Source organism: Mauremys reevesii, linkage group 16, assembly GCF_016161935.1.
Source record: "Mauremys reevesii isolate NIE-2019 linkage group 16, ASM1616193v1, whole genome shotgun sequence".
In the NCBI taxonomy this organism is placed as follows: Eukaryota; Metazoa; Chordata; order Testudines; family Geoemydidae; genus Mauremys; species Mauremys reevesii.
In genome coordinates, this window is record NC_052638.1 from 2261319 (window position 1) to 2404080 (window position 142762).

General features: G+C 49.3%; 2 protein-coding genes and 1 long non-coding RNA gene across 5 annotated transcripts; 2 read left to right on the forward strand and 1 right to left on the reverse strand.

The window, feature by feature from the left end:
- The first annotated feature begins 14006 nt into the window (after positions 1-14006).
- MLKL (mixed lineage kinase domain like pseudokinase) lies at positions 14007-55276 on the forward strand. Its single transcript, XM_039502796.1, has 11 exons — positions 14007-14123; positions 16230-16688; positions 18598-18714; positions 21370-21562; positions 25882-25979; positions 41661-41796; positions 42961-43045; positions 48562-48710; positions 49384-49433; positions 50028-50168; positions 53422-55276. Exons 2-11 carry the CDS (start codon positions 16232-16234, stop codon positions 53472-53474), a joined length of 1479 nt encoding a protein of 492 aa, XP_039358730.1. The 5' UTR covers positions 14007-14123; positions 16230-16231; the 3' UTR covers positions 53475-55276.
- LOC120384304 lies at positions 53175-58244 on the reverse strand. The gene is made up of 2 exons (XR_005588744.1): positions 57061-58244; positions 53175-53305 (listed from the first exon to the last, which is right to left on the reverse strand). It is a non-coding gene; the product is annotated as an uncharacterized LOC120384304 (long non-coding RNA).
- On the forward strand, positions 58033-114636 carry RFWD3 (ring finger and WD repeat domain 3). Of its 3 annotated transcripts, XM_039502794.1 has the most exons (14): positions 58034-58206; positions 65297-65363; positions 65890-66280; positions 67760-67980; positions 70452-70549; positions 70629-70826; positions 73951-74042; positions 81215-81329; positions 88945-89173; positions 99381-99531; positions 101907-102083; positions 107815-108029; positions 108522-108739; positions 112981-114636. In XM_039502794.1, exons 3-14 carry the CDS (start codon positions 65892-65894, stop codon positions 113122-113124), a joined length of 2247 nt encoding a protein of 748 aa, XP_039358728.1. In that variant the 5' UTR covers positions 58034-58206; positions 65297-65363; positions 65890-65891; the 3' UTR covers positions 113125-114636. The 3 variants fall into 3 exon arrangements, with proteins under 3 accessions (XP_039358729.1, XP_039358728.1, XP_039358727.1); XM_039502795.1 differs by lacking the exon at positions 65297-65363 and having other exon boundaries at positions 58033-58206; positions 70503-70549; XM_039502793.1 differs by lacking the exon at positions 65297-65363.
- The last annotated feature ends 28126 nt before the right edge of the window (positions 114637-142762 follow it).

Genomic DNA, 142762 nt, shown 5'->3' on the forward strand with positions numbered 1-142762 from the left:
CTGCACTCCTGGCAGGACTAAGTTTTATCTAGACCATCCCTGACAGGTGTTTGTCTAACCTGCTCTTAAAAATCTCCAGTGATGGAGATTCCAGAACTTCCCTAGGCAACCTAGAATCCATTCCAAAAGATAGCAGGCAGTCCAGTTATACACCCACATTGGTTAGTGTCTTGTGCTTGGACAGATAGAAAAAACAGATGGTCAGTGTCCGCTTCTCAGTTCTTTGGCTTGTTGGGCTGGGCACTGACAGGCCATGTAGAGTCATAGAATCATAGAATCTCAGGGTTGGAAGGGACCTCAGGAGGTATCTAGTCCAACCCCCTGCTCAAAGCAGGACCAAACCCAACTAAATCATCCCAGCCAGGGCTTTGTCAAGCCTGACCTTAAAAACCTCTAAGGAAGGAGATTCCACTACCTCCCTAGGTAACCCATTCCAGTTCTTCACCACCCTACTAGTGAAAAAGTTTTTCCTAATGTCCAACCTAAACCTCCCCCTCTGCAACTTGAGACCATTACTCTTTGTTCTGTCATCTTCTACCACTGAGAACAGTCTAGATCCATCCTCTTTGGAACCCCCTTTCAGGTAGTTGAAAGCAGCTATCAAATCCCCCCTCATTCTTCTCTTCTGCAGACTAAACAATCCCAGTTCCCTCAGCCTCTCCTCATAAGTCATGTGCTCCAGCCCTCTAATCATTTTTGTTGCCCTCCGCTGGACTGTCTCCAATTTGTCCACATCCTTCTTGTAGTGTGGGGCCCAAAACTGGACACAGTACTCCAAATGAGGCCTCACCAGTGCTGAGTAGAGGGGAATGATCACATCCCTCGATCTGCTGGAAATGCCCCTACTTATACAACCCAAAATGCCATTAGCCTTCTTGGCAACAAGGGCACACTGTTGACTCATATTCAGCTTTTCGTCCACCGTAACCCCTAGGTCCTTTTCTGCAGAACTGCTGCCCAGCCATTCGGTCCCTAGTCTGTAGCAGTGCATGGGATTCTTCCGTCCTAAGTGCAGGACTCTGCACTTGTCCTTGTTGAAGGACACAGTCCACAGATCACGTGAAGAGGGACATCCCTTTTGTCTTTTTGAGGGAGACTGCTGGAATTTTTATGGAAATACTCTGAAATTCTCTCCCTCTGAAATGTTCCCCCCCCCCCCCCGATAGACTGTCCCACACCATTCTGCAATGCATTCAGCTGGCACCACTGCAATGGGCTAGCAGCATAGGGGCTAGGGCAGCTGGGTTCTTTCTGCCTTTGTCACCCTCAGCCAAGATCACCACTATGGGTGACAATTGTCAGTATTCACTGCACTTGCCCTATACCCAGCTTCTGAAGGTTCCATGCAAGAGAACACCCCCTCCTCCCCGCCAGTAGAGGAGGCCATATTGCTATGGCTTGAGCTGGGAGTGGTGCTGTATCAAAGCACTCCAAACTAAAGTGACCGTGAGCATAGCCTAGTAAAAGGTGTCTATAGGACTCATGCAAAGGCCTTTGAGACCTGACTTCCCACTCTGGGACTGTAAAACGAATGCTGTATCTGTCTCAATCAGTAGCCTTTGGTGTGGTGGCCCTGATAGGCGTCCCTCCCTACCTGCAGAATGGAGAAAGAAGACCAGAAGGGATATGGTCAGCCAACTCCTCCAGTCCTCTACAGCTTCAGACCAGGGCCGCCCAGAGGGGGGGGGCAAGAGGGGCAATTTGCCCCAGGCCCCGAGCCCCACAGGGGCCCCCACGAGAGTTTTCCGGGGGCCCCGGAGCAGGTCCCTCACTCGCTCTGGGGGGCCCAGAAAACTCTCGCGGGGCCCTGGCCCTGGAGCGTCTTCGCTCCCGGTCTTCGCCGGTGGGGGGTCCTTCCACTCCGGGGCGGAAGGACCCCCCCGCTGGCGAATTACCGCCGAAGACGGAGCGGGACCCGCCGCCGAAGTTCAGCTCGGTCTTCGGCGGTAATTCGGTGGTGGGGGGCCCTTCCCTTCCGGGACCCGCCACCGAAGTGCCCCAAAGACCCGCGGCGGGAGCCCCCCACCGCCAAATTACCACCGAAGACCGGGCTGCACTTCGGCGGCGGGTCCCGCTTCAGTGGTAATTCGGCGGCGGCGGCGGCGGGGGCGGGGGGCGCCGCGGGTCTTCGGGGCACTTTGGCGGCGGGTCCCGGAACGGAAGGGCCCCCCGCCGCCGAAGACCCCGGGCCCCCGGAATCCTCTGGGCGGCCCTGCTTCAGACTGGGAACACAGGGCTTGGAGAGGCCACAGGACTGAGACCATGGGGAAGGACTGAGAATGGAGGAATCAGCTGTTGCAGGAGAGGGAAAAGGACTGAAAGGCTCATTGGGAAATGCACCAAGCCATCAAACATGAACGTTCCAGAGCATTGACCTACATGCCCAAAGAGCACTGCCACAACAGTCTTTCCAGGTCTTAGAGACTCCATGGTCACTCCTCCATACACCCCCAACACATCAGGTGGTATCACAGGCACAGCTGTACACCAGAGCACTCCACGACGGAGGGAAAATAAGACCCACAGCTACGTAGACGTGAAAACCACAAGATCAGCCAATACTTGTTTCATTCCATTTTCTAGCTGGAGATGTAGAGGGGGCATGTGGTGTCAAGTGCCCCCACCCCCCACCCCCAGATTTCTGCTTGGCCTGGTAGTGGGGAGGGAGAGGGTCTCTGGCCTTCTCCCACTTCACCTGCCATCTGGCACATTTGGCCCCTGTCCCTGGCACCCAGGCAGGGCCAGCCACTTCTCACGCCAGCTGCTCCAGATCGCTGCTCTGTGCAATGCAGTGGCTGCCTGGGGGAGCCTGGCTGGGGAGGTGGCGATGACAGTGTTGCCGGCACAAAAGGCCTGAGGCGACAGCAACAGTGGTTCGTTGCCCGGAGTGCCTCGCTCCAATTAGACACACCAGGGTGGAGAAGCAAAAAAAAGGTTTATTTGAGATCTCAAAGCGCACGTGCTCGGAGACACACGTCTCAGATCAAGCACACCCCATACAAGCAGCTCTCTGTCTTTATACATGATTTTAGCTAAGCATGTCTATTACCCCCAATGCCCAGCTCCTCCTTCCCCCCCCCCTCTTCTCCCTCCTTTTTAGTTCCCATACAGCAAATACATTATAACGTAGCAATTACTCTAAACAGGTTAGATCATACTTGGCAAAAAACATATTATCTCGTTAGTAACATTTCTTGACCGGTCATTCTGTTTCACTCCCTTCAGCCAGGTGCAAGCAGGCTGTATAATTGCCTCCTGGTACTGATAACTAGTTGCCACACATTCCATTCTTTCCATCTAGCCTGTGGGGTTAATTAAAGTCTAAACATGGACGCGGTTCGGACAAGCAGAGGCCTAATACAGGGAGCCTTCATTGGCACTGTCATTTTCCACCCCTCTGTTAACACTGGGCCATGCCTGGTGCCACCAACAACAGCCCACACCCGGCCTGGGCCTGGCTGCTGGGGACAGGGGCCAAGTGAGCCAGAGTGCCCCCCACACACACACACATGTTTCTGGCTCACTTGGCCCCTGTCCTCAGGCCCATCACCACCACCTCCAGCCAGGCTCTCCCAGGCAGCTGCTGTGCTGCATAGAGCATCAACCCAGAGTGGCCAGCTTCAGTCGGCTCCCTGCCCGGGCCCAGCTGCCAGGGAGAATGGGAGGCACAGTGGGAGAAGGACAACCCCCGCCCCCAGGTAACGGGGCGGGGAGAGTACAGTGGCCCCAGGCAGGGTGCAAGGCCGGGTGCAGGGCCGGAGTGGGGGTCACTGGGCAGAGGAGACACATAGGGCATTCATGTGTCCTCCCCTTTAGATTGTAACCCCTCCCCCGCCCCAGTGGGGGGAGGCACGAGTCATCTGTGGGTGGGGATTTTAAAGTATGGTCCTCCTTTAACACTGTCGCTAGACTGTCTTTACCCTTGTGTTTTGCCCTTGTGCTATTTTTTTACACATAATAAAGTTTTATTGTTGGAAACTGAGAATCTTTTTGACTGTACAGCAAACATTACAGACTGTATAGCAGGAGGTAATAATCAACCGCTTGCAAAAGCTAACTCAAGCATTGCCCATTTTGAAGCAGGAGGCAGTAACACACCCTGGAACACTGTTTCACAAAGCGTTAGATAAACTAATGTGCCTGGCTCCACAGTGAGCTCTTCCAATAACCAGGGGCGGCTCTAGGATTTCCGCCGCCCCAAGCATGGCGGCACGCTGCGGGGGGGTGCTCTGCCAGTCGCCGGTCCCGCGGCGCCGGTGGACCTCCCGCAGGCACGTCTGCGGATGCTCCACCGGAGCCACGGGACCAGCGGCCCCTCCGCAGGCACGCCTGCGGGAGGTCCGCTGGAGCAGCCTGCCGCCCTCCCGCGGGACGCCGCCCCAAGCGCGCGCTTGGCGCGCTGGGGTCTGGAGCCGGCCCTGCCAATAACCCAGCAGACAGCCAGGCCACCTTGTTCCTCCACTGTGGTGGTAGCTCCCCGCCCCTCCCCTTTGCCTCACAACTACTGTGCATAGGCGCCGACTTATATGGGGCTCTGGGGCTTTAGCCCCATGAATAAATCCCAAGCAGGGGCTCTGCCCCACCAATATTTTTTCTCCCCTGCTTGGAGAGCCCCCCCACCGCTGCTGCCGCGGCTGCCCAGAGCCCTTTAAATCCCAGCCGCGGCCGGGAATCAGAGGGCTCTGGGCTGCCTGCTGCAGCGGGAAGCCCAGAGCCCTCTGATTCCCGGCTGCGGCTGGGATTTAAAAGGCTCTGGGCTCCCCGCGGTTGCAGGCAGCCCAGAGCCCCCTGATTCCCGGCGGCGGCTGGGATTTAAAGGGCTCTGGGCTCCCCGCCGCAGCAGACAGCCCAGAGCGCTCTGATTCCCGGCTGCGGCTGGGATTTAAAGGGCTCTGGGCTCCCCGCCGCAGCAGACAGCCCAGAGCCCTCTGATTCCCGGCTGCGGCTGGGATTTAAAAGGCTCTGGGCTCCCCGCGTTTGCAGGCAGCCCCGAGCCCGTTAAATCCAGCCCGGCCGGGAATCAGAGGGCTCTGGGCTGCCTGCTGCAGGGAAGCCCAGAGCCTCTGATTCCCGGCTGCGGCTGGGATTTAAAGGCTCTGGGCTCCCGCGGTTGCAGGCAGCCCAGAGCCCTCTGATTCCCGGCGGCTGGGATTTACAAGGCTCTGGGCTGCCTGCCGCAGCAGCCCGCCCAGAGCGCTCTGATTCCCGGCCGCGGCGGGGATTTAAAGGGCTCTGGGCTGCCCGCCGCCGCAGACAGCCCAGAGCCCTCTGATTCCCGGCTGCGGCTGGGATTTAAAGGCTCTGGGCTCCCGCGTTTGCAGGCAGCCCAGAGCCCTAATCCCAGCCGCGGCCGGGAATCAGAGGCTCTGGGCTTCCCTGCAGCAGGCAGCCCAGAGCCCTCTGATTCCCGGCGCGGCTGGGATTTAAAGGGCTCTGGGCTGCCTGCAACGCGGGAGCCCAGAGCCCTCTGATTCCCGGCTGCGGCTGGGATTTAAAGGCTCTGGGCTCCCGCGGTTGCAGGCAGCCCAGAGCCCTCTGATTCCCGCGGCTGGGATTTAAGGCTCTGGGCTGCCCGCCGCAGCAGACAGCCCAGAGCCCTCTGATTCCCAGCTGCGGCTGGGATTTAAAGGGCTCTGGGCTGCCTGCAAACGCGGGGAGCCCAGAGCCCTCTGATTCCCGGCTGCGGCTGGGATTTAAAAGGCTCTGGGCTCCCCGCGGTTGCAGGCAGCCCAGAGCCCTCTGATTCCCGGCGGCGGCTGGGATTTAAAAGGCTCTGGGCTGCCCGCCGCAGCAGACAGCCCAGAGCCCTCTGATTCCCGGCCGCGGCTGGGATTTAAAGGGCTCTGGGCTCCCCGCCGCAGCAGACAGCCCAGAGCCCTCTGATTCCCGGCTGCGGCTGGGATTTAAAAGGCTCTGCGCTCCCCGCGGTTGCAGGCAGCCCAGAGCCCTTTAAATCCCAGCAGCGGCAGGGAATCAGAGGGCTCTGGGCTGCCTGCTGCAGCGGGAAGCCCAGAGCCCTCTGATTCCCGGCCGCGGCTGGGATTTAAAAGGCTCTGCGCTCCTCGCGGTTGCAGGCAGCCCAGAGTCCTCTGACTCCCAGCCGGGGCTGGGATTTAAAGGGCTCTGGGATCCCCGCGGCTGCCAGCAGCCCAGAGCCCATTGAATCCCAGCCTCTGTCTGCTGATTGCCCCTCCCCCGACCCCGGCCCCAACTGCCCCCCAGACCCTCCACCCCCTATCTCAGCCCCACTGGTCCTTGTTCCCCAATTACCCCCGCCCGAGACCGCGGCCCCTAACTGCCCCTTGGGACCTCAGCCCCTATCTACGCCTCCCTTCTCCTTGTCCCCAACTGCCCCCTCCTGAGACCCCACCCAACTTCCCCCCCCAGGACCGCACCCCCTACCTGTCCCCTGATAAACCTTAGACTCCCATGCCTATCCAATTGCTGCCTGTCCCCTGACTGCCCCTTCGAACCTCTGCCCCATCCAACTCCCCCTGCTCCTTGTCCCTTGACTGCCCCCCGGAACTCCCTACCTCTTCACCAACCCCCAAACCGCTTACTGTGCCACTCAGACCAGCGTATCTGGCTCCATGCAGCTCCAGACAGTTGCTGCCATGCTCCCCCATGGAGCCCACAGCCCTCTCCCACCCCCAGCACCTGCCTTCCAGATTTGAACACCTCAAAATTCAGGAGTGCTCAAGCTCGGTTTGGGCAGCTTTTACTTTATTTCTCCCAAATCAGTTTCCCCTGCAAGGTGCCAACTGAAGGTGTTGGAGAACAGAGAGATCAGGTGGCCTCCTAATGCCTGGAAAAGAGACAAAGGCCGGAGGAGGGAGTGTCAGTGCCTGTGCGGACTTCTGGGAAGTGCACGGTGTGGAAGGGGATGCTGTGATGCTTTGGAACATCTCCATACAAAGCCAGTCAGGACTCTGGGGGAGCCTCCTCTCTCGGAGCATACTGTCTCCAGGGCAAGAAGCTTACACCTTCCTGGGTCTGACCTCGGAGCATTCAGCATGCCCTTCCACACCATGCACTTTCCACAGCGAGTCTGCCCAGGCGGGTCCTGGGGCAACCAGAGGTCGCTGCACCCCAACTCTGCAGTCAGATGTGACTCTCAGCCAGACAGTAAAACAGAAGGTTTATTAGATGACGGGAACACAGTTTAAACAGAGCTTGTTGGTACAGAAAACAGAACCCCTCTGGGGTCCATCTGGGGGTGGGGGGCCCAGAACCAAGTTCTGGGTCTCTCCCAATTTCCCCAGCCAGCTCCAAACTGACACTCCCTCCTCTGGCCTCTGTGTCTCTTCTGGACAAGGAGGCCACCTGATCTCTTTGTCCCCAACACCTTCAGTTGGCATCTTGCAGGGGAAACTGAGGCACCCACACAGTATTCAGAGAAAATATTAAGAACATTCCCACTTCATCACAACAGATGCAACAAAATATAATACTGTATATTGAAGTAGGCAAGTGCTGCTTCTGACTTTCCACTTTTAATTGACCCTTGTAATCTTGTGGCACTGACGCGTTGTAGCTTCATTTTATATCGGCTTACAGGGCGGGAGCGGGGGGGCACCACCATTTTGGGCCCCACCAAAAATTATACAAACCTGCCGCCTATGCTACTGTGCAGGACACAACACAGAGGCCTTTCTGAGATCCTATTAACTGAGCAAATATCACCAGTGACCCTTCAAGCTACCACAAGCATATTCAGCCTGTACCTGAGGAGCCCACAGGCGAATCTTTCCTTGGCACTGTTGAGTGGGCCAGTGCAGGGCTTCATGAACAAGGGCTACTCTGGGTTCCCACCAATGGCATTTCATCATTGCTAGTCTGAATGTGCCAGCTGGGGAAGAATGTTGCTGCTTGCAGCTTATAGCAGGAGGTAATAATCAACCTCTTGCAAAAGCTAACTCAAGCATTGCCCATTTTGAAGCAGGAGGCAGTAACACACCCTGGAACACTGTTTCACAAAGCGTTAGATAAACTAATGTGCCTGGCTCCACAGTGAGCTCTTCCAATAACCAGGGGCGGCTCTAGGATTTCCGCCGCCCCAAGCATGGCGGCACGCCGCGGGGGGGTGCTCTGCCAGTCGCCGGTCCCGCGGCGCCGGTGGACCTCCCGCAGGCACGTCTGCGGATGCTCCACCGGAGCCGCGGGTGCAAGGATCATGTACCTAAAGGATCATGTACCTAAAAGGTGCAAGGATCATGTACCTGCCACAAGCCATATCCATGAAGCATCACTGGTGAGCACCAGCGCTTAGACTACCATGGAAAAGTCTCCCTTTCTGTTGATGTACTCTGGGGCAAGGTGGCATGGTGCCAGAATAAGGAGCTATGTACCATCTATTGTCCCACTGCAATTCAGTAATCTACTGCTGCAAAGCCAGCCACTATTTCCTGCACATTACTTAGAGTCACAAACCTGCGCAGCAAGAGGCAATTAGTTGGTTTACACATTTGGCTGACGATGGCCCTGTTGTATTAATTTAGGTGGAATATATGGGCCACAGCAGTCACTGTCCAACCCAGTCACTGTCCAACATTAAAAGAGGTTTGGTAAACAGAGACCTCAGCCACCCTAGCAGCACTTCTGTGCGGGGAAAGGAAATTCTGCGTGCATGTTAATTTCTGAACAATTCTGCATTGCGCAGTAGTGCAGAACTCCCCAGGAGTAGAGGTTTTAGAAGGAACCTCCTGCCCCCGGTTTGACAGGCTCTGAGATGGTATTAAATAATGGTCTCCTTGATGAAAAGAAGCCAGTTGCGATGAGTTGGAGCTGCTGTTAAAGTCCCATCCCATTTCATCCCAGGTGGTGGGTAGGATGCAGCAGGAGCCAGTAGGGGTGTCAGTGTCATCTGGAGTCCTCTCTCTGGCTTGATCTGGTCAAGACATCCCTCAAGATTAGGACAAAGAGAGTCTGGGGTCCCAGAAACAGTGGGGGTGGCAGCCATAATGGCGAAACTCACTCCAATAGCCTCTATCTGTTCTTTCTGTTCCAGCCCCACCCCCACCCCCCAAGGCTGCCTTTAAAGATCCACAAAGGGAATTGCAGCTGGAATAGCCCATTCCCTCATTATTTTGTCCACCAATGAGACCTAATATCTGACATACCAATTTTGGCTTGTGAACTTATGGCTCCACATCATGTTTTTAACATGCATCATTTCAACAGTCCTTGAATTATATCGTTGTGTCCGGTTTGGTTTAGGCTAATCCCATTTCTCTGGCTGGTTTTCTTGCACCTGTTTATAACATTCTTTACTGAAAATAACTTGACCTACTTTCCATGGTAAATTCCTTAACAGGCAAACGTTACAGACCATTTGTTCCAACTTCCCTCACTGTGGATTTTCCAATTCCAAACTGATGGTCCAGCAACAATCCAGAATCCCAAGCTTCCAGAGTGTCATTGCTACTCACTTCTCTGCTGGCAACGCAGCTCTGATTTTGGTGTCCCTGTGCCAGAGAGCTGGCAGATCCAGGAATATGCTCTTTTGCATCCAAAAGTTCTGCAGCCACAGGCATCTCTAACCTGCATTATAATGCAATGGCACCAAGAAGTGCTCATTTGTCAGGAGCAGCAATCCACGGTGTGGAGCTGCTCTGCGAATGCTTGCAACAACCTGGCATTTTTTTGTTGCTATGTCCATCAGCTTTCAGTTATTTTGCTTTAACATCACTGTATCTTCCTCCTCTGTTGTGTAGTAGTCATTTAGGATCTACAAATACAGTAGAATCGTGAATCCTATGTTAGCATTACTCATGTGAATTGCGCTGAGCTGTATAGGGTCCATGCTTTTGCCAGAGCGATGGCAGAAACTGAAAAGCTGTGTGCAGGATGGTGGGAGTTTTTAAAAAATGGTGCAAAAATTATGGGATAGAATAAGCATTATTGGACGGAGAGAGTGGCCTGGTGAGAACTTGACCTCCTACTTCACAAAACTCTCTGAGTGAATGAGTGGTGTCCCACAAAGCACTGCAAAAATATCCCACAAGGCCCTGAGCCAGACTGAAGCCTGTGCTACACTGGGATGCCTATCTGTGATGAAATGCGTTTTACGCTGATGCAAAGACTCGTGGTGAGGATGCACAGCATTGCTGCAAGGAGCCAAGTGTGCAGGCACCCAAGTGACATGACATGGATTGACTGAATGTTGTAGTGCAGCCATTGCCTTTAACACAAGAAGCAACTTCACTGGTGAAGGCTGGGTTTGGAGAGGATTAATCGGCCTTATTGATACTATATCTGGGTACATACATCAGCATTTTAAATAATAATCAGCTGGTCCCATGGAGCAATGGATCTCCAGGAGTACATATCAGTAATGAGGTCGGACCCCTTCGATCCATCCCTGAGTGCTAGTGGAGTCTGTCTCCTAATGATGCTTATCCGCATGGCCTTCCAACAGCTGCCCCCCCTCCCCACTGCACAGAACCTGGCCAGTTAGCCCACAGGAGTATTGACTTTCAGGCTGTTCTCCAATACACTCCAATAGCTATACTGTTTATAACCTAGCAGGGCCTCAGAATCCAACATCTGGCCTCCTACTGGGAATGATTAACTACCTATCTCAGACATGTCCTGGGCTCTGCCAGCCGTATATAGGCCTGCTCCTGAAAGCCCTGAAACATGTGCTCAAGTCCACCCCTTTTCAGGACAGCAACTAAGCACAAGATCATAGCCCATAAGTGCTTAAAGAGTGTCCTGAAAAGGGGTGATTCCCTCAGCTGGGAACCACAGTTCCCCAGGGAGGGTAATGGACAGGATCTCAGCAGACAGCAGCAGTGTGTGTGTTGCACAGAGAATGACTGGGTTTTGTTTCTTTGTTTGTAATAATTTGCTCATTACATCTTTGTGTGGCTGTATCGTACGGCACATGCAAACAAGGCCGCGCGCGGCAGCTCAGTGCTTGGTCACCTATGGAAGCTGCTACTGTAGCTGGGATTCACTTTTGCACTCACCTGTAGCACTTCACAACTGGGGCCTCTGGGTGACTCAGCAGACTGGCTCTTACGCCGGCAGCAGCAGCAATTCAGTGGCTGTTCCAAGCATTTACTCATGGCTGTGAGGGTCCCTGAGCTTGCTTGTTCCCGGCCTTGCTTCTGCCTCAGCCTTAGCCCTGCCTCGCCTCACTCCAGGTAACCCAGGCCTGAGCCTCAGCTTTGATTCCTCACTTCCAGCTTTGGCTCTGACCCTTGGCTCCGGTTCCTGGCTATGTGCTTTGACCACTGAACATGAACTTCTGCACTCTCAGCCGTGGTCCCTTTAAAAGGGATGAGCTCGGGTCAGGAAGGCAGCATTGCTCCCTGCTGGCAACTGGGTTCCTGGTGCAGCCAGTAAGGCACGTTTATTGGGTCTGTAGGAGCAATCTCTTTCTTATGCACTAGCTACAGCAAGCACAAGAGCCGGGTCTAGCAAGTTTCCTTTCTGCTGTATTTTCACTGAGTGGAGAGCTGCCTGGTATTCAGCCTACTTCTCGGCAGGGCTAAGCAACAGAACTGTGGCCAACGCGGCACTTCCGAAAGATGCTTGTAGCTGGGCACCCAAACATGGACGTAGTTGCGTGAACTCTAAGGCTTCCAAGTTCGACCCCTTGGGCCTGGGATTACAGTGTTGCTAGTGCCAAGTGTTCAAAATCACGAGTCCCATCCCCAAACTAACAGGATTGGTTTACAAACCCTGAGATTTTTGGAAATGATTAATTTGAGGTTGCCTGTCCATGCTCCTAAGTGAGGTGGGAGCTTTGGAAAATCTCATCCACTGTTTGTGGATGGAACTTTCCCATTACCATCTCTCATGTCAGGAGTGGGGTCCTTTTGGGCTGTTCGCTCACTTGCTTTCCAAGCAGTCAGTCCAGACATGCTACCAGCTGGCCAGTGCTCAGTGTGGATCTAGAGATGTGCAGGGACCGCTATTGACAGGCTGAAATTTCATTTGTTAAGAACAAACCTGCAGGACTGGGACAACTTCTTCAAATGCCCTTTGACAGCTGCCAAGCCACTCCAGATCCAGTGCGCTCTGGAGGTCAGAAGTTGATACCTGTGCTTGTATAGTGTTGTCTCTTCACCCACAAATAGGCTACTGAAGTCAGCGGTGTTACCAGTGCATTAAGGTGCTACCCAACGTGAGTAAAGGGATCAGAATCTGGCCCTATGTTTTTGGCCTGGCCTGAGAGCGCATTTGAACCAGCCCACTTCAAGCCTTGCCCACATCTTTCACCCCTCAGTACCCACTAGCAAGGGTCTGTTCAGTGGTGCAGGAGAATCTTTGCAGCAGCCGCCCTCTGCCACCCTCCCTCCTGGCACAGGGCATCCTTGTGTCTCATTGATTATCTGCTGCTACTGGATCTGTCTTCAGGGGCCATTGGTAACTGGCGCAGGGGTGGCAGGTTTGTAGAAATTTTGGTGGTGCCCAGAACACCCAGAGCCTGCGCCCCCCCAAACTTCACCCCCCACCTGCCTAAGACTCTGAGAGGGAGTTTGGGTGTGGGGAGGAGGTCTGGGGTGCAGGCCCTGCATGGGGACAGGGGATTGGGGTGCAGGATGGGTGCAGGGTGCAGGATCTGAGAGGGAGTTTGGGTGCAGAAGGGGTGAGAGGTTGGGCTCTGGGAGGGAGTTTGGATGGGGAGGGTCTGGGGTGCAGGCTCTGGGGCAGGAGAGGGTGTGTGGGAAAGGGGTGGGGTGCAGGCTCTGGGACAGAGTTTGGGTGCTGGGTGCAGGCTCTGAGCTGGAGCAAGGGGCGAGGGTGCAGGAGGGGGTGAGGGGTGCAGGCTCTAGAAGGGAGTTTGGGGGCGGGGTGTGTGGGAAAAGGGTGGGGGTGCAGGCTCTGGGAGGGGGTGGGCAGGTGCAGCGCTTACCTAGGGCTCCTAGGCAGAGCGGGCTGGGGGGGGCTCCGTCTGCTTCTACCCCCAGGCACTGCCCCCGCAGCTTCCTATTGGCTGCAGGGGCGCTTGCAGCAGGACACAGACCCACCCCGCCCAGAGGCTGCAGGAAGGGGCTGGCAGCCACGTGGAGCGAGCAGGCAGGAAGCTGCACTGCCAGTGGTGGGTGGGGGCCCCGGGCCGTTTTAAATCACCTGGAGGATGTGCGGGGGGAGTGCCTGGGAGAAGAAGGTGGGGCCGAGGGAGAGACCAGGCCTCAAACAGTGCTGGAGCTGGGCCCCGAGCCAGTAATATTCCTGGTGCCCAGGCACCACAGGCCCATCGAACTTGCCGCCCATGAACTGGCATACAACAGAGCAGCCCAAAGTCTGCTCCAATTTATACTGGAAACTGACCCAGCGTCCAGAAGCTCCGAAACTGGAGCGGCACTGGCATGACTTAAAATCAATCTTTGCCCAACCCCCCAGGACTTGCACCTGCTGCTCCTTGACTCATCTGGTGAATCCTGCCCCCTAGTGTTTAAAGAAGTTTAAAATGACATTAAGCTACATCAGAAGGTGCTATAGCTCATAGAGAGGGGCTGATCTCTCTAGAGAGTTTGGGTACGTCCATACTACCCGCCCGGGTTGGCGGGTAGCGATCGACTTCTCGGAGTTCGATATATCAAATTCCGAACGTGCTCCCGTCGACTCCAGAACTCCACCACCGCAAACGGCAGTGGCGGAGTCGACGGGGGAGCTGCGGACGTCGATCTTGCGCCGTGAGGACGGGTAAGTAATTCGAACTAAGGTACTTCGAGTTCAGCTACGCTATTCGCGTAGCTGAACTTGTGTACCTTAGTTCTAAACCCCCCCCTAGTGTAGACCAGGCCTTTGTTAAATTAGCTTTTCCTCCTGCATTATTTCTTACCACACTCTTTTATTTAAAAAAAACAACAACAAATGAGTGATGCGATCTGCCCTGTCCCTTTTTTCTTGAGGGCCAGAGCAAGAAGAGCCACAGACAGTTTCCTGCATGGAAAGAAAAGCCACTAGATTCCGCCCAATGCATAGATGGCTGTAAAAGAGGAAACAGATTTGCAGAATTGCATAAGCCTAAACTTTCGTCAGGGAGGAGGGGCCAAACTGAGAGAGAGACAAGCAGAGGGACTTTCTTGAAAGTTTACTATGATACTCGGTAGGTCTCTCGGACAAGAGAAGGGATCAAGGACAGAAATAGCTTGGCAGGAGATCAGGTAAGTTTGGCTGGTTGTTTGCTTGCTAAAGAGAGGAAGGAGCTTTGAGCTGGGAAGTGCCAGGCTGATCTCTGAGGGGAAGAGAAACTGGTTACAATTTTAAAATGCTTCTGTTGAACCTCTGCCCTGACTGAGACACAAAGCATGGAGTTATGAGAGCCAGGCAGGCTCCGGGATGGGCTACAGCTGCTTCCAGCCAGCTCTCTCTTTCCTGCACAGCTTTGGAGGAGTCGTCTTCTGGCTGTAACCCCTTTGCTAGAATCAAAAGTGAAAGAGAAGGCAGATGGGCAACAGAAGGGAAAGCAGCCAGAAAGGCTGCCTGGGATTCTGGTGAGCCAGTCCCTGTGGGTGGGCTCCTAACATGCACATACTGGCTCAGAAAAGGCGTGGCTAAGCAGAGGCATACTGTGCCCTCAGAGGGCCAGCGGGGAGCAAGGCATTACTCAGTTGTGACCGTATGGCCTGCTCGTGACAGGCTTCACAGGGAATTCTCCTCACTCAGTGTCTGGGAGGAAGGGTGGGCCGGGTGGCAGCAAAGCAGGCCCTCTGATAAAAGGACACATGTGGTCTATTCGTTTTGATGATGGGCCAGTCCCTGAGGTCCTTATTCTCTACTGACTCGGGCTAAACACCCACTGACTCCACGGTGAGTTTCACCTGAGTAAGGGCTGAATTACAAAAATGAGTGGGGAGCTCAGAGTGGGGCAAATCAGACCAGACTTTCAGCTAGTGTAAATCAGTGTAATTTCATTGAAAACAATGATGATTTACACCAGCTGAGGATCTGGCCCCTGGAGACTATTACTGCTTTGAACAATGAAAGATAAAGTCATCCTGTAGCAAGTCACACCGCAAGCAGGGTGTGCAGCCTCATGGAGGGAATGTCCAAGGCACAGCAAATGTGTTTGTCTTGAGACTGTAACTCAGTAACCTTGACACTGCATTGGTGTAGCATAGCGTCAGCTACAGAGTACAATAAATTCATGTGTCAATTAATAGCCTTCCTCTGCAGAGCATATTTCCCAGCAGCAGCGCAAACCATGGTGAGACATGATAGAATATAGCACATGATATCTAAAACGCAACTGTGTGAAGACGTATGGTAAATAGAGTAAAGTGCTCTGTTATAAGAATAAGGGAGGGAGAGAGAGATATAAAACACACATGCTAAGCAGAGGTTTCTCAGAGTCTGTCTGGAAAAGTCTATGAGGAATGGGCAGATTGGTCTGGGAAAACATAAATATCAGAAGCCCTTTTACCTCATCTTATCTCTGGGGCCTGATTTTTAGAATTGCTGGCAAAAAGTGTGTGTGTGTGTGTGTGTGTGTGTGTGTGTGTGTGTGTGTGTGTGTGTGTGTGTGTGTGAGAGAGAGAGAGAGAGAGAGAGAGAGAGAGAGAGACATGTAGATGTGCCAATGTGGTAACTGCACAGTATGCCCAATCTTGGCCCTTGTCCAGTTCTTCAGCTAAGGTTTTGAAATATTTGGACACATTTTGGCCCTTGCAGTTCCTGCCTTGGTTGGTGCACAGGGCTTCCACTACCAGCCTCAGAAGGGTTGGGTGGCTCAGACTAAATCGGCAGAAGAAGCTGACTGCTTAAGTGCTCATCCAAAATGAACCCCAACTGCAAACCTGGGGTGGAAGCCTGCACAAGCCCATGGCACCCTTAGGACTTAAGTTGGACTTAAGCAGAACACTGGGGCTCATGCTAGTCCTCTGCATAGGCCTGAATTTCAGCTCCCTGAGAGGTTCATCTGTCACTAGTCAGTGAGGCACAGGTACAGGGAGGCTGTCTCACATGGCAGGGATTGCAGAGAAGAAGGCTCTTGCACCTAAAGGTAGGAAGGGACTGAGAGGGGATTCATCTAATATAAATTCTATCACTTCAAAATAAAAGCATTAAGGAAAGTAACATCCTCTTCCCATGCCAAAGGGGTGGGGGATTCGTCATCACTGGCCATTTTAAAATCAAGGTTGGATGGATGCTCTAGCTCAAACAGCAGTTATTAGGGGGTGGTCATAATGGTCCCTTCTGGTTTTGAGAGCTAGGAATCCCCCAGGCCAGGGAGTGCCATGTTACTGATGGATGAATCCCATTCCTTTCAGATATGGAGGTAGTGGAGAAGGTCCTGAGTGTGGCCCGCATCATCTACGCCCAGTGCGAACAAGTGAAGTGCTGTAAGCACCAGTGCCGCCGTCTTGTGTACCGTGTTCACATCCTGCTGAGGCCTGTGGAGGTCCTCAGGGCACAGCCTCCAAAACAAATCTCCTCCCAGGTAGAAGAGACGCTGCAGCAGCTGCTGGAGACCTTGGAGAAGGCCCAGGAGCTGATGAAGAAGTACAGCCAGACGAACTGGCTGCAGAAGTTCCTGAAAGCCAGCAATGTCATGGAGGGGTTTGCACGGGTGAACGAGCGCCTTGGGGATGCCGCTCAAGGGCTCTCGCTCCTGCTGCAGGCTGAGCATAAACAGTCCTTCCTCGAGACCTTTCAGCGAGACACCTGCAGCAGGGAGGACAGCCAGGACACCAAGGATGACAAAGCCCTCTGGGAGGAGCTGCTCACAAGTGAATAGGCATTTTTAAGACTCTCATATACCTTACAGTTGGGAATTAGCTGGGATGGCTGGAGCCAGCATGTCCGACTCCACTTCCCTTGGCTGCTGCAAGTTTCAGCTTTGGCCTGGGGGTTGCACATTCAAACAGGAACAGACTCAGCCTACAAGGGACCCAGATCAATGATGTGCCATTTGTGTCACAATGTTGTAATGTTTTAATGCAGTTCTACCACTTCTGTGAGCCCTTCAAGAGCACAGGACCCAGAGCTATTCCTCTATCCTTGATCCAACTGTACCAGCAGATCTATTGGCAGGCTAGAGGGCACCGGCACCTACTACATAGGGCACTGATGTGACCACTGCTGGAATCCTGTGTCCAGTTCTAGTGCCAAACAACTGAAGAAGGATGTTGATAAATTGCAGAGGGGTCAGAGAAGAGCCACAAGAAAGATTAAAGAATTAGAAAACCTGCCTGATAGTGATAGACTCAGGGAGCTCAATCTGTGTACTTTGTCAAAGAGAAAGTTAAGGGACGACTTGATTACCATCTATAAGTACCTATACGGGGAACAAATTTTTAATAACGGGCTCTTCAGTCTAGCAGAGAAAGCTCTAACACGATCCCTTGGGAGTTGAAGCCAGACAAATTCAAACTGGAAATAAGGAGTTAATTAAGCAAGACTAATTAACCACTGGAACAATTTACCTGGGGTCATGGTGGATTCTCCATCAGACCATTTTAAACCCAAGATGGCATATTTCCCTAAAAGATCTGCCCTAGGGATTATTGTGGGGCAAGTCTCTGGCCTGTGCTCTACAGGGGATCAGACTAGATGATCACAATGGTCCCTCCTGGCCTTGGAATCTCTGAATCTAAGAGAAACCTCAGGACTCTGGCTTCTCTGAAGTGATACACTCCAGGTCCAGAAGGGGCTGTGGTTGGACGGGGGTGGTGGGAAGCACAGCGCTAGAGCTGTGACCTTGCAGCTGCAGATTCCAGTTTTAAAGTAGCAAAATAATGGCCCACAAGGAGGAGGTGTTTGTCAGATGTGAGCCAGGAAATGACTGGTGCTGGAGGGAGGATTTTCACAAATGTCTATGTAACCTAGGAGATCCAAGTCCCATTGACTTTCAGTGGGCTCCAAAGTTACAAAAGTGCTACTAAAAATGCCACTCTCAAACCTTCCAAAAGATATTGGGGGCTAGTAGCTTTCTAAAACCTGGCACAGTGATGGAGGGGGCGATAGCTGCCTTGTATAGCACAGTTCTACTCTGAAAAGCAATGATGAAAAATGGCCCCTTCACGCTCAGCAGATCTGCTGCCTCTGTGTACCGCAGCCAGATTATTATGCTGACAATGAACGTTCTTCTGCTTTTTACTCCTGCGTTGGCCCTGCTGAATCAACACAACTATGGGGGAGGGAGCTGGAGTTGATTCCTTCTTCTGCATCAGTGCTTAGGTACCATGGTGATAGGTGTCTGAGAAAATGGATAGATCTGCGGCATTATTTACTGTGTTCCAGTCAGTTACACTGAAGACAATTGGGCTGGGACAGGTGTTGCTGAGATCCTAATTTGGCTGGCAGGACTCAGTCTCAGTGTCAACATGGAGGAAGGGAAGAGCCTAGCGTGATTCTCAGATACAAGGTTGCAGGGCAGATAGCCCAGCCGGGCCATTCTCATGGAGTCACTTTTCAGAGCAGAACTGCACTTTAAGCCAGGTGAAAATGTAACAGCGTGAAAGGCCAGTCCCACTAAGCCTCTCTGGCAGCCCACACAGCCCAGTCTCAGGGCACACCTAGTCAGTGACCTGCTGCCCAGACCATGTGCCAGGCAACAAACCCCAACGGTGCTCAACAAGCATCTGTCCCACAAGTTCCTTTAATGACCTTGACTTTCTGCTTCTTCCTTTCCCCTAGGAAGTACGGAGACCAAAGATGCAGTGGATAACGTCCATAATGATGTCAGACATGTGGGAACAAAGGTGGAGGATGTGGGAAGCAGGGTGGAAGAAGTTCGCCAAATGATGCAAAAGTGTAAGTTACCATCAGGCCTCTCTCCCCTTGGGCATACCCGTCCCAGGGAAAGGGTGGGCTGTGAACTGCTGACAATGAATATTCATCCTCCAGGCTCAGGGGCAGCAAGTTCACTGGAGGGATTTGCAGTCCTGGTGGATCGGCTTAAGAATAGGTGGAGTACTTGGTGCCTCCGTGGACACCTTCCAACCTCAGCTCTGCTCCCCATGCTGGATGGCTCCTTATTTACCTTGTCAAGCCTGCAAAACCCCACACAACATCCATCCAAGGTCCTCATCCTCCCCACAACAGAAGCCTTCCCCAGTGTTGTTATCGTATCCTTAAAGGCTAGATCTCTCCACTGCGACAAAGCATCTCTGTGCTGCCTTTGCATCTCTCCCCCACACCCCTTCCAGGAGGGCAGGGCTGAACCACCTTCGAGGAGTTTCAGTACTGCTCCGTGCTGGCCACTCTGAGTCATCAATGATGTGGCTTCAGTCTGCTCCTTTATGTCTTGTCAGCGCTAAGAGCCAGACACAAGCAGACTCAGCAGTTCCCACCTGGCAGGGCAAAGCATCACCCCCAGGCTACTAGGCTAGCTCCTGAGACCCAGCTCCTGCACTATAGTTCTGGTACCTTCTTCTTGATATTGGGCATTAGTGACTCATGATAGGAGAGAAAGTGGGAATAGATGCGCTTTTAATGATAGCAGGAGTAATAGAAATGGGATGAAATTTGATAGTCCAAAGTGCAAGCTCGTGCACTTACGGACTTACTACTTGAATTATTGCTATAAGCTGGGGACGTATCAGTTGGAAGTGACAGAGGAGGAGAAAGACCTGGGTGTATGGGTTGATCACAGGGTGACTATAAGCTGCCAATGTGATGCACTGTGAAAAAGGCTAAGTCAATCCTAGGATGCAGCAGGCAAGATATTTCCAGTAGAGACAGGGAAGTGTTATTGCCATTGTACAAGGCACTGGTGAGACCTCACCTGGAATACTGTGTGCAGTTCTGGGCTCCCAGGCTTCAGAAAGATGAATTCAAACTGGAAGAGGAGCAGAGAAGGGCTACTGGTGGGTCTCGTCAACATGCTCAGGATCTAACTGATTGCCAGAAGTGAGGTTGAGAAGGTATTTTCCCCGTGGTCAGATTGGCAGGGACCCTGGAGTGTTTTCACTTTCCTCTGAAGCATGGGGCACGGGTGACTTGCTGGTTTGAACTAGAGTAAATGGTGGATTCTCTGTAATATGAAGTCTTTAAATCAAGATTTGTGGACTTCAGTCACTCAGCCAGAGGTTGTGGGCCTGCGATGTGCAGGAGGTCAGGCTAGATGATCACAGAATCATGGAAGATTAGGATTGGAAGAGACCTCAGGAGGTCATCTAGTCCAACCCCCTGCTCAAAGCAGGACCAACCCCAACTAAATCATCCCAGACAGGGCTTTGTCAAGCGGGGCCTTAAAAACCTCTAAGGATGGAGATTCCACCACCTCCCTAGGCAACCCATTCCAGTGCTTCATCACCCTCCTAGTGAAATAGTGTTTCCTAATAGCCGACCTAGACCTCCCCCACTCCAACTTGAGACCATTACTCCTTGTTCTGTCATCTGCCACCGCTGAGAACAGCCGAGCTCCATCCTTTTTGGAACCCCCCTTCAGGTAGTTGAAAGCAGCTATCAAATCCCCCCTCACTCTTCTCTTCTGCAGACTAAACAAGCCCAGTTCCCTCAGCCTCTCCTCATAAGTCATGTGCTCCAGCCCCCTAACCATTTTTGTTGCCCTCTGCTGGACTCTCTCCAGTTTATTCACATCCTTTCTGTAGTGTGGGGCCCAAAACTGGATGCAATACTCCAGATGTGGCCTCACCAGTGCTGAATAGAGGGGAATGATCACTTCCCTTGATCTGCTGTCAATGCTCCTACTAATGCAGCCTAATATGCCGTTAGACTTCTTGGCAACAAGGGCACACTGCTGACTCATAATGACTCATGATGGTCCTTTCTGGCCTTAAAGTCTCAGTCTATGAGAAAAAGCCCTGAAATTTCACTGTGTAGGCCTTGTTCTCCATTATGGCACAGTTGCAACTGCATATAGCAGCTGTATAGGACACGTGGAGCTCTCTCCACCCCACATTTGTTTATCCAGAGACAAATCATGAGAGGCCAGTGTGTCTCCACACTAGGAAGATATGTGGGAAGAGGCCATTGAATCTTATGTCTGGGTGCTGTGGTGATGAGCATGGTACAAAAACCTCGTTGGCTAGATTAGGTCAAGTGCCTTCATCCATACAACGTGTTATGAACTAAGCAAGTTATTTCTCCTGCAGGCTGGGAAGGCAGAGAGGGGTTTGGTCTGCACTTAGGAGTTCTATCAGTGTAGCTCCATCAGTCAGGGGTGTGCGGGGGGAACCTCAGCCTGACTGATACAGCTATGCTGACACAAACCCCAGTATAGACACAGCTATGCTGATGAAAGCTGTTGACAGAGTTAATGTCATTTGGGGAGATGGTATTTCTACACCAGCAGAAAAACTCCTTCTGTCATCATACATTGTACCAGCAAAAGGGCGCTGTGCTGGCATGGACTCCATAGTGTAGCCGTAGACAGACAGAGGAAGAGATTTCTTATCAAGAACATCATCTAACACCCCCTCTCTTTGTTTCCCTTTGTCCCAGTGCAGGATGCAGTCATGAAAAAGGACAATGCTGTTCCAAGAGAGGAAATCACTGAGATTAGGATGGAGGATCTCACTAAGACCTCATGGACCTTCCTGATGGAATCCAAAAGCCACACACTCTACAAAGGAGAATTCTACAAGTACCCTGTTGCCATCAAAGTCTTCAAAAACCCTGTGATCACCTCCACCGAGTGAGTTATTCAGTGAAGGTCCCAACAAGAATGTAACTACTGAGGAGGGGGCTGCTGTCATCCTCTCCCTCAATCATTGAGAAATGCCTTGACACTGAAGAAAGGGGGTTCTTCAGGTGGGAGAAAACCTGGCCACTGACAAAGTAGCTTTGCTTTCTCCCTGCTAAAGTTGATAGCAAAACACTGCTGCTCTTTGTGTGGGCCTGTCTGGTGTTATGCAGCACTGCACATATCCCAGAGCTCTTTATATAGCAGGGAGGGCAGAGTAAGAACCACAAAGATGAGGGAAGCCAAAAGCAGCAATCTGACTATAATAACTCAAACCAGGGGAGGGCAAACTACGGCCCAGGGGCCGCATCTGGCCCTTCAGATGTTTTAATCTAGCCCTCCAGCTCCCACCGGGGGGCGGGGTCCAGGACTTGCTCCGCTCTGGCGCTCCAGCCAGAGAGCAGGGTTGGGGGCTTGCCCCGCTCTGTGCATTCTGTGGCTCCGCACAGCTCCTGGAAGCAGCAGCATATCCTGTCTCTGGCTCCTATGCATAGGAGCAGCCAGGGGGTTCCACTCCACATGCTGCCCCCGCCCCAAGCACCACCCCCACAGCTCCCATTGGCTGGGAACCATGGCCAATGGGAACTGCAGGGGTGGCGCTTGCAGACGCGGCTGCGTGCAGAGCTGCCTGGCTGTGCCTCTGCATAGGAGCCAGAGAGGGGACATGCCACTGCTTCCAGGAGCTGATTGAGGTAAGCACCACCCAGCGCCTGCACCCCAACCCCTTTCTATGCCCCAACCCCCTGCCCCAGCCCTGATTCCCCCTTCTGCATCCGCAATCCCTCATCCTAGCCCCTCCCCAGAGCCCACACCCCTAGCTGGAGTTCTAACCCTCTCCTGCACCCCAACCCCCAATTCCATGAGCATTCATGGCCTGCCATACAATTTCCATACCCAGATGTGGCCTTTGGGCCAAAAAGTTTGTCCACCCCTGACTCAAACACTAGAACTTGTCCTGTGAGGAGAGGGCATAGAATCATGGAATCATAGAATCATAGAATCTCAGGGTTGGAAGGGACCTCAGGAGGTCACCTAGTCCAACCCCCTGCTCAAAGCAGGACCAATCCCAACTAAATCATCCCAGCCAGGGCTTTGTCAAGCCTGACCTTAAAAACCTCTAAGGAAGGAGATTCCACCACCTCCCTAGGTAACCCATTCCAGTGCTTCACCACTCTCCTAGTGAAAAAGTTTTTCCTCATATCCAACCTAAACCTCCCCCACTGCAACTTGAGACCATTGCTCCTTGTTCTGTCATCTGCTACCACTGAGAACAGTCTAGAGCCATCCTCTTTGGAACCCCCTTTCAGGTAGTTGACAGCAGCCATCAAATCCCCCCTCATTCTTCCCTTCTGCAGACTAAACAATCCCAGTTCCCTCAGCCTCTCCTCATAAGTCATGTGCTCCAGCCCATGGGCGCCAACTTATATGGGCTCCTGGGGCTACAGTCAGAGGCTCTGCTCCAGCAATATTTGGAGCTAGGTTTCTCCCCTGCTCTGGGCTGCCGGCAGCCCAGAGCCTTTTAAATCCCAGCCGCGGCCGGGAATCAGAGGGCTCTGCGCTGCCAAATCCCAGCCGTGACAGTCAGAGGGCTCTGCGCTGCAATCAGAGGGCTCCCTTTGAATCCCAGCCCCTGGCCACTGATTGCCCCACCCCAGACCCCTGCCCCAACTGCCCCCCAGGACCTCCACCCCTATCTAAGCACCACTGGTCCTTGTCCCTCCCTGGTCCCCTGCCCCAACTGCCCCTTGGGACCTCAGCCCCTATCTAAGCCTCCCTTCTCCTTGTCCCCAACTGCCCCCTCCTGCGACCCCACCCAACTTCCCCCCAGGACCCTCCTACCTGTCCCCTGATAAACTCCCTGGACTCCCATGCCTATCCCATTGTTGCCTGTCCCCGGACTGCCCCTCTGAACCTCTGCCCCATCCAACCCCTGCTCCTTGTCCCTTGACTGCCCCTCTTCTCCAACCCCAAACCGCTTACTGTGCCACTCAGACCAGCGTGTCTGGCTCCGTGCAGCTCCAGACAGTTGCTGCCATGCTCCCCATGGAGCCCACAGCCCTCTCCCACCCCAGCACCTGCCTTCCAGATTTGAACACCTCAAAATTCAGGAGTGCTCAAGCTCGGTTTGGGCAGCTTTACTTCATTTCTCCCAAATCAGTTTCCCCTGCAAGGTGCCAACTGAAGGTGTTGGAGAACAGAGAGATCGGGTGGCCTCCTAATGCCTGGAAAAGAGACAAAGGCCGGAGGAGGGAGTGTCAGTGCCTGTGCGGACTTCTGGGAAGTGCACGGTGTGGAAGGGGATGCTGTGATGCTTTGGAACTACTCCATACAAAGCCAGTCAGGACTCTGGGGGAGCCTCCTCTCTCTGAGCAGACTGTCTCCAGGGCAAGAAGCTTACACCTTCCTGGGTCTGACCTCGGAGCATTCAGCATGCCCTTCCACACCATGCACTTTCCACAGCGAGTCTGCCCAGGCGGGTCCTGGGGCAACCAGAGGGCCCTGCACCCCAACTCCGCAGTCAGATGTGACTCTCAGCCAGACAGTAAAACAGAAGGTTTATTAGATGACGGGAACACAGTTTAAACAGAGCTTGTTGGTACAGAAAACAGAACCCCTCTGTCAGGTCCATCTTGGGGGGTGGGGAGCCCAGAACCAAGTTCTGGGTCTCTCCCCATTTCCCCAGCCACTTCCAAACTGACACTCCCTCCTCTGGCCTCTGTGTCTCTTCCGTACAAGGAGGCCACCTGATCTCTTTGTCCCCAACACCTTCAGTTGGCATCTTGCAGGGGAAACTGAGGCACCCACACAGTATTCAGAGAAAATATTAAGAACATTCCCAATTCATCACAACAGGTGCAACAAAATATAATACTGTATATTGAAGTAGGCAAGTGCTGCTTCTGACTTTCCACTTTTAATTGACCCTTGTAATCTTGTGGCACTGACGCGTTGTAGCTTCATTTTATATCGGCTTACAGGGCGGGAGCGGGGGGGGGGGCACCACCATTTTGGGCCCCACCAAAAATTATACAAACCTGCCGCCTATGCTCCAGCCCCCTAATCATTTTTGTTGCCCTCCGCTGGACTCTCTCCAATTTTTCCATATCCTTCTTGTAGTGTGGGGCCCAAAACTGGACACAGTACTCCAGATGAGGCCTCACCAATGTCAAATAGAGGGGAATGATCACATCCCTCGATCTGCTGGCAATGCCCCTACTTATACAGCCCAAAATGCCATTAGCCTTCTTGGCAACAAGGGCACACTGTTGACTCATATCCAGCTTCTTGTCCATTGTAACCCCTAAGACCTTTTCTGCAGAACTGCTGCCCAGCCATTCGGTCCCTAGTCTGTAGCAGTGCATGGGATTCTTCCATCCTAAGTGCAGGACTCTGCACTTGTCCTTGTTGAACCTCATCAGGTTTCTTTTGGCCCTGTCCTCTAATTTGTCTAGGTCCCTCTGTACCCTATCCCTACCCTCCATGTCGGGCAGAATCCTGAGGTTGTCTCCTAGTCTGCCTGGAAAATGCAATGGGATCTGATTTCCAAAAGTGCAGCTCCAGGAGATGGACACAAGGGACTTAATTGGAGTTTACACACAAACAGGACATCCTTGTTGGATGCAGAAGGCACAAGTTGATAGGCTGTGGGAGAATTTAAGCCCATTACTCCTTTTAACTTAGTTTTCCTTCCCCAAAGATCAGGCCCCAAGTACTCATCAGCTGACACATCCCAGCATTCCTTCTGCTGGTGCCATCACATCTGCCATTCATCTTCGGACATGGCGTCTTGCTATGGTGGGGGCTGTGGGAGAGAGTTGTTTGCTTTCTTCCTCCCAATATTCAGAGGTTCTCTGCAGTTTTCAAGGAACCCTGGCGGGTGAAGGGTATTGAAAAGAAAATGCCAGGGGAATGGACGTGCATTACTCCTCACAAGCACGGACACTGTGCTCCAGTGTCAATGAGTGTTGGCTGCCACATCGCTAGCAAGGTGCATGCTGGGAAGTCTCACTGAGCAGGAAACCAGTAATCTCCTTAGGTGGCTACTCTTTAGAGAACTAGAAAGATAGCAAAATGCAGTTAAAGTGGGATATGTGTGCTTGCTCTCTTCTAAACTTCAGGCTTGGGGAGGAAGCCTGGAGTGGGGTTGGAGGCCATGTTACTGGGATTAGCTCCACCGTCGGACTGTATTGGAGGAGGGGGTTGTTCCTGCCTCACCAGCTCCCACAGACCTGCTCTGCCCAGAGACCTGATTGCTCTACTGCCTGTTGCAGGAAGGTGAGGGAGATTTTCAGGAAGGAGATTGAAACCATGAAGAAATTTGAGTCTCCGAACATCCTTCGCATGTACGGGATCTGCATTGACGAGAGAGGTAAGGGGCCCCGGGGTGGTGGGATCTCAGTCACTGACTCTCCACAGCATGCTCCCATTTCACCTCTTTGCACCCATCTCCTAGCACAGCGTTTGTCACCCCTGCTGCTGCACACGTGGAGGGGCTTGTGTGACAAAGTGGGAATGTTCTTAATGTTTTCTCTGAATACTGTGTGGGCGCCTCAGTTTCCCCTATGCATTTCTCAAGTATCTAGGTGGTGGAATAAGGGGGCGTGATTGTTGCAGAGCTTTAGAGGACCAGTGTGATGCTGTCTGCACAGAGAATGGCCGAAACTCTGTCTCCTGGCAACTGATGGCCGGGGCCCCTCCCCTGTAAAGGTGCCAACTGAAGGTGTTGGAGAATAAAGAGATCAGGTGGCCTCCTGGCCTGGGAAAGAGACAAAGACCAAAGGAGGGGCTGGAGAGTTTCAGTTTGGAGCTGGCTGGGACAGGAGGCCAGAGGAGGCTCCAGAGAGGCTGCTCAGAGAGTCCTCCCAGAGCTTTGTATGGAGCAGTTCCAGAGCAGTTCCAGAGCATCGCCCGGTTACTCCGTGACAACTGGCGGCAGTGGTGGGATGGAGTCCACTCCGTGAATGACGCTTCTTGCAGTAAGTGACTGGGGAGCAGTAAAACGAAGAGGGATTAACGAGGACCAGGTGTGCTGAAGGCTCAGAGAAGGACGGTTTCAGGGGGTGATTAACCTCTATGAGTGTGTGACCAGCGAGAAGGACCGTTGCAATAACGGGGTCCCCCTGGGAACTGTAGCGAGCAGTCTCAGGGACGGAGTCTGCAGCTCAACCCTGAGAGAGAGGTGGTCACCACGAGAAGGGCTGGCACACTAGGGATTCTTCCTGGAAACCGTGGGGAGCTGAGAGCACACAGGCCTGCGAGTCCATAACAACTTGGGAAGAGCGAAGTGGTGGCCTATCATCATCTCCTTAAGATGGACATTGTGATCCTGTGCACAAAGAGAGGGTTACGCATGGGGAAATTCACCAAGGCACAGTTAATCGTGCAGCTGGAGGAGGAGGACTGCTCTGAGGAGCAGATTCCTGACCCAAATGGGACTACAAGAGCATCTGGGGGCAGCTGGAGGGGTAGCCAGGCATCCCCAAGACTGTTGTCCCTGACCAGACGGGGATCTTTACGATCAGGTTCCCCCTCAGGGGCTTGGAGACAGATGGGATTGGAGCTGAGTCCGAGAGAGTGAGAGGACCATGAGACAGTGAGAGCCCGAGAAAGAGCTGCAGGAGAAGCAGCCGCAGCATGGACTGGCGATGGTGGGGCCGATAGGCATGGGGACTTCCCAAGGGTGAGTGGGGATAGATTCCGGGCTGCTAGTTCTGCAGGGAACCTCGATACTAAATTGCTGCCCCTGGTTAAGGAGGGGTGGGATGTGGATGCCCACCACACTGCCTTCGAGCAGGCTGGCGATTTGAACCAGGGGGACCCTGCAGAAAAGCCCTGGTATCTAGCTCCCTTGCTGGGTCCCAAGGCCATAGACGCTGTCAGCCAGATGGGTGGGGTGGTGGACAGGCTCCCACTCCTGGCCTGGGACCATATGTCTTCATGGAGTCTCCTGGGCTCAGGCCCCTCAGACCCCCAGTGGGAGCAGAAGGTGATGGTCAATGGGGAGACCTGCCTGGGGTGACGAGATCCTGGGACAGAGAGAATTGTTGTCAGGCCCCAGGTGGTGCAGCCCCACCAGTTGCTGAAGGGTTGTGTGATATGGGTGAAGGTCCCAGGGATGAAGCCCCTCACCCTGCCTATGGCCCAGATCCCTGTACAGACACAGGAGGGGTTGGGCTGGCTGGTAGTTGGGGATCTCCAGGATATCAGCTGTGCGGTCCTGTTCGGGGGTGACTGTGTCTCTTTGGGACAGGATCCAAGCCCTGCTCCTGTAACAGCCAAGGATTTGAATTTGAATCCAGGGAACCAATTGGCTAGGATGGAAATGGTCAGTGAAAATGCAAATGACCTGGCTGGCAGGGGGAGGGGCTGCTGGGCTCAGGATACCTGCCTACCTGTAACCAGCCCCCTGGGGCTGAGTGGGAGGGAGAGATGCTCCCTGCCCCCCTGCACACTGGAGAAGGGGCTCACGCTGGCTCTGATGCTGTGACCAGAGCAGAGAGCTCACTGCCTGCCCCCACTGGGACTGCAAGGGCAGCGCTGAGCACGGGGGGAGCTGAGACCCCAGGTGAGTGGGGGGACACACAGGCAGGGCAGGTTGGCTGCCAACCAGGTTTGCCTGGTCCAGATGTGCTGCTGGGAAGTGATTACACAGCAGGGAGGGAGCTACCAGGGACAGGGCTCAGTGGGGCTGTGACCCCAGGCCCAGCCAGCGAGAGGGAGCAGGTCCCACTCCCTTCCTCAACAGCTGAATCCCAGACCGAGCTGCAGAGGGATCCCTCCTTGGAGAAGCTGCGGGAACTTGCTGGCCACAGCGCTGCAAACCCCCTTGGGGAAGGCTGCAGGGACAGAGTCCTGCTGGAGAAGGGATTCCTGTACCGGGAATGGGCTCCCCAAGGGGAAGTAGAACTGGGGGGAATCAGGAAGCAGCTGATGGTGCCCCAGAAGTATCGCTGCAGGCTACTGTACCTGGCCCACAATGTCTCTCTCGGGACACCAGAGGATCCAGCCCCCCAGGCAGCAGCTACTGCAGAACTTTTACTGGCCCAGAATCTATGATGTGTCCAGCAGTACTGCAGGTCCTGCAACCCCTGCCAGAGGGTGGGGAAGGCCCAGGATAAGGGTGAAGCCCCCTTGAGACCCCTGCCCATCATAGAGGAGCCTTTCCATAAGGTGGCTATGGACATAGTGGGGCCCCTCAGCAAGGCGACCCGGTCAGGGAAGAAATACATTCTGGTGGGACGGATTTCACCACCCACTGCCCAGAGGTGGTGGCTCTGTCCTCCACTGAGGCAGACACCATGGCAGACACGCAGCTGACCATCTTCAGCAGAGTGGGGGTCCCTAGTGAGGTCCTTACAGACCAGGGGCCAATGTCATGTCAGCCCTGCTCTGGGGCTTGTGGGAGAAATGTGGGGTCCAGCCCACCTGTGCCTCTGGATATCACTCTCAGTCCAACGGGCTGGTGGAGAGATTTTATGGGACCCTGGGGATGATGCTGAGGACTTTTATGAATCAGCATCCGGCGGGCTGGGACAAGTACCTGCCCCACCTGCAGTACAGGGAAGTGCCCCAGGAATCCTTTCGAGCTGCTGTATGGGAGGAGAGTGAGGGGACCCCTGGACCTGGTAAGGGACGGTTGGGAGAAAGGGGAGCCAATCCTCCCATCAGGTGTCCCCCATTCAGAGTCACTGGAAAAACAGCCCAGGACCTGGAGAGAGACGTCAAGGACATCCTGGCTTTGGAGGTGACCCCGCCGTTCAACAGTCCATCGGCCTCATCTGTGGGGCTGGTCCCCAAGAAAGATGGGTCAATCCAATTCCATGTGGACTATTGGAAGCTTAATGCCATCACCGTGTCCGATGCCTACCCCATGGCTAGGCCTGGTGAGATTCTAGACAAGCTGGAGGGGCTCATTACCTCTCTACTGTGTATCTCCCCAAAGGTGACTGGCAGGTGCCTTTGGACCCAGATGCCAGATTGAAATCTGCCTGCACCTCCCCTTTGGCAGAGGCATCGTACCTGGGCCACAAGGTGGGGAGCGGCTGCCCAAGCCCAGAGCCAGCCAAGGTGGAGGCGATCAGAGATTGGCCCATTCCCCAGACCAAGAAACAAGTCCAGGCCTTTATCGAGATGGCGGGGTCCTACCGGGGGTTTGTACTCCACTTGAGCTCCCTAGCTGCCCCCATCACTGAGCTGTGTGAGAAGGGGAAGCCAGATGAGGTGGTCTGGACCGAGCAGGGCCAGAGGGCTCTCTGTGCACTGAAGGAGGCTCTAATCCAGGGCCCGGTAAATTTGGTAAACCCAGACTTTGCCAAGCCCTTCACAGTGTTCACCGATGCCTCAGACGCAGGGCTGGGCACGGTGCTGACACAAGCCAGTGCTGAGGGGGGGGAGACACCCCACTGGGTACCAGAGCAAGCTGCAGCTGTACCTATTTGAGCGGCGCTTTACTGTGTGTACTGACCACTCTCCTCTGACGTGGCTGCATCAAATGAAAGGGGCTGATGCCGAGCTGCTGGGGACAGAGACACCTGGTCAGAGGGTGGCCAAGGTCAAGATGGGGGCTCTGAACCAAGACAGCCCGAATCACAGCCCTCCAGACCTGAGTGCTGGGAGAAGACCCGGTCTCAGTTTGAACCCCAGGGGTATTGGGGTGACAAAAGGGCCCGGGCCACATAAACCTTCCCAAATACAGCCTGCGAGTTCCATCAAGCACACTTGACCTCAGGGAGGGTGTGAAACTGGAAGGGCCTGGTGTAACTCCCACCAAGGAATGTGAGAGGTTCTGGGGCATCCATGGGAACGTTGGTGGGTTTGAACTGCCCCAGGTCACTGGGTAAAGTGACCCTGCTCAGTTCAGTCTCGAAGGGGGAGAGAAGTGACAAAGTGAGAATGTTCTTAATGTTTTCTCTGAATACTATGTGGGTGCTTCAGTTTCCCCTATGCATGTCTTAAGTATCTAGGTGGTGGGATAAGGTTGTGTGATTGTTGCAGAGCCCTAGAGGGCCAATGTGATGCTGTCTGCACAGAGAATGGCCGAAACCCTGTCCCCTGGCAACTGATGGCCTGGGCCCCATCCCTGCAAACGTGCCAACTGAAGGTGTTGGAGAACAAAGAGATCAGGTGACCTCCTGGCCCAGGAAAGAGACAAAGGCCAAAGGAGGGGCTGGAGAGTTTCAGTTTGGAGCTGGCCGGGGAAAGAGAAGGAGGCCAGACCCCCAGGGTCTGGGTCTCCCTGCCTCCAAGATGGACCTGACTTAGGCTCCCCGAGTACTGACTGGCTTCATATGGAGTAGTTCAAGAGCATTGCCCGGTGACTCCATGACAGCCTGAATTTACGAGTCCAGACATCAGGCCACACTTGTCACATCAAACGTGACACAGCCATGGTCTGGATGGGTGTGATGAGATATGGCCAAAGCCAGCCAACAGGGATGGAAGACCCATGATGTAATACCACAGCTGGCATGGCCAAGAAAATACCTGAAGGAATAGGCCACCCCACTCCACAGGAATTCATGACTCCAATAGTACATATCCAGCAAAGTGGGCTACTTGGAGCTGAGCCGTGTCTGCTTTTCATTCCCCTAAGTGACATGGGGCCAGCCTGTGGTTGAACTTTGCTCAGATTCCACAAGAAGGAAGGCACTGGGAGCTGTCTCCTGCAGGAACAATGCAATGTTATTTTAAGTAACTAAACTATAGAATGGGCTAATGAATTATCTTTAATGATTTTACCTTTTTCCCCTATGTAGGTTACTTTGTCTGCATTGAAGTGTCGAGACACAAACCAGTTCAGTGTATCTCTTATGAATGCACTAAGAGATTAAGCAAGTAGTTGGTGAACAAATATCAGTTTAAGCAACATATGTCACTGGTTAATTTAACTTATAATTGTCCTAACCTAATTTACTATGGTCAAAGTAAGGTTGTAATTGAAATAACGCACTGGTTCAATTTATCTGGCTCGCCAATTACTACAATTAGTAACGAATTCCTAGTGAACAAGTTTAGAAAACGATTCGTAGGGTTTTCGAGGAAAGTTATGGGGAGGAGCCGTTCCCTTTTATTTCAGCCAGTTAGCTCAGAGCCTGTTACTTGCCTTGTAAGGAAGTGCTGCTCTTAAACAGATTTGCTGGTCACTTCCTTCTCGAGCTGCTTTCTTCCATTAACTTCACTCTTCACAGAAATCACATCAAACTTTGGTTTACCTAGTCCAGCGGTTCTCAAACTCTGGGTCAGGACCCCAAAGTGGGTTGTGACCCCATGGGGTCACCAGGGCTTCATTAGACTTGCTGGAACCCAGGACAGAAGCTGAAGCCCAGACTCCACCCTGACCTGGGCGTGAGGCTCGGGCTGTGGGCCCATCTGTCACGGCGTGTGGGGGAGTCCGGCCCCGCACCCCACTTCCTGCGAGTCACCATGTCTCTCAGCCAGCCAGTAACACAGAAGGTTTATTAGACAACAGGAACACAGTCCCAAGCAGGGCTTGTAGGTACAACCAGGACCCCTCAGCCAGGTTCCTCTGGGGGGCAAGGATCTTAGACCCCAGACTTGGGATTCCTTGCCTCTTCCCAGCCAGCCCAAAACTGAAACCAAAAACCCCTCCAGCAGGCTCTTTCCCTTTGTCCAGTTTCCAGGGCAAAGGAGTCCACTTGCCCCACTCCCCTCCTGGCTCAGGTTACAGGCTCAGGTCCTATCCCTCACCTAAAGTCATCCTCTGCTCTCCCATCTCCCATGCAGACAGCCCCAGTAAAACTAGACAACATTCCCAGGTCAATCCACCCCGCTCCCTACTGGGTCACACCATCTCCCCGCCAACCCAGGGAGGTGGGGCTCGGGCTCCACTCCCCTCTGCCTCCCAGGGTCATGTAGTAACTTTGTTGTCAGAATGGGATTGCGGTGCAATGAAGTTTAAGAACCCCTGATCTAGTCTATTTCCCCTCCCCATTTTAACATGATTGCCTGCATCTTTCTGTCACCCTGGCACAGACACAGGATGATTGATAGAGTCCCACACTTGTAGCGGCTTTAGAACAACCCGGGATTGGAGATCTCTTACTGTTTAAATAACAGCTTTAGGAATTTAGTGTCTACTTTGGGAGACAGTTAAGTGATCTGCAAAGAGATAGGCACTAAGTGTTGAAGTGATTCAAGCCTCCCTGAATTGCTCCACAATGGTTTTCGCATCTTCTACTTCTCAATCTCTTTAGCTCATGTGATTGGTCTTAGTTTGGAACAAAGATGATTTTTACCAGTGGCTTTATCAATGATAAAATGTAACTTGGAGCTCTTTCACGTGCAGTGGAGCAAGTTTGGTCTTTTCTCTCTGAGTTGTACTTCAGGCTTGGAATCTTTCACTTCCCCTTCTCTAGATGGCCAATGCCAGGAAGGGAGCAGGATACAACTCCTAATGTCATTAGTGGTACAAGAGAGATACCACCCCGCCCCCACACACACTTCTCTCTGCATGGTTAGCATTAGGTTTTGTGGGGATCACTGAATCGCCTACTCTGCTGCAGGGGACACTTGTGTCCAGTCAGAGATTCTAGCATGTCAGCTGTAGCTCATCATGGACCAATAATTCAGTATCTTGATCTGAGGTCAAAGTAGAAGATTCCAGTCTGAGATGGACATTTTCTGGCAAAACCTATTGGTGTTCACAAGCAGATGTCCTCTTTGTAAGCAGGACATGTGAGAGGCCAATGTGAGGAGGAGTTGGAAACAGACTCCATTTAACGGAATAAGGCTACGTAAAATTATATATAATACAGTACTTTGCTAAATATAATTAAAGGTTCATCATCAAGTACTCTTTCATGCATTTCCACTCATTCCTTGTGACCATAAGGATGCCAAGGGAAAAGGGACACTGGGGACCAAGTCCAGAGTGAGTGCATGACCCATAGAATCATAGAATCATAGAATCTCAGGGTTGGAAGGGACCTCAGAAGGTCATCTAGTCCAACCCCCTGCTCAAAGCAGGACCAAACCCAACTAAATCATCCCAGCCAGGGCTTTGTCAAGCCTGACCTTAAAAACCTTTAAGGAAGGAGATTCCACTACCTCCCTAGGTAACCCATTCCAGTTCTTCACCACCCTACTAGTGAAAAAGTTTTTCCTAATATCCAACCTAAACCTCCCCCTCTGCAACTTGAGACCATTACTCCTTGTTCTGTCATCTTCTACCACTGAGGACAGTCTAGATCCATCCTCTTTGGAACCCCCTTTCAGGTAGTTGAAAGCAGCTATCAAATCCCCCCTCATTCTTCTCTTCTGCAGACTAAACAATCCCAGTTCCCTCAGCCTCTCCTCATAAGTCATGTGCTCCAGCCCCCTAATCATTTTTGTTGCCCTCCGCTGGACTGTCTCCAATTTATCCACATCCTTCTTGTAGTGTGGGGCCCAAAACTGGACACAGTACTCCAAATGAGGCCTCACCAGTGCTGAGTAGAGGGGAATGATCACATCCCTTGATCTGCTGGAAATGCCCCTACTTATACAACCCAAAATGCCATTAGCCTTCTTGGCAACAAGGGCACACTGTTGACTCATATTCAGCTTTTCGTCCACCGTAACCCCTTGGTCCTTTTCTGCAGAACTGCTACCCAGCCATTCGGTCCCTAGTCTGTAGCAGTGCATGGGATTCTTCCGTCCTAAGTGCAGGACTCTGCACTTGTCCTTGTTGAACCTCATCATATTTCTTTTGGCCCAATCCTCTAATTTGTCTAGGGCCCTCTGTATCCTATCCCTACCCTCCAGCATATCAACCACTCCTCCCAGTTTAGTGTCATCTGCAAACTTGCTAAGGGTGCAGTCCACACCATCCTCCAGATCGTTAATGAAGATATTGAACAAAACCGGCCCCAGCACCGACCCTTGGGGCACTCCACTTGATACCGGCTGCCAACTAGACATGGAACCATTGATCACTACCCGTTGAGCCCGACCATCTAGCCAGTTTTCTATCCACCTTACCGTCCATTCATCCAGCCCAGACTTCTTTAACTTGCTGGCAAGAATACTGTGGGAGACTGTATCAAAAGCTTTGCTAAAATCCAGAAATAGTACATCCACTGCTTTCCCCTCATCCACAGAGCCGGTTATCTCGTCATAGAAGGCAATTAGGTTAGTCAGGCATGACTTGCCCTGGTGAATCCATGCTGACTGTTCCTGATCACTTTCCCCTCCTTTAAGTGGTTCAGGATTGATTCCTCGAGGACCTGTTCCATGATTTTTCCAGGGACTGAGGTGAGACTGACTGGCCTGTAGTTCCCTGGATCTTCCTTCTTCCCTTTTTTAAAGATGGGCACTACATTAGCTTTTTTCCAGTCATCCGGGACCTCCCCCGATCGCCATGATTTTTCAAAGATAATGGCCAATGGCTCTGCAATCTCATCGGCCAACTCCTTTAGCACCCTCGGATGCAGCGCATCTGGCCCCATGGACTTGTGCTCGTCCAGCTTTCCTAAATAGCCCCGAACTACTTCTTTCTCCACAGAGAGCTGGTCACCTCCTCCCCATACCGTGCTGCAGAGTGCAGCTGTCTGGGAGCTGACCTTGTGAAGACAGAGGCAAAAAAAGCATTGAGTACACTAGCTTTCTCCACATCCTCTGTCACTAGGTTCCCTCCCTCATTCAGCAAGGGGCCCACACTTGCCTTGACTTTCTTCCTGTTGCTAACATACCTAAAGAAACCCTTCTTGTTACTCCTAACATCTCCGGCTAGCTGCAACTCCAAGTGTGATTTGGCCTTCCTGATTTCACACCTGCATGCCTGAACAATACTTTTATACTCCTCCCTGGTTATTTGTCCAATCTTCCACTTCTTGTAAGCTGTTTTTTTGTGTTTAAGACGAGCAAGGATTTCACTGTTAAGCCAAGCGGGTCGCCTGCCATATTTAGTTTTCTTCCTACACATCGGGATGGTTTGTTCCTCCAACCTCAATAAGGTTTCTTTGAAATACAGCCAGCTTTCCTCGACTCCTTTCCCCGTCATGTTATTCTCCCAGGGGACCTTGCCCATCAGTTCCCTCTGGGAGTCGAAGTCTGCTTTTCTGAAGTCCAGGGTCTCTGTTCTACTGCTTTCCCTTTTTCCTTGTGTCAGGATCCTGAACTCGACCATCTCATGGTCACTGCCTCCCAGGTTCCCATCCACTATTGCTTCCTCTACTATTTCTTCCCTGTTTGTGAGCAGCAGGTCAAGAAGAGCTTTTCCCCTAGTTGGTTCCTCCAGCACTTGCACCAGGAAATTGTCCCCTACACTTTCCAGAAACTTCCTAGATTGTCTGTGCACTGCTGTATTGCTCTCCCAGCAGATATCGGGGTGATTAAAGTCACCCATGAGAACCAGGGCCTGTGATCTAGCAACTTCTGTTAGTTGCTGGAAGAAAGCCTCGTCCACCTCATCCCCCTGGTCCGGTGGTCTGTAGCAGACTCCCACCACGACATCACCCTTGTTGTTCATATTTCTAAATTTAATCCAGAGACTCTCAGGTTTTTCTGCAGTTTCATACTGGAGCTCTGAGCAGTCATACTGCTCTCTTACATACAACGCAACTCCCCCACCTTTTCTGCCCTGCCTGTCCTTCCTGAACAGTTTATATCCATCCATGACAGTACTCCAATCATGTGAGTCATCCCACCAAGTTTCTGTTATTCCAATGACAGCAGTGCCCTTTCACCTTAAATAAAAGCTGCTTTAGCATTCTTTGGACTAAACGTCATTTAGCATTTGACCCAATAAAGTTGTATGAATATAGATGGAATATATGGGCCAAACATAACCCAGTCATTGTCCAGCATTAAACAGGGTTAGACAAGGTTTGGAATACAGGGACCTGAGCCTTTCATTAAATGAAAAGAAGGAGGAACAGTTAAAGCCTTTGAAAAGCATTAAATAAGGGTTGTTTTAACAACATTCCTTGTTCCCTTTCCCTTTAGCTGGAGAGAGAAGGAAAAGCCCCGTGTCTGACAATCTCTTAGAAGGTATCAAAGGTGGTAATAACTGTCCAGCTGGGGAGAAGAGAAGCAGTTAGCTGCGATGGGCAGGAGCTGTTGTTGTTACAGTCTGATCTGTGTCATCCTGGGTAGTGGCTGGGATTCAGCTGGAGCCGGTAGGGTGGCGATTTTGTCTGGGCCCCTCTCTCTGGCCCATCTGGGCAGGACATCGCTTAGGATCAGGATGACAAAGGTTCCAGGGCCCAGTGGGAGTGGCAGCCATGGCGGTGATGCTTACTCCAATAGCCAAGTAGTGAACTCAGTTCTGGTCCATGGTCACTACGCTCCTTCACCCCAGTGCTCTCTCCTCTTGGGCCAGCCACAGCTGCAGTGTCTGAGCTCTACTGAGCAGAGAGGCTGCTCCCTGACAGCTCCCTCTGGGGCTCAAGCCACCCCACAATGGGCAGGGAGGAGGTAGCGCAATAGTTTCACTCTTATCCCCCTGCACCAGCCCATGAAGCTGGCTAGCCATGGACGGGATCGTGTGCTGTACCCTCCCAAGGAGTGGCACAATGGGTATCCTTTCCCTGCCTAGTGGAAAGTTCAGGAGGCACTGCTTCCCTGAGCACACTGCCTCCTTGTGCTCCCACTGGGGCAGTGCAGCGCCCTACCGCCCCTACTCACAGCTATAAGGCACAGTCTAGCCCCAGGTAAATAGATAAATTAAGTGGACAGCTCAGCCCGTGTGGACTGTGCAGTGTGAATGGAGGTGGCAGAATCAGGCCCTTCTTAAGTTGGGGACAGGGAATTAAATGGCAGCAGAAGAGATTAAAAAGGTGTGTTTTCTGGTTTTTACACCTGTGCTCAGTCCAGAGGCCCTGGCACATCATGTTTACTGGGGTCCCACCCTCTCCCATTTCACTTTATTTTTACACAGATGTTACAAATGTTTTGGGAGCCCCGCAAGCTCGGGTTTCCAATACACTTGTGCCCCCTTTCCCCCCCTCCTGTCAGCCCGGCCTGTGCAATCAATAATTTGTGGAGGCTTTTTAGTGATAGCAATATTGACTCCCTTCATTGACTGCCTGGGGCATTTCTGACTGCTTGTCAGGTGGTCATGTGTAAACCTTACAAAACATTCTTCCCAGTTACATCTGAGCAACTCCAGGGAAGTGACTGGGGTTGCATGGGTACAGGAGTCAGGTCTGGTCTCTTGGGAGTAGACAACAGGGGATGGATCACTTGGTGAACATAAGAACATAAGAACGGTTGTACTGGGTCAGACCAAAGGTCCATCTAGCCCAGTATCCTGTCTACCGACAGTGGCCAATGCCAGGTGCCCCAGAGGGAGTGAACCTAACAGGTAATGATCAAGTGATCTCTCTTCTGCCATCCATCTCCACCCTCTGACAAACGGAGGCTAGGGACACCATTCCTTACCCATCCTGGCTAATAGCCATTTATGGACTTAACCACCATGAATTTATCCAGTTCTCTTTTAAACGCTGTTATAGTCCTAGCCTTCACAACCTCCTCAGGCAAGAAGTTCCACAAGTTGACAGTGCGCTATGTGAATAAGAACTTTCTTTTATTTGTTTTAAACCTGCTGCCCATTGATTTAATTTGGTGACCCCTAGTCCTTGTGTTATGGGAATAAGTAAATAACTTTTCCTTATCTACTTTCTCCACATCACTCATGATTTTATATACCTCTATCATATCCCCTCTTAGTCTCCTCTTTTCCAAGCTGAAAAGTCCTAGCCTCTTTAATCTCTCCTCATATGGGACCCGTTCCAAACCCCTAATCATTTTAGTTGCCCTTCTCTGAACCTTTTCTAGTGCTAGAATATCTTTTTTGAGGTGAGGAGACCACATCTGTACACAGTATTCGAGGTGTGGGCGTACCATGGATTTATATAAGGGCAATAATATATTCTCAGTCTTATTCTCTATCCCCTTTTTAATGATTCCTAACATCCTGTTTGCTTTTTTGACCGCCTCTGCACACTGCGTGGACATCTTCAGAGAACTATCCACGATAACTCCAAGATCTTTTTCCTGACTCGTTGTAGCTAAATTAGCCCCCATCATGTTGTATGTATAGTTGGGGTTATTTTTTCCAATGTGCATTACTTTACATTTATCCACATTAAATTTCATTTGCCATTTTGTTGCCCAATCACTTAGTTTTGTGAGATCTTTTTGAAGTTCTTCACAATCTGCTTTGGTCTTAACTATCTTGAGTAGTTTAGTATCATCTGCAAACTTTGCCACCTCACTGTTTACCCTTTCTCCAGATCATTTATGAATAAATTGAATAGGATTGGTCCCAGGACTGACCCTTGGGGAACACCACTAGTTACCCCTCTCCATTCTGAGAATTTACCATTAATTCCTACCCTTTGTTCCCTGTCCTTTAACCAGTTCTCAATCCATGAAAGTACCTTTCCTTTTATCCCATGACAGCTTAATTTACGTAAGAGCCTTTGGTGAGGGACCTTGTCAAAGGCTTTCTGGAAATCTAAGTAAACTATGTCCACCGGATCCCCCTTGTCCACATGTTTGTTGACCCCTTCAAAGAACTCTAATAGATTAGTAAGACACGATTTCCCTTTACAGAAACCATGTTGACTATTGCTCAAGAGTTTATGTTTTTCTATGTGTCTGACAATTTTATTCTTTACTATTGTTTCAACTAATTTGCCCGGTACCGACGTTAGACTTACCGGTCTGTAATTGCCGGGATCACCCCTAGAGCCCTTTTTAAATATTGGCGTTACATTAGCTAACTTCCAGTCATCGGGTACCGAAGCCGATTTAAAGGACAGGTTACAAACCTTAGTTAATAGTTTGTGCCATCAAACACAAACAAACACACACTACAGACAGTCACTTACCCCACAGATGCTGTATTAGCTCCTCCTTCACCTGGAGAACTCCCTTGCGAAACTCCCTGTTAGCAGCCCCTGTTTGCAAAGCTCCCTGGTCGCTTGTGCGCGGCTTTATAAAGCCCTGGCCTGGCCTGAGTGAATGCCCCGCCCACTGATTAAGGCTCAGCCAATTACCAGAGGCTTCGAGCTTTCAAACCTGCCTCCAACTGCCAGCCAGAGCACACGGTCCCTCAAACAACCAAACAAACAAACAGACTGACAAACACAAGCTCAGCACACAGCAAGTAACCCCCAAACACAAACAAACACACACTACAGATAGTCACTTACCCCACAGATGCTGTATTAGCTCCTCCTTCACCTGGAGAACTCCCTTGCGAAACTCCCTGTTAGCAGCCCCTGTTCGCTTGTGCGCGGCTTTATAAAGCCCTAGGACTGACCCTTGGGGAACACCACTAGTTACCCCTCTCCATTCTGAGAATTTACCATTCATTCCTACCCTTTGTTCCCTGTCTTTTAACCAATTCTCAATCCATGAAAGGATCTTCTCTCTTATCCCATGACAACTTAATTTACATAAGAGCCTTTGGTGAGGGACCTTGTCAAAGGCTTCCTGGAAATCTAAGTACACTATGACCACTGGATCCCTCTTGTCCACATGTTTGTTGACCCCTTCAAAGAACTCTAATAGATTAGTAAGACATAATTTCCCTTTACAGAAACCATGTTGACTTTTGCCCAACAATTTATGTTCTTCTATACGTCTGACAATTTTATTCTTTACTATTGTTTCCACTAATTTTCCCGGTACCGACGTTAGACTTACCGGTCTGTAATTGCCGGGATCACCTCTAGAGCCCTTTTTAAATATTGGCATTACATTAGCTATCTTCCAGTCGCTGGATACAGAGGCCAATTTAAAGGACAGGTTACAAACCCTAGTTAATAGTTCTGCAACTTCACATTTGAGTTCTTTCAGAACTCTTGGGTGAATGCCATCTGGTCCCGGTGACTTGTTAATGTTGAGTTTATCAATTAATTCCAAAACCTCCTCTAGTGACACTTCAATCTGAGACAGTTCCTCAGATTTGTCACCTACAAAAGCCAGCTCAGGTTTGGGAATCTCCCTAACATCCTCAGCCATGAAGACTGAAGCAAAGAATCCATTTAGTTTCTCCGCAATGGCTTTATCGTCTTTAAGCGCTCCTTTTGTATCTCGATCATCGAGGGGCCCCACTGGTTGTTTAGCAGGCTTCCTGCTTCTGATGTACTTAAAAAACATTTTGTTATTACCTTTGGAGTTTTTGGCTAGCCGTTCTTCAAACTCCTCTTTGGCTTTTCTTATTACATTTTTACAATTAATTTGGCAGTGTTTATGCTCCTTTCTATTTGCCTCACTAGGATTTGACTTCCACTTTTTAAAGGAAGTCTTTTTATCTCTCACTGCTTCTTTTTTAGTTCTTTTACTGTGTTTCTTAATTTGGGGTATACATTTAAGTTGGGCCTCTATTATGGTGTTTTTAAAAAGCACCCATGCAGCTTGCAGGGATTTCACTTTACTCACTGTACCTTTTAATTTCTGTTTAACTACCCCCCTCATCTTTGCATAGTTCCCCTTTTTTAAATTAAATGCCACAGTGTTGGGCTGTTGAGATGTTCTTCCCACCACAGGGATGGTAAATGTTATTATATTATGGTCACTATTTCCAAGCGGTCCTGTTATAGTTACCTCTTGGACCAGCTCCTGCGCTCCACTCAGGACTAAATCTAGAGTTGCCTCTCCCCTTGTGGGTTCCTGTACCAGCTGCTCCAAGAAGCAGTCATTCAAAGTATCGAGAAATTTTATCTCTGCATTTCCTCATTAGGTGACATATTCCCAGTCAATATGGGGATAATTGAAATCCCCCACTAGTATTGATTATTAATTATTAGTAGTAGTAGTACTGGCGATTGCCTTTTCTGCTCATTCCCTCTGAAGCATCTGGTGTTGGCGACTGTTGGAAGACAGCATGGCCATTCTTATATTTATTTCCCACAATATGGGCATGTCAAATGGCCATAAGAACTGTCACTCTTGAATTTCCTGACAATGCTTGATTTGAACTGTGCAGAGTTAAAGTTGCATTAACCCAGGATTCTGCATTTCTAATGCAGAATGAAGTAAACACATGAGTTGTCTCAGCTCAGGTCACCATTCACTGGGTTTCTGTTCTGATCAGGTTCTAGCCCTTGTTTCTCCATTGTCATGGAGTACTGTGAAAAGGGAACCCTGCGGGACGTGCTGACAAGGAAACCCCAGCTCCCCTGGGAGACACGCATTCGGATGGCGCTAGATGCGGCCAGAGGCCTATACAGGTATGTCATGGGGCCAGTGGCCCTTCAGGAGAATTAGAGCCCAACTGGCCCATGATGACCCTGTGGGCTGCACCCAGGAGCAATCAGGTGCTCCTGGGAGTGCCCTTTAGTTAATTAGAATGGAAGCAGCTGAATTAGCAGGGGGCTATGAGAGTATAAAAAGGAAGCTGCCTGAGGGAAAGGAAGCTATCCCTGACAGGCTGTGCCTGGCTCTGGGAAGGCTGAACGGGATCCTGTAAAAGGAAATGAAGTGAAGCTAGTCACTGAGAAGTTAGTGCTCTGAGGAATGGTAGCTAAACCAGAGACTAAACCCCAGCAGGGGCAGGACCAGAGCAATGGAGTCTGAGAGACAAGAGGGGCTTTTTGGCAAATGACTGGTCAGAAGAATCAGGAGACTCTGGTAAGGAAGAAACAAAGCTTTGGACTATTCTCTGATGTTGGCTTAGTGGTTGTGGGTAAATGAAGATTCCCCTGAATAAGGGAGAGGCAAAGACTGAGTCAAGATATATTTATATGATAAAAAGGGGAAACTGAGGCATGGGATGGCATCTGGGTCTGTGACAAAGTACCAAGCATGACTGAAGACAAGTGAATTCATTTTCTGATGTCTCGCTATATGCCTGAATTGGTTTCATCTATAGGAGAGCAAAGGTGGATGGGGTGTGGGTACTGTGGTTAAATTCACCCTCACCATCCACAAAGCCCATGACTTCGAAACAGGCCGTGGGAGAAGTGATGGGAGGCTGGGTTTAGATAAGAAAGTGCCCAGATTCTCAGATGCCCTTGGCTTGTGAATCTGGCCTGAAGCCTGGTAGGAAAAGCCTTTCTCATGAGATACCTGGTGCTGCTGCTTCCAGAAGTACCTTATAGAGCATCATTAGGACTACTGCCCAGTAACAGACTGGTTACTACCCACTGGTCCTAGGCTGCTCTGACAATGGCATTCGCTGGCTTGCCACTTTACAGGCAAAAAATTATTGTCTTGTAGCCATTGGAAAGGTTGGATTTGTGGCTGTTGTCCCAGAATAACTAGGGTTGGCTTCTAAATGCTCAGTAGTGTCCAAAGATTCATCCTTGTGGCTGTTCTGGGTGGGAGCAGAGGGAGGGAAGGTGGCAATAGATCCATTGCTAATGCTTTCTGCTCTTGGTTCTGACTGACCATAGGTTGCACCAGACGGCGGAGAAGTCTAAATTGCATGGATGCATCAATAGTACCAAGTTCCTGGTTGCTAAAGGTTACTGTGTGAAGGTAAGAGCTGTCTTGTGAGAAGACTTTTTGAGAGGTTTGAAAGTTTTTTGTGGCTATCTATTCCATCTCTCCTTCCCTCCCTCCCGAGTAACACCTCAAGCATCTATAGTTTCAGTGCTAATTTACTATGCAGATAGGACACCTGAATTATATGGCCAAACCCCCTACCATTATGCAGTCTTCTCTCCCCCTCCCTCCCCAAAACCCTCTTTCCCCTTTCCAGCTCTCCTCCCAGGACAGTATGAGCAGCACAGGAGTTTGTTTATTTAGATGTTAACTTCAGGCTGTTCTACACAGTCCCCAGATTTTTTTATATTGAAATGCACTGCTGCACTGCAGACCCTGATGGGGAATTCCCTCTTGACTTTAATGCAAATATTGGATGAACATCATCTCTGAAAAGCAGGCAATGTTGTTATTTATTATTGGTATTACTGTAGTGCACAGGAGCCCTCCTTGTGGATCAGGACCCCTTGTGCCAAGTGCTGTACAAACACAGAACAAAAGGATGGCCTCATCTCCATGCTTATTTAGCTACCTAATATGGATGCGGGTGCCTAGCTTTAAGCCCCCAGGTTTGCAAATATAAGTCTCAGTGAAAACATTTCCATCAGCTCTTCATGCAGAGATAGCAGCTGATTAAAGACAAGCTGCCACAAGCAAGGTGAGGAGGCATGGCATGAGGTAGAGGAGAAGTAGAATTGAGGAATGACAGAGTATTGTAATCAGGGTTGACTCTAGGCACCAGCAAAGCAAGCAGCTGCTTGGGGCAGCCCATTTGCAGGGGCGGCAGCCCACAGGGATCCAGCCTGGGAGCTGAGAACCAACAGGGGGCCCTGGGAGCTGTAGTTCCTTGGTTAGCTCCTTGCCTATAGAGCCAGCCCTGGAGCAGGGAAAGAACTACATTTCCCAGCATTCCCTTGGCCATTATCAACAGGAAAGGGAGGGGGAGGAAGTATGGTAGCTGAAACCTCATGCTGCAGCTTGCTGTGAATGGAGAGCTCACTGGTAGAGTGGGGTGGCACTGTGAATGGGGAACAAGTGTGCCCAAGGAGTAAAAGGCTTTGGCCCAGATATCCCCTTCAGAAGACATCCCCAGACTGGCTTAGGGATATTGGTGTGACCTCACTTTGCAACCCCCAAAGAAGGAAGTGGGTGGACTAAATGGACAGTGCCCCTCTCTATCTGAAGCCTAGCAAAGGAGGTACGTGGATCCCACTAGAATTTAAAATGAAAAGTAAGGGAGGGGAGGCTCTGGACCTGGGCAGCTTTAGATACAGTACCAGGCACATAGGAGGATTTCCACTTCTGAGCCATAGAAGCAGAAATTGACTTTTCCTTTCCAGATTTAGCTAATATTCAGAAAGGGAATCTAGCACCTGCCTTCCAGATTTGATCACCTCAAAATTCAGGAGTGTTCAAGCTCAGTTTGGGCAGCTCTTACTTCATTTCTCCCAAATCAAATATACTGATCCCCTGTAATTTGCTCTAGAAAACGTAGGATAGAATTGAGCAAGAAATGCTTCCCAGTGGTTTTTAGGACTGGAATTGCTATTTTCAACAGCCATTGCCTTTTTTAAAAAAAAGTTTTATTTCTTTAAAAGGAAGACAGTGGTATCGCATTGGTAAATTCCCCATAGAAACAAAGAGTGGAACAAAAGAAGAATAAAGGCACCTCAACTTTTCCTCATTTATGGAGGACAGTCTTATAATATGCATCCAGATATCCTCCAATCACACAAGCTGAAAATTGTTCCACTTTACTGCAGCTCTGTAACCATATGGGAACCAATCCTGTCTGTGTTCTTTGCACATCCAAAATTCCTGCTGAATGACCCGCCCTGGGAGCAAGTTACCAGTGACCCAGGGCTGGGGCAGCAGGAGGGTGCAGATGTGTGGTGGGGAGAGCCCAGGGCTGGGGCGGCAGAGGGTGCGGGTGGAAGGGGCAGAGCCCAGGGCGGGGGCAGCAGGGGATGTGGGGGGGGGAGAGCCCAGGGCTGTGGCGGCAGGGGTGGGGTGAGAGCCCAGGGCTGGGGCGGCAGGGGGTGCGGGTTGGGGCAGGGAGAGCCCAGGGCTGGGGCGGCAGGGGGTGCGGGTTGGGGGGGAGAGCCCAGGGCTGGGGCGGCAGGGGTGCGGGTTGGGGCGGGAGAGCCCAGGGCTGGGCGGCAGAGGGGTGCGGGTTGGGGCGGGGAGAGCCCAGGGCTGGGGCGGCAGGGGGTGCGGGTTGGGGCAGGGAGAGCCCAGGGCTGGGGCGGCAGGGGGTGGGGTTGGGGCAGGAGAGCCCAGGGCTGGGGCGGCAGGGGGTGCGGGTTGGGGCGGGGAGAGCCCAGGGCTGGGGCGGCAGGGGTGCGGGTTGGGGGGGAGAGCCCAGGGCTGGGGCGGCAGGGGGGGCAGGGTTGGGGGGAGAGCCCAGGGCTGGGGCCGCAGGGGTGCGGGTTGGGGCGGGGAGAGCCCAGGGCTGGGGCGGCAGGGGTGCGGGTTGGGGGGGGAGAGCCCAGGGCTGGGGCGGCAGGGGTGCGGGTTGGGGGGGAGAGCCCAGGGCTGGGGCGGCAGGGGTGCGGGTTGGGGGGAGAGCCCAGGGCTGGGCGGCAGGGGGTGCGGGTTGGGGCGGGAGAGCCCAGGGCTGGGGCGGCAGGGGGTGCGGGTTGGGGAGAGCCCAGGGCTGGGGCGGCAGGGGTGCGGGTTGGGGGAGAGCCCAGGGCTGGGGCGGCAGGGGGTGCGGGTTGGGGAGAGCCCAGGGCTGGGGCGGCAGGGGGTGCGGGTTGGGGAGAGCCCAGGGCTGGGGCGGCAGGGGGTGCGGGTTGGGGAGAGCCCAGGGCTGGGGCGGCAGGGGTGCGGGTTGGGGAGAGCCCAGGGCTGGGGCGGCAGGGGGTGCGGGTTGGGGGAGAGCCCAGGGCTGGGGCGGCAGGGGGTGCGGGTTGGGGGGAGAGCCCAGGGCTGGGGCGGCAGGGGTGCGGGTTGGGGTGAGAGCCCAGGGCTGGGGCGGCAGGGGTGCGGGTTGGGGAGAGCCCAGGGCTGGGGCGGCAGGGGGTGCGGGTTGGGGGAGAGCCCAGGGCTGGGGCGGCAGGGGGTGCAGGTTGGGGGGGAGAGCTGGGGCGGCAGGGGGTGCAGGTTGGGGGAGAGCCCAGGGCTGGGGCGGCAGGGGTGCAGGTTGGGGGAGAGCCCAGGGCTGGGGCGGCAGGGGTGTGGGTTGTGGGGAGAGCCCAGGGCTGGGGCGGCAGGGGTGCAGGTTGGGGGAGAGCCCAGGCTGGGGCAGCAGGGGTGTGGGTTGTAGGGGGAGAGCCCAGGGCTGGGGCGGCAGGGGGGTGCAGGTTGGGGGGGGGGAAAGCCCAGGGCTGGGGTGGGGTCAGCCAAAATTTTTGTTTTGCCTGGGGCGGCAAAAAACCTAGAGCCGGCCCTGATTGTAATAACAAAATTAGATCTTAAAACACACAGTACCCACCTCAGGGTACATCTTCACTTCAAAAAAAACCCCACAGCAGCGAGTTTCTAAGCCCAGGTCTGCAGACTCGGGCTTGCTCTATGGCACAACACATAGGTGTGTAGTCATTCCGGATCCAGCTGGAGCTCAGGCTCAGAAGCTTCCGGAGGGAGATGAACTTCAGAGTCCAAGCTCCAGCCTGAGCCTGACTGTTTACATGGCTATCATTAGCGCTGTAGCATGAGCCTGAATCAGTAGGCCTTGCTCTGGGACTTGCTGCAGTGGGATGTTTTTGTTTTTTCAATGCAGAAGTACCCCAAGAGCCCCATCCCTGTAAGCAGCATGTACCCTCTTCGTGGTTCGGGAAGGACATATCAAGTGGGGTGTTGTCGGGATCTATCCTGGGTCTGGTTCTATTCAGTATCTTCAGAAACAATTTGGACAATAGCATAGAAAGTACAAAGTTTGCAGCTGATATCAAGCTGGGAGGGGTTGTAAGTGCTGTGAAGGGCAGGATTTGAATTCAAAATGATCTCAACAAACTAAAGAATTGGTCTGAAATAAATATTATGATTTAAAATAAGGACAAATGCAAAGTACTACAGTAAGGAAGGAATAATCAGTCCGACTAATACAAAGTGGGAAATGACCGCCTAGGAAGGAGTGCTACAGAAAAGGATCTGGGGGTTATAGTGGAGGTTGGACATGTAAGCATGACACAAGAAGTAATTCTTCCACTGTACTCAGCAGTGATAAGGCTTCGACTGGAGTATTGTGTCCAGTTTTGGGTATCACACTTTGGGAAAAATGTGGAAATGGTCCAGAGGAGAGCAACAAAAATGATTAAAGGTCTAGAAAGGGGGGAGGGATAGTTCAGTGGTTTGAGCATTGGCCTGCTAAACCCAGGGTTGTGAGTTCAACCCTTGAGGGGGCCATTTAGGGATCTGGGGCAAAAATCTGTCTTGGGACTGGTCCTGCTTTGAGCAGGGGGTTGGACTAGACGAACTCCTGAGGTCCCTTCCAACCCTGATATTCTATGAAAACATGATCTATGAGGAAAGATGGGGGAGAAATGGGTTTGTTTAGTCTGGAGAAGAGAGGACTGAGGTGGGATTACAACAGTCTTCAAGTACATAAAAGGCTGTTATAAAGAGGAGGGTGATAAATTGTTCACCTCAACCACTGAGGATAGGAGAAGTTAAACTGCAGTAAGGGAAATTTAAGATAAACGTTAGTAAAAATGTCCTGTCAGAGTAGCTAAGCATGGGAATAAATTACCTACGGAAATCACAGAATCTCCTTCATAACAGGTTGGACAGAGACCTGTCAGGGATGGTCTAGATAGTCCTACCTCAGTGCAGGGGATTGGATGAGATCAGTAGTTTTCAAACTTTTTAGGCTGCAAACTGCTTTCCAAATAATGTAATCTGCTGCATACCCCCATCTGAGATAGGGTCATAATATACTTATGATTAGATTGCCAATTCTTTCTAAATAAAGTGAGCTGTCTGCCATTACAGGATTTTTCTCATGTAGCCCCTGACAAGAGTATGAGTAACCCACTTTGAAAACCATTGGACTAGATGATCTGTCAAGGTCTCTTCCAGTCTTACATTTCTATGATTTATCTGCATCCTTGAGGATCTCTGCTTCTAGCCCCTTTTTAATCTTACCCCTATTGTGGCCATTATATCTCCATATAAGGCTTAGATGAGACCACTTCTTTCCATCAGTTGGCCAGAGGGGATCATGGTGGTGCACCAAGAAACACACCCTCTCCCTTGTTTCTTCCCTTCTCAATATGGGGCCAAGCACATCATCCTTACATTTATAAGACCCAGGAGTGTGAATCAAACCCATGACCTCCCGCATGGCAAAGCAAGAGCACTCAGCAGACCAGGCAGCCCCTGCAACATGTTCTTGCAGTGGTCTGCTTGATCTCATGGCACTGAAAAGGCCACCATATAACCCAAAGGAAATCAGCTCATTAACCTTGAGCTAGGGACCAGTTATGCAATCACTGCTGCATGTCCCTGATTGCATGGAGCTCATGCTGCTCCTCCTCCCTTTGTCTTTCTCTCCTTCCCTCAATCAGCTGTCAGGATTTGAACTGAGTAAAACTGAGTCATCCATTAAGAGGAGCTGCAAGAAGAAATTGATGGATGTCCCTGCTTCGGCGTACATCTCTCCCCTGGGCCTAGCTTCCCTGTGCCATAAGTATGACGTGCCCAGTGAAATATACAGGTACATCTCCATGGGGATGCTGGACTATGGATGCTCTACTGCAGAGTTTCCTACAGAAGCCAGATTATTAGGCAGGTTCTGTAGGTGGTTTGCTTGGCATGAGATGATGGGAGCCAAGAGTCTTGAGTTCTATTCCTGACTCTCCTGCTAACTTAACCTCTCTCTCCATTAGCTTTCCCTTCTGTTAAAAGGGAACAGTGTTACTCAGACACCCTACATGGAGGGCAGAGCTTGATTAACATTTCTATAGGGCTTTGTGGATGGAGGCTGCTACCAAAGTACAAATTAATGCCACATAGGAAATGGAAGCGCTTTTGACATTGCACTTGCTAAGTTCTCCTCCCCAAGAGATTGGGCACATGGGAAGGGAGAAGTCAATATTAACATAGATGGACTCTACAGAATAATCACAGGAGCCAGCCCGGTGGGGATGGAGTGGAAGATGAGTCTGCTGTGTGGGAGAGCAGCTCACGAATCAGCCTGGTATTCCTAAACCAGGAAGGAGGGAGTGCTCAGATGACATGCTTGTTAGGTGGCTGAGGGTGTGGTTCACCCTCCTTCTCTCCAACAGTTTATTCAGCAAGCAGCACAGCTGATGAGCATAGGAGGAGGGATCAGAGGGAGGCTGAGGAGGCTTTGTTGATGCTCAGCAGGCCTATTTGTGTCCTTTCAGCTTCGGGATCGTCCTGTGGGAGATTGCGACCAGCAAAATTCCATTTGAAGGTGGGCAACAAGGGCTTGTTTTCTGTTGTACTGCAAGCACCTGGGTAAAGGCCTGGGGGCCAATCCAGATGTGTTCTGCTGATGCAGGGTGATATTTGGGATCAAATGCACCACTTAGCAAATGTTTCCTATTGCTACCTAGTGCTCAGGAGCTTCAGATCCCGAGGGGCTATGAAACAACTGACTGTCCAACATGCCTGTATCCACTTGGATCAGGCAGAAAAGTAGCTTTAACTCTATAATCATTCCTGGAATTTAGGCTCCAACTCAGCAAAGCACTTAGACACATATTTAATTGTAAGCACATAAGTAATCCCATCTGTATTCAACAAAGCTCTTAGGCATGTGCTTCGCTACTATTGAAATTAAGTGCTCTGCTGAATTGGGACCTTAAGGCAGGGTTCATAGCAGATGAGTTTTTCAAGGACGCAGCGTAATGAGGATTTCAATCCTGGCTCTTCCCCGCTGTGGGCTTGGCAGGCTGCATGAGGCTCTATTTAAATGCTTGCATTAGGTTCCCTCTCCTGTACCTTCTTGTGGAATCTGAAACAAGTCAGTGCCTCCTGATGTCCCAATTTGTGTGTGTTGTGTTAGGCTGCAGTTCCCAAGAGATCTATCAGAAAGTTTATGAGCAACGTTACCAGGCTCCTGTTGGGGAAGATTGCCCCTCCCACCTGCAGGATGTCATCAATCAGTGCCGGGCCTTTGAGCCTTCACAACGTCCTTCTGCAGAAGGTAGGATGGAGTCCCATGTTTGCTTCCCTTTACTCTACAGTAATACTAGCTACCAGGTGGTGGCTGCTGGACCCCGGTCATACCTGCTGGGGAAATCCCGAGGAGCCGAGGGACTGCAAGCCCAAACCCCCAGTCTGGAAGGAGAGGGATGGGGGGTCTCTATCTGAGAGGAGATGGCTAGGAAAACTGAAACTTTTAAGCTGGTGCCCTTGAGAAAAACCGGGAGGGGGGTCAAGTGCAGTTTAACCCTGAAACTGCCAGTTTTTAATCCAATCTGACCGCCTGCATAACAAAGGCCAGAGAACTTCACCCAGTAATTCCTGCATCAGGCATAACTACTTGTGGTTGATCTTTTTGCAAGACAGTCTTGCTTGATGGATTTCAAGTAATGGCAAATCCCCCACACCCCTGGTAAATTGTTCCAGTGGGTAATGACTAGGGCTACTTTTTAGTAAAAGTCACAGGCAGTAAACAAAAATTCACAGCCTGTGACCTGTCCATGACTTTCACTTTATACCCCTGATGAAAATTTGGGAGGGCAGCCCAGGTACTGGGGGGACAGGAGGTGGTATGCAGACCAGGACCCCCACTGGTGCTGGGGCAGTGGGTGTTGGTGGGGCCAGCAGGCTCCCTACCTGGCTCCATGTTGCCCCTCCCCCAACAGCAGCAGAGTTTGGGTGTGAGAGGTAGCATGGGGTTGAGGCATAGGATGGGGTGAGACGGGCTATGGGTGGTGCTTTCCTGGTGGATTCTCCAGAAGCAGTGACATCCCCCTCACTCAGTTGCTAGGCGGAAGCACAGCCAGGCAGCTCTGCACACTGCTTCCGCCTGCAGGCTCCGCCCCTGCAGCTCCCATTGACTGTGTGAAGCCAGCGCTCTGGATGGAGGCAGTACGCAGAGCTGCCTGACCATGCCTCTGAAGCAGTGGCCTGTGCAACTGGTGCAGGAGCTGCCTGAGTTGCCCCTGAGCCAGGTGCACCAGCCACTGCAGATGTCATGGAGGTCACGGAAAGTTATGGAACCCATAGCCTCAGTGACAAACTCACAGCCTTAGTAATGACCCCCACTGTTACAAATGTGCACCTTGTTTCCAGTTTGAAACTGTCAAGCTTCATCCTCTGGGAGAGTGAAGTGATATAACTTAGGACAGACAGCTGCAAGGGAGGGGTAGAAATTAGTCTCAGAGGGTTAAAAGGCCCTCCTCCCTAGCAACTGGGGGGGAACTACGGGTCAATCAGGTTCAGCTGAGAAGGGTTACCAAAGTATCAGTTAGAATCAGCTGAGAGGGAGCTACCTGAGGTTAATTAGGATCAGCTGATTCCAACTAAGGGCTGCCTGAGACCTTTTTAAACCCTCCCCTGAGGGGGGAAGAGAAGAGAGAGAAGGAGTCCTGCTGCCAGGAGCAGCAAGACAGTGAGCCTCACCAGGAGGAGAGGCAGTATTCTTCTCCCACAAGGGAGAAAAATACACTAAAAAGGACTGGTGGAGAGAAGGAACAGACTTCCCCTGTGTCCCAAGGGGGACCATATTACCCAAGCCTGTCTCACCAGGGCTAAAAGCAGCAGAGGCTGGGGAGACCGAGAAGGTGCCTTGCCACAGAAGGTACAGGGAGAAAAAAGGAGCTAGAACAGGGGTCCTCAAACTTCAATGCATTGTGAGCTCCTTCTGAAAACAAAATTGTTACATGATCCTGGGAGGGAGGCACAGCCTGAGTCCCGCTGCCCCAGGTGAAGTGGAGAGGGGGCCACAGCCTTGGAAGGACTAGACAATGCGAAAACTGCAGGAGAAGGGCAAGGCAGATGCAATGTGTAATAATCAGCAAGGAAGCAAGCTTGCTTTTCAGGAGAGAGGACACAGCACTTCTGTTAACTACACAAACCTCAGCTCACATCAAGATCACACAGGGCTTGCTCAAAGTCTTAACATGTGTTAGCACAGTCACATCTATCCTCCCATTAAATCTGTGCATTTGCATAGTCACTGCCATATTCAGAGCTGGGGGAAAACCACAGCTTAACACTCTGGCTTTCTGAGATCAACAGCATCAAAATTACTGTGCTCTGATTACAGTAGCTCCTGGGTGCTCTGGAATCTGGGGCTTGGCCTTTCACTCTAAGCAATAAATTGCTGTATATGAGAACATCAGAACAGCCATATTGGGCCAGACCAAAGGTCCATCTAGCCCCGTATCCTGTCTACCGACAGTGGTCAATGCCAGGTGCCCCAGAAGGAATGAACAGAACAGGTAACCATCAAGTGATCCATCCCATCACCCATTCACAGCTTCTGGCAAACAGAAGCTAGGGACACCATCCCTGCCCATCCTGGCTAATAGTCTCCATGAACTTATCTAGTTCTTGTTTGAACCTTGTTAGTCTTTGTCTTCACAACATCCTCTGGTAAAGAGGTCCACAGGTTGACTGTACAGTATGTGAAGAAATACTTTCTTTTGTTTTAAACCTGCTGCCTACTAATTTCATGTGGTGGTCCCTACTATCAGGAGCTGTTCTGTCTTTGGGAATGTCTTACTGCTGTTGCTTTTAGCACATACAAAAATAAATAACTGATCCTTCTTATATTTGACAGCAGCAGCACAAAAGGGAGTGGAGACCTGCTGTTGTCCATGAAGGCTTGTGTGATGGAGAGGTTGTCCCCTCTTCCCGCTTGGTGTATCAGGCAGGAAGCAACTGTCTTTAAATCACTCCCATCCCACCATATGGGGCATAGACACTAGAAATTTCAATAGTCTTTTTTGTAAGGAAAGAGTGAGATCTTGAGGTTTGCCATTAGCAAGCCATCATGCTCTCCAAAGGCACAAAGATTTTCGGTAGCATAATCGACCAGGGAATTTCCTGTGCTGAGAACTATAATGAGAGCTGCCACTAGAGGGCACTCAAAGATCAAATTTGTCAGCCCCTTCTGGCATTTTGCCCTAGGTACTTAGTATTCTACATTACCCATCCCCATGCTGGCTTACATTTAAAAAAAAAAACAAAAAAAACTTTCTGCAGCCTCTTCCAATCACTTGTTCATGTGGGTCTGTCTCTGCTGTACATGCTTGTTCCTCTTTTGTTGCTTCTGCACAGTATAAAGCAGTCAGTTTTAATTTTCTCCAATAACCTTCTGTTCTGTTGAGCCTGTAATGAAATGATTGTGTCCTATATACTATTACTGTGTACGTATCAATCATCTTGCTAGGAAAAAAAAATCTGAGTATTCTAATTTGAAAACAAATTCTGTTTGCCTTCTGCAGAGATTGTGGACTCACTGATAGCCATCTATGGCAAGATAAATACAGCAAGCTAGCTGCAAGACACACACACAAGGAGCCCCTTGAGGAAAACAGCCAAGTGTGGTTAGAGTAAAGCATGCGCTGCTCCATCCCTGTCTACCACAACTCTCTAGCATGAAGTTTGTTACACTTTTCCAGCTCTGTAGACTCTTTTTTAAAACAACATCTTGACCTGCCCTCCAACTTCAACGGTGCAACTCTGAGCCTTTAAAGTCGTGCCTGCAATTTTGTACCTGCAATTTACTGTGGACATGGTTTATAGCACTTAGACATCTCCCTTCCTGAGCATGTTGCCAAGATTAGAAAGCCATTTCTATTTCATGTAGGGGGACCAGCCTAGCATCCTGAAGGGAAGCTCCCTTAGTACTGTCAACAGGGTGGGGGGGAGTCAAGGTGAGGCTGTGACAGCTTGGGTGCTGGCTTTAGGGGGGGAGCTAATATTTATGTGGAAATTGGAGAGTTTGGCAAATGGTGGTAGGCATCAAGGTGCGGGCGCTTGTCCCTAGCACTGCAGGGGGGCTTTGTAGCTGGGGTAGGGAGCAGGCTAGGGAGGGGAGTCAGTTTAAAGGCATTTGTTACTGGAAGGAGTTATCACATGTGATCTTCTCATACCCTTCCCCTGACACCCACATGACTTTCTAGCCTCTCTCCCTACAAGGACTCCTGACCTCCATCCCTTCCCCTGCACTGCCCCCTCCTACATTAACCATTAGTATACTCATCCTTAGTGTCCTGCAGTACCTCTCCTCCCCCAAACAAAGTGAGGCACAGTATCCCAGCAACCTTCCCCAAAGCTTAGGCAGTTGTCAGCCACAGCTAGTTTCCTAAGTGGTGAAAATTAACATGGGGCCCAGCTACTTCTGTGCTAAGCTCCAGCATAATGCCTCCCCCTTGTGAGGCCTGGCATGCCGTAGAGCCTGTAACATTCCAAATTATAGACTTGTAAGGTGACTCCAGCATCAGATCTTGGCATGCCCCATATTCCACTGTCACTTGAATCATGCACAGTTCAATGGCAAAGTGGGTATCTGGGACCCAAGTCCACCTCTGAGCTAAAGAGGGGCAGCACTACAAGAGAAAGAGGAATGCAGCAGAACCCTGCATGACCAGAGGCACAGTGGATCACACGTCAGACTAGGCATCCTTACTACTAGTGTAGATCTGAGGAAGATTCTATAATGATCCCTTCTCTAGTAGTATTCCCCCACCCCAAACTCAACTATCTATCTCCCTAGTGCAGGCAGGCAATCATCTTTCTCTCCCCCCTGCAGAGAGATGAGACCCTCATTGCCCCATGTTAAAAGTTGGCCTTTGCTAGATCCCCTGCAACAGACACCTCTGCTCCGAAGGGGTGGAGGAGTGTTTAGCTAATTATCTCTCTCTTTGCCTGGTTAGACACAACTAAATATTTGAGCCCAGGCAAGAAAACAAAACATTTAATAGTTATACTGTCAGCACACCAGGTAGCCTAGGTCAATCTGCCTTTGGGAATTATAACCCCTGGGTGGTAGGAAGGTTAGTGGCAGTAGACTTTGGGACAAAATACCCATGTGAATATGAGCTGAGAAATCAGGTCATTCTTGAAAAATCAAGACACAGGCTGTCCAGTTACTCTATTCCAAATGCAGGAGGTGATCTAGGCATTTGCAAAGCACTGTGTATGTTAACACTGCTATTGAAATGTGGGTTTTAAATAATAAATGTTCTTTATCTGAGACACTTGTAGCCACTTGTCAGGCACCACTAACTGTCAGTGCTAGCCAAGACTGTCTGTAGAATTTGAAACAGAACAGCGCATAAAACAGGTTTTTACACATTGGTGGCACTCCTGGGACTCTTTTGTTGTCACTTATACTGCTAGTCATGATCACTCTGAACTTCATGGTGGCAACAGGGTTAAAACTCTGATGGACTTGATCCAAAAGCACCATCTCATAACAACTGAGCTATAGGAGAATCTCTGTTAACATTATACGGCCTAGGACACAGAGAAGTTCTAACTTCACACAGCCAGCCAGCTCTTTATAGTATTATTTCCTTCTCTGGCCATCCCCAAACAGTGCCAACAGTTTTCTGGTAACTCAGCGTAGTGCAGCATGGACACGCAGGCCAAGACAGCAGCCACTTGGTGGAGGCAGCATGTCAGTAACACTACAGTCATTTAAGGAATACACAAATTTAATTTCCTGTGCAGGGTTATCCACAGTACAGGAAGCCTTGAGGAGGTTTAGTAATTAGCAAATAAATCTATTTTAAATTACTTTTGCTCTCCCCTCTGTTCTTCCTCAGTTAGTGTTGTTTCAGCCCAACTAAAAATAGTTCCAAGCTAAAACCAATAATTACTCCTGCTGTGACCCATGGGAAAAAAAAATGATTCTGGCTCTGTCTGACTGTGCAAAGGAGTTGATGTCACAAGCACTTGGTGGGGACTGACAGTATTTATTTATAAGGTGCCCATCATTTGGGAATCTAAATTCAGCTCCTGTAGAGTCCCGAAAATGTTTTCCTCAAAGCTTGGCATCAAATATATTTGTGGGCCCTCCCAAACAAATTCTCTCAACTTGTCAAATATCAGGGGGTAGCCGTATGTGGTGGAAAATTAGGGTAGCCCTGATGATCTATGCGTTTGCTTACTTGGTCTGGGCCTGCCTTGCAGCTAGCAGGCCCAAAACCTGAGCTAAGCTAAGTATTATGCTCCCTGACAAAGGCGGTCAGGAAGGCAGGGCCAGAGGGCAGGCAATGGAAAGCCCCCAAAACAGGAACAATTTGCAATATGTGCCTACTGCTAAGATATAATAGCTGCTTGCGTGAAGCAATGAGGTAACCTGTAAGTGTGACTCAATCATAGACCATACCTCCCCCTACCCCATTTGTGTAACTACCCCATTGTGTAAATGGACCCCGTAAAAGGACAATTGTGTAATCAGCACCCCATAAAAGGCAAGATTGTAACAGCATTGAAAACCACCAAAAAGCCCTCTACTCACATTGCACCCATCCTAGGCAAGGTTGCAACAGATGGCTGGAAAGTACCAGAAGACCCTAATAAAGTCACCATTACTCAAGTGTGTGTAATTTGTTTGTGGTTTGAAGCTTTAAAAGCTGCTGTGTGCTTAATATCAGGGGAGCAGTTCTGACAACTGCTACCCTCCCCCCCCCATGCACTGGTGTGTTTGTCAATAAACGGGCCTCAGGCTGAGTCTCTGATCAAAATGATGGCTGGGTGAATTTTTCCACAACACGTGTTAGTCTGTATCCACAAAAACAAGGAGTCCGGTGGCACCTTAAAGACTAACATGCAGCTGAAGACATGAGTTTTTTTTTTACCCATGAAAGCTTATGCCCAAATAAAGCTGTTAGTCTTTAAGGTGCCACCGGACTCCTGGTTGTTTCTCTCAACTTGGGAGTCCCTTGCCAAATACCACCTTACCGACTCTCCCTGATGAGGCTGACCTTGCAATAGGATGGCTCCAACAAAGAAAGAGTAGAGTTGTGCCTCAATTTTAAGTAAGAAAAGTTGGCACTTTTTTATATTTGGAAAAGCCACAATTGTGTTACAGGGCTCTCAATAAATAACAAAAATAATTAGCTTCTACATACGGCTTTATATCCATAGGTCTCACACCGCTTTAGAAAGTAAGGGATCAACCCCAAGTGGTAACAATTGAGGGGAGTTTAGAACACGTGACATTTTTAACGTCTGATTGAAACAAACACAGCAAACCCCCTTCATCATCGTCACCAGCACAGCGGCCCCCGCTGGGAAACAGGGGCGATCAACGTACGGCCCAGCTAGCGCGGGACCTGGCTCCCGCTGCTCAGGCGCAGAGACCGGGCCCGGCAGTTGGGCCACGCGCGAGCAGCTCCACGCCACTGAGCCCCGGGGACAAACGCGTTAACCCTTCCCTACCACCACGCCCCCTCCTCCCCCCCCCGGGGCCGTGAGGGGGCGGCGGCCGGATTCACTGCCCCCCCAAGAGCGGCTGGTGCGGACGGGTTACGACCGCCTCAAGCCACGGGCCCAGCACCCCGCTGTCCCAGGGGCTGCTCGGGCGGCGCAGCGCTGCTAGGCGGCGCCAACCCGGACCTCGGCTGCTTCCTGTGGACAAGCCACCAGCCGCGCCCGAGCAGTGCATGCTGGGAGTTACCACCCCCTCCGGGGAGGGGCGGGGCGGCGCGCTGCATGCTGGGAGACGCTCTCTCTAGGCCGTGTAACGTCGTACGTTGGTGGCTAGCAGCCAATCGCTACCTCCTCTTGGCCTGGGGGCGGGACTAGGGTGGGGGTTTAGCTTCTCCTCCCCGGCGCCTTTTCTACCTCCAACAACATTCGAACTTGCTCCGTTCCCCGCCCTTTTTGATTGACAGGCAGTTCGTTCCTCCAGTCAAAAGGTGCTTCGTGAGGCTTTTCCTCTGATCGACAGGCCGATCATCTAGTCACAAAGGGGCACAGGCGGAGTTCCCCCCCTCCAGCTGATTGACAGACAAACCGGCCAATAAAAATGGAGCGCCTGAGTCTTCTCGTCCCCCTCTGGCTAAACTGGCAGCCAACGTGTCCAGTAACAGCCGGCAACGTAACATCGCACCGCCCAATAGAAGTAGGGTTTTCCTTAGTGAGGAAGGTGGCCACCCAATGAGGCCCCGGGGCTGGGTATCTGGCGCTGGCGGGGAAATTGAGCTGAGCGGGAGGCCATGGCGCCTCTCTAGGGGCGGTTGGTAACTCGACCCCTCCCCCTCCCGCGGCCGGAGGTGAGTGCGCCCCCCCCCCCCGGGGCCCGGCCCTGAGCCGAAGCAGTATGTCCCGTGGGTTCCCCGGACACCTGGGTTCTTTCCTGGACTCCGGGCCGGCCCCCTCCCGAGGGCGCGAGGGCCGGCCAGTAACGCCCGCGGGCCCGTCGCCGAGCAGTGGGCTGTGCGAGGCACCTGCGGGCGGAACGGGCGCCTCGGACAGCGGGCCCTGCGGCTTGCACTGGGGCCGGCCCCCAGATCCCGGGTGTGACCCGACGGTGCCGCAGCTGCTCCCCTCTGCTGGCCGCTGGGGTTTCAGCAGGAGCTGCCGGTGTCTGTCCAGCGCCCTGGGGTCCCGGCGCTGCTGCAGCACAAATCACCATAACCAGCAATCCTGCTCTGGGCTGGAGTAAAGCCCTGCAGTGTGGCACCCCCCTTCCTGCTGACCCTAATGCGATAGCCATCTCCTCCTGCCAGGGGCGGCTCCAGGCCCCAGCACACCAAGCGCCTGCTTGGGGCGGCAAATGCCTAGAGCCGCCCCTGCCTCCTGCTCTGCCAGCCTTCATTGCCTGGTGCTTTCTCCCATGCTACCCTTTGTGTGGGGGGAGGAGCTCCCTCCGAAGCAAAGGGTGGTGGTTTGACTGTAGTGTTGGACTGGGACTCAGGTGGTTCAAATCCTTCTTCTGCAGGCTCCCTTTATGATCTTGGGCAAGTCATGTGATCATGCTGTCTCAGTTCCCTTCTGTAGAAAGGTTAATATAATGATGATCAACTCCCCCACCATTTGTCTCTCTTGCCTGTTTAGACATCAGGCTCTTGAGGTGAGACTGCCGTAATGTGTCTCTATTGTGTCTTGCACAATGGAGCTGTAATCTCAGCAGCGGCCTCTAAACACTACTGCAATATAAATAACCATAACATTATCTTCCTTCAGATCCCTCCTTAAACTTCATCTCTGCTGTGATGCCTGCAAAACCGTTAACAATGGCTGGACAGCAGTTAGGCTGATACTGATGCTTATTATACCTTATCCCAGGCCTGCACAACATACGGCCTGCAGGCCGCATGCGGCCCGCGGAGCCTCACTGTGCGGCCCACGGGGGGATTCTAAATCCCCCGCACACGGCGCTCTGCAGGCAGCCCAGAGCCCTTTAAATCTCAGCCGCGGCCGGGAATCAGAGGGCTCTGGGCTGCCAGCAGCCGCGGGAAGCCCAGAGCCCTTTAAATCCCAGCCGTGGCCGGGAATCAGAGGGCTCTGGGCTGCCAGCAGCCGCGGGAAGCCCAGAGCTCTTTAAATCCCAGCCGCGGCCGGGAATCAGAGGGCTCTGGGCTGCCAGCAGCTGTGGGGAGCCCAGAGCCCTTTAAGTCCCAGCCATGGCCAGGAATCAGAGGACTCTGGGCTGCTTGCAGAGATTCCCAGCCGCGGCTGGGATTTAAACGGCTCAGGGTTCCCCGCGGCTGCCGGCAGCCCAGAGCCCTTTGAATCCCAGCCCGCGGCCGCTGATTGCCCCCTCCCTGGACCCCTGCCCCAACTGCCCCCCCAGGACCCCTACCCCTATCTAAGCACCGCTGGTCCTTGTCCCCTGATACCCCTCTCCCGGGACCCCTGCCCCACAGGACCCCACCCCCTACCTAAATGCCGCTGCTCCTTGTCCCCCGATTGCCCCCTCCCGAGACCCCTGCCCCTAACTGCCCCTTGGGACCCCAGCCCCTATCTAAGCCTCCCTTCTCCTTGTCCCCAACTGCCCCCTCCTGAGACCCTCCCAACTTCCCCCCAGGACCCCACCCCCTACCTGTCCCCTGATAAACCTCTGGGACTCCCATGCCTATCCAATTGCTGCCTGTCCCCTGAGTGCCCCTCTGAACCTCTGCCCCATCCAACCCGCCCTGCTCCCTGTCCTTTGACGGCCCCCTGGAACCCCCTACCCCTTCTCCAACCCCCAGCCCCCTGCCCGTGCCACTCAGACCGGCGTGTCTGGCTCGTGCAGCTCCAGACAGTTGCTGCCATGCTCCCCCGTGGAACCCCCCCCCCGCCCAGCACCTGCCTTCCAGATTTGAACACCTCAAAATTCAGGAGTGCTCAAGCTCAGTTTGGGCAGCTGTTACTTCATTTCTCCCAAATCAAATATACTGATCCACTGTAACTTGCTGTAGAAAAAGTAGGATAAAATTGAGCAAGAAATGCTTATTAGCACTGGAATTGCTATTTTCAACAGCCATTGCCTTTTTGTTTGTTTGAAAGGAAGACAGTGATATTGCATTGGCAAATTCCCCATAGCAAGAAAGAGTGGAACAAAAGAATAATAAAGGCACCTCAACTTTTCCTCATTTATGGAGGACAGTCTTATAATATGCATCCAGATATCCTCCAATCGCACAAGCTGAAAATTGTTCCACTTTACTGCAGCTCTGTAACCATATGGGAACCAATCCTGTCTGTGTTTTGTGCACATCCAAAATTCCTGCTGAATGACCCGCCCTGGGAGTGAGTTACCAGTGACCCAGGGCTGGGGCGGCAGGAGGTGGGGGGGCACTGATGGGGGGGAGCCCAGGGCTGGGGCAGCAGCAGGGTGGAGGGAGGGCACTGGTGGGGAGGAAAGGGGGAAGCCCAGCGCTGGGGCGGCAGGGTGTGTGTGTGGGTGGGGGAGAGCCCAGGACTGGGGCAGCAGGAGGGTACAGGGGGGAGCCCAGGGCTGGGAAGGGAAACAGCCATATTTATTTTTGCTTGGGTCAGCAAAAAACCTAGAGCCGGCCCTGCCAGGTTCCCCCAGCTGCCGGAGCCCCGGGCCCTTTAATTTGACCTTGAGGGCTCCCAGCCACCTCTTTAGCTGGGAGCCCCTGGTTGATTTAAAATAAAGTATCACCTCCCCACCCCCAACCTTCCTTTTTGGCCCACAGCTGTTTTGGTGGGGCGGCGCTGGGGAAGGAGGGTTTGTTTCCGCAGGGCTGGGCGGCTCTGGGGCGGGGTGTTTCTGCGGGGCCGGGAGGTTTCGGCCCTCAGCTGTTTTCTTTGGAGGAATGTGGCCCTTGCCGCTTTACGAGTTGTGCAGGCCTGCCTTATCCATTCCCATATCATAGGGCTAGTCTACACTTACGAGCCGGGTCGACGCGGTGAGTTCGACTTCTCGGAGTTCGAACTATCGCGTCTAATCTGGACGCGATAGTTCGAACTCCGGAAGCCATAGTTCGAACTCCGGTACTACACCACTGCAAAAGGCGGTGGCGGAGTCAACCTTGGAGCCGCGGACTTCGATTCCGTGGCGTCTGGACGGGTGAGTAGTTCGAACTAGGGTACTTCGAATTCAGCTGCGCTATTCACGTAGCTGAATTTGCGTACCCTAGTTCGACCCTGCTTCTTAGTGTGGACCAGCCCTTAGAATCATAGAATATCAGGGTTGGAAGGGACCTCAGGAGGTCATCTAGTCCAACCCCCTGCTCAAAGCAGGACCAATACCCAGACAGATTTTTGCCCCAGATCCCTAAATGGCCCCCTCAAGGATTGAACTCAACTCTTTTTCTCTACTTGTCCCTTGTAATATGTTCAGACTATAAACTCTTTGGGGCAGGGACTGCCTTTTAATTCTGTGTGAATAAATAATAAAAACTTAACTTGTAAGAAAGCATTCAGTTTATCTATCCCCCTTAGGGTTGTTTAGAACCCATCGGTTACTCATTTAAGTAGCCACTGTTGGCTAATTTCCCACTTTGAGGGAACAGCCAATACCCTGTCGCAACTATTGGTATGCCTATATGATGTGGAACTTATGGCTTGTCTACAGACAGTGTTTGTACTGCTTTAATTGCGGTTTAAAGAAGGGTATAGGTAAAGCCGTACAGAATTGTGTAGATAAGACTGTATTCACTCTAGAGCTGAAAGTGAGTGTAGAAACTAGTTTTGCTATTGCATCAAATCAGATTTTTAAGGTAATTGTTGAGGTGCCTGTGATGGGGTCGGTCACAGAGACCCCCTGCTTGGGACTGTAACCTGATGTGCTGAAACTACCTTTGAGCCCATTTTCCCTGTCTTGTTGAGCCAGACACACTAGCCTGCTGCAACACAGACCCAGGGTCTGAACCACATCCCCAAAGCTGCAAGTCTTTAACTGAAAACCATTCAGCAAGTAGTCATGTCTCCAGCACCTAGACACCCAGCTCCCAACGGGATCCAAACCCCAAATAAATCCATTTTACAGAGTAAACTCATAAATTGTCTACCCTCTATAACACTGATAGAGATGCACAGCTTCTTTGCTCCCCCAGGTATTAATCACTTACTCTGGGTTCAATAATAAAAGTGATTTTATTAAGAATAAAAAGTAGGATTTAAGTGGTTTCAAGTAATAACAGACAGAATAAAGTAAGTCACCATGTAAAATAAAGCAAAAACATGCAATTCTAAGCCTAATACATTAAGAAACTAAATACAGGTAAATCTCACTCTCAGAGATGTTCCAATATGCTTTTTTCACGGACTAGACTCCTCCTTAGTCTGGGCCCAATCCTTTCCCCTGGTTCAGTTCTTGTTAGTTCCAGCTCAGGTGGTAACTAGGGGATTTCTCATGACTGCAACCCCCTTTGTCCTGTTCCACCCCCTTATATATCTTTTCCACAAGACCGGAATCCTTTGTCCCTCTCTGGGTTCCCACTCCTCCTTCTAAATGGAAAAGCACCAGGTTTAAGATGGATTTCAGTACCAGGTGACTTGGTCACATGTCACTGTAAGACCTCATTCTCCATTCTTTCAGGGTTAGCCTGTCAGGAAGGTTTGAGGGTAAACAGCCATTTACAATCGTCCTGGTTAATGGGAGCCATCAAGATTCCAAACCATTATTAATGGCTTACACTTTGCATAGTTACAATAGGACTTTAGAGTAATACTTCATATTTCTAGCTTTTAGATACAAGAATGATACATACATACAAATAGGATGAACGCACTCAGTAGATTATAAGCTTTGTAATGATACATTACAAGAGACCTTTTGCACGAAGCCTATTCCAGTTACATTATATTCATGCTCATTAGCATATTTCCGTAAAACTTGGAGTGCAAGGTCACAGTGCCAAAGTAACTTTGAACTATTTCAGTGCTAGCTGGTTGCACTGAAATATCCATTGGACAGATGATAAACAACTGATGTGTGGTGCTCCATTATCCCTTTCTAAAGGTAGCTAAAATTACATATCATGGTCAGTGGAAGATACAGGGAATTTTCCCTATTTTGTATTCCATCTGCCTGTTCTTACATGCAGTTACTTAGCTACCATCAGCTTCTGTGATAGTAATAACTTTTGAAGTGACACGGCATTAGCTCTGCCAGGTCTTCTGTGTTTACATTGTACAGGCTCTTCACAACAGGTTGGTAGTCTTAACTTTGAGATGAAATTCATTTCTAGGTTGGTGGTCTAATCTAGTCATGTTTTGTAGGATACAGCAAAGGCCACGGAATTTGTATTTTAACACAGTAACTCTTCTCCATTGGTCAAGATGGTAACTTCCTCTTATTGAAGAGGACTTTAAAATATTTACAACACTGAGTGTTTCAAAATTCTATTGAGGCAGTGTTTGGATAGCTTTAAAGAAAATAATAAACACCATAAAGGATATGCCTGATCTAACAAAAAGTTTTATATTTTCCCTGTAATTAAGACAACTTGTTTAAAATATTGTTTGAATTTCACTATAGATTCCTTTATTCTAAAATGGAATCATCGGTATTATATAGATGAAATTATATCATAGAGAAGAGGATTCCAGCCTATTCATCTACATACACTTTTATGAATTGAGACTGTTTAATTCAGTTGAATTAACTTTAAAGGTAAAGTTTTTTGTTGGATAAGTTAAGGTTGCAGGCATGTATATGCAGATTTAATGCATATTACCTTTCAAGAACCTTAGTATTAAAACAAACAAGCCATAAGAAACACAGGACATACAATGTTGCATTTCTCAAACAAAGACCCAGACTGCCATATCTTTCTATCCTTTGTAGAAATACCAGCCTCCCATCTTCTCTTCTTTGCATGGAGAGTATCTCAAATGTGCAACATAGAGCATTGATCTTTTAGCTCATATGAGAGATGTTTGTGTAAAACAAAGCATGCTATGCTGTCCCGGTGCTAATCTTTGCTTTCTCCCTGTAAGTACTTTAACTTCATGATCCTGGGTAGCATGTATGTAGTGTGTAAAGAGCTGTCTAATGATATTTGGGTAATTGGCTGACATCTGGGATCACTGAGTGTGATCAGGGAGGTTCTGAGTACCTCCAGAAAGGTGCAGAGTGCCCTCAGTATCCTGCAGAATTGAGGTCCTTAATAAATTGTCTTAAGTATGTTATTTGTCTAACCAGGAATTTGTAAAATTTTTGTTTGTGCTCTCTATGATCATGAAGAAATCCATAATTAACATTACCACATTGTGACTAAGGCATTCTAGTTTTTGTGGGCATGAAGATTAGGGTTGGAAAGGACCTCAGGAGATCATCTAGTCCAACCCCCTGCTCAAAGCAGGACCAAGCCCAACTAAATCAAAACCCTAACCCTCTGTGTAAGCTCAAAAACGTGTCTCTCTCACCATCGGAAGTTGGTCTAATGAAAGATATTCCCTCACTCATCTTGAGTTCCTTTATTATTATTTTTTTAAACCATAGCTATGGGAACAGAGTTAAAGTAGTCTGTGTGCTCGTTCTTGAGAGGCAGTCAGAAATCTGCATTTCTTGAGTTTCTAATATATGATTGTTTTTAACTAACATTCCTGTCTTCCAAAAACCCTACATTGATTTATATGAAATTTTGCAATGAAATTCACTCTGTCTGAGTATGTACCTACATATGACACATACAGGGCTGATCATGTCAACAGTGTCATGACTGGGGGTATTGTTAGAGTATACTACTTAGGCTTATACAATACTAGTGAACATGAGGAGGTGTATGCACAATAGATGGCGCAGCCAGGTAAGATTAATGGTGAACTTGTTGTCTTAACTGAATTTCATTCATTTACTAGGAAACTCCATTTTGGGGATAGGTTTGGGTTTTTTTGTTTTTAAATAAACCATTGAGTCCTCTGCCATGTGTGTAGTGCTCTATTAATATTTATTTACAGGCATTTCTGTGATGATGTTCACTTTGAGATGCTCAGATACAAGATCCTTTGAGATCATAGATTAAAGGTATGAAGTGCCATATATTATTTGTTAGTTAAGCACTGTAGACTGATGTAGCTCTCTCTTTTTTGGGGGTGGAGGAGGAATTTAAATACATAGCATCTGCCAAAATCTCTACCCCAAAATACAAACATAATCTGTGAATACATATTAACTATCAAAGAAGAACTCCCCAACTCACCTACTCCCATCAAAAGGCTAACTTGAATAGACAGGTCTTGCAATGTGTCCGTGGGGCTAGAAAACTCAGGCTCGGTTGGGTTAGAGACTTCCAGAGTCGGGGACTTTGAAAATGCTTTTGTCAAGCCCTCAGCCAACTGATCCAAGGACTGTTAAACTGGAATTCTCAAATCATCTCAGCTGCCAGAGAAATGGTCTCTAAGAAGCACTGGATCTTAATCCTAAAGGATATTGCAGTCAGCAGGTGTCTTTGTGCTGACATGTGTCTGTAATTTACTTGAAGTGTGGACTTGTGTACAAGTGTTTGCACTAATCCCACATCTTTGTTTGCTCCATCCCATTCCTTTCTCAGAAATGGCACAGGAAGAAATGGAAGTGGATCTCCAGCCAGCAGTTACTTATTCTGTGGAGCACCATGAGGCATTTACCTCAGAGGCCTCTGGTCATGCTCTACTGTCACTGCCATCCAACTCTCCAGTGCCTAGTGAAGAGGCAGAAGGCATTGTGGTTCCTCTTGCTGACGAAGAAGTCATTGTGGTCTCTGGTGCTGATGAAGCAGTGACAGTTGCTGAGTCTGACTCCCAGTTGCATGCTGCCCCTAGCCTGGATGGGCTGCAAAGGCTGCATGGGGTATTGGAGCTGTTTCGATTACAGGCTGCACAACAGATCACACGACAGCCACCAACGAGGAGAACTCGCCGGCGACAAAGAGGTGGTGGATCCCAGAGGACAATCAGTACCAGGTAAAACTGAAAAGGAGTCAAGTCGGAACTTTCCCCCAACCTAATGATTTCACTTTATAATCTGTCGTACTTCCTATGTTATGCTGAACTCTAGAAAGCCCAGTCCAGCCCACCTGCATGAGCTAGGCCAAATTCTGTGTGTCCCAAGTTTTCAGTAACCCTAGTAGGTAGTAGTATGATTCTTCTCATCTGCTCTTTAGAATCTCTTCTGGCAATCATGCTTTTTGGCAAGACTCGTCACTCATTGCTTAGATACTGTGATGATAAGTGTTCCAGAAATGCTTACAGACATAACTTCATGCTTGTAAAGCACAGTTTTCCACAGTATTCAGTGTCCCCTTCAGCAAACAGGAAGATTTGTGAGCAAAAAAACAAATTTTGAAAAAGTTTAAAGCTTAATTCTATGCTGAGTGCCACCTGTGCCTTAGCTTCAGGGGGGACCCATCAGCAGAGACCTTCATGTTTAACTCTCTTCACATTTTGGCTGTGCAGATCCACTCTAAACACTGTGGGTTAAATCCTGGCTCTGTTCAAGTCAGTGGAAGTTTGGCCATTGATCTCACCCCAAGTGACTAAATACAGCTGTACAGTCTGCCCTGGGATCTCCTGTAGGTGTAATTCACTTCCACATACACAGGCCATTGGGCCATTAAGCAGTCTTGTAAAATTCTACTTGCAACTGAAGAACAATGTTGTTGTTGGATTGGCAAGTAAAATAGCACAAGCTTTCTTCAGTCTAATCATTATTGTAAAGTAGTTTGGTACATATTTTTGCCATGGCACAATCTTGCAAAGCTGATTAAAGAAAAAACGGGTTTTTGTGAGGAGCATAAACTAATTTAAGGGATAGGAGTCTGATATAAGCAACCAATTTGTTTCTAAATACTGTGACTGCATCTGAGGACCAGATGATGAGTTCATTTGATAAATCAAAAAAAGCGAAGTCTAGTGGTGAGAAATCAGATGCGGTGGCTCTGCTGGGTAATAACTTGTGTACCGTACTTCCCACCTTTAGCATCACTTCATCCCTCGGTGCCTTGTTTTCCCCATTTGTAAAATGGGGGTAATGATACTGACCTCCTTTGTAAAGCGCCCTAAGAGCTGCTAATAAGAGCTAGATGATGACACAAGCAGAGTCAAGTGCACCACATCTTGTTTTCCCCTTTCCATCCCTGGAAAAACAATCTTCCTTCTACGTAGAGGCAGATCAGGCATCTGCATTTTCTAGACCTAAGCAGTGAAGCGCTATCACAGCTACATGTTGAGTATGCTTCTTAGAGTTGTTAATTCACTGCCTTGCCTGGGGATTGGTGCTGTTCTGGGTGAGACATTTTGTGGTCAGTTTGGTTGTATCCCTTATGTCCGCAAACAGAGGCTCGGTGTTGTGGCAAACAAATGAGGATCTAATTTTCTCCTGTACATTTTACCTGCAATAATTAATATGAAGAAATACTGCAGCTTTTACTCCTTGCTTTTCAGGCCCAGGACACCACTGGATAGTTATTTCATGGTCAGCAGGACTCAAGGGTCAACAACAGCAGCATTTCCACCACTGGAGACTTTGCATCTTCCAGTTGGCAACAGTGGTCACAGCTCAGATGAAACCTTGGAGCTGAGTGACTCTGACAGCAGCAGCTCCACTGAGGAGGAGGATGTGGCAGTACCCCAAGAGGAGGCACCCATAGCTGCCAGTTTGGGAGGTTTGTGCTGGTTTCACATCATTGTGAGTTCTGAAATGCCACTAATTCCTCTCACTTCATTTCCACTGTCAGACAGGACAACGCTTCATAGAGAATCTTTTCAAGCTTTACAACAGAGCTTAAAAGGTCTGGCATCAGTATACTCATAGCTGACGTGGATGGGTTGCTGCCATAATGCAACAGTGGATGAATATTAAAATAATCCTGAGCAATTTTTTTTAGCTGTTTACATACCCACTGATGCCTCCTGGAAATCTTCAAAATAAGTAATTCAGAGATTATTCTGTTTTCTACTTTCTGCAGTTCTCCTTCCTCCCCTGATCATTATTATCAAGGATTGTCTCCAAAACAGAGAGCCTCAATTCATTATTGTAAATCAATGTAAACCAGTTAGGCCAATTTACAGTGGAGGATCTGGCCCAGGATTTTTTATTGCTGAGGAATTCATCTGCTTCAAGGGTTATTCCTTGCTTAATGCATCTTCCTTCCCCTTAGCTGCTTAGGGGATAGTGGCTCACTTAGTGGATCACTCAGTGTTTTTCAACCTTTTCAGGCTGGTGTTCCTTACTCAAAGTAAAAAATGTTCATGAACCCCTTAGTTTTTTTTTCTTACTTTTTATAATAAAAATACTTGATCTTGAAAGGTAAGTGGATGTGGGCAATAGGGGAATGAAATTCCTAAATTTCATTACATTATAAAGCAAACACCCTGTAAAATCTCCCAGGAGACAGCTAATTGCAAGGTATCAATCTTAACCCACCCATCTCATTATCAAGGGATAGCGGCATCATTTTGCCCCTCCCCCCTCTTTTGCTCCCTATTGTTCTCCCTTCCTGAGCCCCCTTTTTTTTTGTGTGTGCGCTATCCTCTTATTTAATCTTCAGGTACGCACAAAATGTCCCTACTATACCTCCAAATTCCAGAATGAACACTTAGAATCAGTAAAAATAAGATCATTGGTTGGCTGTCAAACTGGGGGGGGGCGGGGGGGGGGGAATGTTGAGAGGTCCTGCAGGAGTCAATCTTGAGTCTGGTACTAGTCAACATTTTCACTAATGATTTGGATAGTGGAGTGGAGAGTGTGTTTATAAGACTTTTGGGTGACACTACACTGGAATTGTAAGCCCTTTGGAGGACAGGATTAGAATTCAAAATGACCTCAACGAATTAAAGAAGTCTAAAATCAGCAAGATTAAATTCAATAAATCCAAGTGCAAAGTACTACTCTTAAAAGTAAAAATAAAATCCACAACTACAAAATGGGGAGTAACTGAGGTGATAGTACTGCTGAAAAGGATCTGGGGGCTTCAGTGGATCACAAATTGAACGAGTCAACAGTGTGTTGCAATTGTGAAAAAGGTTAATATCATTCTGGAGGGTAGATAAGACACAGGAATGTAATTGTTCCACTCTACGCAGGTCTGATGAGGCCTCAGCTGGAGTGCTGTTTCCAGTTGTGGGTGCCACACTTTAGGAAATATGTGAATAAATTGGAGAAAGTCCAGAAGAGGGCAAGAAAAATGATGAAAGGTTTAGAAACCTGGTCAGTGGGAAAAGATTTAAAAATCTGGGCACATTTAGACTTGAGAGAAGACTGATTGGGGCGGGGGACGACGACTGATACCTCCTCAGATATGTTAAGAACTGTTATAAAGAGGATGGTGATCAATTGCTCTCCATGTCCACTGAAGGTAGGACAAGAAGTAATGGACTTAATGTGTAGCAAGGGAGAGGTAGGTTAGATATCAAGAAAAACTTTCTAATTCTAAGGGTAGTTAAATTCTGGAATAGGCTTCCAGTGTTCGGTTATGGAATCCACATCATTGGAAGTTTAAAGACAGGTTGGACAAACACCTTTCAGGGATGTTCTAGGTTTACTTGGTCTTGCCTCAGTACAGAGGGCTGGACTAGATGACCTCTCAATGTCCTTTCCAGCCTTAAATTTCAATGATTTATGAAGGTGTTACAAAATCACTTTGTTAATTGTGCTAATTAGTTAGTTATCTTTTTGCTTCAGTACATGATATTATTTATTCTAGTCAGGGCTGGCTTTAGCAAGTGCGGGGCCTGATTTGTACTCACCCGGTGGCACTCCGGGTCTTCGGCGGCACTTAAGCAGCGGGTCCTTCACTCAAGGACCCACCGCCGAAGACCCGGAGTGAGTGAAGGGCCCGCCGCTGAAATGCCGCCGAAGACCCCCCGGAGTGCCGCTGGGTGAGTAAAGATTAAAAAGGCGCCTGGCGCGGGGCTCGATTCGGGAATCGGGCGAATTGGCCTAAAGCCGGCCCGGATTCTAGTATGTTGAGTAAAGTTTTTGTTTGCAATCCTCATTAGTTACTACACCAGTGCTTGTTCTGATGTTCTAGAATACTAAAGTTACAAAAGAAAATTCAGACTACAACCCAAGGAAGAGAGTCCTTGCGCCAGTTCAAATAAATTAGTCTTCCTTTTTTTCCTGTCTGCTCTGAAGTTTCTGATCAGGTCCAACCAGAGCCCCCTCAGCCTTTGCCTTCCTCTGCAGAGCATGAAGGTCGTGATGCTGAAGAAGCAGAAGTCCAGCACAAACAGGTAAAGTGAACAATCAGTCCTTGGACAGAGAATAAAGATGGCAAATGTTGTGTTTGTCTGATCTTTGTTGTTGTTTCAGAGAACTCCACTAAAGAAACCCAATGTGACAGTTCCCGCTGTACCGTTGGATGAGGAAGAAGGGGACACCTGTGCCATCTGCTTTGAGCAATGGACTAATGCTGGGGAGCACCGGCTCTCAGCATTGCGGTGTGGACACCTGTTTGGATACACTTGCATCATAAGGTGGCTCAAGGGACAGGCAGGGAAATGCCCTCAGGTAAAGTGCACCCTTTTGTGTTGGAACAGATTTGCTCTCAGGCAGCCTCTGGTCCAAATGTGACCATCATTAAGAGGGTTATTATTCAGAAGGGAATGAAGTCAGGGTTTTAAATACTGTACAAAAAGTCCACCATTTCAGCCTGTCAAAAGTAACAAAATCCCCACTGTTTTGAAGTGATTTTCACCAAGATCAGCTCACACTCTTCATCTGAAGAACTTAAATTCTTCACCTAATTCAGCACAGTTTTGCTGAAATTAATTAGAGTATTAGTGTTGCTCAGTGGGTAGTAACATCACATGTGGGGCAAAAGGAAGTGTTCCATGACTTGGTGTCATGACCAGTGCAATACTGGAGGGGACTGCAGTTTGGTGCCGTTTGTCAGATAAGATGATTAATGACCTTTAATGGAAGTGTCTGGCAGTATTTTAAATTAATGGCTGAAAGCTCTGGTTTCCTGGTTAGGCATCTAAAGGAGGTTCTAAGGTTCAAGGCTGTGTGAGAACCACTACTAAGTTCAGGATTGCTGCTGCATTTGTCTACCGTTGCTGCACTCCAATATCTGTCACTGCTTCAAAGGGTGAAAAGTACTTTAGTCAACCTAATTGTAAGTAAAAAAACAAACCACCTCAGCTTTTGTTCCCTTAGAAATGGAGTGTGTCAAATGTTATCAAATATATGAGGCTATCAGATACCAGAGAGAGGTTAAAACATAATCAACTTCTTAAACCATTAATGTTTTGTGACTGGATGCTTGTATGTTAACAATTAAGGGATTCAGCCTGTTCCCTACTATTCACATAGCCTTTCACTCATTCATTCCTTATACTGTCTCCCCACCTATTTGAGAGATCATTTCCAATATCTGTTAATTTATTTTGACCATAGCATATATTTTTCCAGATTTTAATAGGGCAGTATTAAGTTTGGGCAGGATTAAGTAGGGTGGGATTTAGACCTGGTCTACACTAGAAATTTACATTGGTATAGCTATATCTCAGGAGTGTGAAAAATGTACACCCTGTGAGATGTAACTATACTGACCTAATCCCCGGTGTAGACATTAGTAGACAGATTTTTCCATCGACCTACCTACCGCCTGTTTGGGAGGTGGATTACCTACACCACCCCTCCCTTCAGTGCAGCTGCACTGCTATAGTGTTTTAAGTGCAGGCATAACCTAAGGGTGTTTCTGTGCTGCAATAAAAAAAACCTGCGGCTGGCCCATGCCAGCTGATTTGGGCTTGTAGGGTTCAGGCTGAGGGGCTGTCTAATTATGGTGTAAACATTCAGGGTTGGATTGCAGTCTGAGCTTTGGAACCCTCCTGCCTCGCATGGTCCTGGAGCCCAGGCTGCAGCCCAAGCACCAACATCTACTCCACAATTAAACAGCCCCTTAGCCTGAGTCAGCTAGCGTGGTCCAGCAGCAGGTTTTTAGTTGCACTGTAGACATAACTTCACTCACTTAGAGTATGTGGCATTGGGAAATGGGCTTGGTCATTTAACTGTTCATTTCTGGTCCTCCTAATGTTTTGAGGTTTTAACAAAAAAAACCCAACCAATTTTATAGCTTTTTATGTTTTTGCAGAGTGTAATGTTGCCTCAGTGTTAGCTGCACTCCTCTGAAACATGGTTTCACACCTAACTCTTTGTTAAAACTGTTTTTTTAGATCAAGAATAGTGTTCAATTTACAATGCAAAGAGCCAACCGTCACTTCCTAGCCTTCTTACCTGAGGGCCCAAAGTTTCAGTAGCTCTCAAATAAAAAAGCCATTGTATAGTTTTGCCAGTTTTGCTTGCTTTTGAGTGGGATTCCTGCTGAAACAGAGTCTGGTGTTTTACACTGTAGTTAAACAAAATAATTCATTTTTCAGATCTGCCTCTGGCTTCTCATCCTTGTCATATCTGTGTAACTTTTTTCAGAACAAAATCCTCAGCGGGCATTCCTCAGACTTGAAATTCTGTTCTTAAACGTCTGTGATTTCTCATTCTTGCTATCATTTACTTCTCTTTCAAAGGGTGGAGGGGAGATGCTCCAGGAAACACAGTAGTTGATATCCTGAGTGATTAGACTTTTGGTGTCTTATTACATCTTCCTGCTAAACATTCCAGTAGTGCATTATGTATTTTTGTGTGATGATCTTAAGGATGCCTATGGCTGGTTGATGAGTGTCTTCTAGTGACATAGCAACCTGAGAAGTGTCTGAGATGGGCTTATAAAAAGCGACAAGGAGTCCTGTGGCATCTTATAGACTAACAGACGTATGGGCTTGTCGCTCTAAAGAAAAGACGAGCTAGCCCTAGGTTTTTTTCTCTCCATTTCCAGTTGCTTATTCTTGAACTGATTTGCACATTGTTGTTGTGCACGTGGCTTTGTAGAAAAGGTGGTTTGAGTGCAAGTTACTATTATAGTTTCACATTCTAGATCCTACTAGTGACTGCTGTTGGGTACTAGGGAAGCAATCGTAAGCATTTACTACTCTACACACACAATCTTTTGCCAGACATGGAAACGGTGACAATGATGTATGTCTTTATACTACTAAACAGTAGATATTCCTGCATTTAAAAGATATGAAGTAATGTGGGATTCCCCAAAGGCTGCTTGATATGGTCCGTCTGTAGTCTCTTTTATCTGATGCCTACAAAGCATTTTCTGAACACTAAGCCTTGCAGTCCCCCCAGTCCAGTTTTACAGATGGGGAAACTGAAGTACAGAGAGATTAAGTGACTTTGCTAACACCACATAGCAAGTACATGATAAAGTTATGAATAGACTCAAGTAGTACCTGATTCTTGCTGCTCTCAAAGTAGAGGTGGGGACTGTATGTTTGCATGAGCATTTGAATTGCTCACAGGATTTATCTGGCTGTCCTGGGTACTTGGTGGTTTTGAAACACAAGACCAGGGGCAGCAGAGGGATGTTTTCTGAAAGGTGAATGCAGCACTAGAAAATCAGATCTAAAATTTCAAAATAGCAGTCCTGATTAAGGCAGTAATGACCACATGGATAGCAATGTTTGAAGAGGAATTTCAAAATATTTAACAGAGTAGGAATATTTAATTTGGGTTCGAATTGAATGTTAATTTCCTAGGGATAAACTGAACCTACGTTTTATTTTAGTGCAATAAGAAGGCAAAGCGTTCTGACGTAGTGGTCCTGTATGCCCGTACTTTGAAAGCACTGGACACCAGTGAACAGGAGCGCATGAAAAGGTATGGAGCATACACCTCAGATGTACCATCTCTGTCCCACATGTACATGCCTAAGGCCTGGTCTACACTACGCGTTTAAACCGGTTTTAGGAGCGTTAAACCGATTCAACGCCACACCCGTCCACACTAAGAGGCCCTTTATAGCGATATAAAGGGCTCTTTAAACCGGTTTCTGTACTCCTCCCCGACGAGAGGAGTAGCGCTAATATCGGTATTACCATATCGGATTAGGGTTAGTGTGGCCGCAAATCGACGGTATTGGCCTCCGGGCGGTATCCCACAGTGCACCACTAACCACTCTGGACAGCAATCAGAACTCGGATGCAGTGGCCAGGTAGACAGGAAAAGCCCCACGAACTTTTGAATATCATTTCCTGTTTGCCCAGCGTGGAGCTCCGATCAGCACGGGTGGCGATGCAGTCCCAAATCCAAATCCAAAAAGAGCTCCAGCATGGACCGTATGGATGTGATCGCTGTATGGGCAGGCAAATCTGTTCTATCAGAGCTCCGTTACAGAAGATGAAATTCCAAAGCATTTTTAAAAAATCTCCAGACAGAGGCCACAGCAGGGACTCAGCATGCTGCTGCGTGACAAATGTAACGGAAAGCCAAATAATCAAATGGATGCTCATGGAGGGAGGGAGGGGGGACTGAGGACTCCAGCTATCCCACAGTTCCTGCAGTCTCCAAAAAGCATTTGCATTCTTGGCTGAGCCCCAAATGGCTGTAGTGTCAAACACATTGTCCGTGGTGGTTCAGGGCATAGCTCGTCAATTTACCCCCCTCACCCACCCCCAGAAGTAAAAGGGAAAAAAATCCTCTCTTGACTCTTTTAAATGTCACCCTATGTTTACTGAATGCCGCTGATAGATGCGATGCTGCAGCAGTCAACGGCAGCATCCTCGCCCCCCCCCCCCACCATGGCTGGCTGATGGTACAATATGGCTGATATCCATCCTCATCATCAGCCTTGTGGCAGATGGTGCAGTGCAAAAGGACTGGTATCTGTCATCATCAGCCCGTGAGTGCTCCTGGTTGGCCTCCGGTGAGGTCGGCCGGGGGTGCCTGGGTAAAAAACTCCTGATCATTCCTGGTAGATGGTGCAGTATGACTGGTAACCATCTTCATCATAGCAACAGGGGGCTGAGCTCCATCAGCCCCCGCCCTTCATGTGTAAAGAAAAGATTCTGTTCTGCCTGGACTATCATAGCAGCGGGATGCTGGGCTCCTCTCCCCCACACTGCTTAATGTCCTGTCTGGCCTATCATAGCAGCTGGAGGCTGCCTTCCCCTCATATCTCACTAACAAGTCACTGTTTCTTATTCCTGCATTCTTTATTACTTCATCACACAAATGGGGGGACACTGCAACGGTAGCCCAGGAAGGCTGGGGGAGGAGGGAAGCAACAGGTGGGGTTGTTGCAGGGGCACCCCCTGTGAATGGCATACAGCTCATCATTTCTGCGGGATCTGACACGGAGCGGTTGTGCTCTCTGGTTCTCTGATACACTGGTTCTCTAGTACACTTGCCCCATATTCTAGGCAGGACTGATTCTATTTTTAGATACCCTAAAGGAGGGATTGACTCGGGGAGTCATTCCCATTTTTGTCTTTTGCGCCCCTGGCCGATCTCAGCCAGGGGCACCTATGACAGCAGCAGATGGTGCAGCACAAAAGGACTGGTAACCGTCATCTCATTGCCAATTTACAATGGCATGGTAGATGGTACAGTACGGCTGATAACCATCTCTGCTATCCTGCAAAAGCAAATGAATGCTGCTGTGTAGCGCTGCTGAATCGCCTCTGTCAGCGGCATCTAGTACACATACGGTGACAATGACAAGAGGCAAAACAGGCTCCATGGTTGCCATGATATGGCGTCTGCCAGGGCAATCCAGGCAAAAAGGGCGCAAAATGATTGTCTGCCGTTGCTTCCCCGGAGGAAGAAATGACTGACGACATTTACCCAGAACCACCCGCGACAATGATTTTTGCCCCGTTAGGCACTGGGATCTCAACCCAGAATTCCAAGGGGCGGGGGAGACTGCGGGAACTATGGGATAGCTACAGAATAGCTACCCACAGTGCAACGCTCCAGAAATCGATGCTAGCCTCGGACCGTGGACGCACACCACTGATTTAATGTGCTTAGTGTGGCCGCGTGCACTCGATTTTATACAATCTGTTTTACTAAACCAGTTTATGTAAATTCGGAATAGTCCCGTAGTATAGACATACCCTAAGAAAGAAAACTGATTTCATGCAGCCTGACTCTTACCTAGGCCTTTTTTTAGCTATGCTCCCTGAAACTGGCTATGCACTGTCTTAACTTCGAGTGCCAGTATTATGATTGCCTTAAATATGGAGATCATGCTGTATTCAGCATGTGTTCTCTGGAACAAAGGATCCCTATTAGAATTGGATTCTTGGGTTTTGTGTCCTTGCACATGGAACTGAGAGCTGACTAAAGAAAGCTTAGGTGGTATATGTTAAAACTCCACAGCTGAAGAATGTGCTAAGTCCTTCCAAAAAAAATCCCAAACAAACTAACTGCTAATTCATCTTTACATGAGAAATGAAACACCTTGTCCAGAAATGCAGTGAGGGTGAACGGTAGACTTTAACTTTGCTATCTCTTTACATATGCATTAAAAAGTGGTCTCATCTTATTGTCAAAAATGTAATATGATATGGAAACTATTTTGTAGCCAGTCTGACTACATCTAAGATGAACATTTAGAATTCATTATAAACCAAAAACCAGGATGAAATTAGCCATTGTAATTTCTATGGTATAATTTCATGTACAGTGGAAAATTTTCTGTTATACGCAACTACAAATAGTATAATAAAATCCAATAAAGGCTAAAGGTTGCAGAATCCCAGGTCCTTCCTAAATCTTAGTATTGCTGAGAAAAACATAATTTCAGCTTCCTTAGAACGTTTCCACTTTCAGGAAACTCTTTCAAACTCTCTTTTCAACTCAGTACTTATTTAAAATACTGCTACCATGGTGAAACTTCCAAGTGACCTCATCATCTCCTAATATAGCTGTCCTGTGTTACCCTAATTGCTAATCAGAAATGGGTGAGGAAGGAATTTTCAGCAGTGAAAATAGATATTTTAACTGGCATTCTGTGACCAGGGTCCCGGGAGGGCCACACTGAGGCTACTCAATTAGGGCAAACAGCAAAGAATGGGGCAGCCAATCTCCAAAGCTGGTAGATATTCCAATATTTAGGTTTACCAAGCCAACACAAAACAGCTTCTACAATACCTAACTTGTTTCACAGAAGCCAAAACACAGTTCCCTTATAGCAACCAGCCTTGGGCTTCCACCCAGACACCCAAATCGATGAAGATGAGGATTACTGAAAATCTTATTCATCATATAAGAAAGTTCATAGAATCTCAGGGTTGGAAGGGACCTCAGGAGGTCATCTAGTCCAACCCCCTGCTCAAAGTTCTACCAATCCCAAAGGATTGGACCCATTACTTCCCAAGTTAATGAATATTTCAATCTTATCCAAATGCACGCTACAGCCAATTCTTATTAACTAAACTAAAATTTATTAAAAAAGAAATGAGTATTGGTTACAAGATCAGTATACATACAGACATGAGTACAGTTCTGAGATTAGTTTCATAGTGGAGATGGTGAATTTTGTAGTTGCAATGAGTTCTTTCAGAATTAGTCAATAGATTATAGTCCAGTGTTCATATTCAGGGTGATCCAGGTGGGACTGGAGATCTTAGTCTTATAACTCAAGCTTCCCCTGCAAAAAGCATCAAGCAAATCTGAGATAAAAAGAATCAGGACCCAGGAGACCTTTATACAGTTCCAGGCCTTCTCTTGAGAGCGCAGAGTCCTTGGGCAAACAATAAGCAATCATCGAGATTTTGAAGTAGACATATTTCCTAAGCATCACTGGTAATTCGCTTACATGAATTAACATAAAGCAATTGCCTTTTTTCCACCATTTGCAGGTGATTTGCTATACATTTCAAAGAGAGATCAATACAGTGATATTGCATAGACAGGAACCCTTGGGTTACTTTGTTAACCTCTAACAATATAGTATGTAAAAACACAAATATTATCTACCAATATGTCTCTAAAAGTTGAATTTAGGTCATTTATCCTGCAGGATGCTTATCCCTTTCTGGCCATGTGTCACACGTGCCGTTGCATGATGCTGTGTTTTTGATCTCTGTAATGTTATAATTCATTGCGAACACTGGATGTGATGTTGCAAAACACGGTAGTGGGGAGATGTTAAATAAAACAAATGACTATCAGGCTTCTAACTCCCACTGAAAAACTAACTGTGTCTTTGAAAATCTTCCCTACAGGCTGTACCTTTCCTGCTTCTGCCACCCTCTCCCACTGACCATTCACATCTCCTCTTCCCCGTACTTCACTGCTGCCTTCCCTCCAGTGTAATTGCAATCCATCCAAGATATCTGAATTCCTCTCTTTCGTTAGGCTCAGAGTGCCAGGGTAGGAATATAGAAGTTAAGCTAGAATACACATCCTTAACTCTGCCCCCTTGCAGATATGTGCTGTTAGTGTTACGTTTATGTTCATATTTGATTTCTCAAATTCAGTAAAGCTGTTCTTGGACCTCTAGATACATATCCATGTCTCCAAAGGCCATTATCTTTGAAAACTCGTGGTGATCTGGGAAGGTCCCAGACGATTGGAAAAGGCAAACATAGTGCCTATCTTTAAAAAAGGGAAGAAGGAGAATCCAGGGAACTACAGACAGGTCAGCCTCACCTCAGTCCCTGGAAAAATGGAGCAGGTCCTCAAGGAATCCATTTTGAAGCACTTGAAGGAAAGGAAGGTGATCAGGAACGGTCAACATGGATTCACCAAGGGCAAGTCATGCCTGACCAACCTGATTGCCTTCTATGATGAGCTAACTGGCTCTGTGGATATGGGGAAAGTGGTGAACATGATATATCTTGACTTTAGCAAAGCTTTTGATACGGTCTCCCACAGTATTCTTGCCAGCAAGTTTAAAAAAAAATATGGATTGGATGAATGGACTATAAAGTGGCTAGAAAGCAGGCTAGATCATCAGGCGCAATGGGTAGCGATCAACAGCTCGATGTCTAGTTGGCAGCCGGTATCAAGCGGAGTGCCCCAGAGGTTGGTCCTGGGGCCAGTTTTGTTCAACATCTTTATTAATGATCTGGAGGATGGGATGGATTACACCCTCAGCAAGTTCGCAAATTACACTAAACTGTGGGGAGTGGTAGATACGCTGGAGGGTAGTATAGGGTCCAGAGGGACGTAGACAAATTGGAGGACTGGGCCAAAAGAAATCTAATGAGGGTTCAACAAAGACAAGTGCAGAGTCCTGCACTTAGGACGGAAGAATCCCATGCACTGCTACAGACTAGGGACTGAATGGCTGGGCAGCAGTTCTGCAGAAAAGGACCTGGGGATTACAGTAGACGAGAAGCTGGATATGAGTCAACAGTGTGCCCTTGTTGCCAAGAAGCCTATAGTAGCACATTGGGCTGCATTATTAGAAGTGTTGCCAGCAGATCAAGGCAAGTGATTATTCCCTTCTGTTCAGCACTGGTGAGGCCACATCTGAAGTATTTGGGCCCCCCACTAGAGAAAGGATGTGGACAAATCGGAGAGAGTCCAGCGGAGGGCAAAGAAAATGATTAGGGGGCTGGGGCACATGGCTTAGGAGGAGAGGCTCGGGGAACGGGTTATTTAGTCTGCAGAAGAGAAGAGTGAGGGGGGATTTGATAGCAGCCTTCATCTACCTGAAGGGGGGTTCCAAAGAGGACGGAGCTCAGCTGTTCTCAGTGGTGGCAGATGACAGACTAGAAGCAATGGTCTCAAGTTGCAGTGAGGGAGGTTTAGGTTGGATATTAGGAAACACTGTTTCACTAGGAGGGTGGTGAAGCACCGGAATGAGTTACCTAGGGAGGTGGTGGAATCTTCATCCTTAGAGATTTTTATGGCCCAGCTTGAGAAAGCCCTAGCTGGGGTTATTTAGTTGGGGTTGATCCTGCTTTGAGAAGGGGGTGGGACTAGATGACCTCCTGAGGTCTCTTCCAAATCTTCTGTGATATGTTACTCATAATATCATCAATATAGATATTCGCTACAGATGTTTGTAATGGAAACTTCCTTAGTATCAACCCCTGATACTAAAACAAACGCAGTTGTATTTTGCTTTTTACACAACAAAAATCATATGACAAAACCACAGGGTGCAGTTAGGACCCACATAATTGTGTTTACTAAACAGATGCAAACATGCAAGCCTATGTATGCATATGCTGCTGCTCTGACTGGTTTGTAGCAGTTTCTGAAACAACACAGCAGCACTAAAAACTCCCAAATTATTTAAAGGGTTACTACTCTATTCCTATATGCTGTGTACTTGCTCCCACTTTATGTAAAGGACACTTAAAAGAAAAGTTACAAATGAGTTACTGTCAAAATTTCTATCACTCAATATACAACATGGCATAGATTAGTCTGAGAGCAGGTTTATGACTTCCCTGGAGAATGTCTTAGGCATCACAACAGTATCTGTTTTTTCTGATGTAGCTGTATTAGTAACATCTTCCTGCTGTGTCGTATTAGGGTCACTTGTAATTTAAAAAAAAAAAAAAGGACCTGAGGCTCATGGTATTATTACAGGTCAGTGTCTGGCTGTATTGTAGGCTTGTTAATATTCAGTACCTGTCAAATTCTTGCATAGGAAATGTACAGAATGTGTTTTTCCTCCGTATTCACTTTTTTATTTTGTGATTGATGGAAAGGGCTTGTCTGTCTTTAGAAAAGTAATAGAATAGTTCTTGTGAGCCACTAGATAAAAGGTCACAGTTACTGTTCTGCATAACTAAGGCCCCTCCATTATTCACCTCCAATAAATCATTAGTAGGGGAACTCAGATGGGAAAGTTGTTTATGCAAAAAAAAAAAAAAAAACAACCCACAATAACTGGCTAACTGCTAATGGCCAGGAGGCAGAGCAAGGAGATAGAGTGCAAGATTCAGTGGGATTTACTGAAAGTGTTGTTAAGTTTACCTGAGCGTGGCTGTGTTTTAACCTACACTGGTAATAGAGCTGCAGCCCAGAGGAACATCCTAAGTTGTGTCCAGTCATGATCATTTCTTTTTTTCTTCTCTACTTAGCTCTTTAGAAAAGGAGCAGATGTTGCGGAGACAGGCGGAATTGGAATCTGCACAGAGCCGTCTCCAGCTGCAGGTCTTGACAGATGAATGCAGTAAACTTCGCAAGCAAGTTCAGGTAAGTTCAGCTCCTGCACATTGATGATGGGCTCTTCATTGCCAACTTCTCTTCAGCTGCTGTCTCATGATGTGCTTTCCTTCCATGTTTAGTCTGAGCGAGCTTGTGTGTGTTCTTCCAAGCAAGATAAAATATCTTGTCAACACAAACACACAGCTTCCAGTTTCATCACAGTTCATAATTCAGTAATGTTTTAAGGGTTTCTGCAAGTATAATTTCTCACTAATTATAGTTGAGCATTTAATTCTGAACTCGCATGCTATTATTCAGATAACCATTAAAGTGAATGCTTACAGTGAACATTTTACTTTTCTGACATAACTTTCTAGTGTGATTTTTGGTAATGGATTTTAATAGATCAGATTTCTTTTGGACTATAGGTTCTTCCATCTTTGCTGAAACCAGGTAAGGAGTCAGCACTGTCTCTTCTGGTGGTATCACAATATGACCAGTTTATAACTGCAGGCTGCTTGCTGTGGGAAGAGCTGTTTAGAGACATCACTGTCTCCTCGTACTTACAGATTGCAGAATTAGTGAGAACAAACTCTTGGCTGCAGAGATGCCTGGTGATCTGTTCCTTTCCAGGTTTAGTCTGAAGTTATATAACATTCTGATATCTTATCTGCAGAAAAGGCTGTGCTGGTTTCCTGTAGAGCAGAGGTGGGCCATATTCGGCCCTCCAGATATTTTAATCCTTCTCTTGAGCTCCCACCAGGAAACGGGGTCTGGGGCTTGCCCCGCTCCAGCTCCTACACGTAGGGGCAGCCAGGGGGCGCCACATGCTGCCCCCACGCCAAGCGCTGCCCTCGCAGATCCCATTGGCTGGGAACTGCAGCCAATAGGAGCTGCTAGGGTGGCGCCTACACACAGGGCAGCATGCAGAGCTTCCTGGCCACACCTCCGCATAGGAGCTGGAGGCGGGACATGCCGCTGTTTCTGGGAGCTGCTTGAGATAAGCACCGCCCGAAGCCTGTCCCCCGGCCCCCTCCCATGCCCAAACCCCCTGCCTGAGCCCTGATCCCCCTCCCACCCTCCGAACCCCTTGGTCCCAGCCCGGAGCACCTTCCTGCACCCCCAACTCCTCATCCCCAGCCTCACCCCAGAGCCTGCACCCCCAGCCAGAGCCCTCATGCCCTCCTGTACCCCAGCCCCCTATTTTGTGAGCATTCATAGCCCACCATACAATTTCGATACCCAGATATGGCCCTCAGGCCAAAAAGTTTGCCCACCTCTGCTGTAGAGAATGCGAAGGTTCATTGAGACTTTCAGCTGTTGTACTATCTGGCACCTTTCACCAGTGCTGTATCCTTGTTACTAGGCTTGGCAGAATTTCATTTTTATTTTGTTTAAAATAAACATTGATATCAGCTGAAATTATAAAGCATTGTTTTTGATTTTTATCTGTTTAAATTTTCACAGTTGTGGGACAAACATTGAGATTCAAAAACTTCTAAAATCCAGATTGTCTACACCACATGTCATAATATATAGTAAATATTCTTAAATCAATAAGTTCTCAAGCAGCATTTTTCTTAGTTTGCTTATCTGTATATTTTGATTATCGATGGAAATATTTTGTCATTGTGTACAGTGAAATCAACATTTACTAACACGTATCATTTTAAAAATTTAATCCTTCTAAGCCTGCTTATAACCTGTTCCATTGTCAACCCATTTCTTGCTGTATCAAAAGATACAAATATTTTATTCAGCCTTCCACTTAGTTTCACTTTTGCTTTTGTTCTTTGCTTTTTGAATTTCTCCTGTTTTCTGCTCTCCTTGACTGTGGGGTTAGGTGGCACTTGCTGTGCTACAATCTGCCAACATGACCATGACACAAGGCTTCACAGATTAATTGGCTGAATTCCTATGTCAGATTGCATGTCACATATGAGCTAATGAGAAGATCTGGTTCACCATGGACATTGATCAAGGAAAATCATGGATGCAATAAATCTCTAGATTCCACAGTGCAATGTCTTTCTGCAGTTCTGTGAGTTTTTACATTGATGAAGCATACAGACTAACAGTGCCAATAGGATCAATGTCAGAAATACTATACAGATTAATTACCACACATACTCAAACCATATCTTAGTATTTATACTACATTCCTCACTGTGGCATCAAAGTGCCTAAAATTACACACCAACATTAAAGTGCAGTAAATAACTTTACATTCTGAATGAAGTGAAGGATAACATCACTAACCAATTAACATTGGGCGGAAAGTTCAGAATGGGAATCCTATTTAATTTGTGTAGCCTTATACTATGAGTATATGGAATAAGAGGGGGGAGGGGTAGCTCAGTGGCTTGAGCATTGGCCTGCTAAACCCAGGGTTGTGTGGCCACTTAGGGATTTCGGGCAAAAATCTTTCTGGGGATTGGCCCTGCTTTGAGCAGGGGGTTGAACTAGATGACCTCCTGAGGTCCCTTCCAACCCTGATATTCTATGATTCTGTGAAAAGTGCTGTATGTTTAAATTGACATTATGTAGTGAACTATGCAATTTGTATTTTAATAATAATAGTGTTACTGAACACTTAGACATATTTAAATGGCATAAAAAGCTATGACGTAATTAAGCTTATAAAATTAAGTATAATGTAAACACAGAAGCTCTTATTATGAATCTATTAAAAATATAAAATATATATTCAATAATAGAAAATTCTCTAACTGCATGGAAGTTTCTTGGGGAAACATAGTTGGTACAAAACCAGTAGATATAGTACAATGCCATATACTTATAGGAATCTTAGTGGAAACTAATGTAAATTTCCCCTTTTTAAAGTTACTGTGTAAGGTAGTTTTTTGTTGCTAATATCCATAATTTTAAACTGCATTATCAAAATCCATGTTGAAACCCTATACAGTAATAGATGTACATTTGGTATTAGAATTTTCTAAGATTAAAGTGAGAGTACTATTTAAATAGAAATTCTTAAGCATTTCAGTTTTTATAAATTCATACTTCTGGTGTTAAAATGGAGCTCCTTAGTGCATATGTGCACTCAGCTTGGCTTTTATTGTAGTTTAACCACTGTATATAATAACATTTTGTGAAGTTCTCATTAAAAGCATATTAATTAGCTGCTTGTGCATTTACAGTAAGAAAAGGCTACCTTAACTGCATAGCCCCTTCTTTGCTGTGGCAAGCTGAAACTTAATTCTTTAGCAAGGGTCCTGGATTCTGTGGCAGACTGAAAATTGTGCAGCAGTTTCATTTGTAAATGAGAAAATATGTATGTGGGAGTGTAGAATTAAGCATGCCATCTGGATATTTGTGCTAAAATATGAGCACTTAAATAATTAGTGTTAACACTTTAAATTGTCATCACAAGATTTCAGCGCTTTCAGTCCTTTGAGATGAATGGGGCAGCTCACACTTCCCAAGCTATTGTTTCAAACTCAAAACAATGACCTTGCTTCACTTACAGTTACTGTCATAACTTTAAGGGCTAAAAATGTGTGGAGTTTTTTAATGAAAATTTAAATTGTGGAGTACAGTTCTGTAGCAAGGAGTAGATCCTACAAACAATGCACAAGACACAGAGTATACAGCACCTTGCTTATGTACATCTAAAACTGTGGTGTCAAATGCCAACCCTCTGGGTATATATGTTGTGCCCCACATGACAGATTGAGATTTGAGTTTTTTAAATATTCTGCTGAAAGTTTCTAGACATCCTGATGGTGGGGAGGGGGAAAGAACTTTCCAGCAGTGAACCAAATATGAACTGATGCAAGTGCTGTCTTCCTGAGTCTGAAAAACATTTTTTTTTTTAGAAACAGGATTTATATAAAAATAGAAAATATATATAAAACATTTTTTAAATGAAAACTAAAAAAACAGCAGGTCTACACAAACAGCAATGGAGCAATAGTCCTCTGGGGATATTTCAAAAGCTGAAAGCCTCAGCAAGTAACAGCCACGTGTTGCAGGCCTCAGAGCACTATCTGAATAAGCAGTCTACTGTAGGCTTACTACCACTTTTTTGCAAGAGGAGGATGCAGCTCTCTCTGTTTGGTCTTCTTAACTGAAAATGACTAGACTGTGTTTACTGTTGGCAAACATGTATTTGTTCAAGATGTTCTGCAAGACCACAGGCAGGAGGAACAGGATCACCCAGTCCCAAATCCAAGTTTCAACCCCCAGACTGCAGTCACTAGGCACCAGGGACAGTAGAATCATTTTTCCGAAGAAACAGAAAGAGAAAAGCAAAAAAAGAATTATTATTTATTTTTATAAAATGTAGTTTTAATTTTTTTCCTTGGGGAGTGGGAAAAAAAAAACTTTTTATGCAGGCTCTCTCTTAAAAATCAGTGGACAGTCACAGGTTACCCTGCTCTGCTTTTGAAGAAAAGAAAAACAAAGTCAAAAAAAGATTTTATTATTTATTATTAATTAATGTCCTTAGTTTTTTTTTTTAAAACTGGGAAGTGGGGAAAACTTGGTTTATGAGCAGGCTCTTAAAATCAAGGACAGTCACAGGGTTACCCTGCTGCTCTGAGGATGTCTGGCTGATCATAAACAGCAGCCCACCACATTCTTCACTTGCTCAGCTGGTAGTTGAAGAGTTCCTTTTCAGTGTCCAAGGCGCCTGTAGAGGATCACTGTAGGCATCTGCACTAAACAGACCAGAGTTCCTGAACTCCCATCTAATCCTGAAAAGTTCGCAGCCACTCTGTGTCATCCCAGACTGCAGCACTATGCGGTCCCACCAGTCTGTGCTTGTTTCTGAAAACAGAGACTGCAACAATAGCTCTTAAGAGGTGTGAATTCTGTCCCCTATTTATCACATTGGTCTGTTAATGCTAAGCACTTTAACACAGTAGCCTCCAGCCTTTTTATGAATTTAAGGGCAACTCAGGATGTACCCCACCCTTTCCCCAAGTCCCCGCCCCTTCCCTGAAGCCCTGCCTCACTCACTCCATCCCCCCCCAACCCCCGCCCCGTCGCTCACTCTCCTCCACCCTCACTTGCTTTTACCGGCCGTGGGCAGGGGGTTGGAGTTTGGGAGGAAGTGCAGGCTCTGGGCTGGGGCCGAGAGGTTTGCAGTGTGGAAGGGGGCTCCGGGCTGAACCTGGGGTAGGGGGTTGGGGTGCAGAAGAAGTTATGGGGGGCTGGCTCTGGGAGGCTGCAGGTTGGGTGGTAGAAGAGAAATGTTGGTCCAGCACAGCTGGGCCTGCTGTATTCATGCTACTCCTGGTCTTAATGCTGCAGAGCCATTCAGAACCTGCCCATTGAAGGGGGCGACACTTACCTCGGGCAGCCCCGGCCCCATGCTGCTCCCGGAGGGGCCAACATGCCCCTGCGGGGGCACGTGGCTCTGTGTGCTGCCCACCTCTACAGGCACCACCCCCACAGCTCCAATTGGCCACCGTTCCCCATTCCCGGCCAATGGGAGCTGCGGGGGCGGTGCTTGCAGCCAGGAGCAACATATGGAAACCCCTCCCTCCCCTGGGCTGCTTCTGGGAGCAGCCTGGGGCTGGGATAGACAGGGACCCTGCCTTAGTGGCAGCGGGCAGCCCCATTACACCACTGGAGATCGCAATTGACTGGGAGAGTCTCCAGGATTGACCAGTCGATCATGATCAGCTGGTTGGTGACCACTGCTTTAACATATCAACTATTTGATGGAACATTTCCCAGTCACTTTATTGTTTCCACTCAACTAAAGTTTCTCTCCCTGTGATAGCACACTTCTCCTGAATGGCTAAACTCAGGTGAAGGAAGGGTTAGGTGTCTCGTTATTGTGGGAAATCTGGTTAATCCCCTCTCTTCTCTAGTTGCCTTATCTTCCTGACTTTAACTGGTGAGGCTTTTGAATAAAATCTTTAATGTGGTGAAAACTTATCACTTCTGTTTTTTGTTTTTTAATTACCTGCATCTTTCTCTGAAAGACATGGCTCTCTCTAGTTAAAGATGAAATTAAGCTTTCCATTAACATCATTATGGCCTCCTTCCCCTCCCCAAATCCTCCTGTCTTTGCCTGTTGCTACTCCAATAGCCCTGAAACATCACATGTTTGGTCTTATGCTGGGGTAGAATCTGGAAAGTTTTTGAGGCAAATCAGAGAAGGCTCCTGGAAGATGTGAAGTGAAACCTATTTTTAAGCTCTCAAACACTTTTAGGAACAAGGTTTTTTTGGCTTGAGATAATTATAAATTAGTTTGACCTTGAAACTCCTATTTTTCTTTTAATGTTTGTCTTTTTAGAACTGTTTGCTGTTGACTAGTTCTGGTTTGAGCGAGATTAGTTGGTGCAATTATTAAAGCTAGTTTATGCATACGTTAGGAGCTTGGAGATTTTAAATCTATAATCTCATTTCTATGGTGCTTAATTGTTTTGCAGACAGTATTTGGAGTATATCTTAAATTATCCAAGCTGTGGAAACAGGCCCCATCTCTCTTTATCTGATTGCTTTAGGTATTTGTAAATATCTGTGTAATAGTATAGCATCATGGGATTAGTGCTGGTGGTCATGACCTTGGGTTGGGTTATAATCATTTGGGCAGAATTCTTGTCACAGTTATAATGTTCAAAATTGCCATACCCTTACACTTCCTGTGGATGATCTTTGTGAGGCAGAAAATTATCCAGTGAACATCTATTATATTAACACACTGTCTGAGGCTTTGCATTTCATTAGTGTGAAAGTGCCTGTTCCTTTGTTGGATTAAAGGTCACTGTTTTGAGAGCTACTGTACTGAACATTTTGAAGCATAGTTCTTTGGTTTTGGAAAAAGTGAACAAGTCTTGGGTTCTTACAAAATTCAGTCATTCCTGGAATCTCTGCTGGCTAGGATCATAAAGACCAGTGTGTAGTGCAGATTAAAGGAACTGACCTATCTTCATGGTGGGGAATTCCTGGACACTTCTAACATTGAAACCAAAGATTTTCATTCCTTTTGGGATGTTCTAGAAACTCTTTTTAAATGGTTCTAATTGGTTGTGTTTTTTAATTGTAATTCTGCTCTGAGTTTAGTACCATTGTTGACCTGGTGGTGATTGGATTTTGTGTGTTGCCCATGGGTCTCCTTTTCTTGTTGGGTTCTAATACACATAATATTAAGAGATTTTGGCTAAAGATTTCAACAGAGCTTGCTGGAGTAGTCTGCAGGTTTCTATTGTACTTACAGTCAGAGTAAACTGGAAATCTAGAACTCCCGTAATAGCACGGAAATGGAGTACAGTAGTTTTCATTGTTGTGGAACAGCCTATGTTCCCATATCCCTGCCTGTGAGGCGTATCAGACTCCTGTATGTGCAAGCAGAAACGAAGGCCAGGTGTACGCTACTAATAACTTGTGTCGCTTGAGTGTGAATAAGCCACCCCCTTGAGTGAAGTAAATTACACCAACTTAGTTACCAGTGTGGACAGCTCTATGTCGGTGGGAGACCTTCTCCCACTGACATAGCTATTGCCTCTCGTGGAGGTGGATTTATTATGCCAACAAGAGAGCTCTCTCCTGTCAGCATAGAGCTTCTTCACTGGACAAACTACAGCAGCACAGCTGCAGCACTTCTAGTGTAGACTAGCCCTAATACACAGCACACTGAGTTACAACTGCAATGGAGTAGTAAAGCTCTGTCCTCTTTCTTTTCAGGAGCTGAAAGCACTGATGGCCCAGCACACCACTAGCGCCTCTCAGCAACCTGGCAGCTCCCGTTCCTGTTTCCCAGGCTGTCTCTCCTCCAGTCAGAGTCAGCACAAATACCACTTTGAGAAGGCCTTCCTGGTTTCTCAGTCAGGGAGCTGCCGGGTTATGGCTTACTGTGACTCACTGAGCTGTCTTGTGGTTTCACAGCCCTCTCCACAGACTACACTTATTCCTGGTAAGTCAGCAAGTAACTAAAGACTCTCTGGGTTTTATAGATAGAATCAAAGAATTTTTATCTGCAGGCTTACAAAAGTTAAATATGTTCTCTGCTCTTTCTTCCTCTTCCTCAACCCCACCCATACAACCACCTTGTGGATTGGGGACATTCCCTCACTAATACAACTGCCACATTCCACCTGATCCCAACTCAGCTTTTTCCCAGTAGTGTAATTTACCTCCCAGTTGGCAGCTGGTAATTGTACTCTCCCAGTAATTGATCTTTACAGCTCTGCCTCTTTGTTCTGAAACCCCACCTCCTTGGGGGTGCAGAAAGATCTGTGGGATCCTCACAGAGAGGATTCCCTTGCAAGAGCTGGAGACATGCACCTAAGGGAATCAGGAAAAAGCTTTAAATGCAATCTCTCATCCAGAAAACATCAGATTCAGAAGCGTGGATTGGCCAGTAAATGTGGGAACAGATGTTCAAATATTGTTTTTTGAATACATTTGTAACTAAGTGCGTATATGTACAGAGGCAGCATTACCCTGTGGGTGAAGAGGCCTGGGAACCCCTTTGCGTTGTAGTCATAACTCTGCTTCTGACTTGCTGTGTGACCTTGGGCAAGTTGCTTGTCTTCTGTGAGCAATTTCCTGTCTATAAAATAGGTACGCAGTCATGCCGGCTTTCATTGCAAAGAGCTTTGACATTCTCTGAATGACACTTGAAATACAAATTATTTTATAAAGCGACAGAGTGTCCTGTGGCACCTTATAGATGAATGTATATTCATCTGATGAAGTGGGTATTCACAAACGAAAGCTTATGCTCCAATATGTCTGTTTCTCTGTAAGGTGCCACAGGACTCTTTGTCGCTTTTTACAGATCCAGACTAACACGGCTACCCCTCTGATAAATTATTTTATGTGGTTAATGATTTGGGATCTTAGACTTCTCCTTCGAGAGATGTCCTTGTGGGTGCTCCACTCCAGGCCAAGGTGCGTCCCTGCACCTTCGATCAGAGATGTTCACAGCAGTTCCTGTACGGGCTGCACACATGCGGTGCCTGCCTTGCACGCTGTCAATGCTTAAACAGTGTGTGCATGGCCCAGGCGCCTCAGTTCCTTCTCTACCATCCCCAGCCAGAGATAGAGTTTAGCAGGGGAGAGGGATATCTCAGTGGTTTGAGTATTGGCCTGCCAAACCCAGGGTTGTGAGTTCAACCCTTGAGGGGGCCACTTAGGGATCTGGGGCAAAATCAGTACTTTGTCCTGCTAGTGAAGGCAGGGGGCTGGACTTGATGACCTTTCAGGATCCCTTCCAGTTCTATGAGATAGGTATATCTATATCTATCTATATAGTTTCACTCTTCATAGCCATGATTTAGATACAGTTCTAGTACTTAATTAGTTTTTGTTACTTATTTAGATAAGTTTGTTATTACCGCCTATAAAAACAAATAAAAAAATTCCTTACCTCAGAGTTAGTGACTCCTGATGCATAACCTGCAGAGACTCCATCCCCATCTCTGATGGCTATTCTCAGTGCGTACAATGTTTGGGGGATTCCCATGTACCCCCAAAATGCATACACTGTAGTAAACTTAAAGTCCAGACCCACAAGGACAGAGACCTCAGACTGAAGCTCATCCTCCTGGAAAAGTCCCTCAGACCCACATTGGATCCGGGCCAGCAGTCTTCTCCCGACAGAATTCACCACTGAAATCCTCACAGAATAAAAAATGGCAAAGAAATGACTGGCTTCCTCCCCTCTCAAGGGGGCACACATCTTCCAAGCGATCGCTTATAACTTCGGCTCCATCAGTGCTGGCCACTCCATGGCTCAGCACATACACTTCTCCAGGCATCTCCGGAACTGTCTGCGTGTCAGCGGCCGCGCACTTCAGTGCCGAGGCTCAAGGCTTTGAGTTGCCTGCCTCCAATGTGGCACAGTCGGTCACCGACGAGAACCTGGTACCGACTAGTGAGACAGCACTAATGTCACAAACTACTGCTGCGGTGCCAATGCATCTGAATTTGGCACCAACGCCACAAGCTGTGCTGCCTGTGCTCCCCATGTCATACTTCGTGACACTGTCTTCGCGCACGACACCCCCTTGGTGCAGATGCTGCCTCAGGCACCTACATCAGCTCAGCACACAGCGCCACCAGTACAGACTGCGCCTCCTGCATCGGCACTGTCTCAATACACAGCGCCTCACATGCCTATAGTGCCTCACCATTCAGCACTGTCAGCTGCCGCACCATCTAAGTTTCTCCACCATAGAGACCTGGCTCTCTCTCCCACCCCAGAATCTCCTCTACTAGGCACTGACCTCTCACCGGGACCGTCGGCACCTTACTTACAACTATCCCCTGCTCCTTCACACCTCTCGAGTGAGGACGATGATGCCATTGACCTTTCTCCATGCTATTCTTCCCCTGTTAAGACACCTGTGACTGGGGGACATCTTAGATCCCGTTCCTCATATTCCAAGGAATTCCCACCCTGGTATGGGCACCCTTGGATGGGACCACTCATACCTTTCCCCGGTCAATGGCCATACTGGAATCCCTGGGAATCTTATAAGAGACATTATAGCATTAATCCTATCTCATTCAGAGAGGATCTTAGATCTCCTCCCCCAACCATAAACAATGATGCAAAGCTACGAGATGAACCAACAGCTCAGCCAGCAGAGGATGTCGCACCTGACACCTCTCCAGCTAATAAACGCTCATCTGTCTCGCCCAAAGAGGCTATTATGCCTCCACCACCACCAACAGCTGACGATTTCACACACTTCCAGGATTTGTTTAAAAGAGTTGCTTGAGATTACTCTTGGGGAAGTGTCTGAACACCAGCGTGAGTTTACTGACATTTTATAACCCGCCACCTCTTCCAAAATGGAGCTGTTGTGGAACCAGCTAAAACCATATGGCAAACCCCAGCCACTATACCCCCAACCTGCTGGAGAGTGGACTGCAAATATTACGTCCCGTCCAAAGGTTCTGAGTTTCTCTTTACACACCCGTCACCCAATTCGTTGGTGGTTGAGGTGGCCAACCAGAAAAATAAACAGCAACATTTCCGGTCTATCCCATCTGATAAGGATAGCAAGAGGATGGACTTATTTAGCCACAAAGTGTATTCCTTTTCCACTTTACAATTTAGGGTGGCGAACTATGTGGCTCTATTAGTAAAGTATGAGCACAGGAACTACACTAAATTCATGGAATTTATTAACGACATTCCTGAGGACAAGTGACAACAATTTAAAGCTGGGATCTCTGAAGGACAGATGATATCCCGTACGGCTCTTCAGGCTGCCCTTGAGGCTGCTGACACGGCCGCCAGATCCACTGCCACGGCCGTCGTCATGCAGCGAGCCTCCTTCCCACGGGAGATGCAAAACACTGTCGAAGATCTCCCTTTTGACGGTGAGAAGCTATTTTCAGCAAAAACAAATGAGGTCTTCCATACCATGAAGGACTCGCGTGCCACACTAAGGTGGCAGGTGTATGAATGCCGAGGGACAAGGATGAGAGAAGACAGATATCAACCTTACCAACGCCCACAATATCCCTCCTACACCCAACAACAACAGCAAAGACATTACAATCCACAACAACAGCAACACCATAGACCTAGAACCCAATGACGCCGCCTCCCACCATCTGCAGCGCCTCAACCCCCTCCATCAAACAAGCAGATTTGAAGCTTTGGTCGAGGGTATAGAAGACCTCCCACCCACTCCAGCATCTACTGCAACCACCTTTTAGACACCGTCTGCTCCCATTCCTTTCCAACTGGGAAGCTATCATTATAGACAAATGGGTCCTGGAAATCATCTGATCGGGTTATACCATCCCCTTCCTCTCCATGCCTCTCACCCCTCCTCTCCCTCCCTGTCACTCTTCAGGGACCCCTCTCACGAACACTAGCCCTGTCAAGAGGTGCACCATTTTCTACAACCAGGAGCAGTGGAGCAGGTATCCACTCCATACCCGGGAAAGGGATTTTATTCCCACTATTTCTTGACCAAAAAGAAAAGTGGTGGATGGTGACCTATTCTCGATTTTTGACAACTAAACAGGTTTGTCAAGAAACAAAAATTCAGGATGGTTACCCTGTCAACAATCATTCCGGCGTTGGAGCAGGGAGATTGGTTTTCAGCCCTCAACCTGCAGGATGTGTATTTTCATGTCACTATACACACTGCCCACAGATGCTTTCTCAGATTTGTGTTGGGTGCGGATCACCTCAAAGCATGGCTACTCAATGGTTCTCTAATGAGAAACAAGCATGCTTAAAACAAGTCCTGGCAGTTTTATTATATGGCAGGACACACTCCACACTCACTACCTAGCTGCAGAAATTGAAATGGTTCACCACTTGGTGTTCTGCCAGACACACCCCTCTGGGTTCCACCCCTCTTCCACTGATACTAGACTACCTTCTGGGACTCAAAGTAGCTGGGCTTTCTCTTAGCTCGGTAAAGGTTCACCTGGTGGCGATCGCAACATTCCACCACAAGGTAGATAACGCTGCTGTTTTTGCCCATCCTGTCACCAAAAGATTTCTCAAAGGTATCCAAACGCTCTACCCGGACATAAGACTACCGGCTGAGCCATGGGATGTACACCTGGTCCTCAGAGCTTTGATGTACAAACCCTTTGAACCCTTGGCTACCTGCTCCCTTCTACACCTATCCATGAAAACCGCTTTCTTAGTAGCAATTACATCTGCCAGATGCGTGGGGGAACTCTCTGTGCTGATGGCCAAACCTCCGTATACTACCTTCTTCAGAGACAAAGTTACACTTTGTACACATCATCAATTCCTTCCTAAGGTGCATTCGTCCTTTCACCTATATGAACCTATTCACGTACCAACATTCTTCCCAAAACCACATGCTAATGCATTTGAGGTAGCAGTGCACATGCTTGACGTTTGTAGAGCATTATCCTTCTATTGTGATAGAACGAAGCCATTTAGACAGACCCCTAAGCTTTAGTATCTATCGCTCAATGATCTCAGGGCAAAGCGATCTCTACCCAGAGACTATCCAAATGGATATCAGACTGCATACGTCTGTTACCAATTGAAACAAGTCCAACCTCCCGTGGCAATCAAGGCGCGCTTTACTACAGTGGTTTTCAAACTGTGGGTTGCAACCCAGTACTGGGTCGCGGAATGTAAGGCACTGGGTCACAGCGGCTGTAGTCAGCACCGCCAACCAGGCCATTAACATTCCCATTAGCAGTGCTGCCCAGCTAAGGCAGGCTAGTTCCTAACTGTTCTGACAGTGCACTGCGCCCCGGAAGTGGCCAGCAGCAGGGCTGGCTCCTGGGGGGGGCGGGCATAGGGCTCCACGCACTACCCCCACCCCAAGCACTGGCTCCTGGCCAATGGGAGCTGGGTGGGGGGTGGCTGTGCCTGGAGGCGAGAGCTGGGTGGAGCTGCTTGTGTGCCTCTGCCTAGGAGCTGGACCTGCTGCTGGCCACTTCCGGGGCACTGTGTGCTGCACGGTGCCAGGACAGGCGGGAAGTATGCCTTAGCACCCCTGCTGACCGGGAGATGCCTGCACCCCAATCCCCAGCCTTGAGCCCCCCCCTAAATCCAAAGCCCCTTCCTGCATCCCAGACCCCTCATCCCCGGCCCCACCCCAGAGCCTGCATCCCCAGGCCAGAGCCCTGACCCCCTCCTGCACCCCATCCCGCCGCCCTGAGCCCCCCCAACCCCTTCACTCCCAGACCCCACCCCTGCACCCCAACCCTCTGCCCCAGCCCTGAGCCCCTCCCAAACCCCTCATTCCCAACTCCATTGGGTCACGGACATCAACAGTTTTCTTCAACTGGGTCACCAGAAAAAAAGTTTGAAAACCACTGCTCTACTAGATCCGTGTCCACTTCCGTAGCATTTCTTCACAACGTCCCGCTTTCCGACATATCCAAGGCGGCCACTTGGGCATCGGACCGTGTGTTTTCTAAACATGACGCTCTCATGCAACGTCCTTCATTGGACACCCAACTGGGTCGAGCTGCCTTATCAACAGCTTTCTTACCAGATCCAAAATCCTGACCATCCTGAGAGATACTGCTTTTCAGTCACCTGGAGTGGAGCACCCACAGGGACATCTCTCGAAAGAGAAGAGGTGGTTGCTCACCTTGTGCAGTAATTGATGCTCTTCGAGATGAGTGTCCCTGTGTGTGCTCCACTACTCATCCTCTTCCCCTCTACTTTGGAGTTTGGAGCAGGCTCCGTTGTAGAGAAGGAACTGAGGAGTCAGGGCTGTGCACATGCTGTTCAAGCACTGACAGCGCGCAAGGCCCATATGGGAACTGCTGCAAAAATCTCTGATTGAAGGCACAGGAATGCACCTTGACCTGGAGTGGAGCACCCACAGGGACACTCATCTCGAAGAACGTCAGTTACTGCATGAAGTGAGTAACTTCCTCTTCTTTCTGAACAGCTTCTCAATTCACCTTAGTCATCTTAGCTTCTATATAGTGACAGCTCTCTGGCTCAGTAATATCTGAATGCAGCTCTGTATAGTGACATTTCTAGAATACAGGTGAACAGTTTACCAGTAATTATGCTTTGAAAGTACATTATCATAGAATCATAGAATCTCAGGGTTGGAAGGGACCTCAGGAGGTCATCTAGTCCAACCCCCTACTCAAAGCAGGACCAAACCCAACTAAATCATCTCAGCCAGGGCTTTGTCAAGCCGGACGTTAAAAACCTCTAAGGAAGGAGATTCCACCACCTCCCTAGGTAACCCATTCCAGTTCTTCACCACCCTACTAGTGAAAAAGTTTTTCCTAATATCCAACCTAAACCTCCCCCTCTGCAACTTGAGACCATTACTCCTTGTTCTGTCATCTTCTACCACTGAGAACAGTCTAGATCCATCCTCTTTGGAACCCCCTTTCAGGTAGTTGAAAGCAGCTATCAAATCCCCCCTCATTCTTCTCTTCTGCAGACTAAACAATCCCAGTTCCCTCAGCCTCTCCTCATAAGTCATGTGCTCCAGCCCCCTAATCATTGTTGTTGCCCTCCGCTGGACTCTCTCCAATTTATCCACATCCTTCTTGTAGTGTGGGGCCCAAAACTGGACACAGTACTCCAAATGAGGCCTCACCAGTGCTGAGTAGAGGGGAATGATCACATCCCTCGATCTGCTGGAAATGCCCCTACTTATACAACCCAAAATGCCATTAGCCTTCTTGGCAACAAGGGCACACTGTTGACTCATATTCAGCTTTTGTCCACCATAACCGCTAGGTCCTTTTCTGCAGAACTGCTGCCCAGCCATTCGGTCCCTAGTCTGTAGCAGTGCATGGGATTCTTCTGTCCTAAGTGCAGGACTCTGCACTTGTCCTTGTTGAACCTCATCATATTTCTTTTGGCCCAATCCTCTAATTTGTCTAGGTCCCTCTGTATCCTATCCCTACCCTTCAGCGTATCAACCACTCCTCCCAGTTTAGTGTCATCTGCAAACTTGCTAAGGGTGCAGTCCACACCATCCTCCAGATCGTTAATGAAGATATTGAACAAAACCGGCCCCAGCACCGACCCTTGGGGCACTCCACTTGATACCAGCTGCCAACTAGACATGGAACCATTGATCACTACCCGTTGAGCCCGACCATCTAGCCAGTTTTCTATCCACCTTACCGTCCATTCATCCAGCCCAGACTTCTTTAACTTGCTGGCAAGAATACTGTGGGAGACTGTATCAAAAGCTTTGCTAAAATCCAGAAATATCACATCCACTGCTTTCCCCTCATCCACAGAGCCGGTTATCTCGTCATAGAAGGCAATTAGGTTAGTCAGGCATGACTTGCCCTTGGTGAATCCATGCTGACTGTTCCTGATCACTTTCCCCTCCTTTAAGTGGTTCAGAATTGATTCCTTGAGGACCTGTTCCATGATTTTTCCAGGGACTGAGGTGAGACTGACTGGCCTGTGTCTTGAAGTTCCCTGGATCTTCCTTCTTCCCTTTTTTAAAGATGGGCACTACATTAGCTTTTTTCCAGTCATCCGGGACCTCCCCCGATCGCCATGATTTTTCAAAGATAATGGCCAATGGCTCTGCAATCTCATCGGCCAACTCCTTTAGCACCCTCGGATGCAGCACCATGGACTTGTGCTCGTCCAGCTTTCCTAAATAGCCCCGAACTACTTCTTTCTCCACAGAGAGCTGGTCACCTCCTCCCCATACCGTGCTGCAGAGTGCAGCTGTCTGGGAGCTGACCTTGTCTGTGAAGACAGAGGCAAAAAAAGCATTGAGTACACTAGCTTTCTCCACATCCTCTGTCACTAGGTTCCCTGCCTCATTCAGCAAGGGGCCCACACTTTCCTTGACTTTCTTCCTGTTGCTAACATACCTGAAGAAACCCTTCTTGTTACTCCTAACATCTCCGGCTAGCTGCAACTCCAAGTGTGATTTGGCCTTCCTGATTTCACACCTGCATGCCTGGACAATACTTTTATACTCCTCCCTGGTTATTTGTCCAATCTTCCACTTCTTGTAAGCTGTTCTTTTGTGTTTAAGACGAGCAAGGATTTCACTGTTAAGCCAAGCTGGTCGCCTGCCATATTTACTTTTCTTCCTACACATCGGGATGGTTTGTTCCTGCAACCTCAGTAAGGTTTCTTTGAAATACAGCCAGCTTTCCTCGACTCCTTTCCCCGTCATGTTATCCTCCCAGGGGACCTTGCCCATCAGTTCCCTGAGGGAGTCGAAGTCTGCTTTTCTGAAGTCCAGGGTCTCTGTTCTACTGCTTTCCCTTTTTCCTTGTGTCAGGATCCTGAACTCGACCATCTCATGGTCACTGCCTCCCAGGTTCCCATCCACTATTGCTTCCTCTACTATTTCTTCCCTGCAGGTCAAGAAGAGCTTTTCCCCTAGTTGGTTCCTCCAGCACTTGCACCAGGAAATTGTCCCCTACACTTTCCAGAAACTTCCTAGATTGTCTGTGCACTGCTATATTGCTCTCCCAGCAGATATCGGGGTGATTAAAGTCACCCATGAGAACCAGGGCCTGTGATCTAGCAACTTCTGTTAGTTGCTGGAAGAAAGCCTCGTCCACCTCATCCCCCTGGTCCGGTGGTCTGTAGCAGACTCCCACCACGACATTACCCTTGTTGTTCATACTTCTAAATTTAATCCAGAGACACTCAGGTTTTTCTGCAGTTTCATACTGGAGCTCTGAGCAGTCATACTGCTCTCTTACATACAACGCAACTCCCCCACCTTTTCTGCCCTGCCTGTCCTTCCTGAACAGTTTATATCCATCCATGACAGTACTCCAATTATGTGACTTATCCCACCAAGTCTCTGTTACTCCAATTACATCATAATTCCCTGACTGTGCCAGGACTTCTAGTTCTCCCTGCTTGTTCCCCAGGCTTCTTGCATTAGTGTATAGGCACTTAAGATAACTCGCTGATTGTCCCGCTTTCTCGGTCTGAGACAGGAGTCCTCCCCTCTTGCAGTCTCCTGCTTGTGCTTCCTCCCGGTATCCCCCATCCCCACTTACCTCGGGGCTTTGGTCTCCTTCCCCCGGTGAACCTAGTTTAAAGCCCTCCTCACTAGGTTAGCCAGCCTGCTTGCAAAGATGCTCTTCCCTCTCTTCGTGAGGTGGAGCCCGTCTCTGCCTAGCAATCCTTCTTCTTGGAAGACCATCCTATTGTCAAAGAATCCAAACCCTTCTCTCCGACACCATCTGCGTAGCCATTCGTTGATTTCCACGATTTGACGGTCTCTACCCTGGCCTTTTCCTGCCACAGGGAGGATAGATGAGAACACCACTTGCGCCTCAAACTCCTTTATCCTTCTTCCCAGAGCCACGTATTTTATCATCCTGTATAGAGCTCCAGCCACACTGAACATTGGGATTTGTTTAATTTGGCTAGAATATCTAGGACCTGGGTCGAGAGCAACTGACAGATCATGATACTAATGCTGAAATTCTCATGAGTTCTGTCACACTGACCAGAACGCCTGGAAGAGCAGAATAAGGAGTTCTGTAGTGACTGATCTCCAGAACAAGATACTTACCCTTCCTGTGCACATTTCTCCCCACAAGTTCAGCATAGATACTGTAGCTCTGAAGTGAGACTATGGGTTAAAGCCAGACACCCCAATAATTAGATGTAGTCACCAGCATACACAGAATCTGACTGACTGAGCTTTGTTCTTTCTTCATGACAGGTTGTGGCGTTAAGATGATGAGTGCTGCCAACCTGAAGAGCAGTCAGTACATTCCCATCCACAGTAAGCAGATCCGGGGACTGGCCTTCAGTAATCGAACAGATGGCTTGCTGCTGTCTGCTGCTTTGGACCACACGCTCAAACTTACCAGGTGTGTGCTGCTGAACAGGGGCAGTCCACCCCATCTGCCCTTCACATTTTCCAGGGTTTGGCTTTATCTCTAGCTCACCTGTGTGTGCTTTGGAGCATCTATTTTTTCGTTCTTGCAGGGAGTTGAGAACAGATCTCAGTTTGAGCTTCATCCTCTGGAATGTGGGCATTAACCTAATGACTTGTTCTCACTTCCTAGTCCCTTGAATGAGGAAGGGACTATGGCCCTACCTTTTCCTGGTACCTTCTCCCAGTGGCATCTCTGTTGGGTACAGCTTTGAAAGTAAGCCAGCACAGATCAGCTGTATCTTGTGGTACAGGTGTAACAGTATCTGCTAGTGTGACTTACTTCCTGCTTGATTCTCTTTGATCTAGGATCAGGGTTTTTACTATTTTCCTCGGTCTGTTCCTTATTCCTCAGAAGGTTGCTCTGTTTTGAAATTTCTAATCAAGGCTGAGCTGCACACACCTGAAGCACAAGGACAGAGCACCAAACAGCACTTCTGAGAACTTCTGTCCCAGTAATGTAGGAACAATACATCTCTACAGCTGGGCTGGGAGACTTAAAAGAACATGTTGGGGTAGAGGAATCCCACAGGATAGGTGGGATGTATTCCTCCAGTCCTGGTGGTCTGTAGCAGATGCCCATTGGGTGTTGTGATGTTGGGGTATTTTGTCTCCTTACTACCTATATCAGTATTTCTCACTGGCTGACTAAACCTCTTGAGATCCAGTGCTACTCGACTTAACATTTCTCTTTTCAGTTAGGACAGGCTACCGTTATGCCCTCTAGGGTGTGAGGTCGATGTCTCTTCCAGTTCTTCATGTTCTTGGCATACATGTATACATAGTTAAGAAAGTAAGGTTGTTTTGCAATAAGAGATTAATTTAATTCTAATTTTCCCATTCCTATTGTCTATATGGTGGAATATGTCAGATACTTTTGAGTTAAACAAGTTCCCCCTTCCTGCCTACTTCAAAGCTAGTGTGTAAGTTCTGAGCCTGTAAGGTGGTACTCTTGCATAATTGGAGACAGTTTAATGCAAGTAGTTGCCACTCATCACAGAATTTATACCAATGCTTGATACCCAAACCTTCCTCTTTACACTACCGATACGTCCATCAGTTGGTCTTGAACAAGTTGTATCCAGTCTTCACTTTTGCTTGATACCAGAATGTTCTCTCAGAAGATTGCCTGCGTCAACCTACTCTTCGCTTTCCCTGCATTGGTCCCTCAGGTTGCTTGACTATGTCAGCCTCCCTTCTCTAATCACTTGTTGCCATTTGCATACACCTAATAAGAAATCTCCAGGATGTACTTTGTCCTTTTTGTTACATCTCCTGTTCTGGTATGTGGAAGAAAACATAACACATTGTTCTCTACATAAGTCACTGCTGTCTGGTTCCCAACTATTGGAATCTTCATCAGGGTCACCTGACTTCCCCCCTGCCCCAGGTGGTTCCTTCTGTGCAGAATATCTGTTGTGGGTATCTTGGGTGAATGACTCTACAGATTCCCTTTTTTGATATCATCTTTATATTTCACCCCTACTAGATCTCAATTTGCCACGTCTCTGATACATCCCTCCATGCAAAATCCACTTTAATTTCCAGTTTCTTCAGTGACGCCAGCCTCAGCTGTTGTTTCAGCTCCTCTGCCTTCTCCCAAACACAGCATACACTCCCCCACTGGCAGTGTTCTGCGAACTATTAAGATTTTTTTGACATTCATATTTGCGTGTGTGTGTGTGTGTGTGTGTGTGTGTGTACTTATATTGTTTTGTTTACCCTATTCACTCTCTAACACTTGCTTAAAACAGTTCCTTTATGTGTTAAATGCTGTTTCTCAGAACTTGAGCCCTCTCCAAATGAACAGGCAGAAGAGAATAACTAAGCAGGGTGAGGAATCCTAAAGAACGAGGCTCCCAGTTTCTGGGATATACAGTATTCTGGGACCACAGTGCAATGCCTTCTCCTCCTATTTCCAGACAAGTAATTTAACCCTGCTCTCCCAACAAAGCAGTTAGGATCTCAGTCTGAAACCTCTATCCCTGCAGCCAATATAAAGTGATTTTTATTCCCTAGAATCAACCCAAAAAGTCAAAGAGAGGAGGTATTTTACCTGTTTCAGCTTTGTGTATGCTTTGGTGGAATGCTAAATCTTTATGCTTTTTGACAGTTTCACAGTGATATACTATCTATATTCTTCAGACTCTTTTCTGGAGTACGGGGATTAAAATCTGTAGTGGGGAACAGCCTACTATTCAGTTCCTTAGCAGAGTTTTATTCTAGATTTGTTGGCTTGGTGTGTTACACTGAGTCTTCTCATCCCACAGTATACGTTTGCATTGTCAACATATTCCTTTGCCTCCACAGTTTGACAACAAATACTGTGGTCCAGTCATACAATGCTGGCCGCCCTGTGTGGAGCTGCTGCTGGTGCCTTGATGATACCAATTATATCTATGCTGGGCTTGTCAATGGCTCTATCCTGGTGTATGATCTCAGAGACACAAGCTCTCATGTCCAGGAACTAGCCCCTCAGAAGTCCAGGTATGGTTTCACGCTCTCTATCCCAGAATTTCACAAGTGCACTGCAAGTTAAACGTAGCATCTTACACAGGTGAGTATAATCGCCTGATTAAACAGCATCTTTTGTGCATGTTGACGGTAAGCTGTAAAAATATTGGCTCATAGCTCAGGGCAGATTCAGAACCAGGAGCAGGGATGCAACAATCTGAGATACTGTCACCTCTGCAGTTCTGCACCTGAGAGTTAAACATTAGTACAAATGTCTGGTCAGGATTCCCTGGGAGCTGTGTGGTATAGTTTGGACACTAAAACGGGTTATGCTTGCCAATGTCTGGAGCATGCTGAGAAGTCTTATACCAGGCAACTTGAGTTTGAGCCTCTGAGTACTATTGGATTCTCTTCACAACTTGGCACTTCTATTGGTATAAGGTATTAGACTCTGGGAAGGGCATAGGGTTAATGTGACTAATTAGTTCTGCCTCCCTACTGTCCTCTTTCATAGGTATCAGGGACAAGTTGTTTGATGATTGGTTTCTAAACACGTTAAGAGACATGTTCTGAGTATATATGTGTTGTGGCGTACAAAAGGTTTTCCCAGGGAGAGACAGTGCCCAGCACACAGGAATAGTGCCAAGATACAAATAGTTTTCTTCAGGGTTCCCTTAGTGTTTTGGCTCTGATGCTCCTGTAATGCTGCAAGGTGGAGCAGGTCCTTTAAAGTGTTTGCAAGTGCTTCTTTGGGCATTGCAGCCTTTTGACATACGGTCACCTCTTACAGGATTAGTAAATTGTTACCCACAGTCCTGGAACATGGCATGTCTACATGTCCATCATTATGGATAGGGCCCTACCAAATTCACGGTTCACTTTGGTCAATTTCACAGCCTCAGGGTCTTAAAATTGGTCAGTTTCACAATTTCAGATGTTTACATCTGAAATTTCAGGGTGTTATAACTGTGGGGTCCTGATCTAAAAGGGGATTGTGGGTGGGGTCCCAAAGCTTTTGTAGGGGGGTTACAGGATTGCTATACTCATTTCTGTACTGCCTTCGGAGCTCAGTTCTGAAGGCCGTAGCTGCAGAGTTTCCTGCAGCTGGAGAGGCTCCCAGAGGTGGAGGTAGGTCAGATCTCCCAGCAGCACTGGGGATTGCCCCAACTAGGGGCTCCTAGCTGCTAGTTGGGGCCAGTACTGGGGCCTCGGACAATTTGAAAAATGGGTGCCACAGCCCTGGCAGGAGCCACAGGATGGAAGCCCTGAACCCCAGCAGGTGCTGAAGCCCCAAGCCCGAGCAGGAGCCAGGAGTGAGGACAGAAGCCCTGAACCTGGGTGGCCTGGAGTCAGGGCAGGAGCTATGGGGAGCAAAAGCCCCAAGTCTTGGGTGGCAGCCCCCAGCTCTGGTCCCTGAGCCCGGGGGGGAGCTACGCAGGGGTGGGCAGCCCTGAGCCTGGGCAGGAGCCCGGAGCTTGAGCACCAAGAGCCCGAGCAGGAGCTGTGGGGGAGGGGGATGGGGACAGATGGCAGAAGCAGCCCTGGAGCTCGGACAGGAGTCGGGGTGTGGGGGAGCCCCGAGCTTGGCTGGATCTGCAGGGGATGGTAGCCCCCAGCCCAGGTCCCTGACCCTGGTCAGGAGACACGGGGGAGAGGGAGCAGAAGCCCTGGAGCTCGAGCACCCAGAGCCCAGGCAGGAGCTGTGGGGGGTGGCAGCCCCCAGCCCAGGTCTCTGAGCCCAGGCAGGAGCCACAGGGGTGGAAGCCCCGAGTCCCTGCTGGAGCCTGAGCAGCCCCTAGCCCTGACCAGAGCCATGGGGGGTAGAAGCCTGGAGCCCACCTTCACTTTTACGTTGCCTATGGAGGTGCGTCTAATCTCCCTCTGATAATTTTCAGGGGAAGGACAAGTCCTGTCCCTACCCAATCCATCTGATTTTGGGGAGATCAGATCTCATGGGGAAGGGCTTATTTCATGGTCAGTGACATGTTTTTCACAGCTATAAAATTGGTAGGGCCCTGATTATGGGACTACATTTTTTTGTTTTGATAGAGGAAAGTTGGGGCATAAGCCCCTGAAACACTAAGATCATTACCTCTCTGGATTTTATTTCACCCTTGCTAGTTCAGATATGGGGAAGTACATGAGGATATATCTGAACCGTTAGTGATTATCTTATCTTCGAAAAGTCGTGAAGACGAGAGATTCCAGAGAACTGGAAAAGGGCAAAATAGTACCCATCTATAGAAAGGGGAATAAGGACAACTCAGGGAATTACAAACCACTCATCTTAACTTCAGTACCTGGAAAGATAATGGAGCTCAGTGGTTTGAGCATTGGCCTGCTAAACCCAGGGTTATTTGTTCAGTCCTTGAAGGGACCATTTAGGGATCTGGTGCAAAAATCTGGGGATTGGGCCTGCTTTGGGCAGCGGGTTGGACTAGATGACCTCCTGAGGTCCCTTCCAAACCTGATATTCTGTGTGGTATATCTTGCCTCTAGCAAGGATTTTGATACTGTCTCACATAACCTCATAAATAAACTAGGGAAATACAACTTAAATGGAGCTACTATACGGTGGGTGCATAACTTGTTGGAAATCTGTTCCCAGAGAGTAGTTACCAGTGGTTCAGTCAAGCTGGTAGGGCATATCAAGTGGGGTCCCACAGGGATCAGTTCTGGGTCTGGTTCTGTTCAATATCTTCATTGGTGATTTAGATGTTGCAGACAGTACACTTCTAAAGATAGTGGACGATACCAAGCTGTGAGGATTGCAAGTGATTTGGAGGATAGGATAAAAATTCAAAATGATCTGGACAAACTGGAGAAATGGTCTGAAGTAAATAGGATGAAATTCAATAAGGACAAATGCAAAGTACTCCACTTAGGAAGGAACAATCAGTTGCACATGTACAAAGCAGGAAATTACTGCCTAGGAAGGAGAACTGTGGAAAGGGATCTGGGGGTCATAGTGGACCACAAGCTAGATATGAGTCATCAGTATAACTCTGTTACAAAAAAAGCAAACCTCATTCTGGGATGTATTGACTGTTATGAGCAAGACACAAGAAGTAATTCTTCTGCTCTACTCTGCACTGATTAGGCCTCAACTGAAGTACTGTGTCCAGTTCTGGGCACCACATTTCAGGTAAGATGTGGACCAGTTGGAGAAAATCCAGAGAAGAGTGACAAAAATTATTATAGGTCTAGAAAACATTAATCTACGAGGGAAGATTGAAAAAATTGGGTTTGTTTACTCTGGAAAAGAGAGAACTGAGAGGGGACGTAAGTTTTCAAGTACAAAGGATGTTACAAGGCGGAGGGAGAAAAATTGTTCTCCTTAATCTCTGAGGTTAGGACAAGAAGCTTAAATTGCAGCAGGCAAGGTTTAGGTTGGACATTAGGAAAATTTTCTTAACTGTCAGGGTAGTTAATCCCTGAAATAAATTGTAGGGTTGTCAAGCGATTAAAAAAATTAATCACAATTTATCATGATGTTAAACAATAGAATACCATTTATTTTAAATATTTTTGGATGTTTACTACATTTTCAAATATATTAATTTCAGTTACAACACAGAATACAAAGTGGACAGTGCTCACTTTATATTTATTTTTTATTACAAATATTTGCACTGTAAAAAACAAAATTGTATTTTTCAGTTCACCTTGTACAAGTACTGTAGTGCAATCTCTTTACCATGAAAGTTGCACTTACAAATGTAGAATTATGTGGTTTAAAAAAAAAAAACCTGCATTCAAAAATAAAACAATGTAAAACTTTAGAGCCCACAAGTCCACTCAGTCCTCCTCCTTGGTCACCAATCACTCAGACAAAGTTGATTACAATTTGCAGGAGATAATGCTGCCTGCTTCTTGTTTACAATGTCACCTGAAAGTGAGAACAGGCGTTCATATGGCACTGTTGTAGCTGGCATTGCAAGATATTTACGTGCCAGATGCACTAAAGATTCATATGTCCCTTTATGCTTCAACCACCATTCCAGAGGCCATGCTTCCATGCTGATGATGGATTTTGCTTGATAATGATCCAAAGCAGAGCGTTCATCAAAGCAGAGCGGTCATCAGAACCGACACATGTTCATTTTCATCATCTGAGTCAGATGCCACCAGCAGAAGATTGATTTTCTTTTTTGGTGATTCGGGTTCTGTAGTTTTCCGCACTGGAGTATTGCTCTTTTAAGACTTCTAAAAGCATGCTCCACACCTCATCCCTCTCAGATTTTGGACCACACTTCTGATTCTTAAACCTTGGGTCGACTGCTGTAGCTATTTTTAGAAATCTCACATCGGTACCTTCTTTGCGTTTTGTCAAATCTGCTGTGGAAGTGTTCTTAAAACAAATGTGCTGGGTCATCATCCGAGACTGCTATAATATGAAATATATGCAGAATGCAGGTAAAACAGAGCAGGAGATGTACAATTCTCGCCCCCAAGGAGTACAGTCACATTTAATTAATGCATTTTTTTTTAATGAGCATCCCAGCATGGAAGCGGGTCCTCTGGAATGATGGCCAAAGAATGAAAGGGCATATGAATATTTAGCATATCTGGCATGTAAATACCTTGCAGTGCCGGCTACAAAAGTGCCATGGAAACGCCTGTTTTCACTTTCAGGTGCCACTGTAAATAAGAAGCAGGCAGCAGTATCTCCTGTCAATGTAAACAAACTTGTTTGTCTTGGCGATTGGCAGAATAAGAAGTAGGACTGAGTGGACTTGTAGGCTCTAACATTTTACACTGTTTTGTTTTTGAGTGCAGTTATGTAACCAAAAATAAATCTGCATTTGTAAGTTACACTTTCACAATAAAGAGATTGCAATTCAGTACTTGTATGAGGTGAATTGAAAAATACTATTTCTTTTATCATTTTTACATGCATATATTTGTAATAAAAATAATATAAAGTGAGCACTGTGCACTTTGTATTTTGTGTTGTAATTGAAATCAATATTGAAAAAGTAGAAACACATCCAAAAATATTTAATAAATTTCAATTGGTATTCTATTGTTGTAAGTGCGATTAATCACGATTAATTGTTTTGAATTAATCGTGTGAGTTAACTGTGATTAATTGACGCCCTAATAAATTGCCTAGGGAGGTAGTGGAATCTCCATTATTGGAGATTTTTAAGAGCAGATTAGACAAACACCTGTCAGGGATGGTCTAAATCAGGGGTTCTCAGATGAGGTCATGATTCCTCGGGGGTAACAAGGTGGTTACATGGGGGTTGTGAGCTGTCAGGTCTGTGGGGCTGATAGCCCTAAGCCCCCATTAAATTACAATTCCTCCCCACCACCCTGTTTAATTTATAAGGGAGGAGTCACACTCAGAGGCTTGCTGTGTGAAAGGGGTCACCAATACAAAAAGTTTGAAAACCACTGGTCGAGATAATACTTAGTCCTGCCATGAGTGGACTAGATGACCTCACGAGGTCCCTTCCAGACCTACAATTCTATGATTCTGTGTTTAATTTCATGCTACCATCCTCACATGCTTGCTAAATCCAATTGGGTGTGTCTTTCAAGGGAGCATTTTATAGCAATAGTTGTTGCTTAATTTTTGTCCAAAAGCTTCTGATCACTTACGTTAACTACTCAAGGATGAAGAGAGCTAATTATCAGAAACTTGACTGTGAACCCCCCTTGAAAAGTGCAACTGGGAGAAATCAAGACTCTGGAAAAGGGCTCGGAAGTGTTAAAGCTGAATGCTCATGTTACAGGCTCTTGAAAATTCTCCTTGCAGGTGTCCTGTGGTGTCCCTGTCCTACCTGCCCCGAATGGCCTCCACCACACTGCCATACGGTGGAGTAGTAGCTGGGAGCTTAGAAGGAGGCTGCTTTTGGGAACGGAAGGCCAGCAACTCCTACCGACCTCACCATCTGCCTCTAGAGCCTGGAGGCTGCATCGATATTCAGACTGAAATCAGCACTCGGCACTGCCTTGCAACTTACAGGCCTAGTAAGTAATTGTGTGCAAGTACAGCACCTTCTATGCAGCGCTTTTATCAGTTTGCCGTAATTCTGCCCTGCCACCTAAGCCCCTGCAAGGTGCCAGGATTTGGTGGCAGCTTTGGAAGGCTGAGAGCTGAGAACATAGCAGAAATTATGCTTTTACTTTTCAAAGGCGAAGGCCTGGATAGCACACTAGTACCATGTCTCCCCTTGGACACAGGAAAGCTTTTTGTGCGGCTGCACATGTACAGAAGAGAGGCTGCTGAGAATGGGGTTGGGAGGAGAAGCCTGGTATGCCTGGCTGCAAATGGATTGTTTCTTTTGCCCAACAACACCTCTTGCCTAGGGCTTCCATTCCTGTGGTGACCCTGAGTGGGTTTGTATTAGGATTCTCGTCTCTTTGTCCCTTTCCTGGAGAGGCTACTGTACATTGGGGAAAATTGTATTTGGCAAGTGACTCAGCTTGTCAGTGGAGCTACCCTTTGTCTACATCCCACAGATAAGAGCAACAATTGCCTGCATTGTGTGGTGATGGAACTGTCCTGTAGCCAACTGATGGATGCATCTGTCGACATGGTCTGCTCCTGTCACCCAGTTCAGACATTCAGTGCTGGGCCCACCTGCAAACTGCTGACCAAAAATGCCATCTTTCGGAGTCCAGAGGAGGATGGCAGCATCTTGGTGTGCGCTGGCGATGAGGCCTCAAACTCTGCCATGGTATTTCCTTTTTCCTTTCATTTTCACCAGGCAGTGCTTAGGAGGGAAACCTTATCTGTCCCAATGTTGTTAAATCCAGTGTGATGGAACTTGCATTGTGGGTAACAGGTGAGTGGGCAGGGAGGTGTGTGTGTCTGTGTGTACATTAACTTTCCATACTTTGCTTGTGGGACTGGCTAACTCCCTGGCAATTTGGAGATACTGCTTTAGACCGAAAACCAGCAATGCACAAAACTAAATGCTGTGTCCTTAATTTAAACATAGGCAGGTTGCTCCTGTAGTAAACTTGTCCCTGCTTCCTACTGAAGGAATGTAGGTAGGCAGAATGTAATTAGCCATGATAGACTCTGGCAATGGCCTAGGAATTAACACCTTCCTCCAAAGAGAACGTCATGTTGTACAAATGGTGCCCTGCCGGGACAGTGCCACTTACAGTAGCAGCATGCCGGCACACTAGCTCAGTACCAGCTCACAGGGAAGAGTTCAAGCCTGCTGAGCTGCAACATCACTTCTTACAATATGGTCTATGGCAGCCCAGCGATGAACGTCCCTCCTAGAGATGGTCCCATCAGGTTAGGGTTGAGACAGGTTGGCAGGGGATGGGGAGGAAGACTTGTGCTGCTGCCATCTGTGTGGTGTCTGTTCTGAGGTTGAAGGAGGACTTCAGCCTCCAAGGTAAGAGCGTACCTTGGCATTTAGATACGTTTAAAATGCTATGGCTACAGCCTCAGAGCAAACCTCTTGCTTACATAAGGGGTCTGATAGAGAATTGGTCCATCCAGCCTTCCTTGGGAGCAATAAAATACACCTCTACCGCGATATAAAGCCCGGGCCGCGGCTTTACCGCATTATATCTGAATGTGTGTTCTATTGGGTGGCATTATAACAGGGTAGAGGTGTAACAGCTGTTGGAGACTAATGTAACTGTTCTGTGGTTAGAGAAAAGCACAAGAAGCTATACTGCTTCATCCACATTGCCCTGTCAATGTGACTAAACACTGACTTGCAGGGATCATCTCTAGGAGTGAAGATGGTTCATTCTCCATGTCTTCTCTGAAACAAACAACAAGGGTTCTTGTAGATCCTGAACAGGTGGGAAAGTATGTCTCAATCCATTATCTCCCATAGGCTGAAGAGCTGCTAGTTGGTAGCTCATAGTCACAGTAAACCTAGGCTGGAATTGAACTTGTCACAGAAGTGAGAGGCTCCATATCCTATTATTAAAGCGGGCGGGGGGGGGGGAGTTAGGAAAAAATCAGTTTTAATTTAAATCCCCTCCCCTTGCAAAATCTGTGCACAAGATTTTTTTTTAATGCATTAAATAGTATTACTAAAATTCTTTCCAATAAGAGTAATCATAACACACACACACACACACACTATTGATAAATAGAGGTCTTATGAAGCATGTAATATTCCTAAATTACGTGGGTTTATAGATCTTCTGTTAATGGTACACATAACCACATATCAAGGAACAGGAATACTCTGCGGAAGCACAGTTTTTTGGGTAGGACTTAGGCCAAGGGTGAGCAAACGACAGGCCAGGTCCAGCCCGTCAGGACTTTGGATCTGGCCTGTGGGATTACCACCCCCGTGGCGGCACGGCTCCCAGAAGCAGTCAGCACCATGTTCCTTTGGTCCCTGGAGGAGTGGGGGCAGAGGGCTCTGTGTGCTGCCCTCGCCTGCAGGTACCACCTCCCACCTTCCTGAACAGGAAACCTGAGCCAATGGGAGCTTCGGGTGAGGTTAGGGTGACCAGGCAGCAAGTGTAAAAATCGGGACAGGAGTTGGGGGTAATAGGAGCCTATGTAAGAGAGACCCAAAAATCAGGACTGTCCCTATAAAATCGGGACATATGGTCACCCTAGGTGAGGTACCCACAGGCAAGGGCAGCATGCAGAGCCCTCTGCTCCCCTCTCCTCCCCCAGGGGCCATAGGGACATGGTGCTGGCTGCTTCTGGGAGCGGTGCAGGGCGAGGGCAGGCAGGGAGCCTGCCTGAACCCCACTGAGCGCCACTTCCACCCTGGAGCTGCTCCAGGTAAGCAGCGCCAGGCCAGAGCCCGCACCCCGAACTCCTCCTGCACTGTGCACTCCTGCCCTGAGCCCCTTTTCTGCACTCCAAACCCCCTTCCCTTAGCCCCTTTGTACACCCCACACTCCTCCTCTGCCCCAACCCCTTGCCCTGAGCCCCTTCCTGCACACCGCACCCCCTCTCACATCCCACACTCCCTCCCTCCCGCACCCCAACCCTCTGCCCTGAGCCCCTTCCTGCACACTGCACCCCTCCTCTGCCCCAACCCCTGGCCCTGAGCCCCTTCCTGCACACCGCACCCCCTCTCACATCCCACACTCCCTCCCTCCCGCACCCCAACCCTCTGCCCTGAGCCCCTTCCTGCACACCTCACCCCCTCCCACATCCTGCACTCCCTCCTGTACCCCAACCCCTGGCCCTGAGCCCCTTCCTGCACACCTCACCCCCTCCCACATCCTGCACTCCCTCCTGTACCCCAACCCCTGGCCCTGAGCCCCTTCCTGCACACCGCACCCCCTCCCACATCCTGCACTCCCTCCTGTACCCCAACCCCTTGCCCCAGCCCTACATTCGTGACCCTGCTTGCAATTTCCCCTCCCAGATGTGGCCCTCGGGCCAAAAAGTTTGCCCACCCCTGATTTAGGCAGTACTGGCTACATTTGGTTCATGTCTGGAAGATGACTTTTGCAGAAGTAAGTGTTGAATTTATATAATTTTTGTGGGAAATGCAAGCTAAAGGAATTTTGTACAGGATTACTGAGCCATGGGACATGTTTTAAGAAACTTTAAAAAGCAGAAATCAGACTGCCTCATCACAAATGACCAGCCTTGCTCACTTTCCATTTTCCCTGAGTTAGCACCGGCTACGAAGAACACAGAAGTGAGTGATTATGTCTACCTTCTGCTTTGTATGTTAACTTCCCTGGGGCTCTGTCTGAGACCTGCAGCCCCTAGTGCAAAGTAGCTTGCAGGATCAGGGCATTAATGCCCACCAGACTAACTCCCGACCTGCTTTTACATCCTGCTTACACTGCCTGACCTGCACGTCCAACCTAAGACTGGAGAAGAAAACGTGCAAGCTTTTTCAAATAGTCTAGTCAGCCCAGACCGCTACTCCGTTTCTCTTCTGTCTTTGTCCAGCTATCTGCTGCCTAGATAGCACATCAGGGAGAGTGCATGTGGCTTTGTATGCATGTGGTTTCCCAAGAATACAACGGGAAGACTGAAGTGGAGTGCTTAGAGAAGCAGAGAGTGGGAGGACAGGGTTTGCCTTCTCCTTCAGTCAGTCGTGTTGCTTAGCCAGTGCACCCTGATCAGACCAGCTCTCCCATATATGTGCTGTCACTCAGGCATCGTACATTTCCCACTTCAGTACTTGGTTGTGCCTTTGGCTCAAAGAGCATCCTTCTCTGGTGCAGTCAGCCATCAGCTGTCCTGCTAACAGTTCTAACTTGTCTCCAGCACCAATTAATTTCCCCTTACAAAAAGTACACAGGATTATGGCCTGGAAGTTACCCCAGCAGCTCTAGGATGCCAGAGACTAGCTTTAGCCCACAAGCAGCACAGTCTTACCTCACTTGGGTTATTAATTTAGTTCAACCTACCCCCACATTCTTGTTGGGTACCTAAGCGGGAGATGCAAGTTGCTGGAAGCAACATGCGTTAATTTCTTCCACTAGCCTGCCCTTCCTTGAGTCATCCAGCTCTTGCCTTACAGATGAATTGTCTTAACATTGTCAGTGTGACAGTGAAGGAACTTGTTTTCATTTTTATTTCTCATCTTTGATCACACTTGGCATTGCTGGCCCTGCTGCTTCTGCACCAGCCCATTTTTACAATGAAGTGTTTCCTGTATCAAGTTGTTCGTGTATTCCTAAACCTTGCACTTTCTGTTCATGGCATCTTGAAACCACTTCTGGACGGACTGGTTTTTATGAGAATTGTTTTGAATAGCAGCACCTTGCACAGCCACATTTAGGTGGCACCTCTAAACTCATGTCCCTGATTATCTGACCTTCCAGAGGGGAGGCTCATGGCAGGCTTATTGGTTCAAAAGTGAGTCTCGGCAGGCTGGGGAAGGGGTTGGAAATGGCTAAGCTATCTGGGATGTTTCTCTGAAGAGGGGGCTGCTTCCCACCAGCAACATTAGAAATAAGGCTGAGTGGGAGGTGAGAACTGTGGTGACTGACCCTTTGTACTTCACAGGTGTGGGATGCTGGAAGTGGCTCCTTACTGCAGAAGCTACAAACTGACTTACCTGTGCTGGACATCTGCCCCTTCACAGTGAACCGCAATAACTTCCTGGCCACTCTCACTGAGAAGATGGTGAAGCTCTACAAGTGGGAGTGAAAAAGGCTCTCTAAGCCTTCCACAGAGAGGAGCTTCCAAAATGTGCTGCTAAACTACAAATTCCCTGCTGTCCCACCACAACAGTATGGCCCCAGGCTTGGCCTTCCTGCATGTGTTGCTCACAGGACAGGAACTGCCACGGCACCTCTCATGTTGGTGCATTCAGGAACGGGGACACACTGGTGCCTGGAGCATTTCTCCCCTACCCTAATTTTTATCTGTCCTTATTCCTTCAGTTGATCCCAAGGTCAGTTTTCTCTATTCTCAGGCAAACTGGCAGCCTGCCTCAATGTAGTGCTCACTCTTGGCCTGTCTCCAGCTGCACAGTGTTATAACTCCTTCTCCCTCCCCCCCCAAACACTAACACAGTGCTGGGACTTGCAAACCCCTTCAGAGAATGACCCAAAGGAAAGGAACATCTGAGACTCCCCCTGTACTTTGCAGTCCTACTGCCCTTGCTGCATGAAGAAAGGGGCTTTAAGTAGCAGTTTGGCTGCTACCTTGTACTTGGATGGGCATTTCCCCAGGAATGTTGTGGGCATGTCCTGTAAAGGACTTACTCAGCTGTTCCTATGCTCTTTTTGAGGCTTCTGGGCAAAGCAAGCTTGGTGGGGCTTTTCCATCAATCAAGTAAAGCCAACTCTGTGTCATTAGTCTTTGCCACGGAGAAGATAGCTGTGGGACTGGAGTGAGAACACTTTTCTTCTGCATTTTCATATGCGTATAGTATGAACCTTGCCTCCTCTTTAGGCGCAGCGCAGTCCAAACATCATAGAACTGTCTTTTGTCTGGGGAAAGTTGGCAATAGGGTGAGGTGGGGAGACTTTTTTGTGCCTTTTGATGGTAGTTGCAATTCATGTTAACCTTGCCTAAGGCTCAGGTGGCTGAACAGCATTTGAATTGAAAAACAAGAAAGAGAAAATGTTGGCTGCTTTGTTCCAAATTCAACAAAAACTGTTGGGGATTTCCTGAGGTTTGATTTTCACCAGAGGGTCACAGAATGGTCCCAGTCATCCTTGACTGTGGCACAATTCTGCACATCCTAGACATGAGTCTGAATCGGAATTCCCCATAAAGAGTTGGTGGGGTGGGGGGTGAGCCAAGGGGTTTGAGTGCCAAGTGTGCAGACGGATTCTCAGTTCCTGTGAGTAAGGACATTTCACTTTCTGACTTGGGGATGAACAGGATTTACATTTCGAATTTGTATTTGCCAAAGGCAAACTATCAAGAATGTTACACAAGTTGCAAGACAGTTTCTCTGTATGGGGAACCTGTCCCCAGGCACTGTTCCTTGCATGCAGTCTGTGTAAACGGCATCTTTTATGTTACCAGATCTAATGTGTCACTATCTAAATCCACAGAACAACTTTCCTTTCTAAAACTTGCAGGGATATGAATTTCCTTTGTGCATCGCCTCTTTAAAAATAAGATTATGTAAAATATATACCTCTCCATTTAATTGTATCTATTTTTCTGTGTGATATTTTGTTCCTCTATTTTTGTGATGTGAAAAATAAAGCATTTATCATTATAGAACCTGCTTCTGCTGATGTAACTGTCTGACCCTGTGAAATGTGTGCTTCAGAGATGTGCTTCCATCTAGATGAATATAAACAAGGCTCCGTGTACTCTGGCAAGAATCCCTACATTTGATAGGACTTCCAGATTGGATGTGGGAGTTTCAGGTATATTTACTAATAGAGGCTCTAGTGAATGTAATGTGAAAATTGAATCCCCTGTGGTGGCTTCCATATCAATATCAACAGGAGTACTTGTGGCACCTTAGAGACTAACACATTTATTTGGGCATAAGCTTTCGTGGGCTACAGCTCACTTCATCAGATGCATAGAATGGAACATAGAGTAAGAAGATATATATACATACAGAGAACATGAAAAGGTGGGAGTTGCCCAACCAATTCTAAGAGGCTAGTTAATTAAGATGAGCTATTCTCAGCAGGAGAAGAAAAACTCCTGTATTTGGAAGGTACAGGTTCTATGGCACCGAGTTGCACGAGGTGATTTATTTCCCGCTGTCGTAGGTGCTCGTGAGAAGGGTCCCTGAAGAGGGATGGGGAATGGGGGTGGGTTGGTGGAATAGAGGTGAAGGGGATGGAATAGCCCTTGTGTATAATTTCCAGAACCCATTTGTCCGATGTAATGGTTGCCCAGTCCAGATAGAAAAGTGTTAAACCATCTCCAAAAGGACTGGAATCAAGAAATGGTTGCGGCAATGAAATTTGAGGGGCTCTCATGCCCTCAACCAAACACTTCAAAATGCCTGTCTAGAAGTAGATGGTTGGGACGTGGTGGATTGCCTGTCTGTCGTCGTCTTGGCAGACGTTGTTTGCGATGTTGGTAGTACTATCTCTGCGGCTGGGTATACAGAGCAGTGCCAAGTGCCTGGGGACAGGTGTAAAAAAATTATATAAATAGAGTACTGTACAGAGCAGTACGGAATCGCTGGGTGTAAAATGCGCCCTGTCCCTCAAACGACTCCATTACCCACAATACTTGAATATATGCTGACCCTAAAAAAATCGAGACTTTCTATCAGTTCATTCCGGGTACACTTATCTGAAATCACAACTTTCCATTCCAGAGTAGATGGCCTGCACTATATTTGGGCATCCTCTCACTAAACGCTTCCTCAAGAGTATACAGAATACTTACCCTACAGTCAAGAGACCCTACCCCTATGTGGGACCTTAACTTATTTCCCCATACCCTCATGGGCAAACCTTTTTGAGCCTCTGGCTACCTGCTCACTATTACACTTGTCCATGAAAGTCGCCTTCCTAGTCGCAATTACATCGGCACGACGGGTTGGAGAGGTAGGTGCCCTGATAGTAACTTCACCTTACCCCATATTGCTCAAGGACAAGGTAACCCTTCTCCCACATCTGAAATTCATACCTAAAGTGGCCCCATCCTTCCATCTCAACCAGCCCATCTACTTACCTGTATTCTTCCCAAAACTGCACGCTGACAGCAGGGAAGCATCTTTTCACACTTTGGATGTTTGTAGAGCACTCACGTTCTATATAGATAGAACAAAGACATTCAGAAAATCCACCAGACTCTTCGTTTCCACAGTGGAATGATCTCAAGGACTAATAATTTCCAAACAACTTTCAAAATGGATATCGGAGTGCATCCAATTATGCTACTGCAAACGTGACCTAGACCCGACCCTCCCCCCAGCTCTTCACATGCCCTCCACCAGAGCTTATATCCACATCAATAACCTTTCTAAAGATAGATCAGTGATGGGTATATGTAAAGCAGCTACCTGGGCATCAGCCCACGCCTTCACCAGACATTACGCCATAGAGAAGCAATTGGCTGCTGACGCTCATTTCAGAGAATTTCTGTTATCCACTACTCAGTAAACATCTCTGAAGCCCCTCCTTCCACTGAGGGGCACTGCTCCATAGGCACCTAAGAGTGGAGCACCCACAGGGACATTCCTCAAAGGAGAATCAGTTTGTGCAGTAACTGATGTTCTTTGAGATGGTTGCCCCTGTGGATGCTCCACTAACTCCCCTCCTCCCCTCTGCTTCCGAGTTTCTCTTTGATCCTCTGCGGCAGAGAAGGAACTGGGGGATGGTTGGCTGCACGCAGTACCCACTCAGAGCAGCATGCATGTGCTATACGTGGCCAACCAGGGCGCTGCTACCTTAAATCTCTGACTAGAAGTGGAGGGGCACTCAAACACCTAAAAGTGGAGCAAGCACAGGGACAACCATCTTGAAGAACAGCAGTTACTGCACAGGTGAGTAACCTTCTCTTCCATGCATCTGATGAAGTGGGTTTTAGCCCACAAAAGCTTATGCCCAAGTAAATTTTTTTGTCTGTAAGGTGCCACAACAACTCCTCATTGTTAGATCAGGATAAAATCACATCCCAAACTAGCAACTCTACCAGTACAACACTGTAGAAGCAGCAAGGAATCCTGTGGCACCTTATAGACTAACAGACGTTTTGCAGCATGAGCTTTCGTGGGTGAATACCCACTTCTTCGGATGCAAGTAGTGGAAATTTCCAGGGGCAGGTTTATATATGCAAGCAAGAAGCAAGCTAGAGATAACGAGGTTAGTTCAATCAGGGAGGATGAGGCCCTATTCTAGCAGTTGAGTGAAAACCAAGGGAGGAGAAACTGGTTCTGTAGTTGGCAAGCCATTCACAGTCTTTGTTTAATCCTGAGCTGATGGTGTCAAATTTGCAGATGAACTGGAGCTCAGCAGTTTCTCTTTGAAGTCTGGTCCTGAAGTTTTTTTGCTGCAGGATGGCCACCTTAAGATCTGCTATTGTGTGGCCAGGGAGGTTGAAGTGTTCTCCTAGAGGTTTTTGTATATTGCCATTCCTAATATCTGATTTGTGTCCATTTATCCTTTTCCTTAGAGACTGTCCAGTTTGGCCGATGTACATAGCAGAGGGGCATTGCTGGCATATGATGGCATATATTACATTGGTGGATGTGCAGGTGAATGAACCGGTGATGGTGTGGCTGATCTGGTTAGGTCCTGTGATGGTGTCGCTGGTGTAGATATGTGGGCAGAGTTGGCATCGAGGTTTGTTGCATGGATTGGTTCCTGAGTTAGAGTTACTATGGTGCGGTGTGCAGTTACTGGTGAGAATATGCTTCAGGTTGGCAGGTTGTCTGTGGGTGAGGACTGGCCTGCCACCCAAGGCCTGTGAAAGTGTGAGATCATTGTCCAGGATGGGTTGTAGATCCCTGATGATGCGCTGGAGGGGTTTTAGCTGGGGACTGTATGTGATGGCCAGTGGAGTCCTGTTGGTTTCTTTCTTGGGTTTATCTTGCAGTAGGAGGCTTCTGGGTACCCGTCTGGCTCTGTTGATCTGTTTCCTTATTTCCTCGAGCGGGTACTGTAGTTTTGAGAATGCTTGGTGGAGATTTTGTAGGTGTTCGTCTCTGTCTGTGGGGTTAGAGCAGATGCGGTTGTACCTCAGTGCTTGGCTGTAGACAGTGGATCTTGTGGTGTGCCCGGGATGGAAGCTGGAGGCATGAAGGTAGGCATAGCGGTCGGTAGGTTTTCGGTATAGGGTGGTGTTAATGTGACCATCAATTATTTGCACCGTGGTGTCTAGGAAGTGGACCTCCCGTGTAGATTGGTCCAGGCTGAGGTTGATGGTGGGGTGGAAGCTGTTGAAATCGTGGTAAAATTTTTCCAGAGTCTCCTTCCCATGGGTCCAGATGATGAAGATGTCATCAATGTAGCGTAGATAGAGAAGGGGCGTGAGTGGACGGGAGCTGAGGAAGCATTGTTCCAGGTCAGCCATAAAAATATTGGCATATTGTGGGGCCATGCGGGTGCCCATAGCGGTGCCACTGATCTGGAGATATATATTGTCATCAAATTTGAAATAGTTGTGTGTGAGTCTCTAAGGAAAAGGATAAATGGACACAAATCAGATATTAGGAATGGCAATATACAAAAACCTGTAGGAGAACACTTCAACCTCCCTGGCCACACAATAGCAGGTCTTAAGGTGGCCATCCTGCAGCAAAAAAACTTCAGGACCAGACTTCAAAGAGAAACTGCTGAGCTCCAGTTCATCTGCAAATTTGACACCATCAGCTCAGGATTAAACAAAGACTGAATGGCTTGCCAACTACAGAACCAGTTTCTCCTCCCTTGGTTTTCACTCAACTGCTAGAACAGGGCCTCATCCTCCCTGATTGAACTAACCTCGTTATCTCTAGCTTGCTTCTTGCTTGCATATATAAACCTGCCCCTGGAAATTTCCACTACTTGCATCCGAAGAAGTGGGTATTCACCCACGAAAGCTCATGCTGCAAAACGTCTGTTAGTCTATAAGGTGCCACAGGATTCTTTGCTGCTTCTACAGAACCAGACTAACACGGCTACCCCTCTGATACAGTACAACACTGTGTAGGTTGGGCCTTTCCCTTCCCACCGTGGTCCGGGTGGGAGATGATTGATTTTCTGTGCGGGAGGAGAAAAGAGGTCCCTCTCCTAGTTTTTGGACCCTAACCAGTTGATCCATACACCCACCCCTTTTTCTCTTCTCCCGGTGTATCCAGCTCCCGTACAGACGCACATCAGTCCATGGCTTTGGCAAAAGGTTCTGAAATGACCAGACAGGAGAGAAATAATTGTTAACAACTGAATGGCTGTCAGGAGGTTTGAGTTAACACCATGCTGAGATGAATGGGAAAGGCTTTTCCCTCAGAGCCAATGCAGCATTGCCAACCTCGGCCATTCAAAATTCATGAGTCAGGCCCCAAAAATCATGAAGTTCTTTTTTTTTCTTCCCTTATTGGGTTATTTTTATTCACCTTATTTCACTGCTAAAGTCAATCTAACTTACAGTGTTTGGGGGTGTGAAAAAGATGCCCCCCCGTCCCGAGTGACACAAGTTAAAGTGACTAAGCACTGTTCACACCAGTGCTATGTCAGCGGGAGATGCTCTCCCGCCAACATAGCTTCTGCCTCTCACGGAGGTGGAGTAATTATGCTGATGGGAGAGCGCTCTCCCATCAGCATAGAGCAGGGGTGGGCAAACTATGGCCTGCAGGCCAATTTATTCCAGCCCTCAAGCTCCCACTGGGGAGTGGGGTCTGGGACTTGCCCCGCTTCTGTGCTCCAGCTGGGGAGTGGGGTTGGGGGCCACTCCGCATGTCTCCCAGAAGCAGCAGCATGTCCCTCCTCTGGTTCCTACACATAGGGGCAGCCAAGGGACTCTGCATGCTGCCCCTGCCCCAAGCACCACCCCTACAGCTCCCATTGGCTGGGAACTGTGGCCAATGGGAGCTGCAGGGGCGGTGCCTATGGATGGGGCAGCGCACAAAGCCACCTGGCTGAGCCTCTGCATAGGAGCAGGAGGGGGGACATGCTGCTACTTCTAGGAGCCGCTTCAGGTAACCGTCACCCACAACCTGCACCCCTGAGCCCCTCCTGTGCCCCGCCCCAGCCCTGATTTCACCCCCCCCCTTGCCTTCGTAATCCCTCGGTTCCAGCCTGGAACACCTCTCTATACCTCAAACCCCTCATCCCCAGCCCCACCCCAGAGCTTGCACCCTGAGCCAGAGCCCTCAACCCTTCCTGCACCCCAACCCCAATTTCATGAGCATTCATGGCCCATCGTTCAATTTCCATAGCCCAGATGTGGCCCTCAGGCCAAAAAGTTAGCCCAGCCCTGGCATAGAGTGTCTTCCCCAGATGCGCTACAGTGGTGCAGCTGCGTCAATGTAGTGCTTCTAGTGTAGACTTGTCCTCAGTCTTTAGGCTGTACTCATATCATGTTTCAGGTTTTTCTCTCCAACCATGAGGGCTAGAATTGTTTTTCAGATGAGAGCTAAGATTCTGATGCAGTCTTTTGATTTTCGGGTACCTGAAACTAAGAAATCCACCAGAAATCACAAGAGTTGGCAGCATTAGTAGTGGTTTCAGGCTGTCTGCAAACTCAGGAAGAAAACACTTCATCACTTACATATGGAAGGTTATCTTGGCAAACAGGAGAGCTAAAAGCCATGGTTTTATGAATGAAATGCTTGCTCCTGCTGCACAGTTTGGTGTCAAGGGGTGGATTCTGTAGCCTAGAAGACACAAAGCCTGGAATATAAATGTAGGCTGAGATTGTCAAAGGTGCCTTAGGTAGTTTAGGCACTTTTGAGATAATCTGTGACTTTTTGTGTGGGTTGATTCATCTTGGTTTAGTGCAGCCTTTCTAGAAGCTCGGTTGACAAGGAAGATGTATTTCTCCTCCTGTATGAAATCAGCCCTATTGTAAATGAGTATTTAACACTGTGTTTGAGACTCCCTGTGCTGTCATATTGCAAATCCACTTTCCATCCTGCCTGAACACTCCCAAAGCACTTTTCCTAATCCTAACTCTCAAGAAACATGAATGAGCTCACGAACTCCCAAACTTTTCTCAACTGCATTAGTAACTTAGCCAGAGCCCAAGAGCCCCACCTAACCTGAACAACAAAGTAGATTGTGTATGGCCCTACTATAGACTCACTACGGAGGTGTTGTTTGTGAAGACTACAGGTCTCAGCAGTGTATTCTGTGACCTGTCCGCCACAGATTTCATCTATGTATTAGAGATGAGCAACCTACGTGGGGCAGCTTTTTGGCAGCTCCTGGTCTAGTCTAACTGCCATTCTAGCACAAAATATCTGGATGATTGCCCATTGAACCCATGCTTGGAGTGGGAACATGAGCTGTCTTAAATTTAGACACATTCCATTAGGAGTTGGAAGGGACAAAACCTAAAGGGGAAAGTGGTGAGGATGAGGTGGGGGAGGGGAGGAAGAACAGGAAACGAATGGGTTTCATGCTAGCTTGGTGGGACTCGAGCAATGCATGATGGAAACTGTCATAAATATAAAGGGAAGGGTAACAGCCTTTATGTCTGCAGTAACATAAAATCCCTCCTTGCCAGAGGTACAGAATCACCTTACCTGTAAGGGGTTAAGAAGCTCAAATAACCTGGTTGGCACCTGACCAAAAGGACCAATAAGGAAAGAAGATACTTTCAAATCTGGGGGTGGGTGGGGGGGTTGTGCTCTCTTTGTTCCCTCTCAGGACAGAGAGAGAAATCAAGCAGGTAAACCATCTCCTGAAATGATATGTCCAAAATTATAGAAATTGTAAGTAAAGGCAAGGAAATGCGTTAGGTTATCTTTTGTTTTAGCTTGTGAATTTTCCCTATGCTAAGAGGGAGTTTTATTCCTGGAGGGGTTTTTTTGTAACTTTGAAGCTGAGCCTAGAGGGGAATGCTCTGTGTTTTGAATCTTTTTATTTACCCTGTAAAGTTACCTTCCATCCTGATTTTGCAGGTATGATCCTTTTACTTTTTAAAAAAATAAAATTCTTCTTTTGAGAACCTGATTGATTTTCAGTGTCCTAAAAACCCAGGGGTTTGGTCTGTGCTCACATTGTATCAGTTGGTTAGTATATTATTCTCAAGCCTCCCCAGGAAAGGGGGTGAAGGGGCTTGTGGGGATATTTTGGGGAAATAGGAACTCCAAGTGGCCCTTTTCCTGAATTCTGGTCTAAATCACTTGGTGGTGGCAGCAATACCATCCAAGGACAAAGAAAGGATTTGTGCCTTGGGGAAGTTTTAACCTAAGATGGTAGGAATGTACCCCAGAGTTCAGAGTGGGGAGGGAACCCTGACAGAAACCTACCTGAAACACCGGCTGGCAGCAACAGCCTCTCTATCTGCCCATTCATATTCTTGGCTCCCCCTGGACTTCATCTCAATATTCAGCCTGTGGTTTGTGATGATTCAATGGTAAGATTTCCACAGTAATAATCCAGAATGTTACTGGGGTTAGAAATGAAGGATGTTCTTAAAGCAGGCAGATGAGCAGGGAGCAAATGGAGCCTGTCACCTTCGTTAGGACAGGAGGCCTGGTGCTCGCAGTTGGTTTGTTCTGTTTGAGCCTCCCACTGGAAAAATGAAAAGGAGCTGTTTGTTTTGTGTGCTGGGGTAGAATGATTAGAACCAGACTGTGCAGCATCAGAAGCAAGATATTCTGAAAGAGAGTGTTTGTAATCGGGATCTCCTTCCAGTTGTGGCAGCCCGAGCAGCCCGCAGGGATGGCATTCAACTTGTAATACTTGCTAGGAGAGAAGATGGAGATCCTGTAGGGGCAGTCAGGTTGCCTTTAAAGATGAACTGCAAATGACTCTTAAAAATGGGCTTGGTTTTGCAGGAGGTTGGCTACAGGAGGCGGGGGGGGGGGCGCAATATCTTTAACCTTGGAAGCTCATTCATGTCAAGTTTGGACTTCCCAACTCCTGGAGGGCAGTGGTGAGGTCTTGGGTGGAAAGTTAGCTCCTTTGTGGAATGCCTGGGGGTGTTTAAGCTTTAACAAAAGCACCTTTATCCAAAATGTTAATTACCTGAGTGTTAACAAGACTGGTTAAATGCTCTGACTAAAAAACCCTGCCTGCTTAATTGCTCAATTTTCACACACTTGTGAGAGTGTCATTGCACTGCTTCTGCAGCCCTCATCTGCCAGCGAGGAAAAGACCTGCATTTCTAAAGCTAAATTTAAAAACAGTTGAAAATGCAGAGAGAACCCCTTCATGCTGCCTTTATCCACCATAAAGGGACCTCCAGAACTAAAGGCAGGAGCAGCAACCTCTTAAGCTAAAGCTCTGTAGTGCTGACACAAGTAAGAACTCTCATCTGTGGATCGGCACAGAGAGGGCCCTATAACCAGTGGCTTACACAAGCACGAGATGAAAAAATCCAGAGCAGTGAGAATGGGGAAGAGACACTCAAGTGCTTTGAAGCAGTAGGAATAGGGCTGTCCTTAGGCATAGGGCACAATGAAATTTGGGGCACCAAATTGCCCCAAATTTCATGGTGGCCTGGGCAGCTGCATGCTGCATACGTGGCAGCACCAGCCCCAGTGACCAGCCCTATCCCTCTCCCAGCCCCCCCTGCAAGAGGCAGGGCTGTCCCTAGGAGGGCGTGGGGCCCTGGACAACTCCTTCCACCCTGCCTCTTACTCTGCCCCCGGCCCGCCCTCATTCCACCTCTTCCCCCAGCGACCCCGCACTCACCGGCAGCGGCTGCTCCACTGCGCCAGCTCCCAGCCGCGGCGCTCCACTTCCCGCCGCCGGTAAATGCGGGGAAAGGACGCCCCCCGCACTCACCGGCGGCAGGAAGTGGAGTGATGCGGCCCCAACCCGCTCCACTCCGCCAGCTCCCAGCCGTGGCGCTCCACTTCCCGCCGCCGGTAAATGCGGGGAAAGGACGCCCCCCGCACTCACCGGCAGCAGGAAGCAGAGCGATGCGGCCCCGGCCCCGGCCCCGGCCCCGGCCCCAGCCGTGTTGCTTGGGCTGGGGAAAGGACGCCCCGGCTCTCACCGGCAGCGGGAAGCAGAGCGCCATGACTGGAAGCTGGCGGAGTAGAGCGGGCTGGGCCTTGGCTGCTCCACTTCTGCCACTGCCAGTGAGTGGAGGGGGATCCTTCCCCCAAGCCTCCTTCCCCGAGCGACATGGCTGGGGCCGGGGCGAGGGAAGCACAGCAGACTGCTCCCGGCCCCCCACTAATCCTCTGGGTCTGTGGGGCCCCCACAAGTGGCAACCCACAGCTTCTGCCTCCCAGACCCTGGGGGGGAAGCCAGGGCCCCCACACAGCCCCGCTCCCATGGGGGCGGGGCTTGCGTAGGGCACCCAAATGGCTAGGGACAGCCTTGAGTAGGAAGCACTGCTTCCAGAGGAGGTGGCTCTGAATGAAGGTCCTCTGTGACACACATCTGATGTTTTGACCACCCCAAAAGGCTGGGTGCCAAGATGGGGGTGCCATCCTGCTTTGCCCACATTCTCTCCAGAAGAGAGTGGTTTGGGTTCACCATCAGGTTGGTTGAAACAAACTCCTGAGATGTTCTTCTCCCTCAAATTTTCAGCAGACTGGTGAATGCTAGGATGACATTTGCATGCAAATTGGAAGGGGCCAACCTACCTTAGAGCCATGGGATTCTGTTTCCCACATGATTTAACTTGTTTCCTCCTACATTCAGGGCACTGTGGAGTAGCTGGCAATTGCTCCCTTACTTCTGTCCTTTCATTAGTGTCTCTAGCTAGTGTCACATTGGAGCTGAGGTTTGGCATCAGCTTGTCTTGTCAGCACTAACGGAATGTCACAGCTGGGTATACTTATAAAAATCTGAGCTTCGCAAATCATGTTGTTAGCTGTTCAGATGATTTCAAATCTACATGCTGGAAAAGTTGGCCTCAGCTCCCTGGTCTGTCCTGGCACGAAGGGAAGCAGATGGGGTAGATCTGTAAGCTTTAAGGTCTGCTCCTCTGGAAGCCAGGGTTTCTACTGCTTCAAAGCTCTAGAGCAGGGGTCAGCAACCTTTCAGAAGTGGGGTGCTGAGTCTTCATTTAGTCACTCTGATTTAAGGTTTTGCATGCCAGTTTTTAGAATGGTCTCTTTCTAGAAGTCTATAATATATAACTAAACTATTGTTGTATGTAAAGTAAATAAGGTTTTGAAAATGTTTAAGAAGCTTCATTTAAAATTAAATTAAAGTGCAGAGCCCCCTGGACCGGAGGTCAGGCCACCCAGGCAGTGTGAGTGCCACTGAAAATCAGCTCACGTGCCGCCTTTGGCATGTGTGCCATAGGTTGCCTACTAGTCTAGAGCATCTCTTGCCTGCTGTGCCTAAGACACCCCCCCCACCCCATTCTCGCAGCGCTGGAGCTGTTCATCTATAGGGCTAGCATTTGCCGGCTGTGCTGTGGCAAAAGGACATGCCATGAGAGCTGGCATCCAGACTGTGAATAATGGGATACTTTTTCTTGTGCTGGGGCGTGTGATGTACAGGGGGAGAGAGAGAGAGAGAGAGTCTTGCTGCTTGGGAAGGAGTCTGAGCCTGCTTACTTTTCCCATCACCCTTAGAACGCTCAGCATGTATCAATTCCCTTGCTATTGGGAACAAGATCCCCTGCCCCTCTGCTGGGTATCCTGACTGCCAGCCAGCATGGAGCTGCTGTATGCTTCTTTCTGCCACTGCTGGCACTCCTCCAAGTCCAGCCTGCCTTGTCCCTTCTCATCCCCTGCCTGAGCATGCTGCCAGGGCCTTGTCCATACTGGACTGGCCCAGTTCCACAGCGAGGTTCTATCACAGAATCTGGCTATGCCCCGCGTCACTTGGAGCCTAGAATTAACCCACAAAGGAACAAGAGGCTTTTTACAAAGGGCATCTGGCCAGGCTTGAGCACTAGATGGTGCTGAGTAAACAGGACATTGTCTTGTCCCCCCCTGCACTGAATCTAGTGTGAAACCAGGGATAGATTCTTCAGGGCAGCCTGCCACTTGGGTCAAAGTCCTCCCAGCCGCAGTCATAGGAGGAGGCCTATGCAATTCCAGAGCACAAGACCTTGCTCTCCTGGACATATTAAATTCCTGGATCCAGGATTCCAAAGCTGGGGTTCCTGGATCCTCTGACAAAGCTCCTGGTAGGCTCCTGTAGGTCTATCCTTCCCCACCCTCCAGCTGGCCCAGGGCTCTAAAGGAGGCCTTTAGTGAGCCAAAGCACATAGTAGCACCAGTAAGATGATGCTGTCTTCTGTGTCATTTCAGTTTTGGATGTAGAGAATATCTCTACAAAATGACTGAGGAGAGGAGCAGAACAAGGAGTAACAGGTAATAATAATTGGAGATATACCAATCTCCTAGAACTGGAAGGGACCTTGAAAGATCATTGAGTCCAGCCCCCTGCCTTCACTAGCAGGACCAATTTTTTTTGGCCTCAGATCCCTAAGTGGTCTTCTTAAGGATTGAACTCACAACCCTGGGTTTAGCAGGCCAATGCTCAAACCACTGAGCTATCCCTCCCCCTGTAATAGTCTCAAGTTGCAGTGGGGGAGGTTTAGGTTGGATATTAGGAAAAACTTTTTTACTAGGAGGGTGGTGAAGCACTGGAATGGGTTACCTAGGGAGCTGGTGGAATCTCATCCCTTAGAGGTTTTTAAGGCCCGGCTTGACAAAGCCCTGGCTGGGATGATTTAGTTGGGGATTGGTCCTGCTTTGAGCAGGGGGTTGGACTAGATGACCTCCTGAGGTCCCTTCTGTGACAAAGTGGGAATGTTCTTAATGTTTCCTCTGAATATTGTGTGGGTGCCTCAGTCTCTGGCCGACCCTCTGTCTCCTGGCAACTAATGGCCTGGACCCTTCCCCCCTGCAAGGGGATGCTAAAGGTGGGGGAGAACAAAGAGGTCAGGTGACCTCCTAACCCAGGAAAGGAACTCAGCAGAGAAGGAGGGGCTGGAGCGGGTTTCAGTCTGGAGCTGGTTGGGGACGGGGAGTGAGTGTAGACAGGGTTGTCTGGCTCGCTGCCCCCCAGGATGGACCCAGCTGAGGGGTCCCATTCTCTGTACCTACAAGCTCTGTTTTAGACCGTGTTCCTGTCATCTAATAAACGTCTGTGTTACTGGCTGGCTAAGAGTCACGTCTGACTGCGAAGTGGGGTGCAGGACCCTCTGGCTTCCCCAGGACCCTGCCTGGGCGGACTCGCTGTGGGAAGCGCACGGAGGGGCAGAGGATGCTGAATGCTCCAAGGTCAGACCCAGGAGGTGAAGCCGTGTGAGCTTCTTGCCCTGAAGACAATCTGCTCCGAGGGAGAGGAGGCTCCCCAAAGTCCTGCCTGGCTTTGTGGGGAGCAGTTCCAAAGCATTGCCCGGGGACTCCGTGACACCTTCCAACCCTCATATTCTATGATTTTATGACTCTATGAACATGGCAGGGAGCACCGGTGGTCTGTGACATTAGTGGTCTGGGGCCTGGGTAGCAGGGAGAGCTTGTCTCCCAGGAGTCATTCTGGTCAGCACAGCTAGTGAATCAAGACTAATCAGCATTATGGTGCCATCTAAGCAAGGAGTCACAGAACAGTGCAACTCTGACAAGCTCCTTGACTGGTGAGTAAATTCCCCCATAGAGCTACCTGTTCTTGAGATCCCACTGGGAGATCCTGTTCTGTAAATGACCTCTTTGTGTAAATCCATATCAATGGCTGGATGTAAATTAGCTCCTTGCAGCTCCTAGGGCTCCATTACTTTATACTGCCAGCTGTTGAGCCATTTGAGTCTAGCTGTATCTATTCATCCATGTATTTCCCTGCCTCGCATAGCTGCAGTGTCTGAGCAGCTCACAAATGTTACTGGATTCATGCTTGTGAATAGTGATGTAAGCCCTCCCATCAGACACTCCACAGGGGAAAGAACTCTCAGCTCCCTCTAATGATGGAAAGAGGAAAGTGCTGCCCTAGAGAGCATCATTTGCATAGGGCACCTACTCCCATAACTGCAAGACAGGTTCTCACCTTGTATCAAACAACCAATTTCTGCACCCCCTAGACTCTGCGAAGGGCATTTAGCTGAGGGAAATGTTGAACAGGCCAGCAGCCAAGCTGAGTAACCTCTGGCGAGGCCCTGCCTTCCCAACATGCTCCTCTCTCCAGTCCTTGTGTGGAACATGGTGCCCTGAAGCAGGACCAGGCAGTGCCTTTGGGACTGGAGACAGCCCTGCCAAGAGCCACCTGGGCTACTGCTACTTACTGGTCCAAACTGGGCAGTGGGAGGTGGTATCATCAAGGGTCTATATCTGGGGGATGCTGTAGGCGGCATAGTTATTCTGCCGCGTTTTCCCAGGCTTGTGCCTCTGTTCCCTTTCCCCTTGTTGGTGCAAGGTCTCGGAGTGCTTGCGTGTGAGAGTTCTCTCTGTTACGGGCACACGAGGAAGGCGTGCTTCGTTTGCCTGGGTTTCCTGGCGGGGGCTCATGACGGTTTAGTTATTTGCCAAGAAGGGCCCTAGCTCTATAGAACTCAGCCCTTCTGGCTCCTATTAGCCACCCGGCAGAAAGGTTCCAGTGCTCCCCTGAGAAGAAGGTAAATAGCCCTGTCCTCATCTTACAGATGGCGCCTGAGGGACAAAAAGAGGAAGGGAATTGCCCCAGATGACCCATGAAGGTTAAACGTTCGTGTACGCAAGCGGGCCTGTCAGCAAGAGCACCCCCAGCTATTCCACCGTTCCCAGCCTGCTCTGCCAGCACGCCCCAGGCCTGACCTGCCGCTGCCATTCCCATCCTCAATCTCCCACTTGTTCCACCTGGCCCAGGTGGTTGCTTCCCTTCGGTGGAGTCTCAGCCTGTAAATGGTTGGGTTAAACCCAGAGACGTGGACAGGAACTGGCAGGTAACCTGTTCAGTGCAGTGTGTAATGTGCCCTAAAGCAGAGCGTCCCAAGCTTTCCCATTGTGGGACTTTTACCCTGCTGCAGCTTGGTTACATACAGGGATATGTGATGGGGCAAGGCCAGATGGCTACAGTAAAGTAGTGAGGAACAGGGATGTTAGCCCCAGGCTAAACAAATCCCTGGTACCATGGTAACCAAATGGCAGTTGCTCCAGGTTAATCAAGACACCTGGGGCTAATTAAGATCCTTCTAGAAGGCAGTGGAGACAGCTACATTGATTGGGACACCTGAAGCCAATCAAGGGCTGGCTGGAACTAGTTAAAAGCCTCCCAGTTAGTCAGTGAGGTGCGTGTGTGAGGAGCTGGGAGCAAGAGGGGCGAGGAGCTGAGAGTGCTGGTGCTGCTGGAGGACTGAGGAGCACAAGCGTTGTCAGACACCAGGAGGAAGGTCCTGTGGTGAGGATAAAGAAGGTGTTTGGAGGAGGCCATGGGGAAGTAGCCCAGGGAGGTGTAGCTGTCATGCAGCTGTTACAGGAGGCACTCTAGACAGCTGCAGTCCACAGGGCCCTGGGCTGGAACCCGGAGTAGAGGGTGGACCCGGGTTCCCCCCAAACCTCCCAACTCCTGATCAGACACAGGAGGAGTTGACCCAGACTGTGGGGAAGATCACTGAGGTGAGCAAATCCGCCAATAAGCGCAGGACCCACCAAGGTAGAGGAGGAACTTTGTCACAGATAGTTAAGACAGCATTAAGGAGACAAGATTTCAAAATAAGCCGTGTTAATGCAGTGTGGGGAAGCAGCTTGGCTGTGCACTCTTCTGTCATGATTCTGCTGTTTAATTTCCATGGGGGCAGCAGTTTATTAGGCTCACACCTCCTACCGCAGCCTGGCTCTACCCTCCCGTGTGCTGGATTTTAGAGTGTCTGCACTAAATTGAGAAATAGACAGACCCCTGCAGCCAGGGGCGGCTCCAGCCTCCAGGCACCAACGCAGGAGACGCGGGACCAGCAGATCACCTGCAGAAACACCGCCACAGGCTGCCCGACTGCCATGCTTGGGGTGGCAAAGAACATAGAGCCGCCCCTGCCTGCAGCTTTCAGCAATCCAAGGCAGAGGTATACAAGGCTGCTACAAGCGATCTCTGCTTGGAACCAGGATGCATGGGGCAGAGCAGGTCCCACCCCCTCCTTAATTGCACATGCTTCATAACTGTGACAAAAGCCCTTCCACAGCCCATGAGTTGAGAACTGTCCTAGGCGATACCGCAAGCTGAAGCTTTATCTCGGGGATGAGTCAGGAGGGCCAGGGACCCTGCTGCAGCAGGTGGGCAGTGGACACAGGCAAAGGACATTTTTGTTTCCCTTTCCTCTACCTCATCAGTGATCCAGGCAGCTCTTGCTGTCACCGCACAGGGGTTTCCTCATGATTCCAATGTTTCTTCTTCGAGTGCTTGCTCATATCGATTCCAACTAGGTGTGCACACGCTGCGTGCACGATCGTCGGAAACTTTTACCTTAGCAGCACCCAGCGGGTCGGCTGTGGAGCCCCTTGGAGTGGCGCCTTCATGGTGCTTGATATATATCCCAGCCGACCCGGCACCTCCTCAGTTCCTTCTTGCCGCCTGTACCGGTGGTTGGAACTGTGGAGCCTGGCTTCGCTTGCTCTCCACTCTCCCTAGCATTACCATTCATAGTTAGTTATAATTGTTAGCTAGTTATAGTAGGTTTTTACTTAGTGTTAGTGGGGCTAGGGGGCCTTTCCCCTCCTCCCCATTTCTATCTCTTGGACTCATGCCCAAAGCTCTGAGATTCAAGCCCTGCAGTTCCTGCTCTAAGCCCATGACAATGGGCGACACCCATGGCGCTTGCGTGAAGTGTCTGGGGGAGGCTCATCCAGCAGAGAAGTGCAGGATCTGTAAAGGGTTGACTAAAAAGGAGCGGGACTTTCATTTGAAGCAGCTCCTCATGGAGGCAGCTCTTAGCCCTCAGCCTCCTGCAGCGCGCCAAGCCCTGTCACCGAGCGCCTCAGCGCGCAGTGCCCCGACAGCGGCAGTGGGAGATGCACCACGGTTGGACTCAGACCGAGACCTGCGGCACCGGTGCTCCCCGGCACCGCAACCGGCAACATCGACCCGGCACCGCTCCCATTCTCCTGGCCAGAAGCAGCACCAGAAGCCAGAAAAGGGCGGCCCACCTCTACAGAGGCCAGCTTCCCTGGAACCGCTCATGGAGACGTGTCCCAGAGAGGAACGTCTAGGGGCACAGGCTACGGCCCCAGCAACATTGACTCTGGCCCTGAGAGGAGAACCGTTGAGTCCAGTACCACTGGACTCCCTGACCTGAAGTGTGGTAGAAGTCCAGCTGCCGTCCATGCTGGACGCTTTAGAGGCTGCAAGGGACCTTATTACCATGACAGCATCAGCATCCCCTCAGCTCCAAGCCAAGGCCCCAGTGCCTCTGTGCATGGCACTGTCTCGGGGCAAGCTGGCCCTGATTCACCCGTCGGCTGAGCTACGGCACCGATCCCACTCTTGGCACCATTCCCGATCCTGCTGCCGCTCGGAGTCTCGCACCGCTCTCCTTCACGGCGCCAGTCGTATTTGTGGCTCCGGTCGTACTCATGGCACTGCTCTGGCTCCCATCGCCAATCCTGTTCGCAGCACCGTTCTGCTCGCCAGTCATGGTCAAGGAGCAGATCCCAGACTCAATGCCGTTCCTGATGCCGGTCAGCATCTCATCCCCAATCCAGGTCCAGGCACCATTCCCCAGCTTCACGGAACCGTTCCCCGTCACCTCATCAATGTGCACTGGCACAGATCTGCTCGGCACCGCCATGGCCTTCACGCTCCACTTCTCGCTCTTTGGGATTGGAAGCAGGATCGCGATTTTCAGACCATAGCCGCCTGGAGACAGGGTTGGGGTCTTGGCAGGCGCAGGGGCAGGGATCACTCAGGAGCACACTCAATGGCCGTTCTGGACGTCATGGGCATACCACCAGGCCCAAGGTGCTCTGTCTGGGGTTTCCCAATTGGCCCCGTCCGAGCCACGAGTACCAGAGGCTACCACCAGTCGGCCTGCCCTGGAGGGCATGGAGGCTGTGGCGACTTCTCTCCCTGCTACAGGTCCTTCCCTGACCCCGATTCCTGGGTCGGTCCCCGAGGTTGGGGGCACAGAGCAGCAGGCCCCAGCACCGCGGCCACCTCCTACTCCTCACCCGATGAGGCAGTGGCAGGTACCGCGGTCTCCAGTCCCCCTCCAATAGACCTCTGTGCCCACCAGGACCTCCTGCACAGGGTGGCACAAAATATGAACCTACAGGCGGAGGAGGTGGTGGAGTTGGAGGACCCCATGGTGGACATCCTGACTGCGGAAGCCCCGTCCAGGGTGGCCCTGCCCCTTATCCTGACCATCCAAAATAACCCCACGATGATCTGGCAGACCCCTGCATCCACACGTACTTTGTCCTCGAGGATCTCGATGAGGTGTACCCAGGGGTGAAAGTAACTGAGGACACTTACTGGTATGGGGGGGGTGGCTCTGGCCCCCTGCAGAAGGGGCAGGGCTGGGGGGTCAGCATCCCCCAGCCAGCCCTTCCAGGCTGCCTGGGGCTCCCATGTTGATTTAAAGGGCCCGGAGCTCCAGACACCACTGCTGCAGTTGCAGTTTAAATTGCGGGCCCCAGGGCAGCTGCTCCCTTTGCACCCCCACCCATCAGCAGCTGTGGGGGACAAAAGGGGCAGGGACGTGAAAACGCTGCAGGGTCCTGTGCTGTGGCAGCGCTTTAACGTTGCTGTGCGCCCCCCCTCCCCCGACCATCCAGGGCCGGTGCAAGGATGTTTTGCACCCTAGGCGAAACTTCCACCTTGCGCCCTCCCCCCTCTCTGAGCCTCCGCCCTGAGGCGCCCCCCTGTGGCAGCTCCCCACCCTCCGCCCTGAGGCACCCCCCTGCCTCAGCTCACGCCTCCTCCGCCTCCACCCCGAGCACGCTGTCGCTGCTTCACTTCTCCTGCCTCCCAGGCTTGCGTCGCCTAAGCTGATTGGTGCTACAAGTCTGGGAGGTGGGAGAAGTGAAGCAGCCATGGCGTGCTCGGGGAGGAGGCGGGGCAGGAGTGAGCTGGGGCGGGAGTTCCCCTGCGTGCCACTCACCCCCCCGCCCCTTACTTGTTGCAGGAGGCCCTCCCCGCGCTCCCCTGCCCCAGCTCCCTCCGCCTAAATGCCGGCGGTGACCGGGGCGGCCAAAGATCCAGCCGCTGCCAAAGAAAATGCTGCCCCCCCCAAATCCTAGCACCCTAGGCGATCACCTAGGTTGCCTAAATGGTTGCATCGGCCCTGCCACCACCACCACCACTGTCGGCGGCTCTGTCAGTACCCTACTGGCAGGGCCGCCAACGGGGGGGAAGGCCCCTGCGGCAGCGCTTTAATGTCCCTACACAGTACCGGCTCACTTTCACCCCTGGCATACCTCCTGGCTGCAAGACTCTAGCCTGCCCCCGGACACTGCAGGACCTCCCGTTTGATGGAGGGGCCTGGTATTGGAAAAGACCGACTCAAGGCTACATAGCCTTAAGGACTCAAGGGCAACAAGGAAGTCCCTGGGCATGCACACACCAGCTACCCAGCCGAAACCCTTCAAGCCTCAGCAGCCACAACAGCGCTCGTATCCTCCTTGGCCGAGACAGGATTTCTATAGGCGTCGGGGGCATAATGGCAGGTGGAGGCCCTCCAACCCCTTGTCAGGACAAGGCCAGGGCCTGACCAAATCTTCGTTGGGCTCAAAACAGGCCTTTTGAAGGGACACTTGAGGACAGCATACCGGACCTCGTTCAGGATCCTACCCCCTCTTTTTCTTGAATTGTTTATCCCATTTCCATCGTGCTTGGTCTCAGATAACCACAGATTGCTGGGTCCTCCGCATGGTGGAAGCAGGATACTCTCTCCAGTTTTCTTCCTCCCCACCCTCCCACTCTCCTTCCCTGTCCTTCTTCAGGGACCCTTCTCATGAGCAACTCCTTATTCAGGAGATTCAGGCGCTCCTCCCCAGGGGGGCGATCGAGGAGGTTCTGAGGGAACTAAGGGGCAAGGGGTTTTACTCCCGATATTTCCTAATTCCCAAGGCAAAGCGGGGGCTTTGGCCCATTCTGGACCTGCACGGACTCAACAAGTTCATGGTAAAGTTGAAGTTCCTCATGGTCTCCTTGGGCACCATTATACCTTCCCTGGATCCTGGAGACTGGTTCGCCGGCCTCGACATGAAGGACGCGTATTTCCACATAGCGATTAATTTGGTGGACAGCCCCTTCCTCCACTTTGTGGTCAACCACGAACACTACCAGTTCATGGCTCTTCCCTTTGGACTCTCCACCAAGTGTATGTCGATCGTGGTGGCCTTCCTTTGTCGACAGCGAGTGCAAGTGTACCCTTATCTCGACGACTGGCTAATCTGGGGATGTACCAGAGAACAGATGCAGTCCCACCTTCGCTTGGTCATGGACACGTTTCTTTGGTTGGGCCTCCTCCTCAATGTGGTGAAATCGACCCTAGAACTGACACAAAGTAGAATTAATCGGGGCAGTTCTGGACTCCGTCCAGGCGTGAGCCCTCCTGCTGGACACTCGTTTCCAAGCTATCGTGGGCCTCATCCAGAGCCTTCAGAGCTTCCTGACCTCGTCGGCAAGAAGTTGCCTGAGTCTTCTCGGCCACACGGCTTCCTGTACATACGTGATCAGCATGCCAGACTTCGACTCTGCCCGTTGCAAGCCTGGCTTGCATCAGTCTATCGCCCAGGTCGAGACAGCCTGAACTTTGTGGTCTCCGTCCCGGAGCGGGTCCTGGCCTCTTTCCAGTGGTGGCTAGATCCCCGGGTGGTATGCGAGGGAGTCCCCTTTCACAATCTGCAGCCTTCCTTGTCCCTGGTCATGGATGCATTGGCCCTGGGATGGGGCGCCCACCTCAGAGACCTTTAGATGCAGGGCCTGTGGTCCCCAGCAGCACTTACCCTTCATATCAACATTCGGGAGCTGATGGTAATGTGCCTTGCCTGTCAGGCTTTCCAGGAGCAGCTAAAGGGTTGTTGTGTGGCAGTCCTCACAGACACCACAGCCATGTTCTACATCAACAAGCAGGGGAGGCCTGCTCCTCTCCCCTCTGTCAGGAGGCCGTTCGACTGTGGGAATTCTGCAAAGCCCACTCCATTCACCTGGTGGCATCCTTTCTCACCGGGGTCCAGAACACACTGGCAGACCGCCTGATCAGGTCCTTCCGCTCCCATGAGTGGTCGCTCAGACCGGATGTCATCCACCCCATCTTCCAAAGGTGGGGGTTTCCCCAGGTTGACCTGTTTGCTTCACAGCAACCAGAAATGCCCGGCGTTCTCCTCCTTCCAAGGTCACTGCCCAGGCTCTCTCACAGACAGCTTCCTACTCCTGTGGACGGGTCCCCTATTTTACGCGTTCCCATTTCACCTCATGCACAAGGTCCTGCTCGAGGTTCCCAGGGACAGGGCGCATGTGATTCTGGTGGCTCCAGCGTGGCCCAGGCAGCATTGGTACATCTCGCTGTTGGAACTGTCCATGGAAATTCCAGTCCCCCCGTTGCCTCTTCTTCTCAACCTGCTCACTCAGGATCATGGTTGCCTCTGCCACCCCAACCTGCAGTCTCTCCACCTCACAAACCTCCTCTCCAGGCACCTGTGCCTCTCATTTTGGCGTACCTCCTGGACCTGAAGCAGCAAGGCCTGGTGGCATCCTCTGTGAGAGTTCACCTCGCGGCCATTTTGGCCTTTCACTCGGTCATGTCTGCCCGTTCTGTCTTTGCCATGGTTGGTAGGTTTCTCAAGGACTTGGACCGCCTCTACCTCCAAGTCTGGCAGCCAGTCCCCATGTGGGACCTTAACCTGGCCCTTTTGAGACTCATGGGGCCCCTGTTCGAGCCGCTGGCCACTTGCTCCCTCCTCTCTCTCTCTCTCCTGGAAGATGGCTTTCCTTGTCGCTATCACGTTGGCAAGGTGGGTCTCTGAGCTGAGGGCTCTTACCTTGGAACCAGTCTCTCATAAAGATAAGATGCAGCTTCAACCTCACCCAGCCTTTCTTCCCAAGGTGGTGTCGACCTTCCATACCAGCCAGGACATTTTCCTCCCAGTTTTTTATCCAAAACCACATGCCAGTCCCCGGGAACAGCAGCTGCACTCCCTCGATTGTCTGTAGGGCCCTTGCATTCTACAGTGAGTGCACGAAGCTGTTTAGAAAATTGACCCAGCTTTTTGTTGTGGTGGCGGCCCGGATGAAAGGCCTCTCAACAGATGTCTTCATGGATCACATCCTGCATCCACGCTTGCTTTGAGCTGGCCGGTTTACCAACTCCAGCCCTCACCACTCGCTCCACGAGGGCCCAGGCCTTGTCTGTGGCATTTCTGATCCAGGTGCCTATCCAGGAGATCTGCAGAGCAGCAAATTGGTCCTTGGTGCATACTTTTGCCTCGTACTATACCATTGTCCAGCACACCAGAGACAATGTGGCGTTTGGTAGAGTGGTACTGCAGTCCACGTTACTTCACTCCGACCCCACCGCCTAGGTAAGGCTTGGGAGTCACCTAACTGGAATGGATATGAGCAACCACTCGAAGAAGAAAAAACGGTTACTCACCTTTGTAACTGTGGTTCTTCGAGATGTGTTGCTCATATCCATTCCAAACCCGCCCTCCTTCCCCTCTGTCGGAGTAACTGGCAAGAAGGAACTGGGGAGGCACCAGGTTGGCTGGGGCATATACCCAGCGCCATGAAGGTGCCACTCCAGGGGGCTCCACAGCTGACCCGCCGGGTGTTGCTAGGGTAAAGATTTCCAACAGCCATGCACGCGCACACCTAATTGGAATGGATATGAGCAACGCATCTCGAAGAACCACAGTTACAAAGGTGAGTAACCATCTTTTTCCAGCCCCTGGCAGTATAAGCGGGACCAGTGCACAGGGGGAAGTCATCCTTCCTTGGGAAAGCATGGCTCTAGGCATTAGTCTGAGAGCATTTAAAAAAGCAACCCCCCCTCCAGGTTTCCTGTTCCCTTCTATGCACCTGGTTCAGCCTGCACCTTAATGCTGAGCCTGCCCCATGCGAATCAGTGAGCAGGCAGAGTGGGGAAGGGCCATGCCATCACCTTCTGTCTTTCTGCACTGTTCAGCCTCACCTGTTTCTGTTGTGTCCCTCTCTTTCCCTCCCCACACCATCGCATCACCTAACAGGTAGTTATACTAGGACACTCCTTTTATGCGAACTGTCCATCTCTGTGCTTTAATCAGTGAACTCTACTGAGTGCCCCGAACCAATTAAAAACCCTCTGCAAAGTGCAACCCTGTCATTGGTGCAGAAATTCCAGAGCTCCCAGCACTCCTGCCCTCTTCCCAGATCTGCAAGGGCTTTGATTTTCGCTCTTCCCCCAGCAGGAGCACGCACGCGCGCACACACACACACACACACCTGCTATTCAACTCCCCAATCACTGATTATTTTGTTCCTGCCTGCTCAGCCTGGCTACAAGCAGCTAGAGTTGGAAATGGCTTTGCTGCCTTTCTGATACCTCCCTCTCTCTCTCTCGCACTTGGTATATCTGAGCACAAAACTTCAGTGTTGCAGAGTGGCAGGATAACTGGAAAGGCTCACTAGCTGGGGAACAGGCATTGTAAGAGGAAAAGCTGATGCCATGCCCTAAACTGATGCAAACAGGGGAGCAGGCAAATGATCCAGTGCTTATTCTACACTGTAATTTCAGACCAAAAGCAATTAGCAAAAAGCAGATTCTGCACTTAGAGCAAATGTTCCATAATGAGGTTAAATTTAGTCATCTCTCTCTAGTGAACAACAGAAGAATTAAACCTCGCAGCCTGCAGCAGTGTCTGCTCAGACCTGAGGATAATAGCAATGAAGCAGTTTCAAACTGTTTGCGCTTGGATCAGTCCCCAAGGGTTTGAGGGAAGCTTTCTAAACCAGCTGAGCCACCATCATCAGTGAGAGCTGTCTGGGAAGCTCTGAAGAAGAAGCTTTCTGGTAATTCCTGCTTCTGGCTGGGCTGCACCTCCCACCAGAGTCACATAGGCTGTCACTGCTGCTTCCAAACCCAGCTGATAAGCAGAAGTGCCAGGACACAAGACTGTAAAAATAAATACCTGCCATACATTGGTGACTCCTGAAGAACAAGTAACCAGTAAGTTCCCTGCTCTGTGGGAAACCCTGGACTCCAAGGATCAGTTCAAATGTAGGTTTCTTGTCCAGCCACCACCTGATATCACTAGTCTCTTTGCCTGCTCCTCCGCCCTTGTTGCTGTGCTTCTCACTGACTAGCCTTTATGTTAGAGCCAGCTCATGCCCCCTGCTGTCTGTTTATTCCTCAGACAGCAGCCCAGAGAGTTCCTCCCATGAAGGCCTGGACACCACCCCCTGCAAGTGGCATTGCCAAGCAGCACCCTCATGATGAGTTATTTCGAATCCCACCTTCTTCTCCCTGTCTCTGCCAGCTACTAGCACAAGCCCTTTGGGCACAAATGGACCTGGCAAGAGTGAGACTGGCTCAGCACGGCTTCTACTAGCTTAGCCAGCCAGGAACACAACCCTCAGCTCAGCTCCTGCTGGTTTGACCAGGTCGCAGCTCCCCTGCCAAGCACAGCAGCAATATGCAGAATCCAGCTGGGGACTGTCTAACTAACCGTTATTGTTGTGTCTGCCAGCTGGTGCCCAGACACTAGAGCAGGCCTAGCCAATTAGCAGGCAAGTCACCTGCTCATATTTGTATAGAGTTTTGTCTGAGGGTGACGCTGGCACTCCCAGCATTGAAGCAGAACCTCTCTTATCTTGTCCATCTACCACAGGTATCAATACCAAGGAGCTTTGCATTGTCAAATGAGGCATCGCACCAAGTTCTGCTCCTATCTGCTCATTAGAGGAGCAGGGAGTGCTACCCTCCCATGTGACAGAACTCTGGATCTCTGGCTCCAACACACTAATCCTCTAGCCCTCCTCAGACACGACTTTCTGCACTAACTCTCAGCCACTGCAAAGCAATGGGATCCCATGCATTGTGAGCAAGCCAGAAAACTTCAGCCAACAGAGGGCAGCAGTGACATGCATGTGCGCACATACACAAACTCACTCAGCATGTTCTGGCTAACTTCCAGCATGAGTAAAATTGCATTCCACTGCAATCCCTACTGTCACTTTAATGAATGAACAGGCGTCTTCATTCCCTTCCCTAGGCAGTGGTGCTATGGACGGTCTTTGGCTGTGGGTGATAGGATGGCCAGCTCAGCCCTTTACCCTGCCAAGACAGGCATTTGAGTTCCATGAAAATGGTAGGTTGTGCCTTTTTTGAATGAGCCTTTCAAAATCTGAGGCCCTGCCTTTAAAAGGGTATCAACTATGATGATGATGATTTGTCTCCTCTTCCACTGTGCATCAGTTGTTGTGCACCAGTTGTCTGCTTAGCTGCGGTCCTTTGCCCCAGAGGTGGCCGCATTTCAGGGGCGAATGGAGTGACTGCAGCACACCTGATTAGTGGCTTCAGTGTGCGAAGCACTATACAAATCTCTGTAACCCTTGGTCTAGCACCAGGAATAACTATTCATTTGAGAGAGCCAATGTTTTCTGACATGGCATAGCTAACAATCAGCCTAAGAGCAAATTGTAAAAGCAAGAGGATCAAAGAAGAGAATGATAGTGGGTGGAAGGGAATACCAAATATTGGGAATCCTCGGTCTCTCTTTTAGAGCCAGAATACACATAATTCCTTCCTGAGGGGAACTGACACCACTGAATGGATGATATAAAACAGGGTGGCTGAGCAGATTGATTTACAGCTTGGGGAATTGTTTAATGATTTTCTTTGGGACTTGTGTTCCTGAATTTCACAGGTGCTTTTGAAACTTCCCCACCCCCACAGTCCTTTGGATTAACCACCCATAGAGACACTGGAGGGAAATCAGAGTCCTGTGGCTCATGAGTTACAAACTGGACAAGGTTGACGTTTGTGGTCAAGAAGGGGCAGTGTCAGCTAATCAGCTTGGTTAGCAGAATAGAAATCACCAGGAGGTGTTGGGATTAATGGGAAGTGGACCCTTGGAAATGTGAGCCCAGTGTACAGCAGTGACTAGAAGCTGGGATGTATTAGATGGGGAGGAAAGGAAAGCTCAGGAAATGTGTTGTCTGGAAAGGTTTTGTTAGAGTATGTTTAGCTAAGCAGACACTGTGCGCTACACACAGTGTCCATGTTGGTCTGGAAGAGAGCAGCAAGAACAAAGAGCTGGTAACCTCTGGGGAAAGGACACAAGATCTGGGTCTGGCCATGCCCAAGGATGGAGGGGGTGAGACTGACGTCTGTCTTCCAAAAACTCAGGTGGGATCACGTGGTGAGACAAACCTGATATGAACAAAGGATAAATCTCTGCTCAAGAGAGCACTGGGTGAAAATAAAGAGCCAGCAAATCATACACAGCTACTCTTGGTAGCTAATCCAACACCCCTGCATTATCCTCCCCGACCCTGCCAAGAGAGAGGCAAATGCTGGCGTTCTCCAAGTCCCCGTCTCTCCCCAGCAGGGGACCCTCTCCCTGTGAGTCCTCTTGCGTAAGGACGGGAATTAGAAATAAAGTGGGTTCCTGGCTGTGCTTTTTTAATAAGCTCCAGGATGCTGTTCTGGCTCACAGCTGTTGCACGCTATCTGTGAGAGCCGTGCCAAAGAGGAGGGTAGGACTGTGGGGGCAGGGAGTTTTCTGCACAGCAACAGTGAACCGGTGCCAGCTGGCAAGGGAACCCAGAAGCTCTGGCTCCACGTCTGTGCTGCTCCACCCAGCAAAACCCTCCCTTCCCAGCCTATTGTTCTCTCTAGAAGGGTCAGTGTTGCAGAATGGTTTTTGTTCCAGTGAAATGGTGTAACCCATTTTGTCTCTGAGTCAGTGCCCGAGTGTCATAAAAACACAAACCTTACAAAGGAATTTCATTTAGAAAAGCACCTGCAGAGCACGTGTTAGGACTTCTCAGGGAGGAGAGGAGGAGGCTGGGTAGGAGCTGGGCTATTGACTATTTGCAGAGACCTTAAGGACTCCCAAGGGCGGAGTGGAATAAGTAGGCCAATTCCACGGAAATGATCTTGGCTACAAAGGATCCCTCACTACTCATTTGAGACTCAGGAATGGATGATAGCGTGGCTATCAGATTCTTTATGGCCTGTGAGCTTGTGATGAGATCTCCTTGGATTTCTGAGGCCAGGCACTGCTGGAACGCAATGGGAAACCTCCAGCTAGGAGTCAGATAGGGATGGTAATCTCCTTTTTTGTCACTCAGGACATAGGAGATAAGATTCTGGATGCAGCCACCAGGAAAAAATGCTGGCTTGTCAGGTTGTTGTGAGCATGCCCAGTGGAATCTTGGCCTCTAGGTGGAAAACAGAAGTTGTGAAAAGTTGCATCAGTTATTCATAAGTAAGGCACCACGTTTGTCACGGAGGTTATGGAATCACGGATTCCATGACTTTCCATGGCTTCTGCAGTAGCCCCTGCGGCTGGCCCAGGAGCCGCCTGAGCAGCTCAGGCAGCCCCTGGGCCAGTCGAACTGGCTGCTGCTGGGGCAGTTTCGGGCTCCCCCACCCCCAGCAGCAGGAGTTTGGGGGGGCTGAGGGTTGGGGTGCAGGGCAGTGCTTATGTGGGGGGGGGGTTCCCCCAGAAGGGCGACAGGAACTCCCCTCCCTCAGCTCCTAGCACCACGTGCTGCCTCTGCTCTTAGGCACCGCCCCCGCAGCTCTCATTGGCCACAGTTCCTAGCCAATGGGAGCTGCAGAACTGGGGCACGGGGCAGAGCAGGGTGGAGGCAGCACATGGAACTGGGAGCTGGAGGTCGCCGCTTCCCAGGAGCCGGGTAGAGAACCTGCCTCAGCCCCTGTGACAAAGTGGGACTGTTCTTAATGTTGCCTCTGAATACTGTGGGGGGGCCTCAGTTTCTGGCCGACTCTCTGTTGCCTGGCAACTAATGGCCCAGACCCTTCCCCACTGCAAGGGGGTGCTAAAGGTGTGGGAGAACAAAGACGTCAGGTGGCCTCCTGGCCTGGGAAAGGGACAAAGCCCAGGGAAGGAGGCGCTGGAGGGGGTTTTCGGTTTGAGAGCTGGCTGGGGACGAGGAGTGAGGGGCAGATGTGGGGGTTCTGCTTCACTGGGCCCCAGAATGGACCCGGCTGAGGGGTCCTGTTCTCTGTATCTACAAGCTCTGTTTTAGACAATGTTCCTGTCATCGAATAAACCTCTGTTTTACTGGCTGGCTGAGAGTCACGTCTGACTGCGAAGTGGGGTGCAGGACCCTGTGGCTTCCCCAGGACCCTGCCTGGGTGGACTCACTGTGGGAAGCGCATGGAGGGGCAGAGGATGCTGAATGCTCCAAGGTCATACCCCAGGCCCCGCAGGGGCCCCCACGAGAGTTTTTCGGGGCCCCTGGAGCAGGGTCCTTCACTCGCACTGGGGCCCCGGAAAACTCTCACGGGGCCCGGGCCCCTGGAGCTGCTTCTGCTCTGGGTCTTCGGCAGCAATTCGGTGGAGGGGGGGGGGTCCTTCCGCTCCGGAACCTGCCGCCGAAGTGCCCCGAAGACCCACGGCGGGGGGTCCTTCCAGCCTGGGACCCGCTGCCGAAGTGCCGGGTCTTTGGCAGTGCGGGGCCCCCTGCCGCCAAATACCCCAGGCCCCCTGAATCCTCTGGCCAGTCCTGTGTCCATGACTTTTACTAAAATGCCCATGACTAAAACATCGCCTTATTCATGAGGTGCTCGTGTGCCCCAGTTCCAGTTTTGCTGATCCAGGGCACGAGCATGCAGGCAGGGGTGGCAAACTGTCTCGCAGACAAAATGCCCTCTTGCACTTATTGACGATTCCCTGGGGTTTTTTACAGGCTGGTTTTAGGAGCTC

Bases quoted from the DNA above. Each gene is read 5' to 3' on its own strand.
- RFWD3 (XM_039502794.1), top strand. From the start codon at position 65,892: ATGGCACAGGAAGAAATGGAAGTGGATCTCCAGCCAGCAGTTACTTAT. The intron at 67,981-70,451 runs GTTTGTGCTGGT...TCTGCTCTGAAG, and splicing joins CATAGCTGCCAGTTTGGGAG to TTTCTGATCAGGTCCAACCA. The intron at 108,740-112,980 runs GTATTTCCTTTT...TGTACTTCACAG, and splicing joins AGGCCTCAAACTCTGCCATG to GTGTGGGATGCTGGAAGTGG.
- MLKL (XM_039502796.1), top strand. From the start codon at position 16,232: ATGGAGGTAGTGGAGAAGGTCCTGAGTGTGGCCCGCATCATCTACGCC. The intron at 41,797-42,960 runs GTATGTCATGGG...GACTGACCATAG, and splicing joins GCGGCCAGAGGCCTATACAG to GTTGCACCAGACGGCGGAGA. The intron at 50,169-53,421 runs GTAGGATGGAGT...TGCCTTCTGCAG, and splicing joins ACAACGTCCTTCTGCAGAAG to AGATTGTGGACTCACTGATA.